General features: G+C 44.2%; 1 protein-coding gene and 1 pseudogene across 1 annotated transcript; both read left to right on the top strand.

Moving 5' to 3' along the window:
- Nucleotides 1-29,983: 29,983 nt before the first annotated feature.
- On the top strand, nucleotides 29,984-95,705 carry LOC126427977 (uncharacterized). Its single transcript, XM_050089863.1, has 5 exons — nucleotides 29,984-30,115; nucleotides 55,647-55,737; nucleotides 63,646-63,863; nucleotides 88,230-88,376; nucleotides 95,604-95,705. Exons 3-5 carry the CDS (start codon nucleotides 63,693-63,695, stop codon nucleotides 95,703-95,705), a joined length of 420 nt encoding a protein of 139 aa, XP_049945820.1. The 5' UTR covers nucleotides 29,984-30,115; nucleotides 55,647-55,737; nucleotides 63,646-63,692.
- Nucleotides 36,657-36,773, top strand: LOC126428627 (5S ribosomal RNA; annotated as a pseudogene).
- Nucleotides 95,706-144,179: the final 48,474 nt, after the last annotated feature.

The following is a 144,179-nucleotide window of genomic DNA, read 5'->3' as shown; positions in this document are numbered from 1 at the left end:
CCCGAGACAGGATTCGAACCTGCGACCGTAGCAGTCCCTCTGTTCCGGACTGCAGCGCCTAGAACCGCTCGGCCACCCCATCCGGCAGAGGGATATGACGTGGGACAAGCATGTAATGGCAGTTGTGGGGAAGGTGGATAGTCGTCTTCGGTTCGTTGGTAGATTTTTGGAAATATGTGGTTCATCTGTAAAGGAGAACGCTTATAAAACACTAATACGACGTATTGTTGAGTACTGCTCGAGCGTTTAGGATCCCTATCAGGTCGGATTGAGGGAGGACATAGAATCAATTCAGAAGCGGGCTGCTAGATTTGTTACTGGTGGGTTTGATCATCACGCGAGTGTTACGGAAAGTCTTCAGGAACTCGGGTGGGAGTCTCTAGAAGAAAGGAGGCGTTCTTTTCGTGAATCGCTACTGAGCAAATTTAGAGAACCAGCATTTGAGGCTGACTGCAATACAATTTTGCTGCCGCCAACTTACATTTCGCGGAAAGACTACAAAGATACGATAAGAGAGATTAGGGCTCGTACAGAGGCATATAGGCAGTCATTTTTCCCTCGCTCTGTTTGGGAGTGGAACAGGGAGAGAAGATGCTAGTTGTGCTAAGAGGTACCCTCCGCCAGACACCGTATGGTGGATTGCGGAGTATGTATATAGATGTAGATGAACATGATCATCAGCAGTTCTTGATAGGCGTGTAACATGAATTTTTCATCTAAAACTTCGAACGCTACATACCGCCCCCACCACACACCTTACTGTTGTTTGCGAAACGCTGTTTTAGATACAGATGTAGGTTATCAGAGCATATGAGCATATTGTGCGCAAATAATCCAGTACTTCTGCAGAAAGATATCTCATAACATATCGCCATTCAGTGAGGTAATTCCCCGGGACGCGACCTGATACGATCTGTAGACGCTTCGCTACACGTTGTGCAACATGTCGCAAGGTTCTCCGGATGTTACACATACACCGACGGAAAAAATTGTAACACCAAGGAATAATTGATGTAGAGCAATGAAACTTCCCCCCTTTTGCCGGGCCCCTCTGCGTATAACCCCGTGGTGTGTGCCCCGCCCATGCCTTCGGAGCCGGCCGGGGTGGCCGACCGGTTCTAGGCGCTACAGTCTGGATCCGCGCGACCGCTACGGTCGCAGGTTCGAATCCTGCCTCGGGCATGGATGTGTGTGATCTCCTTAGGTTAGGTTTAAGTAGTTCTAAGTTCTAGGGGACTGATGACCTCAGAAGTTTAGTCCCATAGTGCTCAGAGCCATTTTGAACCATGCCTTCGGCTCGATTTGGCACAGGGCCCGAGGGACTCAGTGCCTCGTGAGGCCCTCCCCCGCCGCATTCTTTCAAACCTTGCCGCGTTTCAGGGCCCTGACGTTGTCTATACTGACGGTTCGATGGTTGCTGGTCGTGTTAGTTATGCTCTTACTCTAAGGCACTGTTTCCCAACAGGTGGTCCTCTGACCCCCAAGGGTCCACGAGCTATGCTAGAGGGGTCCGCAAGATGCTATTAGAACAAAAAATATATTAAATATATTTCGTATGATAACAGATTGTTCCCGGGTTCGATTCCCGTCGGGGTCAGGGATTTTCTCTGCCTCGTGATGGCTGGGTGTTGTGTGCTGTCCTTAGGTTAGTTAGGTTTAAGTAGTTCTAAGTTCTAGGGGACTTATGACCACAGCAGTTGGGTCCCATAGTGCTCAGAGCCATTTGAACCATTTTGATAACATATTGTTTTGGCCTTTTCCTGCATGAGCAGAGCTTTAGCGAACGCTAACTTCTGCGTCTAGCGTCTTATTAGGGTGTGAAGAGATCGGCAGTGAGCATAAGCAACTTCTTATTCATACGGAAGTAAGATTTTTTGAACTTAGAGACGAGGTTTGTGTCTTCCTTCTTGACATAAAGTACGCAGATGTTCTCACTAACTTCTCTTGGCTTTGCTCAGTTACGCACTTAGCTGATGTGTTTGATCACTTGAGTGCGTTAAACTTGAATTTACAAGGAAAAAATGTAGACATGTTCAAAGTTCGACCTATACTTGAGTATTGCTCATCAGTGTGGGATCCGTACCAGATCGGGTTGACGGAGGAGATAGAGAAGATCCAAAGAAGATCGGCGCGTTTCGTCACAGGGTTATTTGGTAACCGTGATAGCGTTACGGAGATGTTTAGCAAACTCAAGTGGCAGACTCTGCAAGAGAGGCGCTCTGCATCGCGGTGTAGCTTGCTCGCCAGGTTTCGAGAGGGTGCGTTTCTGGATGAGGTATCGAATATATTGCTTTCCCCTACTTATACCTCCCGAGGAGATCACGAATGTAAAATTAGAGAGATTCTAGCGCGCACGGAGGCTTTCAGACAGTCGTTCTTCCCGCGAACCATACGCGACTGGAACAGAAAAGGGAGGTAATGACAATGGCACGTAAAGTGCCCTCCGCCACACACCGTTGGGTGGTTTGTGGAGTATAAATGTAGATGTAGATGTAGATGTTAAGATTAGTGCTATGGTCAAAAAGTGTCAGATCTGGGCGTCAAGGATAGAAAACGTCTTACTAACTAACTTTTCTACTTTAAAACAATTCTTGGAGTCATCAGTGGAGAGTTTGCGTGACCAGATCAAGTTCAATGTAGCCGAGCACCTATGCAGGCTAGCCACCACGACTTTTAGAGAGTATTTTCCCTGAACCTGACCCTGACGACTGATGGATTCGAAATCCCTTCAGCTGTGAAGAAATAGACAAAATCCAAGGCCTTAATGAAGAAGAGCAAGATCAACTTGTGGATCTGTCCAGCTCTGTACGACGAACGTCGGTGATAAAATTACAGACTTGCGGGCATCAGCACGGAAGGACTACAAGAAACTTGGAGAAAAGGCAATGAAAAGATCCTTCCATTTGCAGCGACATATCGGTGTGAGCAAGCATTTTCTTCCTTGTGTTCCATAAAAAACAAATATACGAATCAGCTCGACATGCGGCCGGATTTCAGAGTGAAAGTTTCAAGTTTGGATCCTAATAATTCAGAAATAATGGACTCAAAGGTCAGATTGATCTCATGTCTTTAAGAACTGAAAATTAAAACTAACTGTATACTGATGGAGTACTCTGTTGTAACTATTTTTTTCAAATAAATAATACCTTGTATGAAATTAGTGTTTTCTTATTTTTCACACGTCTACTCATCGCAATCTCTAGTACACTAAAAGACCAATACACTCAGTTTTAATTTGTTCCTGTCATTTTCAGTTCATACTAAATTTTTATTTTTTTAAGGAGTTTGTTATAGTAAACACCTAGATTTGAAGAAAAGTTTTTGAGCAATAATCAAAAATTTAACAATAAGAATGATGGCTAAATTGAAAAAGTCTTAAACTCAATATTTTTTCAACAATAAATACGTCACTGTTTTTTCTAAGTACTAAAAATACAAAACGAATAAACAGACTCCTATTTGGCTTTCTTAGGTACTTGATTTGTGATATGACGAGGTACCAATCATGCACGATGAAGGGGTCATCGAGAAATTTTTTTTGGGAACCCCCTGCTCTAAGGGTTGATTATGAACAACACTCATTGCCGGCTAGCTGCAGCGTTTTCCCTGCCGAGCTGGTCACCATCTCTCGCGCCCTAGAGTATATCCGCTCCTGCTCAGGTGAGTCCTTCGTTATCTGTAGTGACTCCCAGAGCGGTTTACGAGCTATCGACCAGTGTTTCCCTCGCTCTCGTCTGGTGATGGCTATCCAGGAGTCCCTCCATGCTCTTGCCCGCTGCGGCCGCTCTGTGGTCTTTGTGTGGACCCCGGGTCAGGTCGGCATCCCGAGAAATGAACGTGTTGACACGCTGGCTAAACAGTCTGTCGGTGCACCAGCCTTGGAGACTGGCCTTTCGGAGAGTGATCTCAGGTCAGTTTTGCGGCAGAAGGTACCTCGCACCTGGGGTGAAGAATGGAGCGCCCTGCCTTCACCCAACAAACTTCGGGCCATCAAGAAGGCTACCGGTGAATGGGGCTCCCCCTTGCTGGTCTCTCACAAGTGTTCTCCTCTGCCAGCTGAGCACTGGTCACACCTGGATGACGCACAGCTGCACTACTGGCCATCAAAATTGCTACACCACGAAGATGACGTGCTACACACGCGAAATTTAACCGACAGGAAGAAGATGCTGTGTACGCAAATGATTAGCTGTTCAGAGCACTCACGCAAGGAAGCCGCCGGCGGCGACACCTACAACGTGCTGACACGACGAAAGTTTCCAGCCGATTTCTCATACACAAACAGCAGTTGGCCGGCGTTGCCTGGTGAAACGTTGTTGTGATGGCTCGTGTATGGAGGAGAAATGCGTACAATCTCGTTTCCGACTTTGATAAAGGTCGGATTGTAGCCTATCACGATTGCAGATTATCGTATCGCGACATTGCTGCTCGCGTTGGTCGAGATCCAATGACTGTTAGCAGAATATGGAATCGGTGGGTACAGGAGGGTAATACGGAACGCCGTGCTGGATCCCAACGGCCTCTTATCACAAGCAGTCTAGATGACAGGTATCTTATCCGCATGACTGTAACGGATCGTGCAGCCACGTCTCGATCTCTGAGTCAACGGATTGCGACGTTTGAAGGGCAATAACCATCTGCACGAACAGTTCGACGGCGTTTGCAGCAGCATGGGCTATCAGCTCGGAGACCACGGCTGCATCACAGACAGGAGCACCTGCGATGGTGTACACAACGACGAACCTGGGTGCACGAATGGCAAATCGTCATACTTTCGGATGAATCCAGGTTCTGTTTACAGCATCATGATGGTCACATCGCGGTGAACGCACATTGGAAGCGTGTATTCGTCATCACCCGGCGTCATGGTATGGGGTGATATTGGTTACACGTCTCGGTCATCTCTAGTTCACATTGACGGCACTTTGAACAGTGGACGTTACATTTCAGATGTTTTACGACCCGTGGTTCTACCCTTCATTCGATCCCTGCGAAACCCTACATTTCAGCAGGATAATGCACGACCGCATGTTGCAGGTCCTGTACGGGCCTTTCTGGATACAGTAAATGTTCTACTGCTGCCCTGGCCAGCACACTCTCCAGATCTCTCAACAACTGAAAACGTCTGGTCAATGGTGGCCGAGCAACTGGCTCGTCACAATACGCCAATCACTACTCTTGATGAACTGTGGTATCGTGTTGAAGCTGCATGGGCAGCTGTACCTGTACACGCCATCCAAGCTCTGTTCGACTCAATGCACAGGCGTATCAAGGCCGTTATTACGGCCAGAGGTGGTTGTTCTGGGTACTGATTTCTCAGGATCTATGCATCCAAACTGCGTGAAAATGTAATCACATGTCAGTTGTAGTATAATATATTTGTCCAATGAATACCCGTTTATCGTCAGCATCTCTTCTTAGTGTAGCAGTTTTAATGGCCGGTAGTGAATTTTCCCATTCGGAGGAGAAAGTTGGTGACTGGAATTTCGTGAGAAGATTGCTCCGCAACAAAAAACGGCCTTGTTTTAAAGATGTCCATCCCAAATCCTGTATCATTTCAGTGATACCCTCTCTCCTATTTCGTGATAATAATTATTCTGTTAATACACTGTTATGAGAGCGTTTATGTCCAGCATATCGTTTGTAAGTAATCCAGGACTTCTGCCGCAGGAGATCTCAAAGTGACTAATGAGATATCGACATCCAGCGAGGTAATTCCCCGGGAAGCGACCTGATACGATCTGCAGACGCTTCGCTAGACCTTATGCAACATGGCGCAAGGTCCTCCGGATGTTATACATCCACCGACGGAAAAAACATTGTAAGACCAAGAGGTAATTAATGTAGACCAATGAAACTTCGCGAATACATTAGGTGACATACTTAAGTGAGTAACATTGCAAGATCACTGGTTTATGTAAGAGCGAGATAAGCCATCGCAAATGTGATATGGTCTCACATTGATAACCGGTGTAGCCGCTAGAATGCTGAATGCAAGCAGACAAACGTACGTGCATTGTGCTGTTCAGGTGGCGAATGTAAGTTTTTGGGCTGGAGTTCAATGTCTGTTGCGTTTGGGCGATCAATACATTGACGGTTAAGGCTGATTTTGGTTGACTCTGCACTTGTCGTCCGATGATATACCTTACGTGTTCGACTGCAGGCAGATGTGGTGATCGAGCAGGCCTAGGCAACACATCGATACTCCGCAGAGCGTGTTCGGTTACAACAGCAGTACGTTGGCGAGCGTTATCCTGTTGGAGAACAACCTTGGAGTGCTGTTCATGAATGGCAGTAGAACAGGTGGAATCACCAGACTGACGTAGAAGTTTGCGATCAGGGTGCTTGGAATAACCACTAGGCTGGTCTTGCAGTAGCACGAAATGTCGCCCAAGTGTAAATCCAGGCCGGCCGAGCGGTTCTAGGCGCTACAGTCTGGAACCGCGCGACCGCTACTGTCGCAGGTTCGAATCCTGCCTCGGTCATGGATGTGTGTGATGTGCTTCGTTTAGTTAGGTTTAATTAGTTCTATGTTCTAGGGGACTGATAACCTTAGAAGTTAAGCCCCATAGTGCTCAGAGCCATTTGAACCATTTTTAGATACAGGCCCTCAACTGGCGTAGTTTTAACCAACACACCGCCATAACTGGTACCGAGGCAGAACCAGCTTTCATCAGAAAACACATCTACATCTACATCTACATGATTACTCAGCAATTCACATTTAAGTGCTTGGCAGAGGGTTCATCGAACCACAATCATACTATCTCTCTACCATTCCGCTCCCGAATGGCGCGCGGGAAAAACGAACACCTAAACCTTTCTGTTCGAGCTCTGATTTATTTTATTTTCATGATCATTCCTACCTATGTAAAGTAGGGCTCAACAAAATATTTTCGCATTCGGAAGAGAAAGTTGGTGACTGAAATTTCGTAAATAGATATCGCCGCGACGAAAAACGTCTTTGCTTTAATGACTTCCATTCCAACTCGCGTATGATATCTAAAATGGCTCTGAGCACTATGCGACTTAACTTCTGAGGTCATCAGTCGCCTAGAACTTAGAACTAATTAAACCTAACTAACCTAAGGACATCACACGTATCCATGACCGAGGCAGGATTCGAACCTGCGACCGTAGCGGCCGCTCGGCTCCAGACAGTAGCGCCTAGAACCGCTCGGCCATTCCGGCCGGCGCGTATCATATCTGCCACACTCTCTCCCCTATTACGTGATAATACAAAACGAACTGCCCTTTTTTGCATCCTTTCGATATCCTCCGTCAATACCACCTGGTAAGGATCCCACACCGCGTAGCGATATTCTAACAGAGGACGAACGAGTGTAGTATAAGCTGTCTCTTTAGTGGACTTGTTGCAGCTTCTAAGTGTCCTGCCAATGAAACGCAACCTTTAGCTCGCCTTCCCCACAATATTATCTATGTGGTCTTTCCAACTGAAGTTGTTCGTAATTTTAACATCCAGGTACTTAGTTGAATTGACAGCCTTGAGAATTGTACCATTTATCGAGTAATCGAATTCCAACGGATTTCTTTTGCAAACTCATGTGGATCACCTCACACTTTTCGTTATTTAGCGTCAACTGTCACCTGCCACACCATACAGCAATCTTTTCTAAATCGCTTTGCAACTGATACTGGTCTTCGGATGACCTTACTAGACGGTAAATTACAGCATCATCTGCGAACAACCTAAGAGAACTGCTCAGATTGTCACCCAGGTCATTTATATAGATCAGGAACAGCAGAGGTGCCAGGACGCTTCCCTGGGGAACATCTGATATCACTTCAGTTTTACTCGATGACTTGCCGTCTATTACTACGAACTGCGACCTTATTGACAGGAAATCACGAATCCAGTCGCACAACTGAGACGATACCCCATAGCCCGCAGCTTGATTAGAAGTCGCTTGTGAGGAACGGTGTCAAAAGCTTTCCGGAAATCTAGAAATACGGAATCAACTTGAGATCCCCTGTCGATAGCGGCCATTACTTCTCGCACAAGAAAGATGTTTTCTAAAACCATGCTGATTACGTATCAATAGATCGTTCACTTCGAGGTGATTCATAATGTTTGAACACAGTATATGCTCCAAAACCCTACTACTAACCGACGTCAATGATTAAGGTCCGTAGTTCGATGGATTACTCCTACTACCCTTCTTAAACACTGGTGCGACCTGCACAAGTTTCCAATCTGTTGGTACAGACCTATCGGTGAGCGAGCGGTTGTATATGAATCCTAAGTAGGGAGCTATTGTATCAACGTAATTTGAAAGTAATCTAATCGGTATACAATCTGGACCTGAAGGCTTGCCCGTATCAAACGATTTCAGTTGCTTCGCAACCCCTAAGGCATCTACTTCTACGAAACTCATGCTAGGAGCTGTTCGTGTTTCAAAGTCTGGAATATTCCATTCATCTTCCCTCAGACGACCTCATCCCTAATCCGATGAGCTCTCGCTTGACACCAGTCAAGTATCAATTATTCAAAAACAGTCTTAATCCCACTTATTGTTTTATACCTCATTATTATTATGAATGCGATTAATTTTTGAATAATTTTGAATAATTGAATAATTGATTAATCATACGAGGTGCATTCAAGTTCTAAGGCCTCCGATTTTTTTCCTCCGGACTGGAAAGAGATAGAAACATGCGCATTGTTTTAAAATGAGGCCGCGTTCATTGTCAATACGTCTCAGAGATGGCAGCACCGTAAGGCAGACAGAATTTTACCGCCAGCGGCCGGAATGAGAACTGTTTTAAATACTTAAAATGGCGACGTTTTCCTTACTTGAACAGCGTGCAATCATTCGTTTTCTGAATTTGCCTGGTGTGAAACCAATTGAAATTCATCGACAGTTGAAGGAGACATGTGGTGATGGAGTTATGGATGTGTCGAAAGTGCGTTCGTGGGTGCGACAGTTTAATGAAGACAGAACATTGTGTGACAACAAACCGAAACAACCTCGGGTTCGCACAAGCCGGTCTGACGACACGATCGAGAAAGTGGAGAGAATTGTTTTGGGGGATCGCTGAATGACTGTTGAACAGATCGCCTCCAGAGTTGGCATTTCTGTGGGTTCTGTGCACACAATCCTGCATGTCGACCTGAAAATGCGAAAAGTGTCATCCAGGTGGGTGCCACGAATGCTGAGGGACGACCACACGGCTGCCCGTGTGGCATGTTGCCGAGCAATGTTGACGTGCAACGACAGCACGAATGGGACTTCCTTATCGTCGGTTGTGACAATGGACGAGACGTGGATGCCATTTTTCAATCCAGAAACAAAGCGCCAGTCAGCTCAATGGAAGCACACAGATTCACCCCAACCAAAAACATTTCGGGTAACCGCCAGTGCTGAAAAAATGATGGTGTCCATGTTCTGGGACAGCGAGGGCGTAATCCTTACCCATTGCGTTCGAAAGGGCACTATTGTAACAGGTGCATCCCACGATAATGTTTTGAAGAACAAATTCCTTCCTGCACTGCAACAAAAACGTCCGGGAAGGGCCGCGCGTGTGCTGTTTCACTGAGACAACGCACCCGCACATCGAGCTAACGTTGCGCAAGAGTTTCTTCGTGATAACAACTTTGAAGTGACTCCTCATGCTCCCTACTCACCTGACCCGGCTCCTAGTGACTTTTGGCTTTTTCCAACAATGAAAGACACTCTCCGTGGCCGCGCATTCACCAGCCGTGCTGCTATTGCCTCAGCGATTTTCCAGTGGTCAAAACAGACTCCTAAAGAAGCCTTCGCCGCTGCCATGGAATCATGGCATCAGCGTTGTGAAAAATGTGTACGTCTGCAGGACGATTACGTCGAGAAGTAACGCCAGTTTCATCGATTTCGGGTGAGTAGTTAACTAGAAAAAAAAATCGGGGGCCTTAGAACTTGAACGCGCCTCGTACTGGCAATCAACGGGGGAAAGTAGACACTGTGAGAGAGACATACAGTCATGTTCATAAAAGAAACATAAACCCGCGAACCACTAGACATGGGATGTTCATGTTCACAGGACATGCACATTAGTGTGTTGTTGTGTGGTCTTCAGTCCTGAGACTGGTTTGATGCAGCTCTCCATGCTACTCTATCCTGTGCAAGCTTCTTCATCTCCCAGTACCTACTGCAACCTACATCCTTCTGAATTTGCTTAGTGTATTGATCTCTTGGTCTCCCTCTGTGATTTTTACCCTCCACGCTGCCCTCCAATGCTAAATTTGTGATCCCTTGATGCCTCAAAACATGTCCTACCAACCGATCCCTTCTTCTAGTCAAGTTGTGCCACAAACTTCTCTTCCCCCAATCCTATTCAATACCTCCTCATTAGTTACGTGATCTACCCACCTTATCTTCAGCATTCTTCTGTAGCACCACATTTCGAAAGCTTCTATTCTCTTCTTGTCCAAACTGGTTATCGTCCATGTTCCACTTCCATACATGGCTACACTCCATACAAATACTTCCAGAAACGACTTCCTGACACGTAAATCTATACTCGATGTTAACAAATTTCTCTTCTTCAGAAACGATTTCCTTGCCATTGCCAGTCTACATTTTATATCCTCTCTACTTCGACCATCATCAGTTATTTTACTCCCTAAATAGCAAAACTCCTTTACTACTTTAAGTGTCTCATTTCCTAATCTAATCCCCTCAGCATCACCCGATTTAATTTGACTACATTCCATTATCCTCGTTTTGCTTTTGTTGATGTTCATCTTATATCGTCCTTTCAAGACACTGTCCATTCCGTTCAACTGCTCTTCCAAGTCCTTTGCTGTCTCTGACAGAATTACAATGTCATCGGCGAATCTCAAAGTTTTTACTTCTTCTTCATGAATTTATTACCTACTCCGAATTTTTCTTTTGTTTCCTTTACTGCGTGCTCAATATACAGATTGAATAACTTCGGGGAGAGGCTACAACCCTGTCTCACTCCTTTCCCAACCACTGCTTCCCTTTCATGCCCCTCGACCCTTATAACTGCCATCTGGTTTCTGTACAAATTGTAAATAGCCTTTCGCTCCCTGTATTTTACCCCTGCCACCTTCAGAATTTGAAAGAGAGTATTCCAGTAAACATTGTCAAAAGCTTTGTCTAAGTCTACAAATGCTAGAAACGTAGGTTTGCCTTTTCTTAATCTTTCTTCTAAGATAAGTCGTAAGGTTAGTATTGCCTCACGTGTTCCAATGTTTCTACGGAATCCAAACTGATCTTCCCCAAGGTCCGCTTCTACCAGTTTTTCCATTCGTCTGTAAAGAATTCGCGTTAGTATTTTTCAGCTGTGACTTATTAAACTGATAGTTCGGTAATTTTCACATCTGTCAACACCTGCTTTCTTTGGGATTGGAATTATTACATTCTTCTTGAAGTCTGTGGGTATTTCGCCTGTCTCATACATCTTGCTCACCAGATGGTAGAGTTTTGTCATGACTGGCTCTCCCAAGGCCATCAGTAGTTCTAATGGAATGTTGTCTACTCCCGGGGCCTTGTTTCGACTCAGGTCTTTCAGTGCTCCGTCAAACTCTTCACGCAGTATCTTATCTCCCATATCATCTTCATCTACATCCTCTTCCATTTCCATAATATTGTCCTCAAGTACATCGCCCTTGTGTAAACCTTCTATATATTCCTTCCACCTTTCTGCCTTCCCTTCTTTGCTTAGAACTGGGTTGCCATCTGAGCTCTTGATATTCATACAAGTGGTTCTCTTCTCTCCAAAGGTCTCTTTAATTTTCCTGTAGGCAGTATCTATCTTACCCCTAGTGAGACAAGCCTCTACATCCTTACATTTGTCCTCTAGCCATCCCTGCTTAGCCATTTTGCACTTCCTGTCGATCTCATTTTTGAGACGTTTGTATTCCTTTTTGCCTGCTTCATTTACTGCATTTTTATATTTTCTCCTTCACCTTAGTGTGTTGTGCAGAAATGATAAGCATTCCAACCGTATCGGTCCGCGGGTTCAGCGTCAACATCGATATCGCGGCGGAGCGCCACCTACCGGTAAAAACGTGGCTGCGACTCACGTTGTCGCTATAAACTTACGATAACGGATCAGTGCGACTTTAGCACACGTGCAGGATGCCTCGCAGAGGTATGGGCGGACAGCATTCGACAGTAAGGCACACAGAAAACACAGTTTTGGTACGGAATTTGTACAATTTCTGACCTCATTCTTCCTATTTGCCTATGGAGTTACCTATTCCACACTCCTAATCAGGGTAGTACTTGGAGATCATATTGTGCAGCTCTGCGACATTTTTTTTTTGTGGTATTACATATTCTAGACTTCTTCATTCGCATATCTTAAAGAGCTCTACACCCACATCTCAGATGTCCCATTTCACTCTGTATAAATTTTCATGGTGTGGTGACACGTAATATTATTACGGCACATTTTCTGCTTGAAGGAAACAACACAAATATTTTACAATATGATGGAAATATATACATACCTCAGATCAAGATGATGTCTATGTCGCTGTACTGTGCAGAACGTGCCAGCATCAAAAATCAGAATTGTATATGAACGCTACCTCTCAGGCTGTCGAGAAATTTTTGTTTAATTGCAGTAAAGTGTTACCCTTTTTGTGTTTTTTCTTTTTGGTCATCAGTCTACTGACTGGTTTGATGCGGCCCGCCACGAATTCCTTTCCTGTGCTAACCTCTTCATCTCAGAGTAGCACTTGCAGCCTACGTCCTCAATTATTTGCTTGACGTATACCAATCTCTGTCTTCCTCTACAGTTTTTTGCCCTCTACAGCTCCCTCTAGTACCATGGAAGTAATTCCTTCATGACTTAGCAGATGTCTATCAACCTGTCCCTTCTCCTTATCAGTGTTTTCCACATATTCCTTTCCTCTCCGATTCTGCGTAGAACCTCCTCGTTCCTTACCAGTCCACCTAATTTTCAACATTCGTCTATTGCACCACATCTCAAATGCTTCGATTCTCTTCTGTTCCGGTTTTCCCACAGTCCATGTTTCACTACCATGCAATGCTGTACTCCAGACGTACATCCTCAGAAATTTCTTCCTCAAATTAAGGCCGGTATTTGATATTAGTAGACTTCTCTTGGCCAGAAATGCCTTTTTTGCCATAGCGAGTCTGCTTTTCATGTCTTCCTTGCTCCGTCCGTCATTGGTTATTTTACTGCCTAGATAGCAGAATTCCTTAACTTCACTGACTTCGTGACCATCAATCCTGATGTTAAGTTTCTCGCTGTTCTCATTTCTACTACTTCTTATTACCTTCGTCTTTCTCCGATTTACTCTCAAACCATACTGTGTACTCATTAGACTGTGCATTCCGTTCAGCAGATCATTTATTCTTCTTCACTTTCACTCAGGATAGCAATGTCATCAGCGAATCGTATCATTGATATCCTTTCACCTTGTATTTTAATTCCACTCCTGAACCTTTCTTTTATTTCCATCATTGCTTCCTCGATGTACAGATTGAAGAGTAGGGGCGAAAGGCTACAGCCTTGTCTTACATCCTTCTTAATACGAGCACTTCGTTCTTGATCGTCCACTCTTATTATTCCCTCTTGGTTGTTGTACATATTGTATATGACCCGTCTCTCCCTATAGCTTACCCCTACTTTTTTCAGAATCTCGAACAGCTTGCACCATTTCATATTGTCGAACGCTTTTTCCAGGTCGACAAATCCTATGAAAGTGTCTTGATTTTTCTTTAGCCTTGCTTCCATTATTAGCCGTAACGTCAGAATGCCTCTCTCGTCCCTTTACTTTTGCTAAAGCCAAACTGATCGTCACCTAGCGCATTCTCAATTTTCTTTTCCATTCGCCTGTATATTATTCTTGTAAGCAGCTTCGATGCATGAGCTGTTAAGCTGATTGTGCGATAATTCTCGCACTTGTCAGCTCTTGCCATCTTCGGAATTGTGTGGATGATGCTTTTCCGAAAGTCAGATGGTATGTCGCCAGACTCATATATTCTACACACCAACGTGAATAGTCGTTTTGTTGTCACTTCCCTCAATGATTTTAGAAATTCTGATGGAATGTTATCTATCCCTTCTTCCTTATTTGACCGTAAGTCTTCCAAAGCTCTTTTAAATTCCGATTCTAATATTGGATCCCCTATCTCTCCTAAATCGACTCCTGTTTCTTCTTCTATCACATCAGACAAATCTTCACCCTCATAGAGGCTTTCAATGTATTCTTTCCACCTATCTGCTCTCTCCTCTCCATTTAACAGTGGAATTTCCGTTGCACTCTTAATGTTACCACCGTTGCTTTTAATGTCACCAAAGGTTGTTTTGACTTTCCTGTATGCTGAGTCTGTCCTTCCGACAATCATATCTTTTTCGATGTCTTCACATTTTCCTGCCGCCATTTCCTCTTAGCTTCCCTGCACTTCCTATTTATTTCATTCCTCAGCGACTTGTATTTCTGTATTGCTGATTTTCCCGGAACATGTTTGTACTTCCTCCTTTCATCAATCAACTGAAGTATTTCTTCTGTTACCCATGGTTTCTTCGCAGCTACCTTCTTTGTACCTATCTTTCCCTTCCCAACTTCTGTGATGGCCTTTTTTAGAGATGTCCATTCCTCTTCAACTGTACTGCCTACTGCGCTATGCCTTATTGCTGTATCTATAGCGTTAGAGAACTTCAAACGTATCTCGTCATTCCTTAGTACTTCCGTATCCCACTTTTTTGCGTATTGATTCTTCCTGACTAATGTCTTGAACTTCAGCCTACTCTTCATCACTACTATATTGTGATCTGAGTCTATATCTGCTTCTGGGTACGCCTTACAATCCAGTATCTGATTTCGGAATCTCTGACTGACCATGATGTAATCTAATTGAAATCTTCCCGTATCTCCCGACCTTTTCCAAGTACACCTCCTCCTCTTGTGATTCTTGAACAGGGTATTCGCTATTACTAGCTGAAACTTGTTACAGAACTCAATTAGTCTTTCTCCTCTTTCATTCCTTGTCCCAAGCCCATATTCTCCTGAAACGTTTTCTTCTACTCCTTCCTCTGCAACTGCATTCCAGTCGCCCATGTCAATTAGATTTTCGTCCCCCTTTACATACTGCATTACTCTTTCAATATCCTCATACACTTTCTCTGTCTGTTCATCTTCAGCTTGCGATGTCGGCATGTATATCTGAACTATCGTTGTCGGTGTTGGTCTGCTGTCGATTCTGATTAGAACAACCCGGTCACTGAACTGTTCACACTAACACACCCTCTGCCCTACCTTCCTATTCATAACGAATCCTACACCTGTTATACCATTTTCTGCTGCTGTTGATATTACCCGATACTCATCTGACCAGAAATCCTTGTCTTCCTTCCACTTCAATTCACTGACCCCTACTATATCTAGATTGAGCCTTTGCATTTCCCTTTTGAGATTTTCTAGTTTCCCTACCACGTTCAAGCTTCTGACATTCCACGCCCCGACTCGTAGAACGTTATCCTTTCGTTGATTATTCAATCTTTTTCTCATGGTAACCTCCCCCTTGGCAATCCCCTTCCGGAGATCATAATGGGGGACTATTCCGGAATCTTCTGCCAATGGAGAGATCATCATGACACTTCTTCAATTACAGGCCACATGTCCTGTGGATACACGTTACGTGTCTTTAATGCAGTGGTTACCATTGCCTTCTGCATCCTCATGTCGTTGATCGTTGCTGATTCTTCCGCCTTTAAGGACAATTTCCCACCCCTAGGACAAGAGAGTGCCCTGAACCTCTATCCGCTCCTCCGCCCTCTTTGACAAGGCCGTTGGCAGAATGAGGCTGACTTCTTATGCCGGAAGTCTTCGGCCGCCACTGCTGCTTATTTGTCAAAATTTAGGCAGTGGCTGGGATCGAACCCGAGACCGAAGACGTTTTGATAATGAATCAAAGACGCTACCCCTAGACCACGGGTCTCGAACCCTTTTCGTGTAAACCATGAAAAACAGTATAGCTTTTAAGGCTTGTGATGCTCTAGGAAGAAGCCACTGTGTAAGCTGCAGAAACAGAAATCTTATGGTGGATATATATAAAATATGGACTACGAAACAAAAAAATTCTGAACGTACATTGGAATAACAAATAGATGTAAAATCACAGAGAAACAACTTCTATTTAAGAATAATGGAAATAGGAATTCATATCTTTTCTCAGGAAACAAGTAGTAGGGGACATGCTTTTACCATAGCAGTACCAGAATAAATAAGTGTAGCACCAGATTAAGACAAAATTATTCAAAAATACCAAAGATACTGCGTGTATATTTATACATAGATTGTACTAACATACAGATAGAGATAGAAGTCGGCATGAAAGCAATCAAATCAGAGGGTTTGAAAGAGGGCGCGTTGCTGTCATGAGACAATGTGATGCATCCATCCGGGAACTTGCTGTTCGTGTCGGACGAAATGTTTCGGCAGGGCAACAGGTGTGCGCAGAATTATTCACGGAAGGCCGCTGAACGAGACGTGATGGGTTATTTTTGTACCACCTACACCATTCCCCATGAAGATCGACACCCTATCCGAATGGCATTGCAGGACACATCTGCGTCCTCCTCGGTTCTGTTGCAACAGTGGAACAGTGTTGTACCTCACCGTACGCTATCAGGGGTGACAGTATGTCGCCGTTTATTACGGCGTGGGTTATGTGCGCTTGGTCCACTTCTCCGCCTAACTTCGACGAATGTGCTAGGCGGCAATGGTGTGTGGAATGACGTCACTGGGGACAGTAATGGCATCAGATAGTGTTTTGGGAGAAATATAGGCTGTGTTTGTTTGAAAATGGTGGCCGCCTTTCGGTTCGCCGCGGACATGGAGAGCGGCACTACAGTGATTGCATTCGCAGATGACGTGCAACTTCACCTTCAGGCCCTGTGGGGTGCTATGCTGCTGGGTACACCCACAAATCACAGTTGGTGGGTGTCCAGGGCACTGTGACCAGTGTGACCTGCGTGGTTGGCATCCTGCGACCCGTAGCCACACCCTTCCTACACAACACCCCAGATGCCATTTTTCAGCAGGACAACGCACGACCATATGTACCTGCAGGAACATGTTACTTCTTGGTGCAACAGGATGTGTGCGTTTTGTCCTGATCCTCCTGATCACCAGACCTGTCACCAGTCGAGGATATGATGAAATGACGGGTGCAGCACTGTGACCCACATCCAACCACCACAGATGAACTTGGCAACCAAGTGAATGTAGCGTGGGTGGCTATACTTCAGGCCGCCATTCGAGCCTTATACGCGTCGATGCCATCAGCCATGGAACCCGTTATTAGGACCCATTGCCGACCCTGTGCCTACTAGACAACACGACAACTGAGGTGACTGAAATGGTAATCATTTCTACATCTACATCTACATGACTACTGTGCAATTCACATTTAAGTGCTTGGCAGAGGGTTCATCGAACCACAATCATACTATCTCTCTACCATTCCCTTCCCGAACAGCGCGCGGGAAAAATGTTATCTATGTGGTCTTTCCAAATGAAGTTGTTCGTAATTTTAACACCCATGTACTTAATTGAATTTGTGGTGTCACCGCCAGACACCACACTTGCTAGGTGGTAGCCTTGAAATCCGCCGCGGTCCATTAGTATACGTCGGACCCGCGTGTCGCCACTGTCAGTGATAACAGACCGAGCGCCACCACACGGCAAGTCTAGAGAGACGTACTAGCAGTCGCCCCAGTTGTACAGCCGACTTTGCTAGCGATGCTACACTGACCAATACGCTCTCATTTGCCGAGACGATAGTTTAGCATAGCCTTCAGCTACGTCATTGGCTGCGACCTAGTAAGGCGCCATTACCAGTTTCTATTGAGATTGTTTTATGTATCATCAAGAGCGATGTACACCAATTATGGATTAAAGTTAAGTATTCCAAGACCTTCGTACGTTATTTCCAATTCTCAAGACATTGTCATGTTCCAGACCTCACGCCAGTCTGCGTGAGCTTAAATGCGTGCCTTTCGGCTACCTCCGAGTGGCTTGGCTGTCTTGCCAAGTCACTACAGAATTGACAGCCTTGAGAATTGTACTATTTATCGAATAATCGAATTCCAACGGATTTCTTTTGGAACTCATATGGATCACCCCGCACTTCTCGTTATTTAGCGTCAACTGCCACCTACCACACCATACAGCAATCTTTTCTAAATCGCTTTGCAACTGATACTGGTCTTCGGATGACCTTACTAGACGGTAAATTACAGCAACACCTGCGAACAACCTAAGAGAACTGCTCAGATTGTCACCCAGGTCATTTATATAGATCAGGAACAGCAAAGGTACCAGGACGCTTCCGTGGGGAACACCTCATATCACTTCAGTTTTACTCGATGATTTGCCGTCTATTACTACGAACTGCGACCTTCCTGACAGGAAATCACCAATCCAGTTGCACAACTGAGACGATACCCCATAGGCCCACAGCTTGATTAGAAGTCGCTTGTGAGGAACGGTGTTAAAAGCTTTCCGGAAATCTAGAAATACGGAATCAACTTGAGATCCCCTGTCGATAGCGGCCATTACTTCGTGCGAATAAAGAGCTAGCTGCGTTGCACAAGAACGATGTTTTCTACATTCATTCCAAATCTGTCTGCAGTATCGCAGAAGGAACATCCACTTTCTCGTACCCTCTTCACGACCTCGTTCAACCTGAGTGAGGTGTTGATAGTGACGTAGCCGGCCGCGGTGGCCGTGCGGTTCTAGGCGCTGCAGTCCGGAACCGCGGGACTGCTACGGTCGCAGGTTCGAATCCTGCCTCGGGCATGGATGTGTGTGACGTCCTTAGGTTAGTTAGATTTAAGTAGTTCTAAGTTCTAGGGGACTGATGACCTAAGATGTTAAGTCCCATTGTGCTCAGAGCCATTTGAACCATTTGATAGTGACGTCTTCGTAGCCTTAAAGGTACTCTTGACTAACATCAGCTCACCACCTCCAGTCTGAAAGCTAACACTAACGATTGTTACAGCGTGTATTTAAAGTCCAGCTAGTTTCTAAGCTCATAGTGGCTGCACTAGTACCATTCTTAAGCGACTGTCACGAAATGTGAATAGACATCACTTTTCAGATGTAGAAACACTCCTACGAACTGTCGCTAATGTTGTACTACTTCTTGATGGTGTGATTTTATTCCCGTCAGTGTACAACATGGGCCTGAACTACAAACCTCGTATTACACAGCCTCAAAGTACAAACCGTCGCACCTAACAGGACCAATGTTTGAAAGTCTTGCGTCTACCATTCCCTTTAGTAACTAATGTTGTGGATTGGCAAGACAGCCAGCCCACTATGACAGGAAGCCGAAAGGCACGCGTTTTAGCTCACGCAGGCTGGCGTGAGATCTGGAACAGTTAAGGGAATTGAGACTAGTAAAAAAAGTACGTAGCTGCTGGAATACTTAACTTTAATCCATAATTGGTGAACATCGCTGTTGACGTTACATGTTTTACAGCATCAATAGTAACCGGTAATGGCGCCTTGCTAGGTCGTAGCAAATGACGTAGCTGAAGGCTATGCTAACTATCGTCTCGGCAAATGAGAGCGTAATTTGTCAGTGAACCATCGCTAGCAAAGTCGGCTGTACAACTGGGGCGAGTGCTAGGAAGTCTTTCTAGACCTGCCGTGTGGCGGCGCTCTGTCTGCAATCACTGACAGTGGCGAGACGCGGGTCCAACGTATACTAACGGACCGCGGCCGATTTAAAGGCTGCCACCCAGCAAGTGTGGTGTCTGGCGGTGACACCACAACTAATACCCTTAGATATTATGTCTTGTGTGATGAAGGCGACGATTTGCAATTACATCGTCTTCGTCACTGGTTATCTCGGATGACTCCATCAATGGCGACTTGCATCGACTGGTAAGATTTCGTATGAAAAATAAATGCAGTCATTCTATGCATGCCACATGCATACCGGGCAACTTTCAAAAACGAAATATCGTGAGATTCGGTTTAAAAAACCTAGAGTTGCAAATAACCAAAAACAGCGACGCATTTACAGTATATTGTACACAAAACTCATATGAGTCTTCCCCTTTGATGTAACTAGTTGTATAAGGATTGAAAAAAAATGAAAACGCTAAACTATTCAAAACGTTACTCCCTGCGAGTTCGGAGCTTAGAATAGGCTCGAGGTATTCCTACCAGTCGTAAGAGGCGACTAAAAGAAGTCTCCTTCTTTTCACCCATATAAGTTATGATCCCCTTTTAGGGTTTGACTACCACATCTACAAAATTTTTCAGAAGTGCAAGCCATTTCGGGAAGGACGCCTTAAGTGGTGCATCACATATCCATCGTGCACTGAGACCTTCTGCTCACCGATCACAGCGGTACAATGGTTAGCACACTGGACTCGCATTTGGGAGGATGATGGTTCAAACCAACGTCTAGCCATCGTGATTTAGATTTTCTCTGATTTTCCTAAATCACTTCAGACAAATGGAGTGATGGTTTCTGTGAAAGGGCACAACCGATTTCCTTCCCTGTCCTTACCTAATCTGGTTGGACAGATGACCTCGTTGTTTGGTCCCCTCCCGCAAATCAACCAACCAACCAACTGTTTTTCTCATGGTTCTGCAACTCCACCGATAATCCAGCTATCTGGGTAAGGACACCTTGTTGGGTGCGTTATCTACACCAATTGTCTGCTGTCTTCTTCTTCATGAATGATAATGTTAGATCATTTTGAACGCGACATTCAGCACAGTAACCAGTCCACCACGGAGGGGTCGCCATGTATCCTCTTGGTTTTAGCCCCCTGACAACACAGGGACTGCACGACAGATGCCTGAGCTGCAAACTGCCTATGTATGTCGATGCTCATCCACTTGTGGCATCAGGATTCCTGGCAATGGCCAACATGCCAGGTGATCTCTGCTATGGCTGGGTTACGCCCATAGGATGAGTCCCTGATCGGAATGGGTGGCATCAGCGCAGGTGATCTGCAATGAAGCAGATCAAGTCATCTTTTGCTGGTGGCCCCAGCCGGCTCTGTGAAAGGAAGGCTAGACTTCATGCCAGGAAGTGTGACCCCAAATCGTTCCCCTCCCTAGAAGTACCATGGGAGGAATGTTGGGCTACAGAAGAAATAACCATATTCGCTTCAGTACTTAGTTTGAAAGAACAGATGGGGACTCCTTTCTGACTACAAAGCCACTCTTTTTTGGTGATAATCTGGAGGCTAAGTTTGTGGAAATGCCAGCAATGTCCAAAATGAGAAATGGGCCGTCCTCATCAAGGCAGCATCCCCTCGTCTAAGCCTTTTGGCACTAACCCCATGGGGGTTAGGGGCACTACCTCTTTTGTTGCTCCCCTACCCCAAATGCTGGGACACTGGTTCCCTCCCTGCAGTCAGAGAAGTAACAGCCTGCTTCAGCTCCTCTAACAAGGAAGGGCCCCTTGGAACTCTACCTTCAAAAGTCTTTTCCCATCCAAATGTTGACACTGGTCAGAGGTTGAGGGGGCCTAAAAAGGCTCGTTGAAGGGCTTCACACTCTTCATATGTACCTGAAGCTTCTTCAGAGAAGCCCTCCCAGCAAACTCCTAAAGAGAACAGAGAGAACAAATAGACGAAAAAGAAATCTTCCCTACAAGATCCACAACATCCAGCATTCCTAATAAGCCAGTAGAGTCGTAGTTGAAATCTTGATGCCAAATAAGCAAAAGAAGTAGACTACATAACTTGATTTCCGTCTCACCAGCGATCTTTTATTTGACTCCTTTCTCTTGACAGTTCCTTTTCCAGTGAATGAACAAGTTTTCAACTGACTTTTTATACCTCGCCGACTTTCTCGTTTTGGCTAAGGGCAAAGCAAGCAGTAAAGGAAACAAAAGAACAATTTGGAGCAGAAATTAAAACCCATGAAAAAGAAATAAGAACTTTGAGGTTTGCCGATGGCATTATAATTAGGTCAGAGACTGCAAAGGACCTACGAAAGCAGTTGAACAGAGTGGACAGTGTCTTGAAATAAGGATATAAGATGAACGTCATCGAAATCAAAACGAGGATAATGGAATGTAGTAAAATTAAATTAGGTGATGCTCAGAGTAGGAAATGAGTTTTGCTATTTGGGCAGCAAAATAACTGATGATGGTCGAAGTAGAGAGGATATAAAATGTAGACTGGCTATGGCAAGGAAAGCGTTTCTCAAGATTTAAGTGTCAGGAAGTCTTTTCTGGAAGTACTTGTGTGGAGTGTAGCCCTGTAGTGAAGTGAAGTGAAGTTAACGTGAGATGAGAACAGAAGCTTTCGAAATGTGGTGCTACAGAAGAATGGTGAAGGTTGGGTGTGTAGATCACGTAAATAATGATGAGGATTTCTTTCATAATATATTTCTTTAAAGTCAGTACCGTCATTAGACTTGTTTATTTACAGTGCTACATTTTCACTTACAAAATCATGATTCCGGCTTCAAAGTGCCATTGTCAAGCGTTTTAAGTGTTATAAATGCCATCTTAGGCAACTTAACACTTAAAACACTTGACAATGGCACTTTTAAGCCGAAATCACGATTGCCATCCAAGGCAATTTATAACACATAATACGCTTGATAATGGCACTTTTAAGCCGAAATCATGATCGCGTAAGTGTAAATGTAACACTGCAAATAAACAACAGTCTAACGGCGATACTGACGTTAAAGTAATGATGAGGAATTTGTGGCACAACCTTACTGAAAGAAGCTATCGATTGGTACGACGTGTTATGCGGCATCAAGGGATCACCAATTTAGTACCGGAGGGAAGCGTGGATGGTAAAAGTCGTAGAGGGAGATCCAGAGATGAATACACTAAGCAGATTTAGAAGGATGTAGGTTTCAGTAAGTACTGGGAGATGACGAAGCTTGCACAGGATAGAGCAGAATGGAGAGCTGCATCAAACCAGTCTCTGGACTGAAAATCACAACAACAGGTGCAAAACCAAAAACGCACTATTCTGTACACGGATACCTCACAGTACTCTCCACAAAAGAAAAATCAGTGCTCATAGCGTGTATTAGATTTACGATATAATACACACTAATGGGAAGTGTGGTAGAGGAAAATGGTAAAAATAAAAAGAGATTTGTGCAAATGGCAGACAGGGAGAAGCATTCTTGCGAAGTGTTATGAGCTTTGTTTGGATCAAAGATGTCACAAAAAACACCAAAGAAGTGAAATATAGACGTTATTACATCCCAGTACCGACCTGTGCATCTGAAACGTGGGTGTTGAAAGAAAGAGTTGTAAGGATATCACAGGCTTGTCCAATGAAGTTCCTGAAGGTGTAACAAGGACAGAGGAGGAATGAAAGGGTAAGGGAAATAGTGAAGCAACCCTTGAAGTCTAGGATAAGGAGCATCAAGAGTAAGATGGTACTGACACTTAAAGAGAATGGAAAACAAGAAGATTTCCAGGGAGATACACGAAATGGAGATCGAAGGAAACGAGGAAGAGGAAGACCAGGGTGATAGTGTACAGTGACTGCAGGTAACATGGCACGCTGTGATGGTTTTGTTCCAGAATTTATCTCTAAAATTACGTAAAATAACCTCATGAGTTCTTTTGAAATAAACTGGCTGTTGCGTAACAAATGCGTGTCAATAGAACTGTGGTTGTTTGCTATCTATACACTACTGGGAAAAAAAGGACACCTGGACAGACAACGTTGATTGTGATCCAATGATGGCATATACCACCTGGAGGACAGTAGATGGTAATGGTAATGGTTTCGGCGTCGTCTGCCACCTGATAGCTACCAGAACGCCATCTGTGCTTTAGTCTGTAATAGGGAATGCTCATAGCCAGAAGGCTCAGCCTGGGCGCAGATATGTGAGACAAGCAGGCAACGGTACCAAAGAGACACATTCGTGCTTCCTTCAGCCAAATGGGCAAGTTTGAAAGGGATCAAATTGTCGCCCTCCAAGTGACTGGATGGTCCTTTCGAAGAACTGCCACACAAGTTGGACATGCTGCGTCAGTTGGACAACGGTGCTGGTACCAATGGTCTCTTGATCATTCTCATTCCCATAGTCGATTTTCTGGACATCGTACACAGTAGAGATGGGTCGAACTCGTTCATTGCCGTGAACTACTTCATTCATTTCACTCTTTGCCGTGAAGCGTTCAAATGAAGTAGTTCATTCATGAAGTACGGTAGCCTAGCGAAGTTCCTCCGTTCGCCGCTCAGTCGCGGCTTCGCTCGCTTCGCCTCGCTCGTACACTAAAGCTACGTAATACTTCATAATTTTACCAACAGATGTCCGAACTATGCAGTAACGTGCACGCAACGTTTTACGCTCTTACAGCGTCTGAGTTAACTTAAATAGAGCATGCTCGAAGGGGACAAAGGAGAGATAAACATATAGGCCTGTCACATATAAAGAAGGTATTACGTTTAATCTTGCTAGACATTTCCTCATGAAGCACCCAAAAAAGTCTTTATCTGCCAAATTAAACATTATTTGTTGTATTCATGGACTGCCGGCCGGAGTGGCCGTGCGGTTCTAGGCGCTACAGTCTGGAGCCGAGCGACCGCTACGGTCGCAGGTTCGAACCCTGCCTCGGGCATGGATGTGTGTCATGTCCTTATGTTAATTAGGTTTAATTAGTTCTAAGTTCTAGGCGACTGATGACCTCAGAAGTTAAAGTCTCATAGTGGTCAGAGCTATTTGAACCATTCATTCATGGACTGAAAACTAGGGCTACCAACGAAATGCAGTCCAATTTTAAGTTCCTTTTAAAATTTAATCCAAAATAGAATGAGTATGTTTACCACTGTCACAAAGTCTATATACCTATGTTAAGTAATTATTAAGAAGTTTTCCTGTAGATTTTATTTTAGTTGAGAATAATAACCCCCTAGATTCAAAATGTAAACAGTCACCTGTAGTCATTGATACGACTTCAGCTAAAATCCCTCTTTCAGTGTTATTAACAAACCTTTTATTTTCATGTTGGCTGTGCGTGCTCACACAGCCAACCTCTTCGTTTGTATCTTTAATATTCATTTGTCTGCAAGCGCTGCCAACGGCAGGCTACCCGTAGACGCGAAGTTTAACTGCACAAATATTCACGGGTAAAGATGTCAGCACTGCGGGAAGCAGCTGACGCTGCCTTCTCCTCACCCCTCACCTCCCCAACCCCTCCTAAACCTGTCGTTCCCCACAACCGCTGCGCGATTCGTCGACAGGCAGTAGAGGGAGGACTGACGTGATGGGAGGATGAGTGACGTAGCGCCGATGTAGTGGGAGAGGGAGAGGGGAAGAGAGTGAATGAACGAACTAGAAAAAAAGTGTGGAGTGTGCTATCTGTGAAGAGTTTGAAGTACCAGTTCATTGAAACTGAGCGGTTAGTTAACACTTCACTGGAGTGAAGCGTTTATTTGAACGACTCATTCACGAGTTCCCCATGACTAGTACACAGCACAGCAGCCCACTGGGATGGTCGTATTGTAAGGCCACCAGTGGCAGGTCGTACAGCTACCACAACAAGTGAGCTTGTGAGCCCAGATGTGTCTGGGCTGCACTGTTGTGAACTGGTTACGAGCACTGGGACTACTGGCACGCACAGCTCCAGCCCATGTCCCACCGTAACATCGACGTGCGTGGCATGACTGGTGCTGTCAGAGAAGCATTTGGAATGGCGCTCCGTGGTATTCAGCAAAGAAAGCAGGTTCTTGATGCATGGAAGTGATGGTCGTTTGCACGTATGATCTTGACCTGGTGAGCGTCGTCTGGCAGAGCCCAATCATGCAAGACACAGTACTCCCATCCCAAGCCCTATAGTCTTGGTTGCGATGAGCTATAACTCTCAATCGCTTTTGGTGTTTCTGGAGGGGATGCTAACCAGCTCTCAGTACTTGCAGAATGTTGCCAGGCCCATTATTTTGCTGTCCTTGTAACAGGGAGGTTATGTGTTGCTGCAAGATGAAAATGCTCGCCCACACACTGCCTGTGAAACTGAATGTACTCTAGAAGATGTGCAGCATGTTCCCTGGTTAGCACGATCTCTGGACATGTCTCCAGGCGAGCCCAGGTAGACGTCGTGTTTCTTGAGTTCCACAAGGCGTTCGATACAGTTCCCCACAGTCGTTTAATGAACAAAGTAAGAGCATATCGGCTATCAGACCAATTGTGTGATTGGATTGAAGACTTCCTTGATAACAGAACGCAGCATGTCATTCTTAATGGAGAGAAGTCTTCCGAAGTAAGAGTGATTTCAGGTGTGCCGCAGGGGAGTGTCGTAGACCGTTGCTATTCACAATATACATAAATGACCTTGTGCATGACATCGGAAGTACACTGAGGCTTTTTGCGAATGATGCTGTGGTACATCGAGAGGTTGTAACAATGGAAAATTGTAGTGAAATGCAGGCGTATCTGCAGCGAATTGACGCATGGTGCTGGGAATGGCAATTGAATCTCAATGTAGATAAGTGTAATGTGCTGCGAATACATAGAAAGAAAGATCCCTTATCATTTAGCTACAATATAGCAGGTCAGCAACTGGAAGCAGTTAATTCCATAAATTATCTGGGAGTAGGCATTAGAAATGATTTAAAATGGAATGACCCTATAAAACTTGTGGTGTCACCACCAGACACCACACTTGCTAGGTGGTAGCCTTTAGATCGGCCGCGGTCCGTTAGTATACGTCGGACCCGCGTGTCGCCACTATCAGTGATTGCAGACCGAGCGCCGCCACACGGCAGGTCTAGAGAGACTTCCTACCACTCGCCCCAGTTGAACAACCGACTTTGCTAGCGATGGTTCACTGACAAAATACGTCCTCATTTGCCGAGACGATAGTTAGCATAGCCTTCAGCTACGTCATTTGCTACGACCTAGCAAGGCGCCATTATCAGTTGCTATTAATATTGTGAATCATGTAATGGCAAGACCGACGTTCACCATTAATGGATTAAAGTATTCCACCAGTTACGTCCGTTTTTCTAGTCTAATTTCCCTTTCCTGTTCCAGACCTCACGCCAGCCTGCGTGAGCTAAAACGCGTGCCTTTCGGCTTCCTCTAGTATTCCTGGGTTGGCTCTCCCGCTAATCCACAGCAAAATTAATCGTCTGTAAAGCAGATACCAGACAGAGATTCATTGGAAGAAACCTAAGGAAATGCAATCTGAAAACAAAGGAAGTCGGTTACAGTACACTTGTTCGCCCTCTGCTTGAATACTGCTCACCGGTGTGGGATCCGTACCAGATAGGGTTGATAGATAGGGAAGATCCAACGGAGAGCAGCGCGCTTCGTTACAGGATCATTTAGTAATCGCGAAAGCGTTACGGAGATGATAGAGAAACTCCAGTGGAAGACTTTACAGGAGAGACGCTCAGTAGCTCGGTACGGGTTTTTGTTGAAGTTTCGAGAACATTCCTTCACCGAGGAGCCAAGCAGTATATTGCTCCCTCCTACATATGTCTCGCGAGGAGACCATGAGGATAAAATCAGAGAGATTAGAGCCCACACAGAGGTATACCGACAATCTTTCTTTCCACGAACAATACGAGAGTGGAATAGCACGCCGATAGAGGTACACAAGGTACCCTCCGCCCCACACCGTCTGGTAGCTTGCGGAGTATGGATGTAGATGAAAGATGTAGATGTAGGTGCAAGGCACAGTACTTCCATCCCAAGTCTTATAGTCTTGGGTGCGATGAGCTACAACCCTCGTTCACTTTTGGTGTTTCATGAGGGGATGCTAACCACTTCTCAGTACATCCAGAATGTTGTCAGGCCCATTCTTTTGCTGTAACAGGAAGATTATGTGTTGTTGCAACATGAAAATGCTCGCCCACACACTGCCTGTGAAACTGAATGTACTCTACAAGACGTGCAGCATGTTCCCTGGTCAGCACGATCTCTGGACTTGTCTCCAATCAAGCGTGTGTGCTATATGTTGGGACCGGAAGTGAACCGTGCGACTCGTCAACCAACAGCTCGTAGAGAACTACGTGAAATGGTTGAGCAAACGCGGCATGACGGATCCCAGATCAGTATTCGCCATCTGTACGACGGACTGAATGCCGAAGTCAACGCCGCCTGTGAAGGCTACACCACATACTAATTGGATGTTTCAATATGAATCGATACCTGATACCATAAAACCGCTACACTATTGAGCTCTAAATATAATCATTTCACATACTCCGTATGCACTCTTGCAACATTAAATCTTAACTTAACTGAACACCTCTAGAACGGTGTACTAATTTTTCTTTCCGGCAGTTTATTACACTACTGGCCATTAAAATTGCTACACCAAGAAGAAATGCAGATGATAAACGGGTATTCATTGGACAAATACATTATGCTAGAACTGACATGTTATTACAGTTTCACGCAGTTTGGGTGCATAGATATGAGAAATCAGTACGCAGAACAACCACCTCTGGCCGTAATAACGGCCTTGATACACCTGGGCATTGAGTCAAACAGAGCTTGATGGTGTTTACAGGTACAGCTGCCCATGCAGCTTCAACTCGATACCCAAGTTCATCCACAGTAGTGACTGGAGTACTGTGACGAGCCAGTTGGTCGGCCACCATAGACCAGGCGTTTTCAGGTGGTGAGACATCTCGAGAATGTGTTGGCCAGGGCTGCAGTAGAACATTTCCTATATCCAGAAAGGCCCGTACAGGACCTGCAACATGCAGTCGTGCATTATCCTGCTGAAATATAGGGTTTCGCAGGGATCGAATGAAGGGTGGAGCCACGGGTCGTAACACATCTGAAATTTAACGTCCACTGTTCAAAGTGCCGTCAATACCAACAAGAGGTAACCGAGACGTGTAACCAATGGCACCCCATACCATCACGCCGGGTGATACGCCAGTATGGCGATGACGAATACACGCTTCCAATGTGCGATCACCGCGATGTCCCCAAACACGGATGCGACCATCACGATGCTGTAAACAGAACCTGGATTCATCCGAAAAAATGACGTTTTGCCATTCGTGCACCCAAGTTCGTCGAACTGTTCGTGCAGATAGTTGTTGTCTTGCGTCCCCATCTGTTGACTCAGGGATCGAGACGTGGCTGCACGATCCGTTACAGCCATGCGGATAAGATGCCTGTCATCTCGCCTGCTAGTGATACGAGGCCGTTGGGATCCAGCACGGCGTTCCGTATTACCCTCCTGTACCCACCGATTCCATATTCTGCTAACAGTCACTGGATCTCAACGCGAGTCGCAATGTCGCGATACACTAAACCGCAATCGCGATAGGCTACAATCCGACCTTTATCAAATTCGGAAACGTGATGGTACGCATTTCTCCTCCTTACACGAGGCAGCACAACAACGTTTCACCAGGAAACGCCGGCAACTGTTGTTCGTGTATGAGAAATCAGTTGGAAACTTTCCTCACGTCAGCACGTTGCAGGAGTTGCCATCGGCGCCAACCTTGTTTGAATGCTCTGTAAAGCTAACCATTTGCATATCACAGCATCTTCTTCCTGTCGGTTAAATTTCGTGTCTGTAACACAACATCTTCGTGGTGTAGCAATTGTAATGGCCAGTAGTGTATTATGTTTTAGGCTATTCTTGCTACTGGACCCGTTACCTGTCCATAGATTAACTGGAACCTCAAATAGCAAACTACTCCACCATTTTAAAGATAACAAAATTACGCAAAACAATCGCTGCAGAGTGACTAATTGGCCACTCATGGAAAATGGGGAACAGTAAGTAACTCTTAAATCGATAACTTAGGAAATGTCTATGTTGCTCAGTGTGCAATTCTTGTGCCATGTACCTTTGCACGCAGTGTGAAACGTTTCTGTCATCGCGGCATTTTCAGGTGAGAGATGGGCGAACCTGGCTGCTGGTGCTGCTGTTGCTGCTGCTGCTGTAGGGAGAAGCCGGCCCCACCGCCACCCCCGCAGCCGGCGGTGGTCGCGATGCACAACGGGCACCCCGTCTTCCTCAGACCCGCCTTCCAACCCATCACCACGCAGCCACCTGGGACCATCACCACGACCACGACCGTGCTCACCAGCAGGCAGCTGCCTCCGACAGCCTACGTCGCAACCAGTCCACCGCTAATCATCAGAGAAAATCGTCAACGTATTCGCGAACCGGTATCGCATGCACTGCTTACGCTCTTAACAATCACCAAAACTCAGCATTTAGCTCTAAATTAGGGCTCTAGCATTGACTATACCCTGAGGTAACTCGTAATACCGTGTCGGACCTTCTTTTGCTCCGGAGCAACTCGGCATGGCATGCACTCAAGTCGTCTGAAGTCCTTTGCAGGAATACAGTCCCATGCTGCCTCTATAGCCGTCCACAATTACGAAACTGTTGACGGTGCAGGATTTTGTGCACGAAATGACCTTGTAACGTCCCCACAGAAAATACTCTCTACCACGCACCAATTAATCATTGTCAATCAAACCATCCACATTCATTCACTTTGGAAAAGTATCTGATCTGATCTTCTCGTAACATATGCGGCGACAGCTAGACGACGCCAAAGTATTTTCTAGCGCGTTTATTCTTTGAAATAACAGAGATGCATATATGCATTCTCCATCGTTGTTAGAGTGGGAACTAGGACAGCTTCTGGAGTAGGGATTGAGGGATTAACGTATTTCTGAGAGATACATATTCTGATTTTCTTCTCGCTAAATCGAGCGAATTAACTTTTGTGCCACTAGCGGTTTGTTTGAATAGAAAGAGAGTGTAAACGGAAAATAATTAAGACGTGGAATCACCGGAGATCTGGACATGTAATGGAGATGGATTTAATACACAATTTCCTTCATAAATAAGGTTTGTGACTTTTTGTTCCGGAGTGAATGAAAGAATGAGTTTTTTTCTGAACCATTTGATGATCACGTTGGCCCTGTAATTAGTGGGGAAGTTTCAGCTGTGTCGAAGAGAGCCTGCAATCACTGAGTCTGTGTTAAATCGTCCAAAAAGGCTTCGTACACATCTGGAATTCGCAATCTTCCGTAAAAGGAACAAATTGTCCACACGATTGATTCTCCCGACTGAATACAGTGTTTAACAGTAATAATAAATGTAAAGCTCTCTTACAGCAAGCCAGCCGCTGATTACCAAGACGAAGGACTCCACCAAAGATCCTATTTGGCTGATTTCACGTAATGAAATACTATAATAAAAACTGTACATAGATAAAGGAGAGAAAGAGAGAGAGCGAATGAAAATAGAGATAATACTAATAATCCTCCATTAGTCTAACTTTTCGCCTGTCTTATCACGGATCAGCCAAGACACGGGAGGCCCTTACATTACTGTATAGATTTATGTGTGAAGGTGAAAGAGTCTTAAAGGCAACAGATACACATCTATATAGACAAGACATTACACAAAGTTAGCGGCTAGCTGCATTCATCATCTGTTCGTAGAGGAAGAGACGGCAACTTATTATCTTGTTAAAATCTCTCCATTATGTCCCATAAATGTTCAATGGCATTCATTTTTCCACGTTTAGGATTAGCTGCCTTTCATCACACAAATTGGATATTTTGCCTAAGTCGTGTTGTACCTTCGTACAGTCACTCAACTTACAGTACACAACGGCATCATCGGCAAACAACCCCAGACTACTGCCTACGATCTCCGCCAAATCACCCGCATACTGAGAACAACAACGGTCCTATCACACAACCCTGCGGCACTCCATTGTCTACGATGAACACTCGTGTTCGACGGTATCATACTGGGTTCAGCCGGCCACTGTTGTCGAGCGGTTCTAGGCGCTTTAGTCCGGAACCACGCGGCTGCTACGGTCGCAGGTCCGAATCCTGCCTTGGGCATGGATGTGTGTGATGTCCTTCGGTTAGTTACGTTTAAACAGTTCTAAATTCTAGGGGACTGATGACCTCAGATGTTAAGTCCCATAGTGTTTAGAACCATTTGAATCATACTGGGTTCTATTACTTAAGAAGTCTTCGAGCTACTCCAATACCTGTGAAATTATTCCATGTGCTCGTACCCTGGTTAATGAGGAATGATTTCCAGGAATCTAGAAGTATGGAATCTGCGAGTTAACCTTCACCCATAGTTCTCAGTACATCACATGAGAAAAGGGCAAGCTGAGTTTCGAACGAGCTATGATTTCTAAAACCATGCTGATTGTGGTGTCACCGCCAGACACCACATTTGCTAGGTGGGAGCCTTTAAATCCGCCGCGGTCCGTTAGTATACGTCGGACCCGCGTGTCGCCACTATCAGTGATTGCAGACCGAGCGCCGCCACACGGCAGGTCTAGAGAGACTTCCTAGCACTCGCCCCAGTTGTACAACCGACTTTGCTAGCGATGGTCAACTGACAAACTACGGTCTCATTTGCCGAGACGATAGTTTAGCATAGCCTTCAGCTGCGTCATTTGCTACGACCTAGCAAGGCGCCATATTCAATTGATATTGTGAATCATGTACCGTCAAGAGCGACGTTTATCATTAATGGATTAATAGATTAAAGTATTCCACCAGCTACGTCCGTTTTTCTAAATTATAATTTCCTTGTCATGTTCCAGACCTCACTCCAGCCTGCGTGAGCTAAAACGCGTGCATTTCGGCCATCTTTAGTAAAACGGTGTTGGCTCTCCTGCCAACCTCAACACTGATTCGTGCACATAAGTTCCTCGGTCTGAAGAAAGTTTATTATATTCGAACTGATAATGTGTTCAAGGATTCTGCAGCATACAGATTTAGGGTGTTGGTCTCTAATTTTGCAGGTCCGTTCTTTTACCTTTCTTATGTACTGCAGTCACTAACACGAATTCTTTACAGGCAAATGGAAAAACTGGTAGAAGCCAGCCTCGGGTAAGGTCAGTTTGGAATCCGTAGAAATATTGCAACACGTGAGGCAATATTGACCCTACCACTTATCTTGGAAAATACATTAAGGAAAGGCAAACCTACGTTTCTAGCATTTGTAGACTTAGAGAAAGCTTCTGACAATGTTGCCTGGAGTACTCTCTATCAAATCCTGAAAATGGCAGGGGTAAAATACAGAGAGCGAAAGGCTATTTACAATTTGTACAAAAACCAGATGGCAGTTGTAAGAGTTGAGGGCCATGAAAGGGAAGCAGTGCTTGGGAAGGGAGAGAGACAGGGTTGTAGCCTATCTCCAATGTTATTTAATCTGTATATTGAGCAAACAGTAATGGAAATTCTGTGTAGGAATTAAAATCCATGGAGAAGAAATAAAAACTTTGAGGTTCGCCGATGACATTGTAATTCTGTCAGAGACAGCAAAGACCTGGAACAGCAGCTGAACGGCATGGGCAGTATCTTGGAAGGAGGATATAAGATGAACATCAACAAAAGCAAAACGAGGATAATGGAATGTAATCGAATTAAATCGGGTGATACTGAAGGAATTAGATTAGGAACTTAGACGCTTAAAGAAGTAAATGAGTTTTACTATTTGGGGAGCAAAATAACTGATGATGGTCGAAGTAGAGAGGATATAAAATGGGCAATGCCATGGAAAGCGTTTCTGAAGAAGAGAAATTTGTGAACATCGAGTATAGATTTAAGTGTCAGGAAGTCGTTTCTGAAGGTATTTGTATGGAGTGTAGTCATGTATGGAAGTGAAACGTGGACGATAAATAGTTTGGACAGGAAGAGAATAGAAGCTTTCGAAATGTGGTGCTGTAGAAGAATGCTGAAGATTACATGGGTAGATCATGTAACTGATGAGGAGGTATTGAATAGAATTGGGGAGAAGAGAAATTTGTATCACAACCTGACTAGAAGAGGGGATCGGTTGGTAGGACGTATTCTGAGGCATCAAGGGATCACCAATTTAGCACTGGAGGGCAGCGTGGAGCGTAAAAATAGTAGAGGAAGACCAGGAGATGAATACACTAAGCAGATTCAGAAGGATGTAGGTTGCAATAGGCAGTGGGAGATGAAGAAGCCTGCAATGCATAGAGTAGCATGGAGAGCTGCATCAAACCAGTCTCTGCACTGAAGACCACAACAACAACAGATACTGGAGTCACCTGGCTATTTTCCAGTCGCTTGGGACTTTGTGCTGGCGAGAGATTCACGGTAAATGCAAGCGAGGTAAGGGGCCAATGACACAGAGTACTCTTTGTAGAATAGAACTGGGTTTCCATCCGGACCCGGTGATTTATTTGTTTCCAAATCTTTAAGTTGCTCTCCTACCCCAGGTATGCTTATTCCTATGACGCCCAGACTGCACTCTGTCCGATGATCAAATTACGGTATGTTTGTACGCTTCTCCTGCGTGAAGGACTTCTTGAACGTTGGTCTAAAACTTCGTTTCATTTCCCTATCTTCAACTGACACACCCGCGCGATCAACAAAGTACTCTATGAAAGCCTTAGAGCTGGCTAGCGATTTTACATACGACCGGAATTTTCTCGGGTTGCCACATCTTTTGCTAAGGTGCGTCGGTGGTATAATACGTAACGAAAATGAAAGTTCCAAAACTAATTGCAATAAGGGAACATGTTTAATATTTTATACGGTGGCTTAATTGTCATTATCAACTAAAAGCTAGTTGGTAGTGACCTGTTCTGTCAAGTCGCAGTAAGCTCAATGTTTTTGTAGTTACAAGACATAAAAATACTTTTTTGCTGATATTTTGGCAGGTCAGTGTTTTGACAGCAAAAAATTGTCAGAATATTCAAATGTAAAAAAAAATCTGTCAATAACGTACTTTCTTACCTACTTTAAGTACAAAAAGTATGATAGCTACGGCGACTTGACGGAAAAAATTTACTGTGGTCGACGCTGCGGCCTTCTCCACCAGACATCACGGCGCCTAGAGTATCAGCAACCAAACTTACAGCCTGCAGCCGCGGGTTGCCCGCTCGCAGGCACACCGAAGCACTACACAACCGACAGGCGATATTGTTGAACGGCCACAACAGCAGCAACAACAACAACACCACTGCAAAGACACCAGCGGACACCAGGGGCCACTACCAGCCCACATAAACATAAGGAAAGGTCGCTGCAGATCCTGGAACTATTTCACACGTCAAACCACGTGACGGAAAATAGTTCCGAGGTACTCATCCGCCGAAGCGCTATAAAGGCCGGCGCTCGGCCGCACATCGGCTCCTCGGCTTCCTCTCACACCTTTTTCCCCTCCGCCGGTGTGCTCTAGGGTTCCGTCCTCTCCCCTCTTCTGTACCTCTTGTATGCGGCGGACGTGCCGCCGCCTTCACCCCCCATTCACCTTCTCCAGTACGCCGATGACACTGCCTTGCTTGCCCCTGCCCCCACTCTGCAGCGCTCCCAACACCTTCTCCAATCCCATCTTGACCAGTTCACAGCTTGGTGCCAAAACCCAGGTGATCATAGTAGGCAAAACCACCCCTTCCTTCCGCCTCCTCTGTTTCTACATCACCATCTATGGCCATCCTATCGCCCTCACCCCCACCCTTAAGTACCTTAGTGTCACGCTCGACCGTCGCCTCTCCTGGACCCCCCCACCTTCAGACGATCCAAGCCAAGGCACGCTCCCACCTCTGTCTCCTCAAACTCCTTTCCGGATTCGCCCTATCCTTTGCTACGCCCACCTGGCCAGGACCTCCGCTCCCCCTACCTTTTACAAATCCCTTCAGATCCTTGAACGCCATGCTCTTCACCTCGCCTATCGCATCCGTCTCCCCTCCCCCACGCGGATCCTGTACGACCTAATTCCCTTCCCCCACCTCCTCCTTTTCCTCGAACAGATACGGATCCTCTACACCTCCCACAAACTCTATCCTCCTCACCTGCTGGTCTCTCCCATCCTCACCCGCCCCCGTCCGCTGCCGCGCCTGTACTTCCATGTCCCACTTGCTCTCCATCTCTCCACCCTCCTTACCCTCTCCCAAGGTGGCTTCCGCCAGCACCCCCTCCCAGATGATGCCCTCCTCCCTTCCATCTACCCCTCCTACCAACTTTGATCCTCCGTCCCTCTTCCTGTGCTTGTTCCTTTGGGCACCCTCTCTCCCTTCTCTCCCCCTTCCCTCCACCCTTTCTCCCCACTCCTCCCCTGGGCTTCCCCTACCCCTGTCCCTCCACTCCTCCTCCCCTCTCCTCTGCCATTGGCATCTTTGCTCTCCCCTCTCCCTCCCCCCCACCCTTCTTCCCTCTTGGCAGATCCCCGGACTCGCACATGTTACGTGGACACTCGCGCGCCAGAGATCATTGCCATCCGTTTCTAGTGTGTGCCGTCGTGTATTGTGTTCAGTGATCACCGTTACGCTCCATCATTCACATGTGCCATCAGTGTTTGTGCGCCGTGTCAACAGTTTGTCACGTGTATTATCGTCGAGTGTGAACGGCTCCATGTTTTGTATTCGAAATACTGTTTTTTACCCGCCATTATGTCAGTTATGAGTATTCTTTCTGTTTTTTCTCATTGTCTACTCTAAGGCTGAAGAGCGGCGTAGAATGCTGCTGCCAGCCTACCTGTTGTTCGTATAGGTGTCAAAATTACAATAAAGAAAAAAAAAAACGCACATCGGCAGTTCATAGACCGCCAGCAGACGTGGATAGCTGCTGCCCCAGCAGCCTGACTTGGATCCTCTCGCTGATCTCTGGATTAGTCTTGGTATATCGGAGAAGTGTCTGGCGGAGACTAGCAGGAAATTATTTCTGTTGTTTTAATATTATTCTTGGCAACGGCCTTGCCGCAGTGGATACACCGGTTCCCGTGCGATCACCGAAGTTAAGCGCTGTCGGGCGTGGCCGGCACTTGGATGGGTGACCATCCAGCCGACATGTGCTGTTGCTATTTTTCTGGGTGCACTCAGCCTAGTGATGCCAATTGAGGAGCTACTCGACCGAATAGTAGCGGCTCCGGTCAAAGAAAACCATCATACCGACCGGGAGAGCGGTGTGCTGACCACACGCCCCTCCTATCCGCATCCTCCCTGAGGATGACACGGCGGTCGGTTGGTCCCTATGGGCCACTTGTGGCCTGAAGACAGAGTGCTTATACATTATTCTTGTATGTAGTTGTGATTCGAAGATGGATCTATATTTTGTGTTGGTGTTATACTTGGAGAATTTGTTTTGGTTAATTGAACAGTCCAATAAATTGTTTTCGGACTTTGATCGTTAGTTTCTTCTGCTTACGCAAACATAACAGTCGTCACTTCCAACTAGGTGTCACATGATAACAGCAATTTAGCCGAAACAAGCCTGTTTGTGTAAAATATTAAATATATTACTTTATTGCAGCTAATTATTTTTATTGTGTCAACGCGTGAAGTTTCATTCTCTTTCCTCCACCCCTCCTGGGTGCTGTAGCCTGTTAGGCAGGCTGTGTTGTTGCCCAATTTTTCTTTGAAAGTACGCTCTCAGTATTCCAACAGCAACGTCCTCTGTGATGCAAAACGGCTCTCTCGTAACGTATGCTAGTGCGATTTGTTGAGCATCTCCCTAATGCTCTCGCACATAGTAGCCATCCCGTCAAGATCTTCTCTGTCTCTTCTGTTAATCCTACAGAGTAGTGGCCCCAGAACTAAAACTAAACTCTGTCCGAACAGATCGTGGAAGGCCGAACGGTACCAACCGGACGCCGTGTCATGTTCAGTCCACAGGCGTCACTGGATGCGGATATGGAGGGGCATGTGGTCAGCACACCGCTCTCCCTGCCGTATGTCAGTTTACGATACCGGAGCCGCTACTTCTCAGTCAAGAAGCTTCTCACTTTGCCTCCCAAGGGCTGAGTGCACCCCGCTTGCCAACAGAGCACGGCAGACCGCATGGTCACCCATCCAAGTGCCAGGCAAGCTCGACAGCGCTTAACTTCGGTTATCTGACGGGAACTGGTGTTACCACTTGTGGTGTGCATACTGCAAGACCTTCGGTACACACACCATCAGATTATTTGACTTGTCGCTCTGACGAGGTAGGCGAGTGTCAGCAATATGTCTCGTGGTCTTATCGTGGCGTGTTTATCTTCAGCCGTTAGGTCAGACGATAGAAATGCCACTTGCACGCATAGGGTAGCAGATTGATGGTGACCAACTTTAAACAGAACCTGATTAATTTTCACACACATTTATTAAAATAAAAAAAAGCATAGACATTACGTAACTTGATTCTGGATGGTGCTTACAATTGACAATGTGAAGTTCCTTTGGTCTTGGTACGTCAATCGTATTCCTCACATATATCTGATACTTGACAAAGTGTCTATACATTTCTCTTCATGGCTATGTACAAGAATATGATAATCTTATTAGGTGCAGACTGAAACTTGACTACAGACTAATGCAGACTAATGTAGAAGTTGTACGGACTGGTGCAGACAAATGCAGACTGGCTAATCGGAGGTCTGTATACTCGTTACAATGCCTCGCACATTCATGTATCACTGCGCGAGTGTGATCCGCAAGGAGAAAAGGTTCTATGTTAGCAGCAATCTCATTGGATAAGTTACATATTAATACACGGAGCAGCGGAAGCAGAAGTTGGTCCGTCTCTAAGGCAACGCCATCTCGTAGCGCGGAGACAGACGAGCGCTGCGCCTGCGCTGTTGTGCTTAGCGGGGCGCGCTCTAGTGGGAAAGTTGTGTACGCACTGACTACACAAAACTATGTACACAACACCACTGCTGCGAGGGCATTGTCTAAAGACCCCAGACTGATGGGCAGTACTCTTGCACTGGTGGAGCGACTATGTTCCAAGCCGATTCATTAGCAGATGAGCTACATTTCTTTAAAACCCTCCCTGTGAATCTCAGCCCCACATGCGTTTCTTATAAAGTTTGTTTTATGTGGTCACTCGACTTTGGGGCACTCCAGATGCTTGCTCCAAGACATTGCCATTGTGTCCAGTGCCAACAGCCTTGGCTCAGTTGTAACACTGACGCCCGTCAGTCACCGAAGTGAAGAGCAGTCGGACTTGGCTAACACTTGGATGGGTGACTGTCCGGGTCTACAGAGCACTATTGAAGCCAATTGAGGAGCTACTTGACAGAGATGTAGCGGCTCCAGTCACGAAAACTGAAAACGGATGGGGGAGCGGTGAGCTGACCACATATCCCTGCATACCCACATCCAGTGACACCTGGATACAACATACATAAAACGTACATAAAACCAAAGCAGAGGGGAAAGTCCTGTTGAATGACCAAGTACACATGCCAAGCAATTCATTATTTACAGTAATAGATGAAATAAAAGAATAATGTTCGCAAAAGGTATTAATACAATAATACTGTCCAGTTTAATAATAATATAACCCAACATCTTTACACTCTCTCATCCATGAACCCCTCCACAGAATATCGAAACCAAAAGTCAAACCAGCTGTCGCTAAAGTTTTCAGCCACTCGCTATCAGCTAGTACACCCGCCACGCCACCCCCACAAAAAAGGTCTCTAGCCCCCTATCTGTCTCACTCATACACCCACACGGTATAAACATCATAAATAGAAGTTAGTAAGGGACATATACTTCGTTAGATTGGCAAGAAATAGGTAAACATACCAAAGAAGATGAAAGAAATAATGGAGTCGCAAGATTTACGCTGTGAAAAGCAGTGTACGAAGAAATAGTTGTATCGAGTGACAAAAGAACAACAGTCCACCACAAAAGAGAGTGAGAAAGATGGTGAACAGCGTATGGAAGGCGAGAACCTAAAGATGTGATGGCAGTGATAAAAGTGATAGCGCGACCTCCAGACGAGGTGTGAGGAATCGCAGATCAGCATTTCGTAAGTAATTACTTTCTTTACAAAAAAAAAAAAAAAAAAAAAAAAAAAGTGAAGTGAACTGTTTGATAATCTATAACTAACAATACTGTACCGTTATAGATCCTAATGACGATACCTTATAGCAGGAGAAGGCGAATCGTGTATGGGAGAAATAAAGTAACCAGCAGCAGGAAAAGGCAGTTTTATTTAGAAAACAAGTATATATATGCTTGCTGTGGAGAATGGCCAGGCAAACAAACTTTTATGAAGCTTGAGACAGCATACAATGTATTGTCCAAAATCGCTAAACCTACAATGAAACTGCAACTCATCGTTTCTGACAAGATTCGTCAATCCAGATTCGCACCGCCCTTGTGTACCTACACACTGATGAGCCAAAGACATTACGACCACTGCCCACCGTGACGTTGGACACCACCGGTGGGAGCACGTGGGAGCACGTGACATGGTAACAAAAGTATGTAAGCGGAGCAGACACAGGCGTGGTATAACCCTAGCCAAGATGTGGGCTGCAAATGGGGAAATCCATTGAGATAAGCTACTTTAACAAAGGCAGTTTACTATTACACAGAGCCTATGAATGGGTATCTCGAAAACGGCGAAGCTGATCTGATGTTCACTTGCTTGTTTGGGGGAGGAGACCAAAAAGCGAGGTCATCGGTCTCATCGGATTAGCGAAGAACGGGGAAGGAAGTTGGCTCTGCCGTTTAGAAGGAACCATCCCGGAATTTGCCTGGAGCGATTTAGGGGAATCGCAGAGAAACCAAATCACAATGGCTGGACGCGGGACTGAAGCGTCGTCCTTCCAAATGCGAGCTCAGTGTCCTAACCACTGCTCCACCTCGCTCGGTGGTCAGATTCTTGAAGAAATAATCGACAATTAAACTCCTCAATTAAATAAAAATCCACGAAAAAAATCCAAATTCTCTCACCAGCATCGACCAATAGAGTAATTGGAGACACGGATGGGGGATCACCCTAGCGAAGGTATGGCCTACAAATGGGGAAATCTATTAACAATCGCACCTTCGACAAGGGACAGATTATTTTTACGCAGAGCCTGTGAACAAGTGTCTCAAAAACGGCGAAGCTGGTCGAATTTCCACGTGCTACTGTCGTGAGCATCTACAGAAAGAGGTAGAAGGACAGTGAAAGTACCACCAGGCGCTAAATGGTTGGACGTCGACGACTCTTCAGAGAACTTGGGGTTCGGAGGCTTGACTGCTCCCTACTGTAGGATAGATGGTGATCTTTGGAATGTCTGCCGAAAGAACACAATGCTTGTGGAGCATAAGTGTTTTGGAGCACATAGTTAATCCTACACTGTTGAACAGGCAGCTCCGCAGCAGACCACCCCTACATATTCACATGTTGACCCAACGACATCGTCAGTTACGACTGCACAGGGCACGGGACAATCGGGGTTCGACCGTCAATAAATGGAAACGAGTCGGCTCTTCGGCTGAATCACAGTATTGCTGCACTAGGTCGCTGGTCGTCTCCACAAAAGCAGTCATCGAGGGGAACGGCGGCCCGAAACGCGCAGCTCGCCACGGACACAGGCTGGTGGGAGCAGTATCATGCTGTGTGAGACATTCTCCTGCGCTCGTATGGGACCCATGGTAGTAATCGAAGACACGCCGCCTTCATCCCTTCATGCTCTGCCCTGACGGCGAAGCCATCTTTCAGCAGTATAATCGTCCGAGCCTCAGAGCCACAACCGTGCTACAGTGGTTTGAGAAGCATTATCCTCAACTCACGTTGATGTCTCAGCGTTCAAATTCGCTTGATGTGTGAGAGTCATTCAATAATTAAAGTCCAGCCGGGGTGGCCGAGCGGTTCTAGGCGCTACAGCCTGGAACCGCGCGACCGTTACGGTCGCAGGTTCGAATCCTGCCTCGCGCATGGATGTGTGTGATGTCCTTAGGTTGGTTAGGTTTAAGTAGTTCTAAGTTCTAGGGGACTGATGACCTCAGTAGTTAAGTCCCTGCCTCGGGCATGGATGTGTGTTATGTCCCTAGGTTAGTTAGGTTTACGTAGTTCTATGTTCTAGGGGACTGATGACCTCAGCAGTGAAGTCCCATAGGGACTGATGGCCTTAGCAGTTAAGTCCCATAAGATTTCACACACAAAGGGTATCTCGAAAACGGCGAAGCTGACCTCATGTTCACTTGCTTGTTTGGGGGAGGAGACCAAAAAGCGAGGTCATCAGTCTCATCAGTTGTAGTACAAGAGAAATTAATTTAAGCTCCTACAAAAGTTATAGGACCAGTAAGCAGTTCTTCTTGTGCAACATTATTAGGAGTCATAGTAAAAGTGTCGACAGTCTTGTAGACAGGCATTCTTGATCTTCTTGTATATCTCCTCCTTCTGTACGGCATAGTTGTGTGCTTTGTGCGGCTGCCTCGAGTCAAATGAGCATGCAGCTGCCTGCCTAGCGGAAGCCACAACTGATAAGACTAGGCGTGGCAGGAAGTAGCGCTCGCAAAAACTGTCATGGCGGCGCCAGAAGTTATTTTTCGCTGCGGATCGCGCTTAGTTAGAACTATAGCGCGATCCGGCGGCGGCCTCGTGGTACGGCTAAGTCCCGCTCAAGGTCACCCGCCAATATGGCGGCGCACACAGCCATTGAACCAGTTAAGTCCCATAGTGCTCAGAGCCATTTGAACCGATAATTAAAGAGACAAATTGGCCTTGGGAAAAACTGTTAGTAGGGAAAGTTCGGTACTTTTATGGGTTTTAAGTTGGCATCACTGAAATGAGACCTGACCAGCTGATGTATCAACATCGTTTTCTTTATAACCTCAAAAATGCATTTTAAAATGGCGAATCCGCTTGAAACGTCCACATTAGTTGAACAACGTTATGTTATTCGTTTTTTACTTGCTGAAGGCTAGAAACCAGTGAATATAGAGAGGGGTTCTAGAAAATGTATCCACAAACTGACGGAGCTGTCTCATCTTTGGTTGGTAATAGTTTGTAGTTCCGGCAATCGCCACACAAGCATTGTATTGCGTTGTTTTGTTTTGTCAGATGACAGTCGCCAGATAGTCAGTGTTTTGTTCTTAGTTCCACCTAGTTTCTCGAGTAAACATGGCTGGCGCAAGGCTTACATTCGATGAAAGGAAGTCAGTTTTGAAGTGGTGTTTTAAGTACGAAAAGATTGGCGATCGGGAGTATCAAACAGAACCACCGACACGTTTAACGATTCGTAGCAGCCGAAGGCTGTGTTAAAGATGTACACAATCAACGATCTGGACGAGCTGTAACAGTAACAACTCCAGCTAACTCCCGTCGTGTGTTACAACAATTCACTCGTTCAACACAGAAGTCTGGAGACAGTGTGCCCGTGAAACTGGAGTGAGTCGTTCAAGCGTTCGGCGAATTTTGAAGACAGCAAAGTGGAAGTGCTACATCCCACGATTGCTACACGCAATGAACGAGGACGACCCAGATCGTAGAATGGACTACTGCGAGTGGTTTACTAACATAGTGCACAACGATGAAGAGTTTGCAGAGACGATTATGTGGTCTGATGAGGCACAGTTCAAACTCAGTGGTACAGTAAATCACCACAACTGCATCTACTGGGCGGCCGAAGATCCGAACGTCCATGTAGACAAAGCCGTATATTAGCCAGGAGTAAATGTGTGGTGTTGTTTGTCTTATCGGGGCTTGATTGGGCCATTCTTCTTTGACGGCACAGTTACCGGTGAGGTGTACCTTCAGAAGCTTCAGAAATCCATTTTACCGGTCATCCGAGACTTGTATGGAGACGGAAGAGTTTACTTTCAACAAGACGGTGCCCCAGCCCACTACCAAAATTGTGTTAAGGCGTATGTCGATCAAAATCTACCAGGAAGATGGACAGGCCGTAGAGGTGCTGTGGAGTATCCACCACGTTCCCCAGACCTAACTCCTCTGGACTTTTACCTGTGGGGAACACTAAAGGACGTCGTTTATCGACAAAAGCCACGCACATTGGATGAACTTCGAGAATCCATCGTACATTTATGTGCAAATATCCAACTGAACACGCAGTCAGAAGTTCGTGCTGCAGTTGGGCGGCATCTCTTGTATGTTGATGTTAATGGTTAGGTTAGGTTAGTGGTTTTAACGTCCCGTCGACAACTAGGTCATTAGAGACGGAGCGCAAGCTCGGGTTGGGGAAGGATGGGGAAGGAAATCGGCCGAGCCCTTTCAAAGGAACCATCCCGGCGTTTGCCTGAAACGATTTAGGGAAATCACGGAAAACCTAAATCAGGATGGCTGGAGACGAGATTGAACCGTCATCCTCCCGAATGCAAGTCCAGTGTGCTAACCACTGCGACACCCCGCTCGGTGGATGTTAATGGTGACCATATCTTTAAGTTGGACTTTAAGCTACACTTTCACCAAAAATGAGACAACTCCGTCAATTAGTTTGCAAGTTATGGACTTTTAAACAGTGGATACATTTTTTTGGATCCCTCTGTATAGTGTAGAATGTCTAAAGTTTATGGTGAAGGTTGTATGAATCGTGCAAATGTTTACAAGTGGGTAGAGCAGTTCGAGAACGGTCGCGACTCAGTGACTGACGAACACCGTTCTGGCCGACCAGTTGCAGTTTCAACTCCCTCACTTGAAAGTCGAAATTATGACACTATTCGTGCCGACCACTATGTGACTGTGGAAATGATAGTTGATAAGGATCAAGTTATTTCTGGTACAGTTTATAACATTTTCTGTAACAAGCAGAAGTACCGCAAAACATGTGCAAGATGGGTCCCAAAGGAGATGACGCGGCTACACAAGGAAACAAGGTTGAGAGTGTGCACAGAGCTAAAGGAACGTTATGAAAGAGAAGGTGAGCACTTCCTCGACAAAATTTTAACTTGTGATGAAACTTGAGTTCACTGTTATGCGCCAGAATCAAAAAGACAAAGCATGGAGTGGAAGCACACCAACTCATCTGTCAAGAAAAAATTCAAAACCCAAGCATCAGCAGGAAAAGCCATGTTGACAGGGTTTTTGGATGCTGACGGTCCAGTTTTTTTGTGATTATCTCGAAGAGCAGCCTACAATGAACAGCCAATACTACTCGGATTTGTTTTTAAAACAAGGTGAAGCCAAGCATGAGAGAGAGACGTCGTGGATCTCAGAGGAGAGGTGCGATTCTCCAGCAAGACAACGCACGTCCTCGTATTGCTCAACTAACCCATGAAACATAGACAAAAAGGGCTGGGAAATACTGCCTCATCCCCCTTACAGTCCTGATGTAGCACCTAGTGATTCCCATTTGTCTGGTGCACTGAAGGAGGCATTATGTGGAAAGAGGTTCCAGGACAACAAAGACGCAAAAATGCTTGGCGGGAAATTGGTTCATACATTAAGATAAAGAGTTCTTTGCAGCCGGAATAAAAAAGCTTGTAGCGAGTTGGAACAAGTGCATGAATGTTCAAGGAGATTAAGTTGAAAAGTAGAAAAAGTATTGTTTTGTAAAAATAAACGCTTTTTTCTCCAGACCAGTTTGTCTTTTTAATTACTGAATGATTCTCGTGAATCCTTTGGAGGCCGTCTGGATCGCTATCGGGAGGCATCACAGCCTATGCAATTCTGCAGCCAGTTATATACGCGAATTACGTGAGACGTGCGTAGACATGTAATGCCTCATACTTCTTCAAATCTACCAACAAACTGTCGGATCCCTGATACGTAGAATCAGTGATGTAATCCTTTTCAAAGACGAAAAAACAAGCTGTTAAAGTAGGTGGTCACTGTAATGGACTTGTAGCAAGCGAGTATAGGATGAATTGGGCGGTGGGTACTCAAGCAGTGAATGTCAACAGCTTGGGATTCTTTCAAATGGTTCAAATGGCTCTGAGCACTATGGGACTCGAACATCTGAGGTCATCAGTCCCCCAGAACTAACAGCTACTTAAACCTAACTAACCTAAGGACATCACACACATCCATGCCCGAGGCAGGATTCGAACCTGCGACCGTAGCGGTCGCGCGGTTCCACACTGAAGCGCCTAGAACCACTCGGCCACACTGGCCGGCGGGGTTCTTTCAAAGTAGCTTGTTCTAAAGCACACTGAATTTCATGCAATACATTGTCTCGTTGTTGTTGTTGTTGCGGTCTTCCGTCCTGAGACTGGTTTGATGCAGCTCTCCATGCTACTCTATCCTGTGTAAGCTTCTTCATCTCCCAGTACTTACTGCAACCTACATCCTTCTGAATCTGCTTAGTTTATTCATCTCTTGGTCTCCATCTACGATTTTTACCCTCCACGCTGCCCTCCAATGCTACATTTGTGATCTCTTGATGCTCAGAACATGTCCTACCAAGCGCTCCCTTCTTCTTGTCAAGTTGTGCCACAAACTCCTCTTCTCCTCAATTGTCTCGTTAATAGAAGCATAAAAAAATTTATACCTGTCCTTAACAATTTGTAATGTGCGTTTTATTAAAAGCTGTTTATTCCTACGGTTGGTGGCAACAGTTGAAAAAACGTGAAGTCTGCAGTGAACGTATGGCAACTTGTGCTCCTCTTCCTCTGATAGCCGAGTGCCTGCCCCAATGATGGAACAACTGAAATTACCAACATCTTCGAATGAATACGTTACCAATTAGCCATAACAGAGTTTTCGTTTATGTAGTTCACTATCTGTTTCTGTAAGGACAGATTCAGCTCCAGTACACTTCAGTTCAATCAGACATAAAAATCTTTCTCTCGCCGGCCGGCGTGGCCGAGCGGTTCTAGGCGCTACATAGTGGAACCGCACGACGGGTACGGTCGCAGGTTCCAATCCTGCCTCGGGAATGGATGTTTTTGATGTCCTTAGGTTAGTTAGGTTTAAGTAGTTCTACGTTCTAGGGGACTGATGACCTCAGAATTTAAGTCCCATAGTGATCAGAGCCATCTTTCTCTCACTTCGAAAGACGGAGATGGCACAACAAACGGACTATAGTCTATTCTTCATAAGAAAAGTCCTGATGAAAATATTACGCTGTGTATCCTCCCAAGTCAGCTAGAGGGAGACCAAGAGATGAATACGCTAAGCAGACTCAGAAGGATGTAGGCTGCAGTAGGTACTGAGAGATGAAGAAGCTTGCACAGGATAGAGTAGCATGGAGAGCTGCATCAAACCAGTCTCAGGACTGAAGACCACAACCACAACATGTTTCAGTCCTTTCCGATCTTTCTTCCTGTGAATTAAATATGCTTTAAATGTCAGTATCACGACAAGTGGCTCAACAAAAAATTACATAGCGTTATTTACACATATAAAAAGTTTAAATTTATTATGACCAATAAAAAGTCACCATTTGTCTTCCAAAACATTAACATTATCCCATATTCCTCGGTGTTGCTCCCCCTCCCTTCAAACATTCGTACGGGCGCCCTCGGTAAACAGTATTAAAATGGTCTTATGTATTGACATGCTTAATTAAGGTACTAACTCTAGCAATTCCGTACAGTAATGACAAGGAAAAAAGACTCAGATCAGTGAAGCAGTAAAGAGTAAGATAGCATACAACAATGGCTTCTTCAGACAGTGCTTCAGCTACCTAATGTTACCAGCAGCCCGGAACAAGTGACTGCCGTCACCTGACTTTCACCAATTCAGAACAGTCAAAATACAGTTTACACACTGTAACTCTTATTCGTTTGTGAAAGTGATCTGTGAACGGTATTTATGAATCCAAAGATACATAAAATCTAAGTTCCTCTTAATTTAGTAGCCTTTGCCTGGAGGTTTTGTTTGAAATGTTCCTACAGAGGGGCTTCAAAATTTCGCACGACATTAGCGATCTATGTCAGTGAAGGTCGTTGGTTGGTTCCCCCCTGTACCGTCAGTCGGTCACAGTCAGATTAATAATAGCAAAACCAGGAAAGATTCCGAATCACGTTACTGCAGACCTATAAGCTTTCTTCTAGTAGCCTGAAAAGCTTTTAGAAACTTTGGAAATGCTCTCACATGTTTATGGACTATTACTGTAAGTTGGTAGATCTTGTTGAGAAAGAAAGCTTTGAATAATTTGTAAGGTGACAGAATAAATGAAGGTCAATTTCGCACCTTACATAAGAGCTTTATATATCGTAACGGGAAGGTGAATTTGACACCTAACTTAATTTGGCGTTGTTGTTGTTGTGGTCTTCAGTCCTGAGACCGGTTTGATGCAGCTCTCCATGCTACTCTACCCTGTGCAAGCTTCCTCATCTCCCAGTACCTACTGCAACCTACATCCTTCTGAATCTGATTAGTGTATTCATCTCTTGGTCTCCCTCTACGATTTTTACCCTCCACGCTGCCCTCCAATACTAAACTGGTGATCCCTTAATGCCTCAGAGCATGTCCTACCAACCGATCCCTTCTCCTAGTCAAGTTGTGCCACAAACTTCTCTTCTCCCCAATCCTATTCAATACCTCCTAATTAGTTGTATGATCTATCCCTCTAATCTTCAGCATTATTCTGTAGCACCACATTTCGAAAGCTTCTATTCTCTTCTTGTCTAAAGTACTTATCGTCCATGTTTCACTTCCATACATGGCTACACTCCATACAAATACTTTCAGAAACGACTTCCTGACACTTAAATCTATACTCGATGTTAACAAAATTTTCTTCTTCACAAACACTTTCCTTGTCATTGCCAGTCTACATTTTATATCCTCTCTACTTCGACCATCATCAGTTATTTTGCTTCCGAAATAGCAAAACTCCTTTACTACTTTAAGTGTCTCATTTCCTAATCTAATTCGCTCAGCATCACCCGACTTGATTCGACTACATTCCATTATTCTCGTTTTGCTTTTGTTGATGTTCATCTTATATCCTCCTTTCAAGACACTATCTATTCCATTCAACTGCTGTTCTAAGTCCTTTGCTGTCTCTGACATAATTACAATGTCTCAATTTGGCGGTAATGAGCAAATTTGCCTGTAAGTGTGTAATGCAAAAGGGATGACACTCAATCGACGGTATTAACACACCAGTCATGTGAAGTATGTCTACGAGCAGAAGGTGAGACAATCAGCGAGAAAAAATCGTTATGATTTGGATGCAATTGTGAGGAGAGGAGAAGGCCACACCAGAGGGGGTACCACGGAAAGCACTTAGGGCGCGTCCCAAGGCGAGAGTCAACGACCGACCGACCAGGTGGCTCGAACCCTATCGGTAGAAAAAATCCGTGACATGGAGAATGAAAGAACCCAGGTGGGGAGACAGTTCGGCTACGAGAAAGACAAGACGGAAATTTTCGAGGACTCTGACTAAGCATCAAGTGCAGAACGGGGCGCATAACGCTCTGCACGACGCAGAGGAGAAATTTGTGTGAACACTGCGTTCACAGTTGCCGACGTCCGGATAGGAATTAGCTCCAACAGCGGAGAAACAAACCACCCAGTTAGTTAATTGTTCTTGAGAGAACTGAGAGGGCATTACAACATGCACGCTGCTCCAGCCATGAGCGTGTATATTGACATATTCCAAGACTAGGGATGAGTATATATTTTCTCGCATAACGAGAAACATAGGGAAAAATTCGGCAGAGGTCTAATAAGCTTTTATAGGAATTTCAGGGTAAGATAGATACTGCCTACAGGAAAATTAAAGAGACCTTTGGAGAAAAGGGAAGCATTTGCATGAATATCAAGAGCTCAGATGGAAACCCAGTTAGAAGCAAGGAGGGGAAAACAGAAAGGTGGAAGGAGTATAGAGAGGGTCTATACAAGAGCGAAATACTTGAGGACAATATAATGGAAATGGAAGAGGATGTAGATGAAGATGAAATGGGAGATACGATACTGCGTGAAGAGTTTGACGGAGCACTGAAAGACCTGAGTCGAAACAAGGCCCCGGGAATAGACAAAATTCCATCAGAACTACTGACGGCGTTGGGAGAGCCAGTCCTGACAAAACTCTACCATCTGGTGAGCAAGATGTATGAGACAGGCGAAATACCCTCATACTTCAAGACGAATATAATAATTCCAATCCCAAAGAAAGCAGATGTCGACAGATGTGAAAATTACCGAACTATCAGTTTAATAAGTCACAACTGCAAAATACTAATATGAATTCTTTACAGACGAATGGACAAACTGGTAGAAGCCGACCTTGGGGAAGATCAGTTTGGATTCCGTAGAAATGTCGGAACACGAGAGGCAATACTGACCCCACGAGTTATCTTAGAAGAAAGATTAAGGAAAGGCAAATTTACGTTTCTAGCATTTGTAGACTGAGAGAAAGCTTTTGACAATGTTGACCGGAATACTCTCTTTCAAATTCAGAAGGGGGCAGGGGTAAAATACCGGGACCGAAAGGCTATTTACAATTTGCATAGAAAGCAGATGGCAGTTATAAGAGTCGAGGGACATGAAAGGGAAGCAGCGGTTGGGAAGGGAGTGAGACAGGGTTGTAGCCTCTCCACGATGCTATTCGATCTGTATATTGAGCAAACAGTAAAGGAAACAAAAGAAAAGTTCGGAGTAGGTATTAAAATGTTCTGAGGCATAAAGGGATCACCAATTTAGTACTGGAGGGCCGCGTGGAGGGTAAAAATCGCAGAGGGAGACCAAGAGATGAATACACTAAGCAGATTCAGAAGGATGTAGGTTGCAGTAGGTACTGGGAGATGAAGAAGCTTGCACAGGATAGAGTTGCATGGAGAGCTGCATCAAACCAGTCTCTGGACTGAAGACCACAACAACAACAACAACAACAACAGGAATTTCAGAGGCAGAGAGCGGCCATGCATATGATAGCTCATTACAGCAAAGATAAATACCGCGTGCTGAGGTGTAAACTTGTTGGTTCACCAGCTTGCATCCACTGTAAACTCGAGCGACCTTGTGTAATCTTTTGCTCAACTTGTCACAAAACTAATCATCCTCCATAAACTTGATTGTCATCGTAAATAGAACCGAACTTTGAAACGGAATCGGATAATTTATCGTAGTACTAACCAACATCATAAGGTAATTGTAAGAATAATTTTGTAAAGAAACCTATGGTTAAAATTAAATATTGTTGTCTTTAGGATTAGTTAAGTTTCAGAGGACAAGAAGCGTCATTTTCACAACTGTCTTAAGAGTGTCACATTGTAAACTGTGTAAAAGCGTAATGAAGATTCGCAGGAGAGCTTCTGTAAAGTTTGGAAGGTAGGAGACTGGCAGAAGTAAAGCTGTGAGTACCGGGCGTTAGTCGTGCTTCGGTAGCTCAGTTGGTAGAGCACTTGCCCGCGAAAGGCAAAGGTCCCGAGTTCGGGTCTCGGTCGGGCACACGGTTTTAATCTGCCAGGAAGTTTCATATCAGCGCACACTCCGCTGCAGAGTGAAAATCTCATTCTGGAAACATCCCCCAGGCTGTGGCTAAGCCATGTCTCCGCTATATCCTTTCTTTCAGGAGTGCTAGTTCTGCAAGATTCGCAGGAGAGCTTCTGTAAAGTTTGGAAGGTAGGAGACGAGGTACTGGCAGAAGTAAAGCTGTGAGTACCGGGCGTGAGTCGTGCTTCGGTAGCTCAGTTGGTAGAGCACTTGCCCGCGAAAGGCAAAGGTCCCGAGTTCGAGTCTCGGTCGGGCACACGGTTTTAATCTGCCAGGAAGTTTCTTGTGTAAAAGCGTGTATATCTCTTAAAAGTTTGCAACATTAAACAAATGGCATTACAGGATACACAGTTGTGTCCTCAGTCACAGAATAAATAACCACCATCTCACATCTTACAAATTTTTTCGATATTATTAATACCAAAAATACGTATGGCCAGCCTTAGTAAGAAAATACAACAATAAAGTGTTATTTTTCAGTACAAAATATTTAAATAATGCAGGTTTGTGCAGAAAATATTTTACCTCGTTATAGACGAATGGCGTCTTTAAATATTGACCCCCACTTTTTATGTTTTCAAGCAGATGTGTTCTTATCATTAGTTATCGATTAAACATAATAGCGCTAATCCTACATAATTAAACTAATAACTACTAGTAAAATATCTCAGTAAAATGAAGGAAGTGTTATTTAAAATTAAGAACTAATTGTTTTGTGTTGTCGAAATTGCAGTCTCTAGATGAACATGCCTGTCACGATTCCAGTTCTATAGCGCAAGCTTCAGATTCCTTACGAGAGTTTTTGGCCCTACGCTTAGGTTTGCCACAATAATCCGTTAGCTTGCGATTCACTGCAGCAACGTCTTTAAACGCTCACTCCAATCTCTACTAAACTATTATTTTAGAAAAAAAATCGACACTTCACGACGCATGATTCGATCACACTACTCAGTTACAAACATCAGTAATATCAACAATCGCACTCGGAAAACGAGTGTTCGCTGACAGCGCGTGGAAGAGTTGGGAGGACAACTGACTGTTTTTAACAATCGATTGGTCAGTCGATTGTTTTTTCGTGCAGTCGGTTTATCCACTCGGTTGCAGCCGTTATATGAATTTTACACTCAGTTTCCGGGTTTGAGTTATTTTATTTACTTTCTCTTTCGGACTTTTCGGTTATCATATCAATTTTTGGTTCCTTTTTAAAATTTAATAACAGAGGCTTCCCTTTAATTTTACGTATATATAAATGAACTATCACCTTCTAACTCGTTTCTGGAATATCTCTGATCAAAGCTGTAATGATCATTTTGGAACACCCGGTATTTTCCTTACTTCTTTATTGATATAAGGAGAAGCCGCCAACAATCAGTGATCTTATGCACCACGACGTTGCCCCGCTCACCAGGCAACTGAATAATTTAAATATCATTTGCCTTCTACTCATTGAGCTGTATTAAAACAGTCTTAATTTACGTCCATATTACTTACTACAAACGCGCACTATGTTTCAACATGAGCGTCTGTATAACGCGCTTTCACAAATTCCTGTAACTCTTATGTCTAGTTTATATCTACCGGTCGGTAGGTGGCGCGCACCCGCTGGCGTTGACAGCACAACAAGGCGTCTACAGAATGACCCAGATGTCCGGCGATTTTGAAGTTTTTGTCTGGGGTTAGCAATTTAAGTGTTGGTAGGCATACCTGGCATATTTAGCTTTCACGATTATTGTAAGTGGTACATTAATATACAAGATACTAGAAGATATCAGAATGATTATATAATGGTAAGACAGAGATTTAGGAACCAGGTTTTAAATTGTAAGACATTTCCAGGGGCAGATGTGGACATTGACCACAATCTATTTGTTATGAACTGTAGATTAAAACTGAAGAAACAGCAAAACGGTGGTAATTTAAGGAAATGGGACCTGGATAAATTGAAAGAACCAGAGGTTGTACAGGGTTTCAGGGAGAGCATAAGTGAACAATTGACAAGAATGGGAGAAAGAAATACAGTAGAAGAAGAATGGGTAGCTCTGAGGGATGAAGTAGTGAAGGCAGCAGAGGATCAAGTAGGTAAAAAGAGGAGGGCTAATAGAAACCCTTGGGTAACAGAAGAAATATTGAATTTAATTGATGAAAGGAGAAAATTTAAAAATGCAGTAAATGAAGCAGGCAAAAAGGAATACAAACGTCTCAAAAATTAGATCGACAGGAAGTGCAAAATGGCTAAGCAGGAATGGCCAGGGGACAAATGTAAGGATGTAGAGGCTTATCTCACTAGGGGTAAGACAGATACAGCCTACATGAAAATTAAAGAGACCTTCGGAGAAAGGAGAACCACTTGCTTGAATATCAAGAGCTTTGATGGAAACCAAGTTCTAAGCAAAGAAGGGAAAGCAGAAAGGTGGAAGGAGTATAGAGAGGGTCTATACAAGGGCGATGTACTTGAAGACAATATTATGGAAATGGAAGAGGATGTAGATGAAGATGAAATGGGAGATATGATACTGGGTGAAGAGTTTGACTGAGCACTGAAAGACCTGAGTCGAAAAAAGGCCCCGGGAGTAGACAATATTCCATTAGTACTACTGATGGCCTTGGGAGAGCCAGTCCATGGAGATGAAATAAAAACTTTGAGGTTCGCCGATGACATTGCAATTCTGTGAGAGACAGCAAAGGACTTGGTAGAGAAGTTGAACGGAATGACAGTGTCTTCAAAGGAGGGTATAAGATGAACATCAACAAAATCAAAACGAGGATAATGGAATGTAGTCGAATTAAGTCGGGAGATGCTAAGGGAATTAGATTAGGAAATGAGACACTTAAAGTAGTAAAGGAGATTTGCTATTTGGGGAGCAAAATAACTGATGATGGTCGAAGTAGAGAGAATATAAAATGTGGACTGGCAATGGCAAGGAAAGCGTTTCTGAAGAAGAGAAATTTGTTAACATCGTGTATAGATTTAAGAGTCAGGAAGTCATTTCTGAAAGTATTTGTATGGAGTGTAGCCATGTATGGAAGTGAAACATGGATGATAAATAGTTTGGACAAGAAGAGAATTGAAGCTTTCGAAATGTGGTGTTACAGAAGAATGCTGAAGATTAGATGGGTAGATCACATAACTAATGAGGAGGTATTGAATAGAATTGGGGAGAAGAGGAGTTTGTGGCACAACTTGACGAGAAGAAGGGACCGGTTGGTAGGACATGTCCTGAGGCATGAAGGGATCACAAATTTAGCATTGGAGGGCAGCGTGGAGGGTAAAAATCGTAGAGGGAGACCAAGAGATGAATACACTAAGTAGATCCAGAAGGATGTAGGTTGCAGTAAGTACGGGGAGATGAAGAAGCTTGCACAGGATAGAGTAGCATGGAGAGCTGCATCAAACCAGTCTCAGGACTGAAGACAGCAACAACAACAACATTAATATACATCCAGTGTATATTAATACATACTAAGACACCCATTTTAAGTTAAATGGTATTTATTGGTTTAGATAGTAAGCAGTATGTCGCTCTTATTCTTTTCTTAAAATGTGTTTGAAAGATATTGCAACCCATATTGCTATACAATTATAAAAAAAATGATTGAATTTGTTGAAGTAATATCTTCGCCGAATTCTTAAGTCATTTTATCCAGTATAAAATGGTACTCCATTAAGGGGGGGGGGGAGCTATAGCCCACATAGCAGATCCCGAAGGCGTCTGCACGACTTCAGATGCCACCAGGCGTAGTGCAGCTTAGCCTTAGCGTGTGTAAGCGCCGGTAATGGTAAGGCGCATCCGTACTTTGCAGCCACTTACGGATCACGCTGACAGAACTTAAATCGTAAGGCAAAGGGTTAGCCGTGTTTCACAACGGAGCAGGCTGCAGCTTCAGCCATTTTCATACTGCGCATCGTGCGACAATCGGAGGACAGCAGTGCTACGACTGTAAACGAATTTTGAAATATAAACTACACAGCTAAAGCGTGACTGAGTCAAACGTTGACGGCTGTTAATAAATTTGAATAACTTAAAGTTTCATTTAACATAACTTCGTACACTACTGGCCATTAAAATTGCTACACCAAGAAGAAATACAGATGATAAACGGGTATTCATTGGACAAATATATTATACTAGAACTGAGCTGTGATTACATTTTCAAGCAATTTGGGCCCATAGATCCTGAGAAATCAGTGCCCAGGACAACCACCTCTGGCCGTAACGACGGACTTGATACGCCTGAGCATTGAGTCAGAGCTTGGATGGCATGTACTGGTAGCTTCAACACGATACCACGGTTCATGAAGAGTAGTGACTGGCGTATTGTGACGAGCCAGTTGCTCGGCCACCATTGACCAGACGTTTTCAGTTGGTGAGAGATCTGGAGAATGTGCTGGCCAGGGCAGCAGTCGAACATTTTCTGTATCCAGAAAGGCCCGTACAGGACCTGCAACGTGCGGTCGTGCATTATCCTTCTGATAACAATATCTCAAGACTCAAGAGTTCGTGTATGCACACCGGAGAATCAAAGGCGTACAACTTTCAAAGTTTTTTGACCAGTTTTACCGTATGTACTCCCCTTAATGTGTAGCGACCTTTCCGATACTAAAACGGTGTCCCTGTCTGTGTTTCAGCTTCCCATTCCAAGACCCAGACCTCAACCAGCGTCAGACGGGGCCGCCTCTGCTCCAGCGCCGTCTGCACCACCGGCTCCAGATGCAACAGGTAAGCCGTACACGTTGTGAGCGTGCGGTTGATCTGCTATTCTGTTATTCTGCGCAACGGATTAATCTGAGACGTACCCTTTACCCTGTGACTCCTGCAAAATGCAATTTCCACCCCCACGCTACTACAGAAGTCAGACAGACACTCCTAACGTTCTAAATGCTTGAAAAACTTTCAGCAATAAATATCTTCTGGAGTCGTCCGCTGTGAGGAAACGACACAAAAATTCACAAAATTTCTTACGTAACTAGTGGTATATTTGGGTACTAGATTAGTGCTAGTTAGTGTACGAAAAACGAAAAATATGAAACTAACGAAAATTATTATTTATTTTGCAAAAATTCTGAGAAATCACAATGACACTTTTAGTTATGAACTGAACAAGTTATATCGTGGCTCTTTTCGGCATGCGAAGTTACCTCTCAAGGATAGGATTCGCTAATGAAATTTCTATACAAAGTTTAAGATGATTGTTGACTTGGCAGAATGGCTGAGAGGCGCGCCTACTCGACTTGAATAATTATCCTTTAGAATGTTGCTAGGTACGCGTGTGAAATGCAGTGAAGTGTATTGTTGTGGAGGAAATATGGGGCTCGCAAGAGCTGTAGCGCACAATACCGTAAGCTGCGATGACGGCTGTCTGCGCCGCTAGCTGCTGACAAATAAGATAACTCTAGTTCTATCTGGATTGACCTTCGCCAATCAAACTCTCCCTATGCCTTGAAGAAGTCAAGGATTCCTATTCGCCCCTAGGCTATTGGTGTGGTACACCGGTCAGATAATCAGTCCACCGCGATGCCGCTCAAAAATTCGCTCGCAGGAGTTTAACTATAACTCTGTCCATTCACACCGCATGATAAGTGTGTCGGCCAACACAGTTAACAACACTTAGTCGCAAGGATTCAATATATAGTCACATTCCGATTCGCTCTTGACAGAGGTGCTCTCCCAGTGAAGTACTGAGGAGACACTTGTTCCTTGCTCCAAGAGCGACAACAGAACGGCGCCTCTCCACGCCAGACGTGAAGGGGTATATCTTTCGGTCTCTTCCATTACTCCTTCAGCTCAATACGTCAGAAATATCGTCTGCCAGTCAGCATTGCTCTTCTGAAACGGGAGAATGACGTTTCGTTTAAGGCGACCAATCCGGAAATCTGTAGTATCAGCGTTGGGCGTTTGCTGTCTCCCTGTGAAAATCTCTGAAACTGTGTGCTATGTGTAAAGAATACATAGGCTGGCCGCTCCCACACAATGTCTCGGAATTTGCTTTTAAGCCGAACACAGGGTGAACGCTGTCTGCTCCACGGGCGGCCACCGGCCGATGTAGATGGGTTGGGACTGACCTCCTGGCGTGCGGTTGCCTCTCTCGAACTAAAAGCTCCTGTGACCGTCATGTGTCTGGAACATATGTGTGTACGCCAGCCTCGAATATTTCAGCCACGGTGGGCACTTGCGATTTATTAGTTATTTGCATATCGTTTTCATGAATTCATACAACATTGACTTTATCTTATCGAGTTTGGGTTCGAATGAAGCGTCTTGATGTGCAGAATATGATTGTGTGGGCGGAATATGTAAGCAATGAAGGTCAGGAGACCACGACATCTTACAACGTTTTATCCTCAAGAATTATGACGTTTTTGGAAAATTAGCGTCTCCCCTATAAAAACCACTATTGATTCCAGCAAGCAGAGATCCTGCGAAACTCAGCTCACTCTATGCCTCCATGAGATCCAGAGCGCAGTGAACACCGGCGCTGCTGCGCTGGATTAGCCGAATGGTCTTACGCGCTGCAGTCATGGACTGTGCGGCTGGTCCCGGCGGAGATTCGAGTCCTCCCTCGGGCATGGGTGTGTGTGTTTGTCCTTAGGATAATTTAGGTTAAGTAGTGTGTAAGCTTAGGGCCTGATGACCTTGGCAGTTGGGTCCCATAAGATTTCACACACACAACAACGTCGATGAGGTCCATGTCGTGTCCCCTGACTTCAAATGGTTCAAATGGCTCTGAGCGCTATGCGACTTAACTTCTGAGGTTATCAGCCGCCTAGAACTTAGAACTAGATAAACCTAACTAACCTAAGGACATCACACACATCCATGCCCGAAGCAGGATTCGAACCTACGACCGTAGCGGTCACTCGGCTCCAGACTGTAGCGCTTAGAACCGCACGGCGACTCCGGCCGGCCTTGACTTCAGTAAGGCGTTTGACACCGTCCCGCAATGCCGTGTAATGGAAAAAATACGAACTTACGGAGTATCGGAGAAAAATTGCGATTGCATTCAAGACTTTCTTGCAGATAGAACTCAACGCGTCGCTCTTAACGGAATTAAATCGACAGATATAAAGGTAATATCTGGACTACCACAGGAAAGTGTGATAGGACCGTTGGTGTTTACAATATACAGGGTGGTCCATTGATAGTAACCGGGCCAAATATCTCACGAAATAAGCATCAAACGAAAAAACTACAAAGAACTAAACTCGTCTAGCTTGAACGGGGAATCCAGATGATGCTATGGTTGGCCCGCTAGGTGGCGCTGCCATAGGTCAAACGGATATCAACTGCGTGTTTTTAAATAGGAACCCCATTTTTATTACATATTCGTGTAGTACGTAAAGAAATATGAATGTTTTAGTTGGATCACTTTGTGACAGATGGCACTGTGAAACGTCCCCTTAGAAAAATTATAAATGACTGTGCTTAAACTGAGACACAATATTTTTTGTGCAGCGTAATCTGACTTTCAAAAATCCCTACAAAAGAATGGAGGTGACTAACACTAACCTATACCTTTCATTAATCACTTACCTCATGAAAATCTTCGTTACTCAAACTACTGCAATACAGCGAGCGCCACTACTGCCAGCTAAATAAAAGATTCAAACTACGGAAGACACTAACTACTGACAGGCATAGTAAGCAAATGAAAGATTTTGACAGAGAACAGACCATATCTTTAGCTTAATAGTGTTCAAAAGCCATAATATATTATCAGTTCACGACATCCAGTCTTACAAATTTACTGTCTCTGACGGACACACGTCCAGATCGTCCGCTCTCAAAACTCCGCAATCTCACTCCCCACATCCACCACTGCTGGCGGCTCACCTCCAACTGCGCAACGCTACGCGCTGTTAACAGCCAACTGCCCAACACTGCAATACCAAATTCCAACATTGCAAAACCAGCCACAGACTGCACACAGCACAGTCAGTGATTTTCATACAGAGCGCTACGTGGCGTTACCAACATAAAAACCTAAACAGCCTACTTACAACTGTAATAGTCACAAACATATGGCTCACAATTTTAGACGAAAAGTTGGTTACAGGTACGTTTTTAAATTAAAATACAGAACGTAGGTACGTTTAAACATTTTATTTCGATTCTTCCAATGTGATACATGTACCTATGTGAACTTATCATTTCTGAGAACGCATGCTGCTGCAGCGTGATTACCTGTAAATACCACGTTAATGCAATAAATGCTGCCGGACGTGGTGACCGAACGGTTCTAGGCGCTACAGTCTGGAACCCCGCGACCGCTACGGTCGCTGGTTCGAATCGTGCCTCGGGCATGAATGTGTGTGATGTCTTTAGGTTATTTAGGTTTAAGTATACGTTCTAGTGGACTGATGTCCTCAGAAGTTAAGTCGCATAGTGCTCAGAGCCATTTGAACCAATAAATGCTCAAAATGATGTCCGTCAACCTCAATGAATTTGGCAGTACGTGTAACGACATTCCTCTCAACAGCGAGTAGTTCGCCTTCCTTAATGTTCGCACATGCATTGACAATGCGCTGACGCATGTTGTCAGGCGTTGTCGGTGGATCACGATAGCAAATATCCTTCAACTTTCCCCACAGAAAGAAATCCGGGGGCGTCAGATCCGGTGAACGTGCGGGCCATGGTATGGTGCTTCGACGACCAATCCACCTCTCATGAAATATGCTATTCAGTACCGCTTCAACCGCACGCGAGCTATGTGCCGGACATCCATCGTGTTGGAAGTACATTGCCATTCTGTCATGCAGCAAAACATCTTGTAGTAACATCGGTAGAACATTACGTAGGAATTCAGCACACATTGCACCATATAGATTGCCATCGATAAAATGGGGGACAATTATCCTTCCTGCCATAATGCCGCACCATACATTAACCCACCAAGGTCGCTGATATTACAGTCGTCGCAGCCATCGTGGATTTTCCGTTTCCCAGTTCTTCGTCGCTAAATAGAACGCGTGCATAAAATCTGTCATCGTCCCGTAATTTCTCTTGTGCCCAGTGGCAGAACTGTACACGCCGTTCAAAGTCGTCGCCATGCAATTCCTGGTGCATAGAAGTATGGTACGGGTGCAATCGATGTTGATGTAGCATTCTCAACACCGACGTTTTTGAGATTCGCGATTCTCGCGCAGTTTGTCTGCTACTGTTGTGCGGATGAGCCGCGACAGCAGCTACAACACCTACTTGGAAATCATCATTTCTTGCAGGTCGTGGTTGACGATCGCATGTAGCTAAACACTTGCTGTTTCCTTAAATAACGTAACTATCCGGCGAACGGTCCGGACACTTGTATGATGTCGTCCAGGATATCGAGCAGCATACATAGCACATTCCCGTTGGGTGTTTTGATTACAATATCCATACATCAACACGATATCGATCTTTTGCGCATCTAAAACATTCATATTTCTGTACGTACTACACGAATACGTTATAAAAATGGGGTTCCTATTTTAAAAAACGCAGTTGATGTCTGTTTGACTAATGGCAGCGCCATCTAGCGGGCCAACCATAGCGCCATCTGGTTTTCCCCTTCAAGCTATATGAGTTGCGTTCTTTGTAGTATTTTCGTTTGATGCTTATTTCGTGATATATACACTCCTGGAAATTGAAATAAGAACACCGTGAATTCATTGTCCCAGGAAGGGGAAACTTTATTGACGCATTCCTGGGGTCAGATACATCACATGATAACACTGACAGAACCACAGGCACATAGACACAGGCAACAGAGCATGCACAATGTCGGCACTAGTACAGTGTATATCCACCTTTCGCAGCAATGCAGGCTGCTATTCTCCCATGGAGACGATCGTAGAGATGCTGGATGTAGTCCTGTGGAACGGCTTGCCATGCCATTTCCACCTGGCTCCTCAGTTGGACCAGCGTTCGTGCTGGACGTGCAGACCGCGTAAGACGACGCTTCATCCAGTCCCAAACATGCTCAATGGGGGACAGATCCGAAGATCTTGCTGGCCAGGGTAGTTGACTTACACCTTCTAGAGCACGTTGGGTGGCACGGGATACATGCGGACGTGCATTGTCCTGTTGGAACAGCAAGTTCCCTTGCCGGTCTAGGAATGGTAGAACGATGGGTTCGATGACGGTTTGGATGTACCGTGCACTATTCAGTGTCCCCTCGACGATCACCAGTGGTGTACGGCCAGTGTAGGAGATCGCTCCCCACACCATGATGCCGGGTGTTGGCCCTGTGTGCCTCGGTCGTATGCAGTCCTGATTGTGGCGCTCACCTGCACGGCGCCAAACACGCATACGACCATCATTGGCACCAAGGCAGAAGCGACTCTCATCGCTGAAGACGACACGTCTCCATTCGTCCCTCCATTCACGCCTGTCGCGACACCACTGGAGGCGGGCTGCACGATGTTGGGGCGTGAGCGGAAGACGGCCTAACGGTGTGCGGGACCGTAGCCCAGCTTCATGGAGACGGTTGCGAATGGTCCTCGCCGATACCCCAGGAGCAACAGTGTCCCTAATTTACTGGGAAGTGGCGGTGCGGTACCCTACGGCACTGCGTAGGATCCTACGGTCTTGGCGTGCATCCGTGCGTCGCTGCGGTCCGGTCCCAGGTCGACGGGCACGTGCACCTTCCGCCGACCACTGGCGACAACATCGATGTACTGTGGAGACCTCACGCCCCACGTGTTGAGCAATTCGGCGGTACGTCCACCCGGCCTCCCGCATGCCCACTATACGCCCTCGCTCAAAGTCCGTCAACTGCACATACGGTTCACGTCCACGCTGTCGCGGCATGCTACCAGTGTTTAAGACTGCGATGGAGCTCCGTATGCCACGGCAAACTGTCTGACACTGACGGCGGCGGTGCACAAATGCTGCGCAGCTAGCGCCATTCGACGGCCAACACCGCGGTTCCTGGTGTGTCCGCTGTGCCGTGCGTGTGATCATTGCTTGTACAGCCCTCTCGCAGTGTCCGGAGCAAGTATGGTGGGTCTGACACACCGGTGTCAATGTGTTCTTTTTTCCATTTCCAGGAGTGTATCTATATATATATATATATATATATATATATATATATATATATATATATATATATATATAGAATATGGGGCTAATAATGTGCAGCATCGTGTACCTTACGCACAGAGAAATTGTTTTCGTTGTTTGACAATTTTTGGCGGTAAGCTTTCGAAAATATGAAATAATTATTTCAAATATGCACTAACGATGAAATTTACTAAGTAAGAGAGAGAGTATTGGCTATGAGTAGACTTGGTCCTGTTGTGATGTCCAATATGGTACGTGGCACAATATGGAATGTCTGGTATGCCATAAAACCAATCCTGACTGTTCAGGTGCTGACAACGAAGATTGGATTTGTGACTTGTGCAGACAGATGAATATTAAACGAATCACATCTGACCGCTACGGTCGCAGGTTCGAATCCTGCCTCGGGCATGGATGTGTGTGATGTCCTTAGGTTAGTTAGGTTTAATTATTTCTAAGTTCTAGGCGGCTGATGACCTTAGAAGTTAAGTCGCATAGTGCTCAGAGCCATTTGAACCATTTGAATCATATCTGGTACATAAATAGATGACTGTTTCACATCTTTGTTTTGGATGTAAGTTTATTAAGTGGTTTGCTATCGCATCAAATTATTGTTTCTGTTACTGATAATTGTTTCACGAGTATTAATTAAGAGTAATCTCAAAAGTTAGTTTTTCGTACGCAAAATACTTTTCCCAAATTTGCATGATTACGTGCATTTTTACAACTCTTTTCCATGTTTCACGATTATACCATATTAGCATCCAACTACAAATATTTATAAACGTTTTCTCGATGGTAAGACTTCTTATATTCTGCTAAGAGAAATACAGACACTTCTTCGCGAATAGTTGTAGTTCACGGTGTGTATGGGACTTAACAATGAGTTAAATTTCGAGATACAACTGCAAAAATAAATGGTGAATCGTAATGCCCGAAATTCATCTACATATACAGTTGGCCATTGTGGGCTGAAGCTGGTTAAGACTGTATCACTGATTGTGTCAAAAATAAACAAAAAATTCATAATAAGTCAATGACCAATCTCCAAAATGTCCTTTTTCTCCAGAGCTAGCTGATGTGTTGGAGGAATAACTGCTCGCTCTCACATTAGATGATTGTAATTTATGATGATGATGGAATATAAAGAAATAAGGCTTGTGCTACAGCTGGGACTTGAACTCAGGTCCCCTTGTTTACTAGGCAGGAATACCAACCACTACACCACCATACCACTGTGGGTGACATTGTTGCATACACTACCTATTTCCGATGCCCTCCCCAGCACAAACTTCAAATATTTTCTCCTTCTTAGAGCATCAATTTTAGTAGGGAGGGTAATCGACGTGAGTAGTCCATGCAGTAGTGTTACGTCTAGTGCTGTGGCGTTGTAATTGTCGGCGTTCCTGCTTAGTGATTAAGTGGACCCGGGTTCAAGTCCTGGCTATGGGAAATATTCCATTTCTTCAGATTCCATCATTATCATAGACAAAGACAAATGTCTGGATGGCAATTTAATAATAAGGTTGTAATTCATTGATCGTGAAAGTTTGGCGCTAATGTTTTACTACTGTGTGTGTATGCGAGCAGACTACTACTGGACGAAAACCAGACTGGCCCACACAGAGCCTTCGGTGATGGTCAGCGACGGTTTCTACGCCGGGCGAGTGGTCGCTGGCAGGGACACGCTGCCAGCCCTCTTGGAGACCAAGAAGCAGGTGGACCCTCGCTATGGACTCCTGCTGGAACACTTCGTCGCGGCGCACTTCTTCTACAAGAACCAGGCTGGCTCCAGCGAGGACTTCGAGGTATCGCGCCTACCCTCCATTCCAGTCACTGCATCGTGTGAGGGGGGAACAGTTTTAGTGGGACTGGATTCACTTCCTACTTCTACCTCTTCATCTACATCTGGAGTACACTATCGGATCAAAAGTATCCGGACATCCCTGTGTAATGCGGAACTGGCCACTAGATGTCACGAGAGGCAAATCGCCCATTATGATTGGTTGCACAGTCATCAGCGCCAGTTCAGTCCCAGTTTTTACATCATCTTGAAAGACCTGAGTCGAAACAAGGCCCCGGGAGTAGACAACACTCCATTAGAACTACTGACGGCCTTGGGAGAGCCAGTCCTGACACACCTCTACCATCTGGTGAGCAAGATGAATGAGACAGGCGAAATACCCTCACACTTCAAGAAGAATACAATAATTCCAATACCAAAGAAAGCAGGTGTTGACAGAAGTGAAAATTACCGAACTATCAGTTTGATAAGTCACGGCTGCAAAATACTAACGCGAATTCTTTACAGACGAATGGAAAAACTACTAGAAGCCGACCTCGGGGAAGATCAGTTTGGATTCCGTAGAAATATTGGAACACGTTTGGCAATACTGACCTTACGACTTATCTTAGAAGAAATATTAAGGAAAGGCAATCATAAGTTTCTAGCATTTGTAGACTTAGAGAAAGCTTTAGACAATGTTGAATGAAATACTCTCTTTCAAATACTAAAGGTGGCAGGGGTAAAATACAGGGAGCGAAAGGCCATTTACAATTTGTACAGAAACCAGATGGCCGTTATAAGAGTCGAGGGGCATGAAAGGGAAGCAGTGGTTGGGAACGGAGAGGCAGGGTTGTAGCCTGTCCCCGATGTTATTCAATCTGTATATTGAGCAAGCAGTAAAGGAAACAAAAGAAAATTCGGAATAGGCATTAAAATCCATGGAGAAGAAATAAAAACTTTGAGGTTCGCCGATGACATTGTAATTCTGTCAGAGACAGCAAAGGACTTTGAAGAGCAGTTGAAGGGAATCGATAGTGTCTTGAAAGGAGGATATAAGATGAACATCAACAAAAGCAAATCGAGGATAATGGAATGTAGTCGAATTAAGTCGGGTGATGCTGAGGGAATTAGGTTAGGAAATGAGACACTTAAAGTAGTAAAGGAGTTTTGCTATTTGGGGAGCAAAACAACTGATAATGGTCGGAGAGGATTAGACTGGTAATGGCAAGGAAAGGGTTTCTGAAGAAGAGAAATTTGTTAACATCGAGTATTGATTTAAGTGTCAGGAAGGCGTTTCTGAAAGTTTTGTACGGAGTGTAGCCATGTATTGAAGTGAAACATGGACGATAAATAGTTTGGACAACAAGAGAATAGAAGCTTTCGAAATGTGGTGCTACAGAATAATGCTGAAGATTAGATGGGTAGACCACATAACTAATGATGAAGTATTGAATAGAATTGGGGAGAAGAGGAGTATGTGGCACAACCTGACAAAAAGAAGGGACCGGTTAGTAGGACATGTTCTGAGGCATCAAGGTATCACAAATTGAGCATTGGAGGGCAGCGTGGAGGGTAAAAATCGTAGAGGGAGACCAAGAGATGAATACACTAAGCAGATTCAGAAGGATGAAGAAGCTTGCACAGGATAGGGTAGAATGGAGAGCTGCATCAAACCAGTCTCAGGACTGAAGACCACAACAACAACAACCACTATCAGGAATGATTATGGTGATGGTGAAATGATGAGGACAACACAAACACCCAGTCCCCAGGCAGAGAAAATCCCCATCTCAGCCGGGAATGGAATCCGGGACCCCGGGACCCAGAGGTAGCAAAGCCAGCCACGAGCAGTGGACAAGGCAGGGAGTACAGTGTTGTCAACAGAGAAACAGTGACCAACAGAATGGGTCGCACATGAGGGCTCAGGGACTTCGAATGTGGAATAATCATTGGGTGTCTTCTGGATAACATATCAATCAACTACATGTCATCCAGTTCTAAGCTGCTCTGGTCTACTACTGGTGTTGCGACTGTGAAGTGTAGATGCTAAAGAATGTAGAAGAAATGATCACAGCTAAACGAGAATGTTCAGTAAACTAGGTAAAAAATCAGTAGTGGCACATCTTAATGGGGAACTTGAAACTTTCAGCGCAGGGCAGAAGCATGTAGTGATTTGCTGGCAGTAATGTCCTGAAATGGAGTGGTCTGGCTGTAATCGAACCTTTGGTATGAGACAGAACGTCAACTCCGCTCCAGAGACAATTGTTCAACATGACTACCCTCTCTTGTTTCCTCTCTCGAGGAAGACTGGTCGGCCATTCCTCCAACTGACTGTACGTGTCTCCTTCGGGGTTCAAGCCTTCATAAAACCGAATGGTGGCCATCTTTCGTATTAATGTCCACTAACAGGTGTCCGGATACTTTTGACTGGATAGCGTACTTCTGCAGCACTCCCAGTATAAGAGCGGCCCTCGGCCATTGGCAGCACATAATGTTACTGTTTCTTGCCATTCTACTTTCATGTGACAAGCTCCAGTTGTCGCTTGTAGCTACAAAGTGATGTGAGTGGCTTTTCTTCACGCTATGTAAAACTCCTTGGCGCTCAGCTGGAAAGCAGGTGAGTGTAGAATGAGCACATGGATACCAGAATGAGATTTTCACTCTGCAGCGGAGTGTGCGCTGATATGAAACGTCCTGACAGATTAAAACTGTGTGCCGGACTGAGACTCAAACTCGGGACCTTTGCCTTTCGCGGGCAAGTGCTCTACCATATGATCTACCCAAGCACGACTCACGCCCCGTCCTCACAGCTTTACTTCCACTCAGATGGTAGAGCACTTACCCGCGAAAGGCAAAGGTCCCGAGTTCGAGTCTCGGTCCGGCACTCAGTTTTAATCTGCCAGGAAGTTTCAGCACATGGATAAATTAAGTTATGTCTTACGCATTAAGTAGCATCCCTCATTGGGTTGAAGTATACAGTTTAGGGTTATTTTCCATATTTTCAGTCTATGTTGTCCTATGGAACTACGGTCTGTGCCAGTGAAATGTAGAATCCGAACAGTAAGAATACTGTGTACAGTAGATAACCGTACATCTAGCAGATGCCTTCTTAAGGGGACCACACCTTGGGTCAGGTCGAAAAAAAAATCGATTTTCAGTTTTCGTCATACTTCGATAGATTAAGGTTTTATTTAAGTAATCTGTAAGGGAAATTTTTTTTTTCGAGCATTTGAAGAGCATTTTCCTACCACGTGTGTTTATGTGCCACGCCCACTTTTCTGTCACCCACTTTTCTGCATATATTTTAGGTCTTTATATCCCCTATATTGCACGTTAGGGATGTTTCTTTACTCCCGCGTGAGTTGGCTGTCCTTGGAATGCAATGGTCAGTATTATTTTGTTTCTGCTCTTTGTAAACAACAGGCTTTCAAACACGCGGTTAGTTTTGTTCAAGTGTGATTGCGAATAGTTGTTATAGAAAACTTGCAGGTATACTATGGCAGTCAGTTAGGAGAAATAAAGAAAATATGGAGGCAATGAAGTGCGATGTTCTTCCATAAGTCCTCTACTGATGATAAGCCATGTCATGGATTGTGTCCATGAGGAGAAAATCCGCGGTGCAAATACAATAGGGCTCAGGCAACTGGAGAATCTTATTCTCACCAGCATTCTCTTCCTGCTGCTGTGATTACAGCAATTAAACCTATTTTCAGAGACTTGGGTCATACTGACCTTCTAAGGAAATGTCTGCATGGGCAGACACAGATCCCAAATGAATGTTTCAACAGCATAATTTGGAACCGCCTTCCTAAAACTGTGTATGTAGCATGCATACTATGAAACTAGGAGTTCATGATGCAGTTATTACATTCAATTGCGGTAATATTGGGAAGTGTTGGGTACTGAAAAAGCTAAGAATTAATCCCGGTGAAAATATGATGACTGGGCTGCAACATTTCTATAAAATGAGGATAGCCGATGCAGACAGGTCTGCATCTAATATGTCCAAGGAAGCAAAACAAACATCCAGGAATGTGAAAAAGAAGCTGGAAGACCAGCTAGAGGCCAAAGAAGGGCCATCATATGCACCAGAACAGTTTTAACTAACTGTAAGTAACAAATTTCAAAAGTTTTTTCTTTAAAGTCAATTTCCCGTAAACTAAAATTTTCAGTACATATCCCACAAAATATGAGAAACTATCATAGATAAATGGATGAAATTTTCAGAGACTGCATAACATAAAAAGCCACCTCTGGTACTACATCATTAATATTCCCCCATTAAGAAGTTCACAAAAAAATATTTTCTGCAGAAAGAACTTAATATTTTTTGTTAATAAATTTGAAAAACTATTTCTTAAAAACTATAAAATGAATAAAGTAGATTTTAGTACAGCTGATTCTATTAGCATCATGTAACATACAGTAAAAATATTAAGGTCGTGCATCGAATAGTTTTTTTTCAGAAATGGGTCAAATACTTGCCTAAATTAACGTGGGTTAGATAGGCAGGGTGTGGTCCCCTTAAAGACTTTGGGATTCTTACACTAACTACCCGTTTAATCTTTGCTTCTTGACCACGAAAAAATCGGCCTCTACTGAAATGTGATACGGACAGTCGCAATAGCAGAGAAATAACTCTAATGAAGACTTTGCCCTCTGACGAGTATTCAGAAAGGAGTTACGTAAGCTGTTGGAAAGATACTCAACAAGCTGCCTCTTAACACAAAGCATGAAACAGGAAATCCTTACCGGTTCAAAAGCAAATTAAAAACATACCAAATGGCTACTATTTCTACAAATTATCTGAGTGTGTAGACTGATGGACTGGATATTTTGTGGCCTCGGTGAGATCCTTTAGTTATTAAACTTAATACTGAAACAAAATTACTTTCAGTTCAATGGAACGCAGGATCGCAGGCTTAGAAGCGAAAATTTTTAAAAAATAATTTAGAAGTAAAATTCTTTCGCGCCAGAAACAGAATAACCACCAAAATCGTGTACTACTATAGATATTTTGATGACACGGTGATGTTAATGGATGGAAATAACGAAGACACCCAACCAATGCATGATGCTCTCAACAATTTGCACCCCAAAATAAAATTCAGTATAGAATTACGAAATAACAAAACAATAAATTACCTGGATTTGACCATAGAAAACATCTATTATGCATACAAATTTGAGATTTATCTGAAACCGACCACAACAGAAAAACAAAAGTAAAGCACATTGCTGTCACCCAAAATCGAAAATGAACGTATATTTTGATGCTATCACGATTAATTAATTTGCTTTTGGAGCGAGATATCATACAAAAATAATTCCAAATTCAACACGTTGCAGAACGAAATAGTTTTGATCCTAAAATTGTCGCATAACTTTATGATACGCGCACTAAGCCTATACAATACAGCTTAGAAGAGAATCACCTACAAAACAACATACGTGCTACGCATCTACCTCACACAATTAACGCAGTACTGAAGCAAACTAAAATAAAATTTGCATAGAGACACTACTCAATTTTCGAACACTACTATGCACCGGACAAACAAAGCCAAACCAATATTCAAATCCAGGCATATATAATGTTGTGAATTGGCAGGAGCCAATTCACGGGGTTTGGAGGAAGCCGAAAGGCACGCGTTTAAGCTCACACAGGCTGGCGTGAGGTCTGGAACAGGTAAAGTAATTATACTATCAAGAAAAGTACGTAGCTGCTGGAATACTTAACTTTAATCCATAATTGGTGAACATCGGTCTGACTGTACATGCATCCCAAGATAAATAACAAATGATAATGGCGCCTTGCTAGGTTGTAGCAAATGACGTAGCTGAATGCTATGCTAACTATCGTCTCGGCAAATGAGAGCGTAATTTGTCATTGAACCATCGCTAGCAAAGTCGGTTGTACAACTGGGAGAGTGCTAGGACGTCTCTCTAGACCTGCCGTGTGGTGGCGCTCGGTCTGCAATCACTGACAGTGGCGACACGCGGGTCCGACATATACTAATGGACCGCGGCCGATTTAAAGGCTACCACCTAGCAAGTGTGGTGTCTGGCGGTGACACCACATATAAAATTCATTGTAAAGTATGTGAAAAATTCTGTATATGTCAAACTGGACGGAATTTTAATATTTGATGCCGAGACCACATTAGTGAGAACGACATTAAACCATCAACCTTCTCCCGTGATTTGACATCAGTGAGATATACAACAGTCGAGATTTTACACACTGCACAAAAATGACCACTAATGAGTATTCTTAAAGAAGTCGAGATATATTCACACACATACAAAATCACCCCAAGAAATTCTAAATGAACAGATCGATTTGAAACACAAACATTACATACAAAATGTTAATTAAATTATTCTCTCAAACAAGAGATCAGTAAAAAAAATGAACCCAGAGATCACGTTACTTCTTTTTATTTCTCTTCTTGTTCTTCATCTTGTTCTTTTTCTTCTTCTTGCAAACTGACTACGTCTGGCGCCGTTTATCCCCATCCTGTCGCCGTCTTCTTATGACTTTCCTGAACGTTAATAATCTTCGCTTCCACTGCATCCTCCACATCATTTTGCCACTTGCACCGTGGGCCATTTTGTCATTTGCGTCCGCTGGGATAGTATCCATCGTAGTACAGTATTAGGTACCCTCTCTTCATTCATCCTAGTCACAGGGCCGAACCGCATCCGCTGCTTTTGTCGGATGTCGTCACAGATACCACTATTCATTTTCATCCGTTGTAGGATAACATCCTTATCCTGTCCTGTAGTAAAGCCTGAGCTTCGTATTGCATCTCAGTGGCAAGTAGTTTATTCTTATTTCTTTTGCTAACATCCCAGACTTCTGCTCCATACACTACACTCTCTTCCTCTAACCTTTTTCCTCAACAGAACAGAGTCCATTGTCCTTGTTACAGTTCGTCGTTTATTAACCCTGCAAGTGATTTTATCATTGCTTGTGCCCTGTTTATTAAATAATACCTGAAGATATTTTGCCCTTTCTACACCTACAATTATTTCTCCATCTACCTCCAAAGTATTTACTTTCATCTACATCTACATTTATACTCCGAAAGCCACCCAACGGTGTGTGGCGGAGGGCACTTCACGTGCCACTGTCGTTACCTCCCTTTTCTGTTCCAGTCGCGTATGGTTCGCGGGAAGAACGACTGCCGGAAAGCCTCCGTGCGCACTCGAATCTCTCTAATTTTACATTCGTGATCTCCTCGGGAGGTATAAGTAGGCGGAAGCAATATATTCGATACCTCATCCTGAAACGGACCCTCTCGAAACCTGGACAGCAAGCTACACCGCGATGCAGAGCTCCTCTCTTGCAGAGTCTGCCACTCGAGTTTGCTAAACATCTCCGTAACGCTATCACGCTTACCAAATAACCCTGTGACGAAACGCGCCGCTTTTCTTTGGATCATTCCACTTCAAATCGTTCCGTATGCATACTCCCAGATATTTTACAGGAGTAACTGCTACCAGTGTTTGTTCCGCTATCATATAATCATACAATAAAGGAACCTTCTTTCTATGTATTCGCAATACATTACATTTGTCTATGTTAACGGTCAGTTGCCACTCCCTGCACCAAGTGCCTATCCGCTGCAGATCTTCCTGCATTTCGCTACAATATTCTAATGCTACAACTTCTCTGTATACTACAGCATCATCCGCGAAAAGCCGCATGGAACTTCCGAGACTATCTAATAGGTCATTTATATATATTGTCAAAAGAAATGGTCCCATAACACTCCCCTGTGGCACGCCAGAGGTTACTTTAACGTCTGTAGACGTCTCTCCATTGATAACAACATGCTGTGTTCTGTTTGCTAAAAACTCTTCAATCCAACCACACAGCTGGTCTGATATTCCGTAGGCTCTTACTTTGTTTATCAGGCGACAGTGCGGAACTGTATCGAACGCCTTCCGGAAATCAAGGAAAATAGCATCTACCTGGGAGCCTGTATTTAATATTTTCTGGGTCTCATGAACAAGCGTGTTGGGTCTCACTCGATCGCTGTTTCAGGAATCCATGTTGATTCCTACAGAGTAGATTCTGGGTTTCAGAAACGACATGATACGCGAGCAAAAAACATGTTCTAAAATTCTACAACAGATAGATGTCAGAGATATAGGTCTATAGTTTTGCGCATCTCCTCGACGACCCTTCTTGAAGACTGGGACTACATGTGCTCTTTTCCAATCATTTGGAACCTTCTGTTCCTCTAAAGACTTGCGGTACACGGCTGTTAGAAGGGGGGCAAGTTCTTTCGCGTACTCTGTGTAGAATCGAATTGATATCCCGTCAGGTCCAGTGGACTTTCCTCTGTTGAGTGATCCCAGGTGCTTTTCTATTCCTTGGACACTTATTTCTATGTCAGCCATTTTTTCGTTTGTGTGAGGATTTAGAGAAGGAATTGCAGTGCGGTCTTCCTCTTTGAAACAGCTTTGGAAAAATAGTATTTCAGCTTTAGGCGTGTCATCCTCTGTTTCAATGCCATCATCATCCCAGAGTGTCTGGATATGCTGTTTCGAGCCACTTACTAATTTATCGTAATACCAGAACTTCCTAGGATTTTCTGTCAAGTCGGTGCATAGAATTTTACTTTCGAATTCACTGAACGCTTCACGCATAGCCCTCCTTACGCGAACTTTGACATCGTTTAGCTTCTGTTTGTCTGAGAGGTTTAGGCTGTGTTTAAACTTGCAGTGAAGCTCTCTTTGCTTTCGCAGTAGTTTCCTAACTTTGTTGCCGGCTGCGGTGGTCGAGCGGTTCTAGGCGGTTCAGTCCGGAACCGCGCGACTGCTACGGTCGCAGGTTCGAATCCTGCCTCGGGCATGGATGTGTGTGATGTCCTTAGGCTAGGCTAAGTTCTAGGGGACTGATGACCTCAGATGTTAAGTCCCACAGTGCTTAGAGCCATTTGAACCATTTTTTGAACCTAACTTTGTTGTTGAACCACGGTGGGTTTTTCCCGTCCCTCACACTTTTACTCGGCACGTACCTGTCTAAAACGCATTTTACGATTTCCTTGAACTTTTTCCATAAACATTCAACGTTGTAAGTGTCGGAACAGAAATTTTCGTTTCTTCTGTTAGGTAGTCTCAAATCTGCCTTCTATTACTCTTGCTAAACAGATAAACCTTCCTCCATTTTTTAAAATTCCTATTTACTTCTATATTCAGGGATGCTGCAACGGCCTTATGGTCACCGATTCCCTGTTCTGCGCTTACAGAGTCGAAAAGTTCGGGTCTTTTTGTTATCAGTAGGTCCAAGATGTTATCTCCACCAGTCGGTTCTCTGTTTAATTGGTCGAGGTAATTTTCGGATAGTGCACTCAGTATAATGTCACTCGATACTCTGTCCCTACCACCCGTCCTAAACATCTGAGTGTTCCAGTCTACATCTGGTAAACTGAAGTCTCCACCTAAGATTATAACATGCTGAGAAAATTTATGTGAAATGTATTCCAGATGTTCTCTCAGTTGTTCTGCCACTAATGCTGCTGAGTCGGGATGTCGGTAAAAGGAGCCAATTATTTACCTAACTCGGTTATTTTTCCGTTCCAAAAGCCAAGTACCCACACCTTCATGTTCATCTTCTGGCCAACCTTCTGGCCAAGCTTTCTTGCCATATAGCTCAAAGCGTCTTCATCTTCTCATAGTACAGTCCGATCGCCTGTAAAATACATGCTAACTATCTTGCTGTCCTCTACTGTCGCTATCATAACATGTCTTTCTCTATGCCAAGTTTGCAGGATTGCTCCTAGATACAGCTTATAGACTCTTGCTCAAATGGTTCAAGTGGCTCTGAGCACTATGGGACTTCTGAGGTCATCAGTCCCCTAGAACTTAGAACTACTTAAACCTCACTAACCTAAGGACATTACAGAAATCCATGCCCGTGACAGGATTCGAATCTGCGACCGTAGTGGTCGCGCGGTTCCAGACTGTAGCGCCTAGAACCGCTCGGCCACACTCTTGCTCACCTCGAATTATTCTGTCCTACTATTCCCAATCTTTACTCTCGCTTTGTTATTTTCACATAATTCCCTAACAGCCTCTAGAAATATTTGATCTACCTCTGTCTCTTACAAATTTTTTCCACAGTTTCTTGGTGGGTAAATTATCAAATACTTTCTCTGCGTCAACCAATGCAATATGTCTCTCTAGTCAATGTTTGTGCGTAGTCCACATATTAGTTTCCATTGTCCATTACCGATCCTCCTACGCCGAATCCTGCTTGCTCTCCTTGCTGCTTATGTTTTGTTTGTTTGTCTGCCAGATATTAAATACCTTCGAGTACAATCTTATAACAAAAGATATCACTGCCAATCCCCTATGGTTCATTACGTCACCCTTTCCTATCCACTGCTGTTATGTAACATCTTTTCCATTCTGATGGAACAGCTCCATTTGATGCTATTTCGTATATCCTCCTCAGCGTCTCCAACAATTTCGGTGGAGTTGACCAAACATCACTATCTCTGGATTGCCTTCTTCATCTTACAGTTTCTCATAGCCTGTTGAAGACATTTTATGTCTAAACGCCATAACTTTTCTTGTGGCATCTTCACCTCACAACTACACTCCTGGAAATTGAAATAAGAACACCATGAATTCATTGTCCCAGGAAGGGGAAACATTATTGACACATTCCTGGGGTCAGATACATCACATGATCACACTGACAGAACCACAGGCACATAGACACAGGCAACAGAGCATGCTCAATGTCGGCACTAGTACAGTGTATATCCACCTTTCGCAGCAATGCAGGCTGCTATTCTCCCATGGAGACGATCGTAGAGATGCTGGATGTAGTCCTGTGGAACGGCTTGCCATGCCATTTCCACCTGGCGCCTCAGTTGGACCAGCGTTCGTGCTGGACGTGCAGACCGCGTGAGACGACGCTTCATCCAGTCCCAAACATGCTCAATGGGGGACAGATCCGGAGATCTTGCTGGCCAGGGTAGTTGACTTACACCTTCTAGAGCACATTGGGTGGCACGGGATACATGCGGACATGCATTGTCCTGTTGGAACAGCAAGTTCCCTTGCCGGTCTAGGAATGGTAGAACGATGGGTTCGATGACGGTTTGGATGTACCGTGCACTATTCAGTGTCCCCTCGACGATCACCAGTGGTGTACGGCCAGTGTAGAAGATCGCTCCCCAGACCATGATGCCGGGTGTTGGCCCTGTGTGCCTCGGTCGTATGCAGTCCTGATTGTGGCGCTCACCTGCACGGTGCCAAACACCCATACGACCATCATTGGCACCAAGGCAGAAGCGACTCTCATCGCTGAAGACGACACGTCTCCATTCGTCCCTCCATTCACGCCTGTCGTTACACCACTGGAGGCGGGCTGCACGATGTTGGGGCGTGAGCGGAAGACGGCCTAACGGTGTGCGGGACCGTAGCCCAGCTTCATGGAGACGTTTGCGAATGGTCCTCGCCGATACCCCAGGAGCAACAGTGTCCCTAATTTGCTGGGAAGTGGCGGTGCGGTCCCCTACGGCACTGCGTAGGATCCTACGGTCTTGGCGTGCATCCGTGCGTCGCTGCGGTCCGGTCCCAGGTCGACGGGCACGTGCACCTTCCGCCGACCACTGGCGACAACATCGATGTACTGTGGAGACCTCACGCCCCACGTGTTGAGCAATTCGGCGGTACGTCCACCCGGCCTCCCGCATGCCCACTATACGCCCTCGCTCAAAGTCCGTCAACTGCACATACGGTTCACGTCCACGCTGTCGCGGCATGCTACCAGTGTTAAAGACTGCGATGGAGCTCCGTATGCCACGGCAAACTGGCTGACACTGACGGCGGCGGTGCACAAATGCTGCGCAGCTAGCGCCATTCGACGGCCAACACCGCGGTTCCTGGTGTGTCCGCTGTGCCGTGCGTGTGATCATTGCTTGTACAGCCCTCTCGCAGTGTCCGGAGCAAGTATGGTGGGTCTGACACACCGGTGTCAATGTGTTCTTTTTTCCATTTCCAGGAGTGTATATGAAAATTAAGACCGATGTTCCTGGAATAAATCCTTAAAATGCGTGACTAATGTTGCTATGATGTAACTTGTCACTAATTGACACTCGTGCTGAACTGATTGTTTCCATGCCTCAGCACTACGAGCGCAACCAGTCATCCTGTCTACATTGTTGTTGTTGTTGTTGTGGTCTTCAGTCGTGAGACTGGTTTGATGCAGCTCTCCATGCTACTCTATCCTGTGCAAGCTTCTTCATCTCCCAGTACCTACTGCAACCTACATCCTTCTGAATCTGTTTAGTGTACTCATCTCTTGGTCTCCCTCTACGATTATTACCCTCCACACTGCCCTCCAATGCTAAATTTGTGATCCCTTCATGCCTCAGGACATGTCCTACCAACCGGTCCCTTCTTCTAGTCAAGTTGTGCCACAAACTTCTCTTCTCCCCAATCCAATTCAGTACCTCCTCATTAGTTACGTGATCTACCCGCCTAATCTTCAACGTTCTTCTGTAGCACCACATTTCAAAAGCTTCAATTTTCTTCTTGTCCAAACTATTTATTGTCCATGTTTCACTTCCATACATGACTACAGTCCATACAAATACTTTCAGAAACCACTTCTTGACACTTAAATCTATACTCGATGTTAACAAATTTCTCTTCTTCAGAAACGCTTTCCTTGCCATTGCCAGTCTACATTTTATATCCTCTCTACTTCGACCATCATCACTTGTTTTGCTCCCCAAATAGCAAAACTCCTTTACTACTTTAAGTGTCTCATTTCCTAATCTAATTCCCTCAGCGTCACCCGACTTAATTCGACTACATTCCATTATCCTCGTTTTGCTTTTGTTGATGTTCATCTTATATCCTCCTTTCAAGACACTGTCCATTCCGTTCAACTGCTCTTCCAAGTCATTTGCTGTGTCTGACAGAATTACAATGTCATCGGCGAACCTCAAAGTTTTTATTTCTTCTCTGTGGACTTTAATACCTACTTCAAATTTTTCTTTTGTTTCCTTTACTGCTTGCTCAATATACAGATTGAATAACATCGGGCAAAGGCTACAAACCTGTCTCACTCCCTTCCCTACCACTGCTTCCCTTTCGTGCCCCTCGACTCTTATAACTGTCATCTGGTTTCTGTACAAATTGTAAATAGCCTTTCGCTCCCTGTATTTTACCCCTGCCACCTTCAGGATTTGAAAGAGAGTATTCCAGTCAACATTGTCAGAAGCATTCTCTAAGTTTACAAATGCTAGAAACGTAGGTTTGCCTTTCCTTAATCTAGCTTCTAAGATAAGTCGTAGGGTCAGTATTGCCTCACTTGCCTGGAAAGCATACGTTTGAGAAAACACCATTTGGAAATAGTCACAAACCTCACGTATCACAATACTATCGGGCATAACCAATTCCTTAAAAAAGGTTAGGTTGAAATTACTTATGAACGTAGAGCCACATAAACGCGAATCTTACAAGGAATATAATACAGATAGTAAGAACAAAGGTATGACACTCCAAGTACCATATAAGGAAACAACGTCTAACCATATATCTGACTCAACTGTCAATATAGCTGTCTCGAAACGTCATTGTGAAAGAAACTTCCATAATTCACAAAGAGTACTCCAACAATAGTTTAACATCTCTTATAGCTCCAGTAAGAGCAAAGGAGCACTCTTTTACAATAGTGTGACAGCAACTGAGACATCGATTTGATATACAGGGTGTTACAAAAAGGTACGGCCAAACTTTCAGGAAACATTCCCCACACACAAAGAAAGAAAATGTTATGGGGACATGTGTCCGAAAACGTTTACTTTCCATGTTAGAGCTCATTTTATTACTTCTCTTCATATCACATTAATCATGGAATGGAAACACACAGCAACAGAACGTACCAGAGTGACTTCAAACACTTTGTTACAGGAAATGTTCAAAATGTCCTCCGTCGCATGTAATCCCTGATGCGCTGATGCAGCCCTGGAGAATGGCGTATTGTATCACAGCCGTCCACAATACGAGCACGAAGAGTCTCTACATTTGGTTCCGGGGTTGCGTAGACAAGAGCTTTCAAATGCCCCCATAAATGAAAGTCAAGAGGGTTGAGGTCAGGAGAGCGTGGAGGCCATGGAATTCGTCCGCCTCTACCAATCCATAGGTCACCGAATCTGTTGTTGAGCAGCGTACGAACATTTCGACTGAAATGTGCAGGAGCTCCATCGTGCATCAACCACATGTTGTGTCGTACTTGTAAAGGCACATGTTCTAGCAGCACAGGTAGAGTATCCCGTATGAAATCATGATAACGTGCTCCATTGAGCGAAGGTGGAAGAACATGGGGCCCAATCACATCACCAACAATGTCTGGCCAAACGTTCACAGAAAATCTGTGTTGATGACGTGATTGCACAATTTCGTGCGGATTCTCGTCAGCCCACACATGTTGATTGTGAAAATTTACAATTTGATCACGTTGGAATGAAGCCTCATCCGTAAAGAGAACATTTGTACTGAAATGAGGATTGACACATTGTTGGATGAACCATTCGCAGAAGTGTACCCGTGGAGGCCAGTCAGCTGCTGATAGTGCCTGCACACGCTGTACATGGTACGGAAACAACTGGCTCTCCCGTAGCACTCTCCATACAGTGACGTGGTCAACGTTACCTTGTACAGCAGCAACTTCTCTGACGCTGACGTTAGTGTTATCGTCAGCTGCACGAAGAATTGCCTCGTCCATTGCAGGTGCCCTCGTCGTTTTAGGTCTTCCCCAGTCGCGAGTCATAGGCTGGAATGTTCCGTGCTCCCTAAGACGCCGATCAATTGCTTCGAACGTCTTCCTGTCGGGACACCTTCGTTCTGGAAATCTGTCTCGATACAGACGTAACGGGCCACGGCTATTGCCCCGTGCTAATCCATACATCAAATGGACATCTGTCAACTCCAATTTATTTTAAACATTGCACTGACTGCAAAACCACGTTCATGATGAACACTAACCTGTTGATGCTACGTACAGATGTGATTGATGCTAGTACTGTAGAGCAATGAGTCGCATGTCAACACAAGCAACGAAGTCAACATTACCTTCCTTCAATTGGGCCAACTGGCTGTGAATCGAGGAAGTACAGTACATACTGACGAAATTAAGCGTTTCCGGACGCATGTTCACATAACATCTTTTCTTTATTTGTGTTTGAGGAATGTTTTCCGAAAGTTTGGCCGTACCGTTTTGTAACACCTTGTAGATATCAACACCACCTGTTTAATGTAGCAAACCAAAATTCATTAATACGTTCAATTATCTGCTAACAAATTTGAAATATTTTACCAAACTACGTACCGTTCGTAGATAACCTGTAGATGAAAATCACGTCGTAATAGAGCTATGGTAATAATGAATGCAGTTAAACACAGCAGCGTCTTTGGACTCATAACACAATACATAAAAAAAAATATTTCCCTTTCTGTGTTATCTTCGGTAGTGTTTTATCGGCCCGATGTTGTTTGAAACCACTAAAAATGCAGACGTTTATCTTCATCTTTTGGAGATCTTATGTCAGTGAAAGGAACCGGAAAAGATATTCTTCTTATTATGGCTGGATAGAGCTCTATGCCTCACATCTGCCTGGCATTCACAAGAACGGACAATAAGCAAAGATATGTGGTTTGCATCTGTGGGGATACTTAAAAGCGTGTTTCTACAAAATGACCCTAAAGCGATTGACTGACTAGTGGAAACTATACTTCAGAGACCGAAGGCGTCCCTTTTTATGAGGACTAATTTTTGAATGTGAGCATTCCACTTACGGTCGTTGAAAATATTTATTCCGATTGCAGTCGAAGTAAATATTATACCCGCCCATAAGCGAGCTATTAATTCAACTTTAAACTTTTCATTTAATTGCGTCATTGCTTTTTCGATGTATAGATCGAACGTAGGGGCGAAAGGGTGAATCCCTACCTTTATAATCTCTCACAATGAGCACGTCGTTCTTGCTCTTCCATTCTTATTCTTGGTTCTTGTACATGTTTTACGCAGCAGATACCGAAAATAATATTTAAACTTATTATATTCACTATCGCATCAGTATTTTATCTTCTCAAAAACGGTTCAAATGGCTCTGAGCACTGTGGGACTTAACTTCTGTGGTAATCAGTCCCCTAGAACTTAGAACTACTTAAACCTAACTAACCTAAGGACATCACACACATCCATGCCCGAGGCAGTATTCGAAGCTGCGACGTAGCGGTCACGCGGTTCCAAACTGAAGTGCCTAGAACCGCACGGCCACACAGGCCGGCTTTTCTTCTCCGTCATCAGTTTTTCACTTGTTAGCAGTTCTACTTGTGGATCTATTACAAACAAAGTCCTTCATCTCGATGCGCTCACGGATTGCCGCATCATTTGTGCTTCGTTTTAAAGACCAGGTTTTTCCGCGTGCTGTGTTTTCATCTATTAGTAGAATGGTTGTAAAGAACCTGTCGTGTCGAGTTGTGTGAATTATCCACTCATGTCGTCTTTTGTACGATTGCTTTCCAATCGTCTTCTTCCCTCACGAATTTTCTAGAAAGATTTCCTGGTTGACGTCCCTACATAAAGTACTATGCTACATACAGAGCTTTTAATTAGTTGTCTGCTCAAGTGAGTATTCGTTTCTATTCAAGCGAAGTGTGTTTTCTTCATTTATAAACATTTCTTCTCCCCTCAAATTCTTCGGTTTTAACCTCTCCCCTTCTTCCAACCTCTGTTATCTCACTGCTCAAATAGTTGTATGTTTCACTTTTATGTTATTTGCCTTTGATTTTCATGTTTAATTCCTCTCGTTCGATGCAGGATATAAGTGCTTCCGTCGCATTTGTGCTCATTTCAAAATTTCAGTTTGTACTGATCTGAAATGAATCGCATATCTTTTACTTCGTAATACGACCCTCTGAGTTCGTCTATAGGGATCCATGGGATACGATTCGTGTGGTATGTAACGCATTATGTGTCTCTTCTTACAATCTATTATTCTTGTAGCATTTAACTGCTATGAAGTACGCTATTCATGCCAGTAAAACGCCTGGCAGCTATTTCATTTAGGTAAAATTAATAACGTTACTTCAAAAACAAATAAATGCACTGACGTTCAGAAAAAAACAGAACACCTTGAACGACTATAGATAGGATTTTTATATTTACAGGATATGTACATTAGTATGTTCTGCACAAATGATTAGCATTTCAAACATGTCGGTCCACGGATTCGACATCAAGATCGTTCAAAATGGTTCAAATGGCTCTGAGCACTATGGGACTTAACACGTTAGGTCATCAGTCCCCTAGAACTGTCTACATCTAGTGTAAACCATAAAATATTGCGGAAGTGTTACAAATGTCTACGTGTCGTGTAACTGAGGCGGGACGTGGGGGCCAGCCCGGTATTCACCTAGCGGGATGTGGAAAACCGCCTAAAAACCACATCCAGGCTGGCCGACACTACTTAAACCTAACTAACCTAAAAACGTCACACACATCCATGCCCAATGCAGGATTCGAACCTGCGACTGTAGCAGTCACGCGGTTCCGGACTGAAGCGCCTAGAACCGCACGGCCACTGGGGCCGGCAGGTCAAGATCGATATAGCGGTGCAACACCTTTCTTTCTTTCTTTCTTTCACTTGCGCCTTTGTCCCACAATGGTCGCAGGGTCGGCGTGGTTGCAATGGAATTGGCAAGGTTAATTGAAAGGGGTGACCGGATGCCCTGTCTCCCGCCACCCCATACCCCGCAGAACAGAATCAGTGTACCCCAGCTGTCTACATCTAGTGTAAACCATAAAATATTGCGGAAGTGTTACAAATGTCTACGTGTCGTGTAACTGAGGCGGGACGTGGGGGCCAGCCCGGTATTCACCTAGCGGGATGTGGAAAACCGCCTAAAAACCACATCCAGGCTGGCCGACACTCCGTCCCACGTCGTTAATCCGCTGGGCAGATTCGATCCGGGGCCGGCGCGCCTACCCGAGTCCAGGAAGAAGCGCATTAGCGCTCTCGGCTAACCTGGCGCGTTATAGTGGTGCAACACCACCTACTGGTAAAGATGTACCTGTGGCTCTCGCTGTCGCTGTAAACAGAAGGTGATGGGTCACTGATATGGCAGGCGTGCAGGCTTATGCGCGGACCGTACCGTCAAATCAATGAGTTTGAAAGAGGCTGCATTATTGGGATGGCAGAACATAATGCATCCATCCGGCTATTGTTGATCGTGTGGGCGAACTTTTTCATCAGAGTTGCGCGACTGGGTTCGTGATTTCTTGTCAGGAAGGTCGCAGTTCGTAGCTTCCCCAGGGAAGCGTCCTGGGACCTCTGCTGTGCCTGATCTATATACATGACCTTGGTGACAATCTGAGCAGTTCTCTTAGGTTGTTCGTAGATGATGCTGTAATTCACCGTCTAGTAAGGTCATCCGAAGACCAGTATCAGTTGCAAAGCGATTTAGAAAAGATTTCTGTTAGGTGTGGCAGGTGGCAGTTGACGCTAAATAACGAAAAGTGTGCGGTGATCCACATGAGTTCCAAAAGAAGTCCGTTGGAATTCGATTACTCGATAAATAGTGCAATTCTCAAGGCTGTCAATTCAACTAAGTACCTGGGTGCTAAAATTACTAACAACTTCAGTTGGAAAGACCACATAGATAATATTGTGGGGAAGGCGAGCCAAAGGTTGCGTTTCATTGGCAGGACACTTAGAAGATGCAACAAGTCCACTAAAGAGACAGCTTACACTACACTCGTTCCCCTCTGTTAGAATATTGCTGCGCGGTGTGGGATCCTTACCAGGTGGGATTGACGAAGGACATCGAAAGGGTCAAAAAAGGGGCAGCTCGTTTTGTATTATCACGTAATAGGGGAGAGAGTGTGGCAGATATGATACGCGAGTTGGGATGGAAGTCATTAAAGCAAAGACGTTTTTCGTCACGGGGAGATCTATTTACGAAATTTCAGTTCACCAACTTTCTCTTCCGAATGCGAAAATATTTTGTTGAGCCCAACCTACATAGGTAGGAATGATCATGAAAATAAAATAAGAGGAAATCTGAGCTCGAACAGAAAGGTTCAGGTCTTCGTTTTTCCCGCGCGCTGTTCGGGAGTGGAATTGTAGAGACATAGTATGATTGTGGTTCGATGAACCCTCTGCCAAGCACTTAAATGTGAACTGCGGAGTAATCATGTAGATGTAGATGTAACGGTGTGTGTAGAATGGTTCACGGAAGGCCATGAGATGGATGAGGTCCGCCCCCACCCAGACCACCTCCTGAGAAAATCGGCATCTCATTCTAATGCCATTGAAGGACAGATGTGCGTCCTACTCTGCTCTGGCGCAACAGTGGAACAGTGTAACACATCGTACACAATCGGGGGTGACAGTGCGCCACCATTCGTTACGGTATGGGTTATGTGCTCATTGTCCACTTCTCTGCCTACGTTTGGCGAACGTGCAGACACGCTAGAGGGCAATGACGTATGGAACAAAGTCACTGGGATCAGGAATGGCATTGGATAGTGTCTTCGGACGAATCCAGGTTCAAAATAATGACCGCATTTTGGTTCGCCGCAGGCAGGGGAGCCCCATCACAGTGACTGCATTTGCACGAGACATACAGCGCCAGTTCAGGGCCTTATGGTGAGGGGTGCTATTGGGTACAATCAAAAATCATAGTTGGTGTTTGTCCAGGATACTGTTCCCAGTGTGACCTACGTGAAGAGATCCTCAGATCTGTAGCCGTACCCTTTCTGCACAACACCCCAAACGGCATTTTTCAGCAAGACAATGCACAACCACATGCTCCTTCGACTGCCCGGTTGGCCGTGCGTTCTAACGCACTGCTTTCCGGGCGGGAAGGAGCGCCGGTCCCCGGCACGAATCCGCCCGGCGGATTTGTGCCGAGGTGCGGTGAGCCGGCCAGTCTGTGGGTGGTTTTTAGGCGGTTTTCTATCTGCCTCGGTGAATGCTGGCTCGTTCCCCTTATTCCGCCTCAGCTACACTACGTCGGCGACTGCTGTGCAAACAAGTTCTCCACATACACGTACTCCACCATTACTCTACCACGGAAGCATAGGGGTTACACTCGTCTGGTGTGAGACGTTCCCTGGGGGAGGGGGGGGGCGGGGGGGTCCACTGGGGGCCGAACCGCACAATAACCCTGGGTTCGGTGTGGGGCGGGGAGGGGTGAAGTGGACTGCGATAGTCGTCGTGGGGTTGCGGACTACTGCAGCTGCAGTGGGGACGGAGCCTCTCCGTCGTTTCTAGGTCCGCGGATAACAAAACATAACATTACATGTTTCCTTCACGATCTAGAGACTTCTTATTGCCACAGTACATCATCCTTTTGCCGTGGCCCACCAGATCACTTGACTTGCAGGCAATCGGAAGCGTGTGGGATATCGTGAAACGAACTGTGACCCAATGTCGACCACCATAGATGAACTTTGGGACCAGATGAATGCATAGTGTATGGCTGTACCACAGGACAGCATCAGCACCTTATACTCGTCGATGCCATCACGTATGGAAAAATTTATCAGACCTATGGCAGACCTTGTGCCTACCAGGCACCATGGCACATGCTTAACTGAGGTAACTAAAATACTAATCGTTTCTGCAGAACATGCTAATATACACGTCCTGTGAATATGATCGTCCTGTCTCTAGACGTTCAAGGTGTTTCTCTTTAATGTCAGTGTATATTTACCGTATTTTAACAAATAACCTGATGAACTTCAGATCATTTGCATTACTCCTTAATTTACAATGAAAGAGATTTTAGCTCTATTTGTTTTTAACGGTGGCGGAGAGTGCCTTACCTGGAAGACAGTGTACCTAGCAACAGACGGTGTTGCCGGGGGGGGGGGGGATCGAACTGTGGTGACCGATTTTGCAGTGACATGAAGGCACATGTACTAGAGAAGTCCATAAGTCGTTGCCGGCATTTTCTACTGTTTTTTAACATGTTGCGGCCCCGTCAGCAACTGTGATAAATTAGTATGTCAAAAATCCGCTTCAGTTGCGAAATGTTACTGGTCTCTTCTTTCTTTCGCTGATTCCATAGTCCCGCAGCGATCGCAGGGTCGGCGTGGCTACAGCGAATTTGGCAATGATAGTTTTAGGGGTGGCCGGATGCCCTCCCTGCCGCCACCCTGTACCCCCAGAGATGGAATCAGTGTTCTGCATCTAGTGTAAATCGTGAAACAGGGCGAACGTGTTTAAAAACGTCTGCGACGCCTGTTAACTGAGGCGGAAGGTGGGGACCAGCCGGTATTCACCTAGCGGGATGTGGAAAACCGCCTAAAAACCACATCCAGGCTGGCCGGCACACCGCCCTCGTTGTTAATCCGCCGGGCGGGTTCGATCTGGGGCCGGCGCGCCTACCCGAGTCTAGGAAGCAGCGCGTTAGCACTCTCGACTACCCTGGCAGGTAGTCTTTGACCAGGAGAACACAGGGAAAATATTCAACGTAGCGTCCGCGGCTAACCGACCGCTTACCACGAAGAGGGGCCGGGGCTGTTCCTCAGCTAAGTAACGCAGCTTGACACAGTACCACGGTACTGTAGCTTTTTGTGTGCCTTATTCTGGCGTGTATTAGTTTATTTTATACTTCTGAAGAAGGCTATATTACTCTAGCTGAAACCTGGGTAAAGACCAGTAACATTTCGCAACTGATGCGGATTTTTTACATATTCATTTCCTACTGTGTTTTTTATTGTTGTTAGACATGAGGATGTGTCTTGTGAAGCATATATGAGAAGAGATTAGTGTTTAACATCCCGTCGGCAACAAGGTCATTAGAGACGTGCAGCACTTGTGAATAGTTGTACACACCTAAGTGGTGAAAAATATATTACAGCTATTTCGAAGACATTTTCAATTCTTCACTTATCGAATTTTATGATTAGTAATATTCTATGTATTCTTATAACTGCTTACAAAATGCACTGGCTGTTAACTCAAGTTTGTCGCTGATGCACCACATCCTATCTTAAAACAGAGATAAGTCTTTCTGTTGTGGCGTAACAAGACAGCCCCCCACGCCACTCGGAAGTAGCCCGAAAGGCATGCGTTACACTCACGCAGACTAGAGATAGGTCTGAAACAGGATACGTAATGAATGCTATAAAGAAAAGTACGTAGCTTCTGGAATACTTAACTTTAATCCATCCTTGTGGTACATCACTCATGACGATACAAATGAGACTCTGTAGATTCAGGCAATAAACTACTAATGGCGCCTTGCTAGGTCGTAGCCATTGACTTAGCTGAAGGCTATTCTAACTATCTGCTCTGCAAATGAGCGAGGCTTCGTCAGTGTGCATCGATAGCTACGTCGTCTGTACAACTGGGGCGAGTGCTAGTAAGTCTCTCTAGACCTGCCGTGTGGCGGCGCTCGGTCTGCAATCACTGACAGTGGCGACACGCGGGTCCGACCGTATACTAATGGACCGCGGCCGATTTAAAAGCTACCACCTAGCAAGTGTGGTGTCTGGCGTGACACCACACTTTCATCGTGGAACACGCGATTGCTTGTCTTCAAAATTGAAAGGATGTGTTTGCAGTAGCTTCTATTTTAAAATGTTGTTAACCTGTAACTAGTTTTAGATAATACCTCTGCTTAGCTTCATTTGACTCATCACTAATTATTTAGTGTGATACAGTAGTAGCGTCAGAGATAGAATATTAAGTGTTGTGCTGACACGTTTTTTATCGATTACAGCTCTTTTAAATGCGAAATACTTACAAATGTATTTTTCCAAATTTGGCAACACCTTAATTCTGGAAAAGGCTGCACCAACAAAAACTGAATGGTATCATTCAAAAAGTCTCTGCGCAGTGCCGTATGAGTGTTAGCCGCGCGTGCCGTATGATTGTTCGCCTGCCTGGGTTACTTCCCTTCAAGTGGACTCTCCCAACATTCCACTGTTTCGTTTATCTCAGCCAGCGTCAGTAGTGTCGTTGGTGTGTGTCGGTACGTGTTGACGTTAACGTTTTAGTTCCTTTGTTCGTTTGTTTTCGTTTCTGTCATTGTTAAAATGATAACCACTGAAGAACGTGTGTTTTTAGTCGAACGAGTGTTCAAAGCTGGCGGTAAATACACAGTTTCAGTTCGTCAAACATTTAATTCAGTTTTCCCGGAGACAAAACTGCCGCATCGCGATACTGTGCGAGATTTGATTAACAAATTTCGAAGTACGGGTTCAGTGACAGATGCACCGAGAAGTGGTCGTCCTAGCGTTTTGTCTGAGGATAAACTACTCGATATTCCCGATAAAATGTCCACGGGTCCGAACAGCAAGAAAACTCGCCCAGGAAATCAATGTTAGTGTCGGAACGGCCCGCATAGCTGCAAGGAAGAAATTAGAACTTTCCCCATACAAAATCTGAGTCGTGCAAGAACTAAAAAATACTGATCATGGCAATAGACTGCATTATGGTCAATCGTTCAAAAATTTCTTTCAACTGAATGGAAGGGATATTCTTAATGAAACGTTTTTCAATGATGAGGCGTAGTTTCATTTATCCGGGTACATGAACTCGCAAAATTCTCAATGTGGAGTACTGCAAATCCATTGTGTATTCATGAGGAACCACTTCATTCTGTGAAAATGGGAGTTTGGACAGCAATTTCTAGACGCCGGGTTGTGGGTCCCACATTTTTCAACGAAGCAATAAACGCACAACGATACTGCAGTGATATTCTGTACCCATTCATAGGGGAACTTGTGTCAGGTGAAGTACTGAACGGTTATTTTCGACAAGATGGTGCATCCGAGCACACAGCTCGCGTTTCAATGTCACTGCTTGCTGAAGTTTTTGGTGATCATATAATTTCACAGGGACCTGACTATTTGTTCTGGGGTGCAACGAAAGCAACTCTCTATAAAATCAGTCCAAAATCCATCGATCCCTCGATGATTTGAAAACTGCAATATCCACTTTCAGTGCTTCTCTTACAGAAGAAATGTTATAGCTTGTGTTTGGAATTGTTTATTAGACGAATTGAATTGTTTATTCAACAACAGGGGAGGGGGGGGGCTGACACTTTCAACATTTAATGTGAAAATTTGTAAGTTAAAATGAATAATCAAAAATTTAATAACTTGTATTTCACTGAGTTTCTTTTCGCTGTATTCACTGCGCCGTACGGCACATGCGGCGAACAATCATACGGCACTGCGGAGAGGCTTTTTGAACACCCCGTATATTCAGCTTTTACTGCGCAGCTGGTTTGATGCGGGCTTCTGAGAGTGTTTCAGGGTTCAGCTCGTGTTACCTCTGATTTCCGGGACCTTTCTGTGAGACCCCTGTCTGGTGCTTTGACTTTGCAGGTGCTCTCGTGCCGCAAGACTTCCTGGCAACCAGCCATGGGCGGCTACGTGGCTCCAGAGAACGCCATCGTCTGCGGAAGGACGGCCTCTGGAAGGCCGCTGTACTTCGGAAGGGCATTCGACGAAGGCAAATACCACTTCGGAACGGTACGTGCCCTTTACACAGGTCCTAATATAAGGGTACGCCACATACAACCCTATTTCACTCGTGCGGCAGTCTACTTCGCTACCCTGACGTATGCTGTACTGGTGTCCACAAGCTCAAGTACCATTTGCGAATTAATAATCTTATTTCTAAAGGCTTGCCTAGCTGGCTAGACTACACAAATTTGACAATTCACAGTCACCAGTTTCGGCTACTGTCATGTTTAGATTTGTTACAAATCGAAAATCAGTGGTATATCGATCTAAGTTCAATTGACTGAGGCAAAATGTGTTCAAGGACATGTGATACATAAGAAAAATGCAAACTATTTACATGGTTAAGAGCCATGCATAGCAGCTATATACAGGGTGGTCCATTGATCGTGACCGGGCCAAATATCTCACGAAATAAGCATCAAACGAAAAAACTACAAAGAACGAAACTTGTCTAGCTTGACGGGGGAAACTAAATGGCGCTATGATTGGCCCGCTAGATGGTGCTGCCATAGGTTAAACGGATATCAACTGCGTTTTTTTAAATAGGAGCCCCCATTTTTTATTACATATTCGTGTAGATTGTACGGAAATATGAATGTTTTTGTTGGACCACTTTTTTCACTTTGTGATAGATGGCGCTGTAATAGTCACAAACATATAAGTACGTGGTATCACGTAACATTCCGTCAGTGCGAACGGTATTTGCTTCGTGATACATTACCCGTGTTAAAATGGACCGTTTACTAGTTGCGGAAAAGGTCGATATCGTGTTGATGTACGGCTATTGTGATCAATATGCCTAACGGGCGTGTGCTATGTATGCTGCTCGGTATCCTGGACGACATCGTCCAAGTGTTCGGACCCTTCGCCGGATAGTTACGTTATTTAAGGAAACAGAAAGTGGTCAGCCACATGTGAAACGTGAACCACGACGTGCAAAAAATTATGATGCCCAAGTACGTGTTGCATAACGATTCTGTGTCGCCTGGCCACCAACAGCTGTTGCAAACGTTTTGGTTCACGGATCCAGTTATATGGCTCCTTGTGTGTATAGCGATTTTACGACTATGACGTGTGGGGACTGAAAATGGCACCAACGTAATGCCGAAACTAGTAGCACATAAGAAGTTCATAAAATAAATTTCTACAATACATACGGCTGTTGGTAAATACAAGCCAGCCTTTGTCCCATGGTCCATAATGGATCAACGATGATTACATACTGCAACTGACTGAATGGTATAATACGTATTAGCCCACAGCCTCTGTGACAATGTATTATTAAATAAATGGTTTGTAGCATCGAAACCACACATTTCCGGACATAAGTTCATTAGATTTATCCGAGTTTGTACATGGTGGAAAAAACCACCCCGCATATGGTTAGAATATGTGGCTGATGTAAGTAGTTTTCATTTTGTCATGTATCACTTGGCCTGCTATAAATTTCACTTGAGCCAATTAAACATAGTTCGTTTCACTGCCGGTGTTCTATTTGTAACAGATCTGACGACGGCAGTGGCCGAAGCGGGTAACTGCGAATTGTAAAATTTGTGCGATGTAAACAGAACTTTACAAATAAAGTTCCATCACATGTAGGCAACTCATTTACAAACTTCGTCTCTTCAATTGATAAAAGTGACCAAATAAAGTGGCTCGTAAACTAGTTGTACGATATATCGGAGAAATAGTGGTTTTGAGATCGTTCTCTTTATGTGTTTATTGTGATTCTGCTGGAAGTGCAGACATTACTATACGTCAATAACACCATTCTTTATTTATCGAGGTGCTCGCTCATTCCGATGACATGATGGTCTTATTTTACATTGGTTGATATTCATTTGATAACCTCTTTTCGAGAATAATCCACTCTTTTCCAGTCCGCATGTATGTGCTTTCCTTTCTCTTTCAGAATTACAGTGTCATTTTGAAACGTCACAGTTCTTTTTCATCTGACTGAACTTAAACTCTGTAAGGTTTAACATATCTATACCAGTGGTCACATGATGTTCAGAGAGGCAGATTATATCAACTAGGTTCGATGACTCTGATTCATCAATGCACATAAGTAGTTCATTAATTTTACTTCTAAGCCCTCGAATATTTTGATGCACTAAAGATAGTCGCCATTTCACATTTACCGAGATGAAATCGGATGGAAATAAAATTTCTGCTTATTGCTGTAAATTTTTAACCAACAGCTGTGTTCGCTGATCCAATGTGCCAGGATTATGCTGTTTGATTTCTTTATCAAACTGAAGGTTTGTTTCAATCTTTACTTCTCTCAGAACTTGACTTAGTTCTGTCCTACCTATCCTAAAAAAAGTGCTGCTCCAACACCTATGACCACTGGTATATTACCACTCATGGCAGTGCCCCTCCCCCCCCCCCCCCCCTCTTACATTTCCTGCTATTATCCCAGCCAGTTTACCTGTCCCTTTCCTGTTGAGGTGTAGGTCATGTCTAGTATAATCCCTCCTACTCAGAGAATCAACAGGAACCAAACCAATATGTGACCCCGCACCTGACCGAAGCAACCGTTCCAACTCCAAATTAATTCTCCGACAGAAGAGTTTAAATGAGGTTGGTCATGGCTTCTCATAGCAGACACAAACTCAGCACTGCTGTATTTCGTTGTTGATACAATCTATGCCAGGTCACACTCTATATTGTACCCAAAGGATAGTAAGGATACGTAGGATGGATACATTAGAAAGCGAAGAGAATACCTATTTTGAAGTAATATTATTTTTGAAGAGAAGAATTTTGAGGTAACACTGCAGCACTGCACAGCTAGGAATGATTATTTTCAGCTAGTTAACTTCACCAGAGATGAGAAACAGACCGCTCCACTTCCCTGAATCATGGATTAACATATTAACTGATTAAGCTGTTTGATTTTTATAGAAATTCTCTGTGAACTTTGTACCCTTCTTTTAAATCGTTGTTCACTTTGTCAAGCAGAGTATTGTTCACGCTTATCTTATGTATGAAGAGCACGCGAAGTTTTACTCTTGTCTTTTTGAGTAATACTTCATTCCAAAATCGTTGTCTTGGAATACCATTTCATAGGAGCAGTCAGTCTCTCCACCTCACTGTTTGTCATTACGCATTGCCACATGCAACAATTTGAATACGTATTTAGGAAGAAAAATGTAGCCTAGCCGCTGCCTACTTGCTGTTTACTGTTGTGCTTTCGAGAAACCTGCAATAGTTTTGTCAAGACACGAGGGAAGTGGAAATTTGGATTAGGGCCAGATAATTGGTATACTTTCGTTGCGCATTTAATACAAAGTCAAGCTGCATTCAGATCAGTTACACTTCAGTTCATATTAGGTTCTGTAGAGTTCGTTTAAATTTCAGACAAAAACAAACATATTTGTTGGCCCTCGTTGGCAAGTTATCGACGAAAAGATCTGAAATGCTGTAAAGATTTAATAATGATAACATACTACAAACAGATCGCGTAGAGTAATGGGTAAAGTAGTGCGCTCGTATGTAAAAAATGCGGGCAGTTCGAATCCAGTCAGGCACATTGATACTTTTCTTAATTTTTAAATCTTTAGTGAAAGGACTCTGTAATTATGTTCGTTCAGTTAACAGGTCTAAAGACAATTTTTTCTATTAATTTGTCATGTCACGTTAGTCATCATATGAAATACATCATTTTCTGTCATTTTCGCCATTAGCTTTTCTCCATTTTCTTTGTTCATGTGATTTTAATTACTGTTAATCATTAACTTCGATTTCGTTGCTTCGTTTTTGTCATGCAACATTATCGTCCATGTTATTGCATTCTTTATTATTATTTCTCTTTTTGCATGAATTTAGTTTTATCTATAATCCCTGCTTTCGTTCAAATCATCATCCACGTTATTTTGTCCATAGTTCAGTAACAAATTATGTATTAAATATTTGTATGGCAACTGGCATCCAAAGCGATGTACACCCCGTAACGAAAAGTACGTCCTTGGAACCATTGCACAGTCAATATAATAAGTAATTAATATATATTTTGCTTTTTTAATCGTCAGATCGGCATTTTCAAAGGTTTAAACTTATGATAGATAAACAAAATTAATTACATTCAAATGCACAAATATTGAAGTGGAAAGAGAATGACAGGAAGAAAAAATAAGAGCAAGTGAAGATGTTAAAATGATGATTAAAATGATGTGACAGAGATACAAATAAAAGAAATTGTTTGTGAGCTAATTAATTGAATAAAAATAATGATCGAAGTAATTTCGATAGAGGTGTAAAAATAAAAGAAATCTATTGTACGTGATACGATTCAAACCAACAATCTTTCGCACGTGAGGTCAGCACCTTAATGGTTACGCCATGTAAGCAGTTTCCATATTTATACCATTTGGAAGCTATGCAGCATAGCGAGAAATTCCGCAAATTTTTCCGTCAGTTACTCTCAAACGTGTGCCACCTAGGTTAATCGTGTGATTCATTGGACTAACATAGACCACCGTATAGAGATTTTCAAAAAATCGATCCCACTGTTGGGGAAATCTCCTTGTCAGTCTCATGCACTAAAGAGTCAAAGAAACTGGGACACCTACCTAATACCATATAGGGCCTCCCGAACACGCAGAAGTGCCGCAACACGATGTGACATGGACTCGTCTAAAGTGGTGCTCGAGCGAACAGACACCAGTAATTCTGCGAGGCTGTCCATGAATACACAGAGTGCGAGCGAGTGGACATCTCTTGCAAGACGTTGCAAGACATTCCAGATATGCTAAAAAATGTTAATATCAAGAGGTCTGGTTGCCAGCGGAAGTGTCAAACTCAGAAGAGTGCTCCTGGTGCCACTCTATAGCAATTCTAGACGTGTACGGTGTCGCAATATCCTGCTGGAATTGTCCAAGCCCGCCAGAATGCACAATGGACATGAATGGATGCACATGATCAGACATGATGCTTATCTACGTGTCACCTATCAGAGTCTCATCTACTCATATGAGAGGTCCCATTTCACTCCAACTGCAAACGCCTCACACCGTTACAGAGCCTCCACCAGCTTCAACAGTTCGCTGTTAGCATACAGGGTCCATGGTTTCTTGTCTCCATACATGTACACGTCAATCCACTCGATACAGTTCGTAACGAGACTCGTCCGAACGGGCAACATTTTTCCAGTCGTCAACAGTCCAATGTCGGTGATGACGGGTCCAGGCGAGGCGTAACGGTTTGTGTCGTGCAGTCATCAAGGATAGACGAGTGGGCCTTCGGCTCCGAAAGCCCATATCGATGATGTTTCATTGAATGGTTGGCACGCTGACACTTGTTGTTGGCCCAGCATTGAAATATGCAGCAATTTGCGGAAGGGTTGCACTTCTGTCATGGTGAACGCTTCTCTTGAGTCGTCAGTGGTCTCGTTTTTGCACGATTTTTTTTCCGGCCGCAGCGTTGTCGGAGATTTAATGTTTTGCTGGATTCCTGGTATTCACGGTTCACATGTGAAATAGTCGTACGGGAAAATCCTCACTTCATCGCAATACTGACCCTTCAACTTATCTTAGAAGAAAGATTAATGAAAGGAAAACCTACGTTTCTAGCATTTGTAGACGTAGAGAAAGCTTTTGACAAGGATGACTGGAATATTTTCTTTCAAATTCTGAAGGTAGCAGGGGTAAAATACAGGGAGCGAAAGGCTATTTACAATTTGTACAGAAAGCAGATGGCTGTTATAAGAGTTGGGGGACATGAAAGGGAAGCAGTCGTTTGGAAAGGAGTGAGACAGGGTTGTCGCCTCTCCCCGATGCTATTCAATCTGTATATTGAGCAAGCAGTAAAGGAAACTAAAGAAAAGTTCGGAGTAGGTATTAATATCCATGGAGAAGAAATAAAAACATTAAGGTTCGCCGAGCAAAGGACTTGGAAGAGCAGTTGGACGGAATGGACAGTGTCTTGAAAGGAGGATATAAGATGAACATCAACAAAAGCAAAACGAGGATAATGTAGTCGAATTAAGTCGGGTGATGCTGAGGAAATTGGATTAGGAAACGGGACACTTAAAGTAGTAAAGGAGTTTTGCTATTTGGGGAGCAAAATATCTGATGATGGTCGAAGTAGAGAGGATATAAAATGTAGACTGGCAATGGCAAGGAAAGCGTTTCTTAAGAAGAGAAATTTGTTAACATCGAGTATAGATTAAAGTGTCAGGAAGCCGTTTCTCAAAGTATTTGTATGGAGTGTAGCCATGTATGGAAGTGAAACATGGACGTTAGGCCGTCTTCCGCTCACGTCCCAACATCGTGCAGCCCGCCTCCAGTGGTGTCGCGACAGGCGTGAATGGAGGGACGAATGGAGACGTGTCGTCTTCAGCGATGAGAGTCGCTTCTGCCTTGGTGCCAATGATGGTCGTATGCGTGTTTGGCGCCGTGCAGGTGAGCGCCACAATCAGGACTGCATACGACCGAGGCACACAGGGCCAACACCCGGCATCATGGTGTGGGGAGCGATCTCCTACACTGGCCGCACACCACTGGTGATCGTCGAGGGGACACTGAATAGTGCACGGTACATCCAAACCGTCATCGAACCCATCGTTCTACGATTCCTAGACCGGCAAGGGAACTTGCTGTTCCAACAGGACGATGCACGTCCGCACGTATCCCGTGCCACCCAACGTGCTCTAGAAGGTGTAAGTCAACTACCCTGGCCAGCAAGATCTCTGGATCTGTCCCCCATTGAGCATGTTTGGGACTGGATGAAGCGTCGTCTCACGCGGTCTGCACGTCCAGCACGAACGCTGGTCCAACTGAGGCGCCAGGTGGAAATGGCATGGCAAGCCGTTCCACAGGACTACATCCAGCATCTCTACGATCGTCTCCATGGGAGAATAGCAGCCTGCATTGCTGCGAGAGGTGGATATACACTGTACTAGTGCCGACATTGTGCATGCTCTGTTGCCTGTGTCTATGTGCCTGTGGTTCTGTCAGTGTGATCATGTGATGTATCTGACCCCAGGAATGTGTCAATAAAGTTTCCCCTTCCTGGGACAATGAATTCACGGTGTTCTTATTTCAGTTTCCAGGAGTGTACTTCCACCTGCATAATTTTTTCGTCAAGTTAATGATAGCGAGCTTTTTATACAACTCTCGAAAATATTATCGGAGAGCTGACTTGTTAAACACTTCTGAAGCTTCTGCTGAACTGGAAATGAATCAGTGAATGAATTTCTTGATTTTTGGAACCATTTCTTTTTATCCGCAGGCTGACCCGGAAGACGGCCTGCTCTACAGCATGGCGAACGGCGGCACGTGGTACGGGTGCGTCCGCACCTCCCAAAACTTCGACATCCTCGTCGCTGCCTGAACCCTTTTGCAGTCAGCCGATTTGGAGTGGTGTGTCCTAAAAATGTCATGTGTACTTATACCGCTATGTTACAATCTATCTAAATTGCCATATATCACACACTACTCACTTCAAAAATATGAAAAAATTACCACTTATTCATAAAAGTATTATGGCTTACACAGATTATCATAATGTTTGAAATGAATTTGATTGTGACAATCCAAATAAACTTTTTTTAATGTTTTAAATTTGACTTTGATTCCATACATCCAACACTGTGCTTCAATTTAAGAAGGCTAACTACAGTCCATAGAATCTACACACATTTCTGAGTAAAATGACATGAAGGATATGAAATTTGTGTTATTATTCAAAGAAGATCAGAAGATCAGTTTGGATTCCGTAGAAATGTTGGAAAACGTGAGGCAATACTGACCCTACGACTTATTTTAGAAGAAAGAACAAGGAAAAGCAAACCTACGTATCTAGCATTTGTAGACTTAGAGAAAGCTTTTGACAATGTTGACTGGAATAATCTCATTCAAATTCTGAAGGTGGCAGGGGTAAAATACAGGGAGCGAAATGCTATTTACAATTTGTACAGAAACCAGCTGGCAGTTATAAGAGTTGAGGGGCATCAAAGGGAAGCAGTGGTTGGGAAGGAAGTGTGAAAGTGTGACAGGGTTGTAGACTATCCCCGATATTATTCAGTCTGTATATTGAGCAACCAGTAAAGGAAACAAAAGAAAATTTCGATGTAGGTATTAAAATCCATGGAGAAGAAATAAAAACTATGAGGTTCGCCAATGACATTGTAATTTTGTCAGAGACAGCAAAGGACTTGGAAGAGCACTTGAACAGAATGGATATTGTCTTGAAAGGAGGGTATGGTGATGCTTGCGACACTTGAAGTAGTAAAGGAGTTTTGCTATTTGGGGAGCAAAATAACTGATGATGGTCGAAGTAGAGAGGATATAAAATGTAGATTGGCAATGGCAAGGAAAGCCTTTCAGAAGAAGAGAAATTTGTTAACATCGAGTAAAGATTTAAGTGCTAGGAAGTAGTTTCTGAAAGTATTTGTATGGAGTGTAGCCATGTATGGAAGTGAATCGTGCGCGATAAATAGTTTGGACAAGCAGAGAACAGAAGCTTTCGAAATATGGTGCTACAGAAGAATGCTGAAGATTAGATGGGTAGATCACATAACTAATGAGGTGGTATTGAATAGAATTGGGGAGAAGAGGAGTTTCTGGCACAACTTGACTAGAAGAAGGGATCGGTTGGTAGGACATGTTCTGAGGCATCAAGGGATAACCAATTAAGTACTGGAGGGCAGCGTGGAGGGTAAAAGTCGTAGACGGAGACCAAGAGATGAATACACTAAGCAGATTGAGAAGGATGGAGGCGGCAGTAGGTACTGGGAGATGAAGAAGCTTGCACAGGATAGAGCAGCATGGAGAGCTGCATCAAACCAGTCTCAGGACTGAAGACCACAACAACAGCAACAACAATTTAGAAAGATAATAATTATTTATTTGAAGAGAACATTACAGAATTTCCATGTATACAGTATGACTTAGCATTTGTGTTCAGGAAAAAATTCACCATGCGACCCCTTATTACATCTATTACAAACAGTCCTTGACCTTCTTTTCCTTCCCTTACTAGTACACACACAGCATCTTGACTCTTTCTTCTCTGGAAGTTTTCTCAAACTCAGAGAACCACGAGGATCGTTGCATTTTTTTCTTGAAGCTATTCATCTGAGAAGGCTTCAGTTAACATTACAGTATATATGCATATCTGGAACAAACTTTAATTCCTTTATTATGCTTTTTGTGTAACATGTGAGAGTTCAACACCATTCTTGACATTATGTTAAAAGCTACCTTGTTCTAGTAACGAAAAGTTCGCCTCTCATCCAAATACGCATAAAGAATAATGTCGGATGTGTCTATTCCACCCATATACTGGATGTACTGGTGTATTATTTCTGGCTTTTTTACTATTTTATTTTAATTTTGGTTCAAAAATGGTTCAAATGGCTCTGAGCACTATGGGACTTAACATCTGCGGTTATAAGTCCCCTAGAACTTAGAACTACTTAAATCTAACTAACCTAAGGACATCACACACATCCATGCCCGAGGCAGGATTCGAACCTGCGACCGTAGCGGTCGCGCGGTTCCGGACTGTAGCGCCTAGAACCGCTCGGCCACTCCAGCCGGCTTAATTTTGGTCTTCAATGTCACCAGCAACAACTTTACTTGACAAAAAGAGAACAGGGATACGCTGGGATTTTTTCTCTCAGTACGCACATGCTACCACCGGACCTGACTTAAAATACATCTTCTTTCCAGTTCCAAATTCCTTTCTAAATTGCTCTGGCAAATATTTCCTGTTTTTTCTTACAGTGCCAGTAATGTATGTACCTAATTTATAAAAACTTTTTACAAGTGTTACTGACGAGAAAAGTTTTCCACAAAGATATCCCTTGTTCAAATAATTGGCCAAACGCAGTAACCTAAGCCGTGTCTTGCAATCTCAGCCGTTATCTTCTTGGCTTTTGGCACCTCTGTAAGTATAAAACCCAAGACAACAGTGCGTTATAGAGTCACACTGCATCCAGAATTTGATTCCCCATCGGTGGTGGTGTTTGTTTGGCAAATACTGTCATAGAGAAGATTGACATTTAGTGCCAACTAGACTCTCAACAATTCTAAGTTGTTCACGAGGTGTGTAATGATGTCTGAATATATTATTAGCATGATCTACCAATCGCTAGTACCTGATACATGGGTCATAATAAGGATGGCCTGGCGCTGGACATTTCTCACCATCCACAAGATGAAAGAATTTCATAAGATGCCTAAATCGGTGGGTAGAAAACATTTTACCAAACCATGGAAATGCTGGTGACGGTTTTGTGTTCCAGTATGAGAGCATTGTGGGCCTTTTATTGAGTCCCATATTTAGTAAGCAAGCAATAAAACCTCTTACCTCGGTACTTGTCACATTCTTCCAATTCTTATACGGTTTGGACAATGTAGCATGTCTAGTTATAAACTGTTTAGCTGAGCGATTTGTTTCTGTAACAATAATCTGCAGCAACGTTGTAGTAAAGAATAGATTCAAATATTCTATCACAGGAGATCCTGCTGGCGGCATATGCTTTAGTCCTGGCAGATCTTCAAATGGATCTGGTAATGGCTGTAGTGTTTTAGGTGCAATTTCGTCAGTGCATTGTGCATCTTCCATTTCGTCTTCACTTTCGTTCACGATATCGTCGAGTACATCTCTGTCACTTTCTGAACTGTTGCTAATTTCGCTAAAACACTCTGTATCCCTAGTGCTTTCTAAAAGTTCACAAATTTCTTCGTCGGTAAAACCTCTGCTCTTGCCTGGCGTAGGTCGCATTTTCCACAAAAAGCGGAGATAACAAACAAACTGTAAACTCTTAACGTGAAGAAAAACACACAGAAACAATGATAAATAACAGTACTGCGCAGAAACAAGGACGTAGAATGCAATAATATAATGTAAACATGTTCTGCGAAACACGACGTCAATAAACAAACGATGCAAAAGCGGAATAATCGAACCAAGCCCCTACCACGCCGTAGCGGAGAAGCGAAGCAACTGTCGCCCAATTGAAGCAGTTGATCGCTGGCATTTTCAGGGATGAATCCTAGTACTGGGGTTGGGATTTGACGTAAATGAGACGCAACAAGAGCAAATTGAAGCACAAACTAAACACATGTTTGTTTAAAAAAGTACTGAGTATTCAAGTCTATTTTAAAAGTATACTTAAATGAATGAAGTTTCCTAATTTCCGAAATACGTCTGCATAGAGACGCGAAATTTATGGATGTGAGGCTCTTTCCTGACAACGTGGAGCGAGTTTACATCGAGTTATTTGCATTAGATAATTACATGAAACGTTTAAAGTAGCAGACAGTACGATTGTTATTTAATTCACGTAATTTTCCTGTCAGGTCCTGTTTGCTTTTTGCCGACTACTCTGTACATTTTGCACGCTTAATTTTGTTTAGCACGGTATTGTCAACACTCGAATTTTGGTATGATTAATTGTAATAATCCATATCACTTTAAATATGGTAGGAATTTCATTCGCACGTTAGTTTTTAACACTGATAGCAGGTCTAAAAGTGGTTAAGTTTGCAACATTTGATCAAATATTTGACCATTTAGGAAGTATAATCACCGCCTGACAACACATGTTAAGTATCTAAACGCAATTATTCGACCTGCATCTGATTCATACTTAATATATATTTGATTGCCTTGGTAACCTGGAAAAGGAACGTTCAAAATTATACACACTGACAGTATTTCCACACTATTTAAACTAGGCCTATACTGCACGATTTCCAGGACACTACACCTTTTTCAAATTAGTTGGAAGTCCAAATACTGTCGGTATAGCATCGTTATTAAGTTGACGTCTATTTACATAATTTTCCATGTAACAATTCTCTTCAAAATGAAGAGAGCACAGCAAATGATTTGCTGTCGGTTGGAAGTTCTCTCTCCGAGTAGCAACTATCCATTTCCGTAATTAAAACTTCCGGGCTAAAAGGCCGTGGTCCAATAGTAGAAATACTTCCCCCTGACGTTTCGTTGCCAGCTGCGGGCAACATCATCTGAGGTGAGTCTACGACTGGCTGCTAGGCTACACGCTATGATTATCCATTTCCGATTTAGAAAATCGTTTGTAAGGGGAAACCTAAACAAAAACAAACGCTCATGATGTATTATTTCTCCATGAAAATACTTTATAGTGTATCACCGGGGTTCCATTGGTTACACGCCTCGCTCACCTCTTGTTCGCACTGACGGCACTTTGAACAGTGGACGTTATATTTTCATTGTGTTACGACCCGTGGCTCTACTCTTCATTCGGTCCCTGCGATACCCTACATTTCAGCAGGATAATGCACAACCGCATGTTTCAGGTCCCGTACGGGCCTTCCTGGATACAGAAAATGTTCGACTGCTGCCCTGGCCAACACTTTCTCCAGATCTCTCACCAATTGAAAACGTCTGGTCAATGGTGGCCGAGCAACTGGCTCGTCACAGTACGCCACTCACTACTCTTGATGAACTGTGGTATCGTGTTGAAGCTGCATGGGCAGCTGTACCTGTGCACGCCATCCAAGCTCTGTTTGACTCAATACCCAGGCGTATCAAGGCCGTTATTACGGCCAGAGGTGGTTGTTCTGTTCACTGGTTTCTCAGGATCTATGCACGCAAATTGCATGAAACTGTAATCACATATCAGTTCTAGTATAATATATTTGTCCAATGAATACCCGTTTATCATCTGCATTTCTTCTTGGTGTAGCAATTTTAATGTCCAGTAGTGTATCTTTCACTGACGGTGCCATGTCATCAGCGATTCTTTACATTGATGTCCTTATGCTCTGCGTTTTGAACCCATTCCCGTAATCTTTCATTCACTGCTTTCTCGACGCACAGACTGGATAGCAGCAGAGAAAGAGTACACAATATTGCATACTCCTTTTAGTCCAAGACCTTCGCTCTTACTTTCCCTCTCCCTCCTCATTGTTCTTTCTTTATTCTTGAACGTGCTGTATACTGCTTATCCTTCCTTATAGATTACACCTATTTGTCCGCGAATTTAGAACATCTTGCTTTATCAAGCGCTTTTCCTAGATCGAGAAATCCTACGAACGTGTCCTGCATATTTATTTCACATTGCTAGGTTGGAGGCTGAGACTTTCTGCCATGAAAACACTATGCTCTTAAGATACACCATACATAAATACAATGCAAACAGTAACACTAATGTGAGATCTGTTTGGGTTAGGAAAACCAAATATATTTTTCTTGCAAGAAGATAGTTCCTACCTTTCCTGCGGGCACAGGAGCAGAATTATAACTATCATCTTTACTTTGTCACAGCTGGACTGCTTTAAAATATTGGATGAGAAAAATGATGCCGTAAATTTACAAAAATCTTCTCAAAACCAAACAAGCCCGATTGGCATAAAATTGATGCTGAAGGACATAAAATGATCTTCCTCAGATTGAAAATGCAAGGCAAAACATACCATTTTATTCTAAGACCGATGAAGCACTTTGAGTTAGAAGTAATCTGGTGCCGCGCGGGGTTAGCCGAGCAGTCTAGCCGCTGCAGTCAAGGACTGTTTGTACTTAGGATAATTTAAGTTATGTAGTGTGTAAGAGAGAGATCAGTACCCAGAACAACCACCTCTGGAGATTTTCTCTGCCTCGTGATGACTGGGTGTTGTCTGATGTCCTTAGGTTAGTTCGGCTTAAGTAGTTCTAAGTTCTAGGGGACTGATGACCATAGATGTTAAGTCCCGTAGTGCTCAGAGCCATTTGAACCGACCACCTCTGGCCTTATTAACGGCCTTGATACGCCTGGGCATTGTGTCAAAAAGAGCTTGGATGGCGTGCACAGGTACAGCTGCCCATGCAGCTTCAACACGATACCACAGTTCATCAAGAGTAGTGACTGTCGTATTGTGACGAGCCAGTTGCTCAGCCACCATTGACCAGACGTTTTCAATTGGTGCGAGATCTGGAGAATGTGCTGGCCAGGGCAGCAGTCGAACATTTTATGTATCCAGAAAGGCCTGTACAGGATCTTCAACATGCGGTCGTGCATTATTCTGCTGAAATGTACGGTTTCGCAGATATCGAATGAAGGGTAGAGCCATGGCTCGTAACACATCTGAAATGAAATGTCCACTGATCAAAGTGCCGTCAGTGCGGACAAGAGGTGACCGAGACGTGTAACCAATGGCACCCCATACCACACGCCAAGTGATACGCCAGTATGGCGATGACGAATACACGCTTCCAATAACTGTTCACCGTGATGTCGCCAATCTCGTATGCCACCGTCATGATGCTGTAAAGAGAAACTGGATTCATCCGAAAAAGTGACGTTTTGCCATTCGTGCACCGAGGTTCGTCGTTGAGTACACCATCGCAGGCGCTCCTGTCTGTGATGCAGCGTCAAGGGTAACCGCGGCCATGGTCTCCAAGCTGATAGTCCATGCTGCTGCAAACGTCGTCGAACTGTTCGTGCAGATGGTTATTGGCTGCAATCGCGATAGGCTACAATCTGACGTTTATCAAAGTCGTAAACGTGATGGTACGCATTTCTCCTCCTTACACGAGGCATCACAACAACGTTTCACCAGGCAACGCCGGTCAACTGCTGTTAGTGTATGAGAAACCGGTTGGAAACTTTCCTCATGTCAGCACGATTTAGGTGTCGCCACCCTCGTCAACCTTGTGTGAATGCTCTGAAAAGCTAATCATTTGCATATCACAGCATCTTCTTCCCGTCAGTTAAATTTCGCGCCTGTAGCACGTCAGCTTCGTGATATAGCAATTTAAATGGCCAGTAGTGTCGATAGTCTCGGAGTAATGAAGCAGGTTTAATCACGTAATAAAGACAAGGCCTCCGATCCAGACTGTATAGCAGTCAGGTTCCTCTCAGAGTATGCTGATAAAATAGCTCCATATTTAGCAATTATATACAACTACTCGCTCACAGAAAGATCCGTACTTGAAGACTGGACAATTGCTCAAGTCACACCAATACCCAAAAACTAAAGTAAGAGTAATCCGCTGAATTACAGGCCTACATAACTAACGTTGATTTGCAGTAGGGTTCTGGAACATATACTGTATTCGAACATTATGAAGTACCTGGAAGAAAGCGATTTATTGACACATAGTCAGCACAGTTTCAGGAAATATCGTTCTTGTGAAACACAACTAGCTCTTTATACTCATGAACTAGTAAGTGCTATCGACAGGGGATGTCGAATTGATTTCATATTTTTAGATTCCCCGAAGGCTTTCTACACCGTTCCTCACAAGCGTCTTCTAACCAAACTGCGCGCCTACGGAGTATCGCCTCAGTTGTGCGACTGGATTCGTGATTTCCTCTCAGAAAGGTTACAGTTCGTAGTAATAGACGGAAAGTCATCGAGTAAAACAGAAGTAATATCCGGCATTCCCCATGGCAGTGTTATAGGCCCTCTATTGTTCCTGATATATATTAATGATATAGGAGACAACCTGAGTAGCCGTCTTAGATTGTTTGCAGATGATGCTGTCATTTATCGTCTTGTAAAGTCATCAGATGATCAAAACGACTTGCAAAATTATTTAGAAAAGATATCTGTATGGTGCGAAAAGTGGCAATTGACCCTGAATAAGGAAAAGTGTGAAGTTATTCACATGAGTACTAAAAGAAATCAGCTACATTTCGATTACGCGGTAAGTCACACAAATCTGAAGGCTGTAAATTCAACTAAGTACTTATGGATTACGATTACAAATAGTTTAAATTGGGACGATCACATAGAAAATATTGTGGGTAGAGCAAACCAAAGGCAGAACACTTAGGAGGTGCAACAGATCTACTAAAGACCCTGCTTGCACCACGCTTGTCCGCCCTATTCTGGAGTATTGCTGTGTGGTGTGGGATCCGCATCAGGTAGTAGTAGTAGTAGTAGTAGAGGGGTTTTGTGGGCGCACGACAACAAGGTCTTCAGCGCCCGTTCATTATCATAGTGAGACGGGTGTCAAGAAAAAAAAAAAAAAAAAAAAAAAAAAAAGCTCAGAATATTTACATAAAACGGAACATAAAACACGGGAAACAATCATCGGAAAAGATGTGCTCACCCACACCGAAGCGTGGGATGAAGCAGGGCGTCAGCAGTAAAACATGGACAACACAGGAAGAAAACGAGAGAGGGGGCTAAAACAATGTAGCAGATGGAAGTGGCCGGCTGACCGCAAGGAAAAAAAGGGAGGTGTCAGCCACTCTGCAATACACTAAAACCTCCAGCCTAAAAGTTTAGGCCAGAGTCCAGACACATCACAAAACTTAAAAACCCTAGACACACACGTCTCATCATTAGCTAAAACACAGGGCAGATCACCATCAACTTGTGCTTCTGCCCTTGCATCACGGTATAAAATGCAGTCTGTTAAAATTTGGCGGACAGAGATGTGCACACCACAAGCATCACAAAACGGAGGATCCTCCCGCCGTAATAAATAGCTATGCGTCAGAGGACAGTGCCCGATCCGAAGACGTGTGAGGGCCACCTCTTCCCGCCTGAGCAACCGACAGGAGGAACGCCACGGCCGAGTGGTTGACTTTACCGACCGCAGTTTATTGGCCGTCACCGCCAGCCATTCGTCCGCCCACAACTCCATGCACTTCCTGTGGAGTGCAGCGATGACTGACTGCAAGGGGATAGGACACTGGACCACATCCTGCTCTCTGCAGGCCTCCTTGGCAGCCCGATCAGCCTGTTCATTGCCCCAGATGCCGACATGACCAGGCACCCAGCAGAAGGATACCTCTTTACCCCGCTGTTGGAGCAAGTACAGTTGGCTATGTATCAGCTGGACCATCTCTTCAGTCGGGAACAGGTTCTGCAGCGATTGTAAGGCACTAAGAGAATCGGAGCAGAGAAGAAAGCGACCGCCTCGAACTCGATGCATCTGCTCCAGTGCCGTCAGGATCGCGTGGAGCTCCGCTGCGAAAACGGTATATTCAGCAGGGAGGCGAATCCGGGTAACATGGTCAGGGAACACCACAGAACAGCCAAGGAAATTCTCCTGTTTGGAGCCATCAGTGTAAACGACAGTGAAACCGGGATGCACATCTAAAATGTTAAAAAAAAGTGACTGGAATGTAAAATCTGGCGTGCCATCCTTCTTAAAACGAGTCAAATCTAAAATAAGTTTGGGTCTCCGGAGGAGCCAAGGTGGAGATCTGCTCCAACCGCGACGTAAAACACGAAGACCAGCCATAGACATTGCAGCGAGGCAATCCTGTGCGCGAATCCCATAGGGCTGCGTCGCACGTTGCCGGTTATGAAAAAACCGTGCCAGAGGAGGCTGAGCAACGGTATGGTATGCAGGTGTGTACGGTGTGGACAAAGTTTTATACGCCTGGCGTACCGTAAGTAGCCGTCGCAGCATATGAAGTGGCGGTTCACCAGCCTCTGCACAGAGGCTTGGTATGGGGCTAGTTCGGAATGCCCCAGTGGCCAACCGCAGCCCTTCATGGTGGACAACGTCCAAAATCTTCAAGTACGAAGGCCTCGCAGACCCATACACCGTGCACCCATAATCGAGCCGAGATCGCACAAACGCCCTGTAAAAATGGAGCAGACAAGTCCTGTCAGCTCCCCATGTACTGTGGCTAAGACATTTTAAAATGCTTAAAGCCTGAAGCGACCGCCGTTTCAGGTCTTTAAGATGAGGTAACCACGTGAGCCTCGAGTCAAAAATGAGACCCAGAAATCTCACCGTGTCTTTAAAAGAAAGAATAGTGTCCCTCAAGCGCAACTCAGGAAAGGTGAAAATCGAACGAGAACGGTTAAAAAGAACACATACAGACTTCTCGGTGGAAAACTTAAATCCACTCTTCAGCGCCCAGTCATCCAAACGCCTAATCGTAAGTTGCAACTGACGAGTTGTCGTTGCAAGGCTTGAAGAAGAGCAGAACAAAGAGAAATCATCCACAAACAAAGAACACTGGACAGGACTTTTCACCATGGACGTAATGCTATTAATAGCGATGGCAAACAGAGTGACACTTAAAACGCTACCCTGAGGGACACCATTCTCCTGCTCAAAGCGATCAGACAGGACGTCACCAATTCGGTATCTAAAATATCGTGGCGAGAGGAAAGACTGAATAAAAAGAGGAAGACAACCACGGAAACCCCATTCGTGAAGCTGCTCCAGGATGAGACGCCGCCAAGTGGTATCGTAGGCCTTCTCGATGTCGAAAAATACACCTATAAGGTGATGACGGCGTAGGAAAGCTTGTTGGATAGCCGCCTCCAGGAGGGCAAGGTTATCGAAGGTGGAACGAAACCTCCTGAACCCACACTGAAAGCGACTAAGTAGTTGCCGGGATTCTAACATCCAGACAAGGCGGCGGTTGACCATCCGCTCCAAGGTCTTCCCTATGCAACTAGTGAGGGCAATACTACGGTAGCTACTTGGGCTCGAGCGGTCTTTCCCAGGTTTTAAAAAAGGGATTAAAACTGCCTCACGCCACGCGTCAGGAAAGTGACCCGACGCCCAAATGGCATTAAAAAGTGCGAGGAGGATTTCTTTGTTGCGCATTGTGAGGTGCCATAGCATACTGTAATGGATCCCGTCGTGACCAGGGGACGTGTCACGAGCTCCAGACAATGCAGAATCCAGCTCCCACATAGAAAAAGGGCAGTTGTAAACTTCATGAGAGGTGGGCTGGAAGTTCAGACTACACCTCTCAGCAACCGCTCTATGGCGCTGGAAACCTGGATCCTGACTGGTTGTGGCAGTAACTGTCCCAAAATATGCTGCCATAGTCTGGGCAACGTCTCGCGGATCTGTGTGGAGAGTGCCGTTATTCAGTACAGCAGCTATGGGGCACCTCCCTCCTCTGCCAGAAATTCTCCTAATGGTCTCCCACACAATGGCATCAGGTGGGACTGACGGATGACATCGAAAAAGTACAAAGAAGGGCAGCTCGTTTTGTATTATTGCGAAATAGGGGAGATAGTGTCACAGACATGATACGTGATTTGGAGTGGCAATCATTAAAACAAAGGCGTTTTTCGTTGCGACGGGATCTTCTCACGAAGTTTGAATCACCAGTTTTCTCCTGCGATTACGAAAACATTCCGTTGGCACCCACCTACATATGGAGAAATGATCATTACGATAAAATAAGAGAAATCAGCGCTCGTACAGAAAAGTTTAAGTGTTCGTTTTTCCTATGTGAAGGCAACGGCATTGCCGCAGTGGATACACCGGCTCCTGTCAGCTCGCCGACGTTTAGCGCTGTTGGGCGTGGCCAGCACTTGGATGGATGACCATCTGGACCGGCAAGCGCTGTTGCCATTTTTTGGGCTGCAGTCAGCCTTGTGATGCAATTAAGGAGCTTCTCGACCGAATAGTAGCGGCTCCGGTCGAAGAAAACCATCATAACGACCGGGAGGGGGGGGGGGGGTGCTGACCACACGCCCCTTCTATCAGCATCCTTATCTGAGGATGACACGGCGGTCGGATGGTCCCGATGGGCCACATGTGGCCTGAAGACGGAGTGCTTTTTTTCCCACGTGCCTTTCGAAAGTGGAACGGTAGAGAGACAGCCTAAAGTTGGTTCATTGAACCCCCTGCCAGCCACTTTATTGTGAATAACACAGTAACCACGTAGATGTAGATGTAGAACATCGGCGCTGGCTGACCACTGAGTGCGGCCACGAACTGTAGACTGGCACAGCTGCACTACACTCCTGCTACACATAAAGTGGCCTAGTGGCCTAGCATAAGTACTGTGATTGGCTGTGTACTCTTTGGCTAACACAGCCGCTCTTCTGTTCTGCTTATCGAGAGAACTGCGTCCGGCACATCGATCTCTTAGGCGGCTGTGTGGTCGTATGACTAGCGACATCACAGAACTAAACCCGCACAGTGATTAACTGATAGACGCCAAAGTGGATGACAGAAAGTGAGCGATGCTCTCCAGTAAGCGGTAGCTGCCTAAATACATCTGCATCTACATCCATACTCCGCAAGCCACCTGACGGTGTGTGGCGGAGCGTACCTTGAGTACTTCTATCGGTTCTCCCTTCTATTCCAGTCTCGTATTGTTCGTGGAAAGGATTGTCGGTATGCTTCTGTGTGGGCTCTAATCTTTCTCATTCTATCCTCATGGTCTCTTCGCGAGATATACGTAGGACGGAGCAATATACTGCTTGACTCCCCGGTGAAGATATGTTCTCGAAACTTCAAGAAAAGCCCGTATCGAGCTACTGAGCGTCTCTCCTGCAGAGTCTTCCACTGGAGTTTATCTATCATCTCCGTAACGCTTTCGCGATTACTAAATGATCCTGTAACGAAGCGCGCTGCTCTCCGTTGGATCTTCTCTGTCTCTTCTATCGACCCTATCTGGTACGGATCCCACACTGCTGAGCAGTATTCAAGCAGTGGGCGAACAAGCGTACTGTAACCTACTTCCTTTCTTTTCGGATTCTTCCAGTGAATCTCAGTCTGGCGTCTACTTTACGGACGATCAAATTTATGTGATCATTCCATTTTAAATCACTCCTAATGCGTACTACTAGATAATTTATGGAATTAACTGCTTCCAGTTGCTGACCTGCTATTTTGTAGCTAATTGATAAGGGATCTATCTTTCTATGTATTCGCAGCACATTACACTTGTCTACATTGAGATTCAAATTCCATTCCCTGCACCATGCGTCAATTCGCTGCAGATCCTCCTGCATTTCAGTACAATTTTCCATTGTTACAACCTCTCAATGCACCACAGCATCATCTGCAAAAAGCCTCAGTGAACTTCCGATGTCATACACCAGGTCATTTATGTATATTGTGAACAGCAACGGTCCCATGACACTCCCCTGTGGCACACCTGAAATCACTCTTACTTCGGAAGACTTCTCTCCATTGAGAATGACATGCTGCGTTCTGTTATCTAGGAACTCCTCAATCCAATCACGCAATTGGTCTGATAGTCCATATGCTCTTACTTTGTTCATTAAGCGACTGTGGGGAACTGTATCGAACGCCTTACGGAAATCAAGAAACACGGCATCTACCTGGGAACCCGTGTCTATGACCCTCTGAGTCTCGTCGACGAATAGCGAGAGCTGCGTTTCACGCGATCGTCTTTTTCGAAACCCATACTGATTCCTACAGAGTAGATTTCTAGTCTCCAGGAAAGTCATTATACTCGAACATAATACGTGTTCCAGAATTCTACAACTGATCGACGTTAGAGATATAGGTCTATAGTTCTGCACATCTGTTCGACGTCCCTTCTTGAAAACGGGGATGACCTGTGCCCTTTTCCAATCCTTTGGACAGCTTGTCGAAAAAACGAACAGTTATATACTACTGACCATTAAAATTGCTGCACCACGAAGATGACGTGCTACAGACGCGAAATTTAATCGACATGAAGAAGATGCTGTGAGATGCAAATGATTAGCTTTTCAGAGCATTCACACAAGGTTGGCGCCGGTGGCGACACCTACAACGTGCTGATATAAGGAAAGTTTCCAACCGATTTCTCATACACAAACAGCAGTTGACTGGCGTTGCCTGGTGAAAAGTTGTTGGGATGCCTCGTGTAAGGAGGAGAAATGCGTACCATCACGTTTCCGACATTGATAAAGGTCAGATTGTAGCCTATCGCGATTGCGGTTTATCGTATCGCGACATTGCTGCTCGCGTTGGTCGAGATCCAGTGACTGTTAGCAGAATATGGAATCGGTGGGTTCAGGAGGGTAATACGGAACGACGTGCTGGATCCCACTGGCCTCGTATCACTAGCAGTCGAGATGACAGGCATCTTATCACGTGGCTGTAACGGATCGTGCAGCCACGTCTCGATCCCTGAGTCACCAGATGGGGACGTTTGCAAGACAACAACCATCTGCACGAACAGTTCGTCGACGTTTGCAGCAGCACGGACTATAAGCTCGAAGACCACGGCTGCAGTTACCCTTGACGCTGCATCACAGACAGGAGAGCCTGCGAATATGTACTCAACGACGAACCTGGGTGCACGAATGGCAAAACGTCATTTTTTCGGATGAATCCGGGTTCTGTTTACAGCATCATGATGATCGTATCCGTGTTTGCCGACATCGCAGTGAACGCACATTGGAAGCGTGTATTCTGGCACTTTGAACACTGGACGTTACATTTTAGATGCGTTACGACCAATGGCTCTACCTTTCATTCGATCCCTGCGAAACCGTACATTTCAGCAGGATAATGCACGACCGCATGTTATGGGTTCTGTACGGGCCTTTCTGGATACAGAAAATGTTCGATTGCTGTCCTGGCCAGCAGATTCTCCATATCTCTCACCAATTGAAAACGTCTGGTCAACGGTGGGCGAGCAACTGGCTCGTCACAATACACCAGTCACTACTCTTGATGAACTGTGGTATTGCGTTGAAGCTGCATGGGCAGCTGTACCTGTACACGCCATCCAAGCTCTGTTTGAGTCAATGCCCAGGCGTATCGAGGCCGTTATTGCGGCTAGAGGTGGTTGTTCTGGGTACTGATTTCTCAGGATCTATGCACCCAAATTGCGTGAAAATGTAATCACATGTCAGTTCTAGTATTATATATTTGTCCAATGAATACCCGTTTATCATATATATATATATATATATATATATATATATATATATATATATATACTAAGATGATATCTGTTCTTTCAGACATGTCCGAATGAACAGATACCATCTTAGTATGTTTATAGTTAAGGCTCACCGGCCACTTGACCATCTTCTTCTTCTGTGCGAATGCACAAACAGTGCCCGAACTCTTATGGGAATCGGCAACGCGCCGCGAGTAATGAGTAGAATGGGCGGGGGCACTACGAATGTAGTGCGGGACAATACGTTGAGAATGTGGGTTTCGCGGGAGGCGTGCCAGAGATAAATACCTGCAGTCGCGCTATCCTCTGTGTCCTCGGTGGCTCAGATGGATAGTGCGTCTGCCATGTAAGCGGGAGATCCAGAGTCCGAGTCCCTGTTGGGGCAGACATTTTCATCTGTCCCCGTTGACGTATGTCAACGCCTGTAAGGAGCTAAGGGTGTTCATTTCATTGAAACCCGTTTATCATCTGCATTTATTCTTGGTGTAGCAATTTTAATGGCCAGTAGTGTATCTTTCCATACGAGCTCTGAGTTCCCTTATATTGTTAGGGTGATCGTTTCTTCCTGTGAAGTTCGATGCCAAAAAAATATTTCCGTATTTGGAGGAGAAAGATAACGATTGAAATCTCGTCTGAAGATGCCACCGCAGCGAGAAACGCCTTTGTTTTAATTATGTCCACCCCAAATCCTGCATTATTTCAGTGACACTCTCTCTGCTACTTCGCGATAATCGAAAACGTGCTGCCCTTTTTTGAACTTTCTCGATGTAATACGTTAATCCTATCTGGTGAGGATCCCACACGGCGCAGCAGTATTCTAAAAGAGAATGGACAAGCATACCGTAGGCACTCTGTTTTGTAGATCTGTTGCATCTCCCAAGTGTTCTGCGAATAAAATGCAGTCTTTGGTTAGTCTTCCCCACAAGATTTTCTATGTCTTCTTTTCAATAAAAATTTTCGTAACTATAATTCCTAGTTATTTAGTTGAATTTACGGCCTTTAGATTTGACTGATTTAACATGTAACCGAAGTTCAACGGATTCCTTTTAGCACTCATGTGGATGACCTCAAAATACTCATTATTTAGGATCAATTGTCAATTTTCGCACCATCTTTGCTAAATCGTTTTGCGATTTGATCTTCTAATGACTTAACTATACGATAAACGACAACATCATCGGTAAACAATACAAGACGGCTATTCAGACTGCGTCCTAATTCGTTTATGTAGATAACGAACAGCAAAGGGCCCATATCACTACCCTGGAAAATGCCAGAAATCACTTCTGTTTTACTCAATGACTTCCGGTCAGTTACTACAAATTGTAATTTCTCTGACAGGAAATCACAATTCCAGTCACGTACCTTGAAAGTATCTAAGCAAAATTGTTTCCTTTTTTATTTGTGAAAGTATCAATGATAAGATTATTCTAAATTAATTATTCAACAAACCTGCATCTGACTGCGTCTGTGAACTTGTTTCTTGCACTCATCCATTTTGCCAGAAAGGCAACATGTATTTGACTCAGAAATCAAGTTTAAGAGAATAATGCCTCTTGTGCAATTCCATTAAGATGGTAATGGAAAATTATCTTTTGGCCCTGATGTTTACTTAGTGAAATTGTATTTTTACTTGAATGACGCCAATTGTGCAGCGGCATAAAATTAGTTATTTGAAATAACTTTGCTCTGATGGCGTTAGTTATACCAAAATCGATTTCAAACCATGAACTGCACATATATATAAGGCATAGAGGCCTCATTTACTTTATGTTCTTTCACTGGTGGGTAACTTTGCTTTGCCGGCCGAAGTGGCCGTGCGGTTAAAAGCGCTGCAGTCTGGAACATCAGGACCGCTACGGTCGCAGGTTCGAATCCTGCCTCGAGCGTGGATGTTTGTGTTGTCCTTAGGTTAGTTCGGTTTAACTAGTTCTAAGTTCTAGGGGACTAATGACCTCAGCAGTTGAGTCCCATAGTGCTCAGAGCCATTTGAACCATTAACTTTGCTTTACTACCCATTTTCATATCCTGTACAAGCAAAGCAAAGGATGTGGATTATGATTCAGGCTGTTATATTTAAACACAATGTTGATCTCAATATACAGGGTGAGTCACCTAACAATACCGCTAGATATATTTCGCAAACCACATCAAATACTGACGAATCGATTCCACAGACCGAACGTGAGGAGAGGGGCTAGTGTAATTGTTTAATGCAAACCATACAAATATATATATATATTACCTTCCTTCAATTGGGCCAACTTGCGGTGAATCGAGGAAGTACAGTACATACTGACGAAACTAAAATGAGCTCTACCATGAAAATTAAGCGTTTCTGGACACATGTCCACATAACATCTTTTCCTTATTGTATACAAAAAGGTACGGCCAAACTTTCAGGAAACATTCCTCACACACAAATAAAGAAAATATGTTATGTGGACATGCGTCCAGAAACGCTTAATTTTCATGATAGAGCTCATTTTAGTTTCGTCAGTATGTACTGTACTTCCTCGATTCACCGCCAGTTGGCCCAATTGAAGGAAGGTAATGTTGACTTCGATGCTTGTGTTGACATGCGACTCATTACTCTACAGTACTAGCATCAACCACATCAGTACGTAGCATCAACAGGTTACTGTTCATCACGAACGTGGTTTTGCAGTCAGTGCAATGTTTACAAACGCGGAGTTGGCAGATGCCCATTTGATGTATGGATTAGCACGGGGCAATAGCCGTGGCACGGTACCTTTGTATCGAGGCAGATTTGCAGAACGAAGGTGTCCCGACAGGAAGACGTTCGAAGCAATTGAGCGGCGTCTTAGGGAGCACGGAACATTCCCGCCTATGACTCTCGACTGGGGAAGACCTAGAACGACGAGGACACCTGCAATGGACGAGACAATTCTTCGTGCAGTTGACGATAACACTAAATGTCAGCGTCAGAGAAGTTGCTCCTGTACAAGGTACCGTTGACCACGTCACTGTATGGAGAGTGCTACGGGTGAACCAGGTGTTTCCGTACTATGTACAGCGTGTGCAGGCACTATCAGCAGCTGATTGGCCTCCACTGGTACACTTTTGTGAATGGATCATCCAACAATGTGTCAATCCTCAGTTCAGTGCAAATGTTCTCTTTACGAATGAGGCTTCATTCCAACGTAATCAAATTGTAAATTTTCACAATCAGCATGTGTGGGCTGACGAGAATCGGCACGCAATTGTGCAATCACGTCATCAACACAGATTTTCTGTGAACGTTTGGGCAGGCATTGTTGGTGACGTCTTGATTGGGCCCCATGTTCTTCCACCTACGCTCAATGGAGCACGTGATCATGATTTCATACGGGATATTCTACCTGTGCTGCTAGAACATGTGCCTATACTAGTACGAAACAACATGTGGTTCATGCACGATGGAGCTCCTGCACATTACAGTCGAAGTGTTCGTACGCTTCTCAACAACAGATTCGGTGACCGATGGATTGGTAGAGGCGGACGAATTCCATGGCCTCCACGCTCTCCGGACCTCAACCCTCTTGACTTTCATTTATGGGTGCATTTGAAAGCTCTTATCTACGCAACCCCGGTACGAAATGTAGAGACTCTTCGTGCTCGTATTGTGGACGGCTGTGATACAATACTCCATTCTCCAGGGCTGCATCAGCGCATCAAGGATTCCATGCGACGGAGGGTGGATGCATGTATCCTCGTTAACGGAGGACATTTTGAACATTTCCTGTAACAAAGTGTTTGAAGTCACGGTGGTACGTTCTGTTGCTGTGTGTTTCCATTCCATGATTAATGTGATTTGCAGAGAAGTAATAAAATGAGCTCTAACATGGAAAGTAAGCGTTTCCGGACACATGTCCATATAGCATATTTTCTTTCTTTGTGTGTGAGGAATGTTTCCTGAGAGTTTGGCCATACCTTTTTGTAACACCCTGTATATTGTTAAAATTTTAACAAACCTACCATTTCTAACATTTTTGCAGCACGAATCACTCTTTCCAAAAATTTTAGAAAACGCTTACTGTGTCGAACCTTGGACATACAAATCCTAACTCTGAACATTATCTAACAAAAACAAATTTGAAATCATTATATATCTTCTCTCATGTATGTGCTAAAATTGTCTTAGGGTAACTGCACAGCAAGCGCGGCTCCTACCTTAAAGCTGTCTGCACACGTCTGCTTCCTCTGGACTCCTACCTGCGACTCCCCGGCTTTTTGCTGGATGCACCCGGCTCTCTTAACCATTAAAGATCCTCCTACTTACAGATATTATACTCATTCCACCTTGCGGTTGGCAACTACCAACTTTATTTTCTGGATCTTTGCCAGAAATGCGACATGTATGTGACCAAGTAATCAAGTTTAAGAGAATGATGCCGTTTGTGCAATGACATTAAGATGGTACTGGAAAATTAACTTTTGGCCCCGATGTTTACTTAATGAAATTATATCTTTACGTGAATAATGCCAGTTGTGCAATGGCATAAAATTAGATATTTGAAATAACTTTGCTCTGATAACGTTAGTTATACCAAAATCGATTTCAAACCATGAACTGCACATATATATAAGGCATGGAGGCCTCATTTATTTTATGTTCTTTCACTGATGGGTAACTTTACTTTAATACTCATTTTCATATTCAGTTCAAGCAAAGGATGTGGATTATGATTCAAGCTGTTATATTTAAACACAATGTTGATATATATACAGGGTGTCCCAGCTATCTTGTCCACCCAAAATATCTCTGGAACAATAACAGCTATTGGAAAACGACTTTCACCGGTATCAATGTAGGTCTGGGGCCCATGAATGTACATATTTGGAAACATTCTAAAACGAAAGCATATGTGTTTTTTAACACAAACTTATGTTTTTTTAAATGGATCTCCTGTATTTTTTCTTCAGCAATCCATAGCATGACAAAGCACATACACAATGGCGTTGATTGCATCGCAATATTCCCATTACATCCCGAGATATTAAGACGCGAAGTTGACGCTTGAAACACCCGACATGCGCTGCTAGCGCACGTCCTGAGGCTCAGGCGTGAACCCCATGCTGCCCGTAATCGCAGCAGACCGTATTATTCGTTTCGGACCTCTTGATAAGTATGGAGGTGTGATTACACATGTCAATCACATCGCGATTCTCCACGTACGCGTACACCACCATTACTCTACCACGCAAACATAGGGGTTACACTCGTCTGGTGTGAGACGTTCCCTGGGGGGTCCACCGGGGGCCGAACCGCACAATAACCCTGCAAGAGTAGTTCGGTGTGGGGCAGCGGAGGGGTGAAGTGGACTGCGGCAGTCGTCGTGGGGTTGCGGACCACTGCGGCTGCGGCGGGGACGGAGCCTCTCCGTCGTTTCTAGGTCCCTGGTTAACATACAATATAATACAATACAAGTCAAAGAAAAGTCACTTCAGTAAGGGGCGTCGACTTCTTGCAAAACAACGTTTATGTGCTGTGGTCGTAATATCACAGTCGGAAAAAATGTCTCCTTCAGTGATTCGAACGCATGCAAAAGTGTAAATCTTAAAGGTGAATATTTTGAGAATCACTGAAGTCTTTTTACTTCAAAATGTATTTCTTTTTCATTGTTCTCGCATCTTCGTTAAAAGAGGGACTAATGCAACCGTGTATAATGTGTGTAGAACACTGTTATCGCATTTTGTAATGTTTTCTACACGACCGACGTGTCCGTGTGTAACACCATAACTCTAGTGCTCTACTGATTTATTTTGCTTTTGTTTCATTTAATTTTACATCACTGAGTATCTGTAAGTGTGTTTGAATCAATAACACAAAATTGTATACTCCTTTCTTTGTTTAAGACTTTGATGTCGTGGTTTGATTCTATGTAATGTAGTATATCTGTCATTTAAATTCTTTGTCCCATTTGGAGGGAACAAAACTTACTGTATATAATTGTAATTACTGTGTGAATAATTTTTTGTAGAAGTACTAATATGTGCAAATGTTCTGTTTTATTTAAAATGTTTGTTTGCTGTTATGTAAACTGCTCATCCTTCACTTAGGGTTCTTAGCTTGTATGTTAAAGGTGTAGTGGTTCCACTCGGGAACGGAACTGTGTAGCGCGCGCAAATTGTGGTTGGCCTATGTAGAAAAAGTGGAAACAAGAGTCAGTCGAGGATGAGCTACCAAACTGTGCACTGCCATGTAAAAGTTATATATTGTGCTGGTTTCCGAGAGAGGCTTTTTCTGCCACATTCCAATGCCTCGGATGGATGGATAAATAGCTGGAACGATTCTGGAATTGGTATCCATCATCGCCACCAAGAAGGGACAGAGTCCAGTAATTCTGCCTGCAAATCCACCTACCAACATGCAGTTGCCACCACATTGCGCAATCACTGTAACGGAGTACTATAAGAATGTACAGTGAAGGATCAGCTTATTGTATGTGTTAGTGTGCACAAGTATAAGGTAACTTATAACTGAATTTATGTGCGTACCTCGATTTTTTCCTTATCGCAACACCTCTCAGGTTCCTCTCCATTTGATCTATGATTACCGAGTGTCCTAGTTTGTGGAAAAAATGAAGGCCTCAGAACATTAAATAATGTTCTTTGATCTTTGGTAAGAAGGGAGTGTTCAGATTTACTGTGGCTTTAGTGAAACTGTGGGAGGTAGTAAATGTAGTCTGTGAAAGTCTCCCAGGGATGGAAACAGTCTAATTTAAAATTTTGTGGAGTTTCAAAGTCTCCTATTTAATCATTTACTTGAAAGTAGAAGATTGTGGTAATAAAGACAATTTGCAGTTTCTTTTAAAGATTAAAAGCTCTTAAAACTGAGGCTTATAAAGTGTTGCTTAGTTAATGATCATAGTGCTGCCTGTAGTAAATTTTAAAAGGTGAGTCAGTTTCTTACAAATATGTTAATTTTGTGTCTCACTGTAGTAAAAGTGGAAAACTGGTGTTGTGGAAAGTGATATGCATGCTAAGCACTTGTTTCTTTTGGCTATTGAAAGTGCATATTAATAGTGTAATAAAATCCACAGGTTATCCTGTACCACTATTTATGAAAACAATAATTTCTTTATTCAAAAGACAGTGAGAAGTAACCTGTTAGTGAATTCCATTTAAGTTTCATCCTAAACAGAATGGTATTTTGTTGAGAGATACTTAACCTGTGACCAGTTCATAATTTTGCAGTGAACTACATTTATAATTTCATGCCAGCTAGGAAAATGATTGAACATAATACTGAACCTATGTCCAATTAATGATTCTGCAGTGAATGTTAATAGTAATATTATAAAGGCCATTCAGTTTCAACAAGCCCTGAAAGCAATAGTGTGTTTCGATATCTGTTATATTTTTGCAAATAGTTCGTGCTGCTGTAGCTGTTAGCTTCAATCTTACCGTAAATATATGTATGTGTCAGAGTTCATCGCACTCGCGTGTGGCCAAGTATAGGTTTTGTTTGTCCGTTAAGTTACTCATATCTATTTTCTTGAACAAGAATGTCAATCATTCTTTTGCCAAATTAGGCTGGCGACCGTTTTCTTTATTCTTTGAACAGTGTGGATAGGTTAAATATTGTTTGTTACTGTTTAAATATTTACGTAATTCTGACTTTCCGATAAGCCACCTCCGTTAGGTACAACACGGTCAACATAACAAAATTCCTCTCAGAGGGTAACACTGCTCTGTTGCTTTATACCATAATTGCTTTAACTAGATAGTTTTATTTCACAACCTGCCTCCAACCTAAGGGTTATGGTACAGCAGTAGCAAACGAGAGTGTTATACGTGGCTTTTCCGTGGCAGGACTATTTGTTCTGTTGGGGCATACTACGTAATAAACCAAAATTGGTATTTCATAGTAAAAGCTTCGTAAATCCGGTTGCAGTGTTATACGTGTACTTAACGTAATGCCACCTTGCGCTGACACTGTTATGTAACATCCAGCGCCTGCTGCAATTGCCGCCAGAATGGGAAATTAGCGGCTCAGTGGGAAGGGAATTCACTGTTCAGTGCTGCCAACCGTTGCCGCCTCTGTCCTGGGAGGGAGACGCGTTTACTGCTGTAGTCAGACGGCGTGTATTTGTCTGTCTCGTTGCCAATCGTCACGGACTGATCTGCGTCGATGTTTTCTACATAAACTAAACAAGCGTATCGCTAGCGTTCGTGGACGACATGCACTGTGGAGTCTACCGAATTTTTACAAGTGCTCACTCTTCAGATAGTGAATGCCACACGATGTCCCGAGTAAGGCATTGATATCGCTCTAGATAATGCTGCGAGAGTTTTCTCTCTGCTAAACCAGATAGTGTTGCATTCAGATACGGAAAGTAACGAGCTAACGCTTTGTGACCGCTTGCTTCTATTGCAAGTAAGCCTGACTTCGTTCATTCATGTATACGGAGATATGATACACTACTGGCCATTACAACTGCTACACCACGAAGATGACGTGCCACAGACGCGAAATTTAACCGACAGGAAGAAGATGCTGTGATATGCAAATGGTTAGCTTTTCAGAGCATTCACACCTACAACGTACTGACAAGAGGAAAGTTTCCAACCGATTTCTCATACACAAACAGCAGTTGACCGGCGTCGCCTGGTAAAACGTTCTTGTGGTGCCTCATGTAAGGAGGAGAAATGCGTACCATCAGGTTTCCGACTTTGATAAAGGGCGGATTGTAGCCTATCGCTATTGCGGTTTATCGTATCGCGACATTGCTGCTCGCGTTAGTCGAGATCCAGTTACCGTTAGAAGAATATGGAATCGGTGGGTTCAGGGCGGTAATACGGAACGCCGTGCTGCATCGCAACGGCCTCGTATCACTAGCAGTCGAGATGACAGGCATGTTATCCGCATGGCTGTAACGTATCGTGCAGCCACGTCTCGATCCCTGAGTCAACAGATGGGGACGTTTACAAGGCAGCAACCGTCTGCACGAACAGTTCGACAACTATTTCAGCAGCGTGGACTATCAGATCGGAGACCATGGCTGCGGTTACCAATGACGCTGCATCACAGACAGGAGCGCCTGCGATGGTGTACTCAACGACGAACCTGGGTGCACGAACGGCAAAACGTCATTTTTCGGATGAATTCACGTTCTGTTTACAGCATCATGATGGTCGCATCCGTGTTTAGCGACATCTCGGTGAACGAACATTGGAAGCGTGTATTCCTCATGGCCACACTGGCGTACCATCCGGCGTGATGGTATGGGGTACCATTGGTTACACGTCTCGGACACCTCTTGTTCGCATTGCCGTCACTTTGAACAGTGGACGTTACATTTCAGATGTGTTACGGCCCGTGGCTCTACCCTTCATTCGATCCCTGCGAAACCCTACATTTCAGCAGGATAATGCACGACCGCATGATGCAGGTCCTGTACGGGCCTTTCTGGATACCAAAAATGTTCCACTACTGCCCTGGCCAGCACATTCTCCAGATCTCTCACCAACTAAAGAACGTCTGGCCAATGGTGGCCAAGTAACTGGCTCGTCACAGTACGCCAGTCACTACTCTTGATTAACTGTGGTATCGCGTTGAAGTTGCATTGGCAGCTGTACCTGTACACGCCATCCAAGCTCTGTTTGACTCAATGCCCAGGCGTATCAAGGCCGCTATTACGGCCAGAGTTACTGATTTCTCAGGATCTATGCACCCAAATTGCGTGAAAGTGTAATCACATGTCAGTTCTAGTATACTTGTCCAATGAATACCCATTTATCATCTGCATTTCTTCTTGGTGTAGCAATTTTAATGGCCAGTAGTGTATGAAACGTGTTTTGTTGCGTGTATGCTGCCCTCATTTGCTAGTGCACCAGCTTTCGGAGAAATGGGTTGCAAAGCTGTAGGTGCACGAGAAAATTTTCTACCTTAAAGAGAGTGATTTCCAGGATTTAAAAACAGTAAAATGTGAACATTCTTATTGTTGCTCGTGTCAGGGACCATCCTGCCCAAACTGCGACCCAAACTACGACATTTATCACTACCTTTCACGGCTGAGGCCTAGACGACCGACGGGAGCATCTTTGGTAACATCCCGGCATCGCCTGCAGTGCTCTCCTGCCCTCATGACCCTCTCGGTTGGACTCTAGACGAGTTGGACTCTAGACGAGTTGGACCCTAGAGGAGTTGGACCCTAGATGAGGTGAACTCTATATGAGTTGGACCTAGACGAGTTGGAACCTAGACGAGTTGGACCCTAGATGAGTTGGGCCCTAGATGAGTTGGACCCTAGTCGAGTTGGACCCTAGACGAGTTGGAGCCTAGATGAGTAGGACCCTAGAAGAGTTGGACCCTAGATAAGTTGGACCCTAGACAAGTTGGACCCTAGTCGAGTTGGACCCTAGGCGAGTTGCACCCTAGACGATTTGGACCCTAGACGAGTTCTGATTTCAGTTCATATGACATAATGGTACGGTTCGAGTGTGGCGTAGACCCCACGAAACCATGGAGCAAAGTTGTCAGCAAGGCACTGTGCAAGCTGGCAGTGGCTCCATAATGGTGTGGGTTGTGTCCACATGTAATGGACAGTGTCCTCTGGTCCAACTGGAAATAATTATGTTCGGTTACTTGGAGACTATCTGCAGCCATTCATGGTGTTACAGTCGCTAAACGTTTCCCATATTCTTAATAAAATAACAGAAAACTCTGGGGAGGGTTGTGCATCTGATAGCCATAGTATCCACAACTAACAAACATGTTTCTGACACCACTGATTGGACTGAGAAAAAGATAGGAGGAATTAACAGCCACACCCTCCCATCATTAGCAAATCATCTTAGGTCCTAATTGTCTTCTTTTAAAAACACAATGTCGATGTATGGTATTGCACCCTGCTATTGTAAAATAATCCGTTAAAACTACAGTCTTCCACAACATGTACATGTACAAACAAAAAACGCAACGCTTATGTATTCCAGTTTTAGGAGACATGAACAGAGAAAGCATGATCAACACCATCTGAGCTACTATTACTTCCCCAGTAGACAAACTGCAGAATGATCTTAGGGTTACATATACACGACTGGCCACAAAAATTGCTACATCAAGAAGAAATGCACATGATAAACGGGTATTCATTGGACAAATATATTATACTAGAACTGATATGTGATTAAAGTTTCATGCAATTTGCGTGCATAGATCCTGAGAAATCAATACCCAGAACAACCACCTCTGGCCGTAATAACGGCGTTGATACATCTGGGCGTTGTGTCAAACACAGCTTGGATGGCGTGTACCGGTACAGCTGCCCATGCAGCTTCAACACGATACCACGGTTCATCAAGAGTAGTGACTGGCGTATTGTGAGTGGCCAGTTGGTCTGCCACCATTGACGAGACGTTTTCAGCTGGTGAGTGCTGGCCAGGGCAGCAGTCGAACATTTTCGGTAACCAGAAAGGCCCGTAGAGGAACTGCAACATGCGGTCGTGCATTATCTTGCTGAAATGTAGGGTTTGACAGGGATCGAATGAAGGGTAGAGCCACGTGTCGTAACGCATCTGAAATGTAACACCCGCTGTTCAAAGTGCCGTCAATGCGAACGAGAGGTGACCGAGACGTGTAACCAATGGCACCCCATACCATCACGCCGGATGATACGCCAGTATGGCGATGACGAATACACGCTTCCAATGTGCGTTCACCACGATGTGGCCAAACACGGATGCGAAGATCATGATGCTGTATACAGAACCTGGATTCATTCGAAAACATGACGTACTACCATTCGTGCACCCAGGTTCGTCGTTCAGAACACCATCGCAGACGCTCCTGTCTGTGATGCAGCTTCAAGGGTAACGGTAGCCACGGTCCCCGAGCTGATAGTTCATGCTGGTGCAAACGTCGTCGAACTGTTCGTGCAAATGGTTATTGTCTTGGAGACGTCCCCATATGTTGACACAGGGATCGATACTTGGCTGCACGATCCGTTACAGCCATGCGGATAATATGCTTGTCATCTCGACTAGTAGTGATACGAGGCCGTTGGGATCCAGCACGGCGTTCCATATTATCCTCCTGAACCCACCGATTCCATATTCTGCTAACAGTCATTGGATCTCGACCAAATCGAGCAGCAATGTCGCGATACGACAAACCGCAATCACGATAGGCTACAATCCAACCTTTATCAAAGTCGGAAACGTGATGGTACACATTTCTCCTCCTTACACGAGGCATCACAACACCGTTTCACCAGGCAACGCCGGTCAACTGCTCTTTGTGTATGATAAATCAGTTGCAAACTTTCCTCATGTCAGCACGTTGTAGGTGTCGCCACAGGCGCCAACCTTGTGTGAATGGTCTGAAAAGCTGATCATTTGCATATGACAGCATCTTCTTCCTGTCGGTTAAATTTCGCGTCTGTAGCACGTCATCCTCGTAGTGTAGCAATTTTAATGGCCAGTAGCGTACGATAATTTTGGTAGGTAATGCTCTAAGTCTCCTCAGTGCACGTTGCCATCTTTACATTTCAGGAAGCTACAATTTATTCTGTACTCTGCCAGAGAGAAAGTCCAGCCCTGTACAGATGTATAGTAGTTCTGTAGGTTCTCGTATTTTCGTATGCTTAACATTATCAAAAACACCTCTTTGAAGATATTTTATCCCGTACTGGTTTGCCTACATCTTATAGACTGTCATCCGGCCTGCATAAAGTCTTTTGTGGAACTGTCAGCATTGCTGTTTGGTGGCTCGTGTAATCGATTTACAGGTTAAAAAATTAAAAACTGTAGACATACAGAGAATAGTATTATATCGGATTATTGACTGTGATTATGTGGAAGGTATGCACAGCCACACATGTCAAAAGTATTTAATTTGCCGGAAGATGCCATTTTATCCCTCAGTCAGTAAAACTGGATTCCGTCATAGTGTGGCAATATCACCACCTATGGCAAATACTCTTCATATTGATGATGATTGTTGACTGTAATAACATGAAACCACAGGGTAAAGAGCTGTGATGGCAACACTTCCAGTTACACATTCTTCTAAATGTGATTGAACCCTCACTGTACTGTGTGTGCTGTAACATGGATACCCTAGTACCATGGGACCGATGCATGGAGTCCAACAACGAAAAATGTTCAAATGTGTGTGAACTCTTATGGGACTTACCTGCTAAGGTCATCAGTCCGTAAGCTTACACACTACTTAACCTAAATTATCCTAAGGACAAACACACACACACACATGCCCGAGGGAGGACTCGAACCTCCGCCAGGACCAGGCCCACAGTCCATGCCTGCAGCGCCCAAGACCGCTCAGCTAATCCCACGTGTCACCAACAACGACAAATAATATGCATAGCGCTACTCTGCACACCAAAAACTCATGCCCAGCGGTGTACATTTATTAACACTTCAGCCCAGGTGTCAATAAAAAAATGTGAGATGCAGCTCCAAAGCCTGACAGCTATACAGAAAAACATTATAATACACCCTAGCATAGGGAGTCGTCATAATATATAGGTGACTTTGATATCGTTTTAAGTAGAACTAAGACACATATTTAGATAAAGTGATACACATAAGCTAGACTTAGATTATCAGTCGAGCGTTTATGCATCTTCTGCAGTGGTACTAAATGGCTCCAAATAAATTACTTTTTGATATGATCACATACCAACGATACAACTTTGTGTAATCGATTTCCACGTTAAATAATTGAAATTATAGACATGCAGATAACATTTTGCATTAAGCCCGCACAGGTCAAACAGAATTTGGCCGAGGATTTGTGTAAAACTTCTGGGTAAAAACTCATGATGGCAGCACTTTCTGTAAATTCTCAAAGTGTGGGCATAATTACATTCTTTTAGCATTTTTTGAATTTGAATGTTTCTCGTGACAGTTGGCAGTTGATGGTTGGAGTGCTGACACATTATCTGCGAATCCAGTAATGTTGGCAACTGATGGGTTATGCATGGAGATCGTATCAACCTGTACCGCATCAAAACAGCCTGAAGATGACGCAATGAAGGGTTGAAACTCGTGGCGACAAAATGAAATAAAATCATAAGGACATCTGTAGGTATTTTTATTTTTTGTCACGATATTAAAAGGCCATCGTCCCAGAGACCTCCTGCTAAATGGATGGAGATACAAAAGCAATACATGCTAGCTGCAAGCCAGATGTATTTGGAATAATTAAATTATTTTGATGCAATGTAAAATGCAACTGCGTATTAATGTTACTATAGATGTAATCATGAGAAATTTTCTCAAAGAGGATAAAAAGGAGCTCTGTGGACAACATGTAGAGTATAATTTTTATCTATATGGCTTAGATTAGGTCATAATACTACTGCTTACTGGTTATCCAGTTTTTAAACCCATTTATCATACATTTAACGTTTTCTTCCATTGTTCACTCTGGCAGTATGAATTGTGGGACCACTACGGCGGTCGCAGGAACTGGGAATAAACTGTGGTAATTCTACTATTACCAGGTACATGCAGAACTTTTATCCAGCAGTCCGTCTGAATGCCATTGGTGGCATGTTAATTGGTCATTGGAGAAATACTTATCTGCAAATGTGCTCGATCCCTAAGGTCGTATTTTTTATAGTAGAGTGGAGAGGTATCGTAGCCTCTGTGAGTCTATGATTTTGAATGCAGGAAGAGTTCATTTTTGCTGCGCTATGATTATTGCACAGTCACGTTTGTGAGTGATGAGGATGTATGTAGTGCGAATTATTTCCACATCTCCTTAGGAGCCTTATAACAACGTGTTACACTAATATTGTGAGAGTTGCATTCTGTCTGGTAGACCTGGGGAATCTCATCCACAGTCAATGTTCTTACAGGATTCTATTTATCAGTGTTTTAACACAGCCACAAACTAATAACATTGCTGGGTTTATCTGTAAAAACATTATGGTGTGATGGGTAATTAGTAATGTCTTTCCACTGTTAAAATCGTATGTGTACATGAAATGTCACCCATTATTAATGCACAGATAGGTTTCCATAGCAATTTTTTTTAAATATTGCCATGTGCTTGTTGTCCAGTGTGTGTCTTTGGAATTCTATGTAATCAGTCGAAATAACGTTTATAGCGATTGTTACATTCGGATTTTCCAGTCGTAGTACAGTGTAGTATAGTAATTACGCATGTACTAACAGCAATTTTATTTTGTTGAGCTGTTGTAATTATAACTACATGGTATCATTACACTTGGGAGTAGTGCTTGGTTGAAAATGGACTTGCCTATGCAAGTTTTAAAAGTATGATGGTTGTGGAAGGAAGGGTATCTTGTATCTTACTGGTTTGGAGAGAAAGACATGTAGGGATAAGAGTGCGTAGCGTGTAGCTGTTGGCCCACATTAATTCTTCGTTTGTTGCCCTCGGTGTCGACGTAGTGGCTGAAAAAATAGGGGGTGGGAGTGCGACTACTCTCCACTGTAAATAAATGATGTAGCCGACAGATGCACAGTTGCGTTTCTCAGTCTTTTACTTTCACTGATCGCAACCCCCTACCCCCCCCCCCCCCCCCACCCAATAATACACAGTTAATTATGGCTAGTGCACTATTGTTTAAACTTTCCGTAGGCCTCATTAATAGTTTGCAGGCTAACATCCTCATACTGCTTCAATACTTTACTATTGAACATCTACTAGCAGTAAAAATCTAACTACAAAGTTCTTGAAGAATAGGAAGGTATGTATGGAGCAGACACTGTCATTGTTTTCACACAGCCTAATCGTGTAACACTTATTTCACAGTTAAGTTGAAGCATTGTTGTTGTTCCAACCAACGCAAGCTTCTCGTCTGACTGTCTTGGGACGAAAAATTGGGACCTTATACATCTTCACAATAACAGGTGCTGAAACTACACAATGTTCAATGTTTCATTTACAAAATTACAATTAAAACTTAATTCATTAAATTAACTGAATACATCGAAAACTTCTGTCGTGTTGACAGTTTCTTCTACTACAAGGTTTAGACCGAATTATTTGTTTCAATGATGAAATTAACATACACAGTTTCGCAAACAATACTTTTGACGAAACTGTTAATTACTTTGGAATTAATGAAGGACTGGCTTTGCTAACATGTTTTCAAATAGAGCTAAATACGTAGATACTTTAAGATTACTAGTATTTCGTCTTTCAAATGTGTATGATTAGCACAGAATTTATATTTATTTGTCAACAATAGAATTTAAGTTCCGAAACAATTACTGATTTCACCCTGTCACAAAAGATACCAACTAGAAATAATCGAAACAAATTAGAAAATCAATTACATACATAAAACTAAGCACTAAATTAGGTCTGGTGCTATATCCTTTAAAACTGAGGGCCAACCGTTTTCTTTCATGAAAATGCAGATTATATTCACGTATGTTAATTGTAATCAGTTACAATCGAAAAGGTCGCGTGGAGCGTTGCCGTTCACAGCAAGGGTTTCGGTGGTGGCTGAGGCTGCCTCAGGATTTCCATACCTGCCGGCAGGTGTGGCCCCGCGGTTCTAGGCGCTTCAGTCAGGAACAGCGCGACCGCTACGGTCGCAGGTTCGAATCCTGCCTCGGACATGGATGTGTGTGATGTCCTTAGGTTACTTAGGTTTAAGTAGTTCTAAGCTCTAGGGGACTGATGACGTCAGACGTTAAGTCCCATAGTGTTCAGAGCCATTTGAACCATTTGAATTTGATTTCCATATCTTACCAGTATATCTACATCTACATCCATACTCCGCAAGCCACCTGACAGTGTGTACTTTGAGTACCTCTATCGGTTCTCCCTTCCATTCCAGTCTCGTATTGTTCGTGGAAAGAAAGATTGACGGCATGCCTCTGTGTGGGCTCTAATCTCTCTGATTTTTTTGTCATGGTCTCTTCGCGATATATACGTAGGAGGGAGCAATATACTGCTTGACTCCCCGGTTAAGGTATGTTCTCGAAACTTCAACAAAAGCTCGTACCGAGCTACTGAGCGTCTCTCTTGCAGAGTCTTCCACTGGCGTTTATCTATCATCTCCGTAACGCAATTACTAAATGATCCTGTAACGAAGCGCGCTGCTCTGCGTTGGATCTTCTCTATCTCTTCTATCAACCCTATCTGGTGCGGATCACACACCGGTGAGCAGTATTCAAGCATTGGGCGAACAAGTGTACTATAAACTACCCCTTTGTTTTCGGATTGCATTTCTTTAGGATTCTTCCAATGAATCCCAGTCTGGCACCTGCTTTACCGGCGATTAATTTTATATGGTCATTCCATTTTAAATCATTCCTAATTCCTACTCCCAGATAATTATGGAATTAACTGCTTCCTATTGCTGACCGGCTATATTGCAGCTAGATGATAAAGTATGTTTCTTTCTATATATTCGCAGCACATTACACTTGCCTACATTGAGATTCAATTGCCATTCCGTGAACCACGCGTCAATTCGTTGCAGATCCTCCTGCATTTCAGTACAATTTTCCATTGTTACAACCTCTCGATATGCTACAGCATCATCCGCAAAAAGCCTCAATGAACTTCCGATGTTTTCCAAAAGGTTATTTGTATTGTGAATTGCAACGGTCCTATGACACTCCTGAAATCACTCTTATTTCGGAAGACTTCTCTCCATTGAGAAGGACATGCTGCGTTCTGTTATCTAGGAACTCTTCAATCCAATCAAACAATTGGTCTGTTAGTCCATATGCTCTTACTTTGTTCATTAAGCGACTGTGGGGAACTGTATCGAACGCCTTACGGAAATCAAGAAACACGACATCTACCCGTGAACCCGTGTCTATGGCCCTCTGAGTCTCGTGGACGAATAGCGCGAGCTGGGTTTCACACGATCGTCTTTTTCGAAAACCATGCTGATTCCTACAGAGTAGATTTCTAGTCTCCAGAAAAGTCATTATAATCGAACATAATACGTGTTCCAAAATTCTACAACTGATCGACGTTAGAGATATAGGTCTATAGTTCTGCACATCTGTTCGACTTCCTTTCTTGAAAACGGGGATGACCTGTGCCCTTTTCCAATCTTTTGGAACGCAACGCTCTTCTAGAGACCTACGGTACACCGCTGCAAGAAGGGGGGCAAGTACCTTTCCGCTTACTCTGTGTAAAATCTAACTGGTATCCCATCAGGTCCAGCGGCCTTTCCTCTTTTGAGCGATTTTAATAGTTTCTCTATCCCTCTGTCGTCTATTTCGATATCTACCATTTTGTCATCTGTGCGACAATCTAGAGAAGGAACTACAGTGCAGTCTTCCTCTGTGAAACAGCTTTGGAAAATGACATTTAGTATTTCGGCCTTTAGTCTGTCATCCTCTGTTTCAGTACCATTTTGGTCACAGAGTGTCTGGACATTTTGCTTTGATCCACCTACCGCTTTGACATAAGACCAAAAATTCTTAGGATTTCCTGCCAAGTCAGTACATAGAACTTTACTTTCGAATTCATTGAATGGTCCCGGCGAAGGTTCGAGTCCTCCCTCGCGCATGGGTGTGTTGGTTTTTCCTTAGGGTAATTTAGGTTAAGTAGTGTATAAGCTTAGGGACTGATGACCTTAGCAGTTAACTCCCATAAGATTTCACACGCATTTGAACAATTCATTGAACGCCTCTCGCGTAGCCCTGCACACACTACATTTCGCTTCGTGTGATTTTTGTTTGTGTGCAAGGCTTTGGCTGTGTTTATGTTTGCTGTGAAGTTCCCTTTGCTTCCGTAGTATTTTTTTAACTCGGTTGTTGTACCACGGTGGCTCTTTCCCCTGTCTTTCGATCTCGACTGGCTCGCTCAACCTCCGAATGCAGGACATCCTCATAATTTAGATGTGGATTTGTGGTAGTCTTTGACATTTCCACTGGTCTGACCTGCTTGCCATTATTTTCATGGGCGAGAGAACACTCGGCCAGCACTGATATATCGTTTGCGCCTTTTGTCTCAGCCACTTGGAGACGATTGCACTGCAACTTTATGGGCCACTGGTGGTTTGGGGGCCGAGTACGCTGCTGTACCCTTCAAATCAGGTTCTGAGGACTGGGTTCATGCAGGCGACTTGTGTTTCGTTGGGGTTCTTGCAGATGCTGGTCACCTCCCTGTAGGCATATTTTGTAGCGCTGGGCAACATATAGGGTGTGTCACCTAACGTACCGCTGGATATATTTCGTGAACCACATCAAATACTGACGAATCGATTCCACAGACCGAACGTGAGGAGAGGGGCTAGTGTAATTGGTTAATACAAACCATAAAAAAATGCACGGAAGTATGTTTTTTAACACAAACCTACGTTTTTTTAAATGGAACCCCGTTAGTTTTGTTAGCACATCTGAACATATAAACAAATACGTAATCAGTGCCGTTTGTTGCATTGTAAAATGTTAATTACATCCGGAGATATTGTAACCTAAAGTTGACGCTTGAGTACCACTCCTCCACTGTTCGATCGTGTGTATCGGAGAGCACCGAATTACGTAGGGATCCAAAGAGAACGGTGATGGACCTTAGCTACAGAAGAGACTGGAACAGCACATTACGTCCACATGCTAACACCTTTTTATTGGTCTTTTTCACTGACGCACATGTACATTACCATGAGAGGTGAGGTACACGTACACACGTGGTTTCCGTTTTCAATTACGGAGTGGAATAGAGTGTGTCCCGACATGTCAGCCCAATAGATGTTCAATATGGTGGCCATCATTTGCTGCACACAATTGCAATCTCTGGCGTAATGAATGTCGTACACGCCGCAGTACATCTGGTGTAATGTCGCCGCAGGCTGCCACAGTACGTTGTTTCATATCCTCTGGGGCTGCAGACACATCACGGTACACATTCTCCTTTAACGTACCCCACAGAAAGAAGTCCAGAGGTTTAAGGTCAGGAGAACGGGCTGGCCAATTTATGCATCCTCCACGTCCTATGAAACGCCCGTCGAACATCCTGTCAAGGGTCAGCCTAGTGTTAATTGCGGAATATGCAGGTGCACCATCATGCTGATACCACATATGTCGATGCGTTTCCAGTGGGACATTTTCAAGCAACGTTGGCAGATCATTCTGTAGAAACGCGATGTATGTTGCAGTGCTCTCCGATACACACGATCGAACAGCGGTGGAGTGGTACTCAAGCGTCAACTTTAGGTTACATTATCTCCGGATGTAATTAACATTTTACAATGCAGTAGCAATAATTAGCATAACAAAGTAAGACAAAGCAAAGATGATGTTCTTTACAGGAAATGCTGAATATGTCCACCATCATTCCTCAACAATAGCTGCAGTCGGGGAATAATGTTGTGAACAGCAATGTAAAGAATGTCCGGTGTTAAGGTGAGGCATCCCTAGATATGTCGGTCGATCACGATACACTTGCGACTTCAGGTAACCCCAAAGCCAATAATCGCACGGACTAAGGTCTGGGGACCTGGCAGGCCAAGTATGACGAAAGTGGCGGCTGAGCACACGATCATCACCAAACGAAGCGCGCAAGAGATCTTTCACGCGTCTAGCAATATGGTTTATCGTATCGCGACATTGCTGATCACGTTGGTCGACATCCAATGACTGTTAGCAGAATACGGAATCGGTGGGTTCAGGAGGGTAATAAAGAAGGCAGTGCTGGATCCCAAGGGCCTAGTATCACTAGCAGTCGAGATGACAGGCATCTTATCCGCATGGCTGTAACGGATCATGCAGCCACGTCTCGATCCCTGAGTCAACAAATAGGGACGCTTGCAAGACAACAACCATCTGCACGAACAGTTCGACGACGTTTGCAGCAGCATGGACTATCAGCTAGGAGACCATGGCTGCGGTTACCCTTGACGCTGCATCACAGACAGGAGCGACGCGCGGGATAAGCCGATCGGTCAAGGCCCTGCAGTCATGGACTATGAGGCTGGTCCCGGCGGAGGTTCGAGTCCTCCCTCGGGGGTGGGTGTGTGTGTTTGTCCTTAAAGTAATTTAGGTTAAGTAGTCTGTAAGCTTAGGGACTAATGACCTTGGCAGTTACGTCCCATAGGATTTCACACACGTCTTAACATCATCTGAACAGACAGGCGCGCCTGCGATGGTGTACTCAACGACGAACCTGGGTGCACGAATGGCAAAACGTCATTTTTTCGTATGAATCCAGGTTCTGTTTACAGCATCATGATGGTCGCATCCGTGTTTGGCGACATAGCGGTGACCGCACGTTGGAAGCGTGTATTCGTCACCGCCATACTGGCGTATCACCCGGCGTGATGGTATGGGGTGCCATTGGTTACACGTCTCGGTCACCTCTTGTTCGCACTGACGGCATTTTGAACAGTGGATGCTGGATTTCAGATGTGTTACAACCCGTGGCTCTACCCTTCACTCCATCCCTGAGAAACCCTACATTTCAACAGGATAATGCGGGCCTTTCTGGACACAGAAAATGTTCGACTGCTGCCCTGGCCAGCACACTCTCCAGATCTCTCATCAACTGTAAACGTCTGGTCCATGGTGGCCGAGCAACTGGCTCGTCACAATACTCCAGTCACTACTCTTTATGAACTGTGGTATCGTGTTGAAGCTGCACGGGTAGCTGCACCTGTACAGGCCATCCTAGCTGTGTTTGACTCAATGCCCAGGCGTATCAAGGCCGTTATTAAGGTGAGAGGTGGTTGTTCTGGGTACTGATTTCTCAGGATCTACGCACCCAAATTGCGTGAAAATGTGATCACATGTCAGTTCTAGTATAATATATTTGTCCAATGAATACCCGTTTATCATCTGCATTTCTTCTTGGTGTAGCAATTTTAATGGCCAGTAGTGTAGTGAGGCGACCGCTGCGATAAACGGAAAATGCGGAATCGAGGCCCTGTAGGGCACAAATTTTCACTGTCGTCACTCCATTCTACAGCCGATGGTAGCCCTTATTCGCAATTGCCAATTTATTACATATGTGACTAGTCTCGTTCCCGAATTTTCCACAATTCTACGCATTTCCCTCACTCACGCAAGTCTGTCTCAATGTCATGTTAACTTCTCAAAGCATGTAGTCTCGTTGTGGAGTCACGATGTCATGGCACAGCATGGCACTGCATCACATCATTCGACTTCTTGGAGCTCTGTGCCAACCATAATGCAGAATGGTCCCGATCTATGCATCATTGTTATGCCACAACTACATTACTAGCTTGTACGATTTCATAGTAAGTTTCTCTACATTAAATGTATTCATAATTCGAAATACGGACAACTGTCGGTTGTAGTATTAAATGACAACAATGAAAATTTCTGCCAGACCGGGGCGCTAGCTTGGGTTTCTTGTAAATCGCAAGTGGTCGCTTTATAATGAGGCTATCCGAGCATGACTCATAGGAAGATTCAAATTTCCATATGTTGTCAACCGTGTGTCTACAACCTGTAATCGAGTACCCACAATGTACCGGGTGATCAAAAAGTCAGTATAAATTTGAAAACTGAATAAATCACGGAATAATGTAGATAGAGACGTACAAATTAACACACATGCTTGGAATGACATGGGGTTTTATTAGAACAAAAAAAAGGTCACAAAATGTCCGACAGATGGCGCTGGACAGCAAAACGTCAGCGACTGCGCATGACAATCGTGTCTAAAAGGAGCTCTGATGAGAGAGAGAATCAGATGCGCCAGCAGTCGCAGCATGTTGACGTTACCTGAAAAGCCGCTTTTAAGGAAGCTGTATTATCAGAATGGGGAATGTGTTAGTTCAGCGTTACAATCCTATCGCCATAGGAAGGGGATTCGAACGGGTAAAGGTCCGTTGACAAATGCAGCTGTGGCGAGAATGATTTCGAAGTTCGAAGCCACGGGTTGTTTACACGATAGACCCCGTAGTGGCCGACCGAGCACAAGGCGTAATGCTGCTGAGACAGTTCGGGAAGAAATGGAGACAGTAGCGGGTTCGTCTATGCACGGGGCAGTCAGCGCTCGTGCAGTCGCACGTCGCATCGGCATTCCATACACCACTGTTTGGTTGGCACTGAGGCGTACCCTCCGATGTTATCTGTGCAAAATCCGTCGGCATCAAGAACTGTTAACTGGCGATTTAGTGAAGCGGAGGACATTTGCGGTGTGGGCGTTTCAAAAGGTGGCGGAAGATGACGATTGGTTGAGTAACGTGTTGTTGACCCACGAAGCTCATTTCATGCTCCGAGGGTCTGTCAACGCCCACAACTGCAGAATTTGGGCTACCGAAAATTCTAGAACTGTGGTGGAAACTTCCTTGCACGACGAGAAAGTCACTGTATGGGTAGCATTTACCACATCTACCGTTATCGGGCCTTTTTTCTTCGAGTAAATGCGTGATTCTGGTTTTGTAACTGCTACCGTGACGGGTGAGAGGTACGCCGATGTGTTACAGAATTGCATCATCCCCTGCCTGGCTGATAAACACCTGCCTGACCTGCGACCTTCATGATTCTGTAAACAGAACCTGGATTCATCCGAAAACATGACGTTCTGCCATTCGTGCTCCCAGGTTGGTCGTTGAGTACAGCATCGCAGGCGCCCCTGTCTGTGATGCAGCGTCAAGGGTAACCGCAGCCACGGACACCGAGCTGATAGTCCGTGCTGCTGCAAACGTTGTCGAACTGTTCGTGCAGATGGTTGTTGTTTTACAAACGTTCCCATCTGTTGACCCAGGGATCGAGACGTGGCTGCACGATCCGTTACAGCCATGCGGATAAGATGCCTGTCATCTCGACTGCTAGTGATACGATGCCGTTGGGATCCAGCACGGCGATTCGTATTATCCTCCTGAACCCACCGATTCCATATTCTGCTAACAGTCATTGGATTTCGACCAACGCGAGCAGCAATGTCGCGATACGATAAACCGCAATCGCGATAGGCTACAATCCGACCTTTATCAAAGTCGGAAACGTGATGGTACGCATTTCTCCTTCTTACACGAGGCATCACAACAACGTTTCACCAGGCAACGCCAGTCAACCGTTGTCTGTGTATGAGAAATCGGTTGGAAACTTTCCTCGTGTCAGCACGTTGTAGGTGTCGCCACCGGTGCCAGCCTTGTGTGAATGCTCTGAAAAGCTAATCATTTGCATATCACTGCATCTTCTTCCTGTCGGTTAAATTTCGCGTCTGTAGCACGTCATCTTAGTGGTGTAGCAATTTTAATGGCCAGTAGTGTATTTCCTACATGTCAAATTGGATTGCCGAAGAATTACTAGGCCGATTTTGATGACGCTTAGCTATTTTTGTAGACAACCGAACTGGCTATCGTCGGAACATCAAATTATTAATTTTCAAAATATCCGTTTTATGCACGTTTTAATGAATAAAAGGTCGACATATTTTTTACTTTGTTTCAAATAGCCATAGTTCTGTGAAAAAATTACATTTTTTCACTTTTCCGAAATTCTGACCATAGCTGCACTCAAATACGTTAATAAATGTTTGGTCTGGTCTGTTACAGACCAACCAGTTACCTGAAATACATCCACGCCCTTACTGGTGCACGGTGTGGATTAAGGTCTTCGATGCGATTTTGTTTAATAATCCCTTAGTATTTTGGACAAAAAATTGATATTGCAGATGAAGATAGATGAAGAAAGGGATGTAAGCACTGTTTGACTTATGTTTCCTTTTCACCTAAAAAAGCGAGGTAAAAATCTGACCACTAGACTGGAAAACCTCCTTAATAGACGTTAGGTGTCGCGCAGGACACCTTGAATACTGTATGAGAACATTATAGGTTTATTCTTCCTACTCATTTGCTCTAACTTTACACCGTCACATCGTTGATGTATACACACAAGTATAACGGTCCTATCGTAGTTTCCTGGCGCAGTTCCGGCGATACCAATGTCGCCGACGAACTCTAGCCGCCCATGCCAAAGTGTGCGTGAGTTACTGTGTGACTGTGAGTTCCAAAAAATGGTTCAAATGGCTCTGAGCACTATGGGACTTAACATCTGAGGTCATCAGTCCCCTATAACTTAGAACTACTTACACATAACTAACCTAAGCACATCACACACATCCATGCCGGAGGCAGGATTCGAACCTGCGACCGTAGCGGTCGCGCGGTTCCGGACTGGAGCCCCTAGGGCCGCTCGGCCACACCGACCGGCTTGTGTGTTCCACATCTCCTCCTAAGCCACAGAACCGATTTCAACCAAAATTGGAAACATGTGCCCGACCGGGAATCGAACCCGGGATCTCCTGCTTACATGGCAGACGCGCTATCCATCTGAGCCACCGAGGACAAAGATGAGAGTGCGACTACCAAGGACTTATCTCTGGCACATCTGCCCATCATACTCATTACCCGCGGCTTTACCGCCGATTCCCGGAAAAGTTCGGGCACTGTTTGTGCATCTGCACAGAAGAAGATGGTCAAATGACCGGTGAGCCTTATATATATATATATATATATATATATATATATATATATATATATATATATATATGGTATCTGTTCTCTCGGACATGTCCGAAACAACAGATACAAAATTCATATATACAGGGTGGTCCATTGATCGTGACCGGACCAAATATCTCACGAAATAAGCGTCAAACGAAAAAATTACAAAGAACGAAATTTGTCTAGCTTGAAGGGGGAAACCAGATGGCGCTATGGTTGGCCCGCTAGATGGCGCTGCCATAGGTCAAACGGATATCTACTTTTTTTATGAAATGGGAACCCCCATTTTTTGTTACATATCCGTGTAGTACGTAAAGAAATATGAATGTTTTAGTTGGACCACTTTTTTCGCTTTGTGATACATGGCGCTGTAATAGTCGCAAACATATGCCTCACAATTTTAGACGAACAGTTAGTAACAGGTAGGTTTTTTAAATTAAAATACAGAACGTTGGTACGTTGGAACATTTCATTTCGGTTGTTCCAATGTGATACATGTACCTTTGTGAACTTATCATTTCTGAGAACGCATGCTGTTACAGTGTGATTACCTATAAATACCACACTAATGCAATAAATGCTCAAAAAAATGTCCGTCAGCCTCAATGCATAAGGCAATACATGTAACGACATTCCTCTCAACAGCGACTAGGTCGCCTTCCGTAATGTTCGCACATGCATGGACAATGGGCTGACACATGTTGTCAGGCGTTGTCGGTGGATCACGACAGCAAATATTCTTCAACTTTCCCCACAGAAAGAGATCTTGGGACGTCAGATCCGGTGAACGTGCGGGCCGTGGTATGGTGCTTCGACGACCAATCCACCTGTCATGAAATATGCTATTCAATACCGCTTCAACCGCACGCGAGCTATGCGCCGGACATCCATCATGTTGGAAGTACATCTCCATTCTGTCATTCAGTGAAACATCTTGCAGTAACATCGGTAGAACATTACGTAGGAAATCAGCATACATTGCACCATTTAGATTGCCATTGATAAAATAGGGGCCAATTACCCTTTCTCCCATTATGCCGCACCATACATTAACCCGCCAAGGTCGCTGATGTTCCACTTGTAGCAACCATCGTGGATTTTCCGTTGCCGAATAGTGCATGTTATGTCGGTTTACATTACCACTGTTGGTGAATGACGCTTCGGCGCTAAATAGAACTCGTGCAAAAAATCTGTCATCGTCCCGTAATTTCTCTTGTGCCCAGTGGCAGAACTGTACACGACGTTCAGAGTCGTCGCCATGCAATTCCTGGTGCATAGAAATATGGTACCGGTGAAATCGATGTTGATGTAGCGTTATCAACACCGATGTTTTTGGGATTCCCAATTCTCGCGCAATTTGTCTGCTACTGACGTGTGCGGATTAGCCGCGACAGCGGGTAAAACACCTACTTGGGCATAATCATTTCATGCAGGTCGTGGTTGACGTTTCACACGCGGCTGAACACTCCCTGTTTCCATAAATAACGTAACTATCCGGCGAACGGTCCGGACACTTGGACGACGTCGTCCACGATACCTAGCAGAATATATAGGACTCGCCCATTTGGCATTTTGATTACAATAGCCATACATCAACACGATATCGGCCTTTTCCGCAATAGGTAAACGGTCCATTTTAACAGGGGTAATGTATTACGAAGCAAATAGCGTCTGCACTGGCGGAATGTTAGTCTACGTGATACGACGTACTTATACGTTTGTGACTGTTGCAGCGCCATCTATCACAATGTGAAAAAAGTGGTCCAACTAAAACATTCATATTTCGTTACGTACTCCAAGAATATGCAACAAAAATGGGGGTTCGCATTTAAAAAACGCAGTTGATATCCGTTTGACCCATGGCAGCGCCATCTAGCGGTTGAACCATAGAGCCATCTGGTTTACTCCTTCAAGCTAGACGAGTTTCGTTCTTTGTAGTTTTTTCGTTTGATACTTATTTCGTGAGATATTTGGCCCGGTCACTGTCAATGGACCACCCTGTATATGTATGAAGATGGTCTGTGTTCTTTCGGGCGTATATATATATATATATATATATATATATATATATATATATATATATATAGGTATTCTTTCTTTTAGGCAACTATCGCGTTGGGGTATGAACCGGCTACCTAACATAGCTAAAGAGTATGACGTCATGGGTGAAAAACTGCGGCATCATGTGTGCCGTTTAACTTCGTTGCTTCTGTGCTACTCCCAGTATTCCCAGTAAATTTCGCAGCCAGTAGACGGCATATGCCGCCATATGCACCTACAAAAGTTTCATGGTACCACATATAATTCGGAAGATGTGACGCCATAATCACTGAGAAAAACTGACGAACTGCGCGTGATGTTCAAATTTATTACTTCTCTTCTACTTGTTCTGTTTGTAATTTAGTTTGTAGACAGTGTGAAGATACGCCGCTGAGTGTACCTACAAAATTATATCATTGTGTGACACATATATACGGACATACGACGAAATGAACACTGAAATACGTGACAAAATGCCGCTCCATGCACGAAGTTCTAGTGCATTTATCCTTCACAGTTCCTACAGTCGAGTCAACTTAAGGAAATCTCTGACACTTGACAGCGCTTTAGACAGCTGCTAACTATGTAGCGAAAACGGTAGTCGACGAAAACTGTAGCCGCCTGCAGAGCTATGAAAAGGCGTTATCATAGAGAGGTTTACAAAATCCTGTTGTACACTCGTGAAACAACTGCACACAGCGTACAGAAAGTGTCCGAGATTGTGTTCCTCAATCTCGATACTGTAGTTATAAATCTCTTGTACATCACACGTATTTCTTTTTACTACTGTTTCATAATTTCAGAGATGTTTTCAGGAATATATGGATATGTAATTTTTTTCCACTCTTCACTATAAATACGGTTGATTTCTTGTTTTCGTTTCTAATAGATAATTATTAGAATTACAACCGGACCTGGAGATAAGTTTTCAACTCTTCAAAATGGAAATCAAATTCAAATGGTTCAAATGGCTCTGAACACTATGGGACTTAACTTCTGACATCATCAGCCCCCTAGAGCTTAGAACTACTTAAACCTAACTAACCTAAGGACATCACACACATCCATGCCCGAGGCAGGATTCGAACCTGCGACCGTAGCGGTCACGCAGTTTCCGACTGAAGTGCCTAGAACCGCTCGGCCACACCGGCCGGCCAACTCTTCCAGCCAGTATTGAAAGCTAGGGATGACTCTGTCTATGTGCTCCACTCTAGAGCTGCGGGCGTTGGTCAAATGACGATATGTCTGTACGATGCTCGTGCTAAAAGACCTTTTCAAACGCGAAATTTTGAATTTCATCCTTCATTTTTTTGCCTTCTACGAGGTGCATTCAAGTTTTAAGGCCTCCGATTTTCTTTCTAATTAACTACTCACCCCAAACCGATGAAACTGGCGTTACTTCTCGACGTAATCGCCCTGCAGACGTACACATTTTTCACAACGCTGACCCCATGATTCCATGGCAGCGGCGAAGGCTTCTTTAGGAGTCTGTTTTGACCACTGGAAAATCGCTGAGGCATTAGCAGCACGGCTGGTGAATGTGCGGCCACGGAGAGTGTCTTTCATTGTTGGAAAAAGCCAAAAGTCACTAGGAGCCAGGTCAGGTGAGTAGGGAGCATGAGGAATCACTTCAAAGTTGTTATCACGAAGAAACTGTTGCGTAACGTTAGATCGATGTGCGGGTGCGTTGTCTCGGGGAAACAGCACATACGCAGCCCTTCCCGGACATTTTTGTTGCAGTGCAGGAAGGAATTTGTTCTTCAAAACATTTTCGTAGGATGCACCTGTTACCGTAGTGCCCTTTGGAACGCAATGGGTAAGGATTACGCCCTCGCTGTCCCAGAACATGGACACCATCATTTTTTCAGTACTGGCGGTTACCCGAAATGTTTTTGGTGGCGGTGAATCTGTGTGCTTCCATTGAGCTGACTGGCGCTTTGTTTCTGGATTGAAAAATGGCAATCACGTCTCATCCATTGTCACAAACGACGAAAAGGAAGTCCCATTCGTGCTGTCGTTGCATGTCAACATTGCTCGGCAACATGCCACATGGGCAGCCATGTGGTCGTCCGTCAGCATTCGTGACACCCACCTGGATGACACTTTTCGCATTTTCAGGTCGTCATGCAGGATTGTGCGCACAGAACCCACAGAAATGCCAACTCTGGAGGCGATCTGTTCAACAGTCATTCGGCGATCCCCCAAAACAATTCTCTCCACTTTCTCGATCATGTCGTCAGACCGGCTTGTGCGATCCCGAGGTTGTTTCGGTTTGTTGTCACACGATGTTCTGCCTTCATGAAACTGTCGCACCCACGGACGCACTTCTGACACATCCATAACTCCATCACGACATGTCTCCTTCAACTGTCGATGAATTTCAATTGGTTTCATACCACGCAAATTCAGAAAACGAATGATTGCACACTGTTCAAGTAACGAAAACGTCGCCATTTTAAGTATTTACAACAGTTCTCATTCTCGCCACTGGCGGTAAAATTCCATCTGCCGCACGGTGCTTCCATCTCTGGGACGTATTGACAATGAACGCGGCCTCATTTTAAAACAATGCGCATGTTTCCATCTCTTTCCAGTCCGGAGAAAAAAAATCGGAGGCCTTAGAACTTGAAAGCACCTGGTACTACCACTACAGGTTGTTATGTACAATTTTACTTAAAGACATTGTTACCTTTTGTATTGCTCCGTTTGTGATCAACCTTAGCCTTCATCCTTGTAAGTCCACCCATCCGTCTGCTTCATTTGTTTGGTACTGGTATTTATTACCCTTTTATCGGCTTGGGAGTTTCATATTTAACTATTGTCAACAGGAATTCTAGGAGCCCAGCACTTCTCCTGCCTCCAGTATGGGAGTCGACGGGCTGTCGAAATACGCCAGAGATCATAACCTCTACCAGGTGGTGAACATGCGGACCATTGCCAACGACTTCAGGAGCAGAAACACAGGCGAGCCTGTGGTTGCCGTGGACGGGCCTCAGTGTGCTTGGTACTTGTACAGGAAGCTGGGATCTCTTCATGGCGGGCAGTACAAGGAGTTCCGGGAAAGGTGTGAGCAGTTCGTCAAGCAGTTCCGGGGCATAGGTTTAAGCTTACATTTCGTCTTCGATGGGGCTCCAGTGGAAGAGAAAATTTCAACGTGGGTGAAGAGAAGAGAGGATAAGGCAAAGGAAATCAGCAAATTTTTTACAAAATTGCATACAGCGCAAGCCAAGGGGTATCTCAGCTGTGGATTCAGGATCTTACCCGAAGCTGTAATACCCTGTGCGTCGGTCTTTTTCAAGCACCTTGGCTGTCAGGTGTGTTTGTCTACAACTGACTGCGACACTGAACTGGCACAGTTCGCAGCCACCAATGCGTGCTGCATTGGCGTACTGTCCGACGATTCAGATTTCCTGATATACAGTGGTGTACCTTGCGTCTTCACCTTTACTGGTCTGCAGATCGGCAATAAAGTGAGGGCATTGCGTTTCCAGTCGACCGTGATCGCCTCACATCTCGGCATAGTGGTTGATAACCTCCCAGCTCTTGCGTCTTTTGTGGGCAATGACATCGTCAGCAAGAAGGCTTTAAAGAAGCCACACAGAAACCTGAGACGGATGTATGGGTCCAAGGTCGTAATAGAACTCGTAGCAGAGTTGTTGAAGGGAACACCGAAGGGTGATGTCAGCAGAATGTGTGAGGTGGCTGTCGGTAAGAGTGGTAGGAAAGCTCAGAAACTGGAGAAACTGGTCCAGGAAAGTGTTTATAGTTACCAGTATCACGTGGGGGTGTCAATGACACCTAAAAATGACCCCAGATGGGGTGCAGTGCTCCAACGCGTAAAAGACAGACATATGTCCTGTGAGATTACGCGGAACATCTTCACAGTGATGAATTGCCGCCTCATGTGATTTGGCAACGCACTTGAGGATCTGTCCATAAGTCGCCCTAACTTTCCTCCAACTTTTCTGGCTCTGCGAGCCATGCGATCCAGGATGTACACAGTGCTCTTGTGGAATAGCGGTAATGGACCATTCCGAGTGACCGAGTATATATTGACTGGGTCAGGGCAGGTGCGTAAAGAGACTGTGGTGGTCCAGAAAACACTGCCAGAAGGAGTCCACCACCCAGACCCCTTAGAACTGTGGTCAGGCCCGAAGGATCGCCGTTGGTGTACCTTCAATTGGGTGATATCGCCGACCAAAGACCTCTCTGTTTTTCGGACACTGTCTCCACAGTACCTGGTCGTACCCACAGCGGCGCTCTTTTACTTGTACCACGAGGCCCAAATCTTAACAAGGGACGAGTTGAGGATTTTTGTGATTGTTGCTGTGTCTGTGAAAAGTTTGTCTGCGAGACAACTGTCCAGACGTCGCGTCAAAATCCGAACAGAACGCGCCATCTACCTGGCCACGCTCTTCGTGCGCGCCGTCCTCCAGGTCTTGGACGTTGCTGCAGCTTGTGGTTTATCCTTCCCACGGCCAGCTGACTGTCATCTGGATGCCTATTTCGATGGTAAATTTTTTCACCACATCTACCGCAAGTCAGAATCTACCTCTGATCCAAGCGCTCTCACTGAGTGGGACAAGGCACATGAACGCACGTTCAGTCGTCTTATGAACATAATACAGCAATGCTAAGTGTTACATATGGCTCATGGGAGTGCCTCACATTTACAAATTTGTAAATATGCCATGTGCATTCATTTATTTCAAGTTTCACTACCCTCTTTTACTTCATCGCCTTGACTGATTAGGTATTCACTTATCAGCTGTTCGTATGTGTTCTCGCTCTTCTTTTCCCACATTGGTGGAAGAATAATGTTGCAATGACAAGTTACGTGGTATTCATTATTTATATCTATGTTTCACGAAGTGGTGATATGGAATGGTGTTAGTGTGTTTGAGCACTGGGAAGATCAAATATCGAATCGAAAAAATTAACTCATACTTAATATCAAATGTTAATATATAATTACCAAAAGACAGTTTCTATAGTTAAATGTTTGCAACATGAGATGAATACGTGATGGATAAGTTATAATAGGTTTGTTTATTAATATAGGTTCATTTATTAATAAATAAATCTTCTGCTACAAGTCACGATTTTTCTTTATTTTACTTTTCTCACGACGCGTTTCGAGAAATAATTGCCATTTTCAAATGCATTTTTTGTGTGTATTAAGCTATTTCTTTTGATGTTGTCAGTGTGTGTGAGTCTGCTTCATTTCGTTGACTTTTACTGCAATATATAAGAAACACGCGAATTCTTAATTGGGTATCAATTCTTTTTATGAAGTTAGTGACGAAATTTAGAAGAATTTGTACTTACAGTTTTCTGATGGTCCATTTGTGCAGAGTCTCACACACACTAAATATAACACATAACTTGTTGTACTCTTTACACATCGAAAATATCTTATGTAAACAAAACAGTTACAAAGATCTTCTTACAGGTAGTCCACAGAGATAACATTATAGGTCTTCCACAGATTATGTGTTTTTGTACAGAGGTTATTCATCTTAACAATTTAGTTCATAAATTACTTATATTCATTTTACAATTGTGCTTATTTCTATGTTTTACTATTTTTATTGAAGTATATTATCGAAACATCTGAAGAAATTCACTTTCAAGTTTCTAATTTAATATTTTATCTTCACATTTTCTGTAATGTGAATATATCTCTAGTTCTTCAAGTAAATCCATTTTGTGTCCTTTATTGAGTCAGTTGAGTACTTTGACATTTTGCTCTATTTTTCCAAATGGGTGTTCTGTATTATGTATGTGTGTTGCTATTGCTGATGT

Source organism: Schistocerca serialis, chromosome 12 (assembly GCF_023864345.2).
Source record: "Schistocerca serialis cubense isolate TAMUIC-IGC-003099 chromosome 12, iqSchSeri2.2, whole genome shotgun sequence".
NCBI classification, from domain to species: Eukaryota; Metazoa; Arthropoda; class Insecta; order Orthoptera; family Acrididae; genus Schistocerca; species Schistocerca serialis.
This window is presented reverse-complemented; position numbering and strand designations above follow the sequence as displayed.

Bases quoted from the DNA above. Each gene is read 5' to 3' on its own strand.
- LOC126427977 (XM_050089863.1), top strand. From the start codon at position 63,693: ATGGTCAGCGACGGTTTCTACGCCGGGCGAGTGGTCGCTGGCAGGGAC. The intron at 63,864-88,229 runs GTATCGCGCCTA...TTGACTTTGCAG, and splicing joins GCTCCAGCGAGGACTTCGAG to GTGCTCTCGTGCCGCAAGAC. The intron at 88,377-95,603 runs GTACGTGCCCTT...TTTTATCCGCAG, and splicing joins GCAAATACCACTTCGGAACG to GCTGACCCGGAAGACGGCCT.